This window comes from Notechis scutatus, chromosome 3, assembly GCF_049901735.1.
Source record: "Notechis scutatus isolate UNSWTSFEM ecotype Mainland chromosome 3, rNotScu1.2, whole genome shotgun sequence".
Taxonomy (NCBI): domain Eukaryota; kingdom Metazoa; phylum Chordata; class Lepidosauria; order Squamata; family Elapidae; genus Notechis; species Notechis scutatus.
This window is the reverse complement of record NC_142011.1, coordinates 37901551-38045729: the sequence shown is the minus strand read 5'-3', so window position 1 is coordinate 38045729 and position 144179 is coordinate 37901551. Positions and strand designations below refer to the sequence as shown.

Genomic DNA, 144179 nt, shown 5'->3' with positions numbered 1-144179 from the left:
CTAGGTCTGGGACGGCCATGTAGAGCTGAACCGAACTGAGCCACGTGCCTTGGAGAGCTGCAGCTGCACCTACCCACATCCTGCATGCAAGCCCGGCTGGCTGGAGAGGCGGAAGCTGGGCGGTCACTGCATGCTCCCTTGTTCTCCTCTGGGGAAGGGGGCCCTAATGCCGGACCACCCACCCCTTCCACTGCGCACCTTGGGAGGGTTTTGCTTTTGGGCCTTCTGGTGCGCCGCCACCACTTTCACCGGTGAAGTAGCCTGCATGCTAAGGCCACCTCCCACCTCTCCCCCCCCAGGCTTGGCAAGTCTCACCGCACGCAGGTTCTGCATTCGAGGTGCCAGCTATGGAACGATGAAACAGTCAATGGGCTGCATGGCCAGCAGTCAGTGAGCCTGCAGGGCCAGTGCCTCGAATGCCCCCCTGCCGCCTCTTAGCGCCCCCTGCTGGCCCCCTTGCCTCTTAGCACCCCCCTAAGGCATCCCACTGCCCCCCAGGGGGCGATACCGCCCACTTTGGGAGCCACTGATCTAAGTGCTAGAGCCCACTGTAACTACATAGCCAAAAAGGCATTAAGAGTTGTTAACCTAATCCTACGTAGCTTTTTCTCTGGTAATATCACACTACTAACTAGAACATATAAAACATTTGCTAGACCAATACTTGAATACAGCTCATCAGTCTGGAATTCACATTACGTATCTGATATTAACACAGTTGAGAAAGTCCAGAAATATTTCACAAGAAGATTCTCCACTCCTCTACTCGTTGCAGAATACCTTATGCCACCAGACTTGAAATTCTAGACCTAGAAAAGCTAGAACTACGCCGCCTTCAGTCCGATCTAAGTAAAGTATATAAAATCATACATTGCAATGTCCTACCTGTCAATGAATACTTCAGCTTCAACCGTAACAATACAAGAGCACACAAACTCAAGGTTAACCGCACCAAACTTGATTTCAGGAAATACGACTTCAGCAACAGAGTGGTCAACGTCTGGAATACTCTACCTGACTCTGTGGTTTCTTCCCCAAACCCAAAAAACTTTAACCTTAGACTGTCTACTATTGACCTCACCCCTTTCCTAAGAAGTCTGTAGGGGGCGTGCATAAGCGCACCAATGTGCCTACCATCCCTGTCCTATTGTTTCTTTTTATTTTTCTTATATGTGGCCATTTCATGTATTCATAACTATGTTTATACTTATACCTATTATCTTGTAAGCGATTGACAAATCAAATAAAAATAAATAAATAAATAAATATCCAGGGAATAGGATTCAAGAAGTCTCTGCCTGAAGATATCTGATGCACTACCTTTCTGTTGTTCCATTGCCACATTGCTCTTAACAATGCAAATATAAAAAAATATTCTAATATTCAGCTGGAATTTGCCTTCCTGTAACTTCAATCCATTATTTTGTGACGGGTTCTTCACTATAATAGAGAACAGGTGTTAGTTTTCTCACTCTGTATTGCTTGCTTTCAGGTGCTATAATATCGCTTCAGTTTTTTCTTCTTCTGAAGGATAAATATTTCCAGATCTCTTTTTGTAGGATTTCATTTTTGTCCCTGATCCTCCTAATTGCCTTTTTTGAATTTATTCCAGTTGGACAGATTTCTTTCTTAAAGTTTGAAATTGTTTGCAGCAGCAGTTTTAATATTTATTAAATTTCTGTAGCCACCCCTCTCAACCCAGTAACTCTGGGTGGCGAACAATTCTAAAACAATTAAAGCAATGAAAAACAATACAAAAATAAATACATACAGCAATGAAGAAAATTGTCATAATAGTTATTTATTTAATATATTTAATTGATATATTCCTTTGAGGGAACTTCTATCTCTGTATTGATGTATTCTGTATTGAAAAACATAATCCACTTCTTGTCTATCACTGGATAGACAATAGACATTAATAGCAGTATTTCTTTCATTTGCTCCTTATTTTAATCCAGTTACTTTCTACAGCATTACTACCCTTATTCAATTGGATTCCAGACCAGCAACATAACTCTTACAAACTTTCTATTTCATCTTTTGCTTCTGGAAAAAGTATCATTTGATTACCAGTCATAAGTCATACTGTTACACTATTAAGCATCTTTACCTCCCTATATTAGAATTCATGGATATATTTGTTTCTCATAATATGTACCTTAACATGTAGACAAAAAAGGCCATCAAATTTATCAGCTAGTTTTTTCCTGATTTTTCACTGACTGAATTAAGAGAGACCATTAATTTTAGCTCCTTCTAAAGACATATATCTTAAACTGAAACCCTTACTTCAAGGTTTTCATTTTCAGCTTTCAACAGGCCCTTGTTGAAGCCTGTCATGTTTTATCTGATCATATTTTTAGTATCCCTTGTGAGTCGCAATTTACTTTGCTGCATCTGCCCCTCATCCAGGTAATTTAAACCATAATCCCAGGAATTAAATATCTTCTGTTAGTACTATGTTCAAGGTAGTTTTCTATCTCCAAGGTGTTTTATTTTGCTTTCCTAATCCTATTTCATGGACTAAAAGGATGGAAAATAATAGCACTTTATCTCTAGGTTCTTCCTGTACCTTTGGAATCCACGGATGTAACTGCTCTAGACCAGTGCTCTAGACAATATCATTTGTCTTTACATGTGACTAATTGTCATGTGACTAATTGTCAGTGGAGTTGAAAAGTTGCTCTGTCACTTCCTAATCTATGGTTTTGGCAGTTAGTACATTTCACAAGTCGATTGGTCCAGTCAACCTGTGTTTGTTTCTGCTTCTTATAGCAGCAAGTAACCCCTCCATCACTGGGGGCTTTTAAGAAAAGACTGGACAGCTATTTGTCTGAAATGGTATAGGGCAAACTCACGTCATCACAACATCATTGCATGATGTACTGGGACTTTTTCCCCCTTGGCAAACCAAGATGGGGGTGGGGCCAGCATGTGACGCATCTGGTCCATGAGTTTGACACCTCTGGTATAGGGTTTCCTGCTTAAGATAGAATTCTATCCTATCCTATATTCTGTATCGAATATATTCTATATTCTATTCTAGTTGATTGTCCTCCAATGTCCCTTCCAACTCTAGTCTTCTATGTTCTATAAACCAGGGGTCGCCAATCTTTTCGACCTCAGGGATCACCAAACTCATACTTTTAAATCCCGAGGACCACTAATACGAATTTTTTTAAAAAAGATAATATATTTAATATAAAATTTTTATTTTTTATATTAAATATAAATTATATATTTATATATATATATGTAGGTCTAGGTGTGGTCGGGTCTTTTCCCGTGTAAGATTAAGAGTATCTTGGCGACGTTTCAGTGAGGTTCCACTTGCCATCCTCAGGCTGGTGCTTTCGGCTTCGTGCCAGTGCAAGCAGTCTTTCGGCTTCGTGCCAGTGCAAGCAGTCTTTCGGCTTCGTGGCCAGTGCAAGCAGTCTTGGCTCGCTGCAGTGCAAGCAGTCACTGCTTGCACTGGCATGAAGCCAAAGCACCAGCCTGAGGATGGCGGTGGAACCTCACGCAACGTTGCCAAGATATCTTAATCTTACATCGGAAAAGACCCGAACACACCTAGACCTACATACCTGTACCCGTGAAAATCTACGAATATATATATATATATATATATATATATATATATATATATATATATATATATATATATATATATATATATATATATATATATATATATATATATATATATATATATTTTCTGAGGTTCTCATGGGTATTTGTATGTGGATCTTTGGTTATTCGGGTTTCTCTCCATCGTAAGATTCAAAGTATCTAGGCAACGTTTGGCGAGGGCCACTCGCCATCTTCAGGCTGGTGCTTTCGGCTTATGCCAGTGCAAGCAGTGTGTGACCGGAGCTGCCATCTCTCTATATATACAAGTGGTGGGGATGGTGTGTCTGGGCTGGTTGGCTGTGCTGCAGCCTCTGTGATTGGTTGATGGAGTTGATGTTGGTATAATGGGCTGTGTAATGTGTATATATATATATATATATATATATATATATATATATATATATATATATATAATTATATATATATATAATTATAACAAAATTGTGGGGCAGAGTGAAAGGAGGGCGAGGGGAAGAGGGAGGATTTAGGAAGCCACATGGTGCCTGGAGGCTGGGACGATCTGGGAGGAACTGGCTCCCCCTCAAATGGAAGCAGAGCCATCTCATATCTCCCCCAAGTCAGAGGAAACCTCTCCACCCTTTGCCAGATGTGGCTGCCTGGAATTGGGGGAGGGAAGGAGAGCCGGGCTGGAAGTGCTGATGAAGACGGGCTCCTAATAACCATGCAACACCCCCCACCTTCGGCCTCCATATAAGAAGAGGACTCCCTGAGGCTAAGCTCCAGGTTTCTTCTGCTGCTTCCAAGCAGAGAGGGATCCCTCCCTGTGTGGAGGCTGAAGGAGGGGGGTGTTGAGCTCAGAAAAGCTGGAGCTCTCGCCTGCAGATACAGGCTGGTTATTAGGAGCCGTCTTCCTCAGCACTCTTTTGGTCTGGTCATTTGGTCTCCTCCCTCCCCATGCCAAAGGAAAGCAAGCCAGGCTTCTCCTTCCCTCCTAACCTTTTCCCTGCTCCCTTCCCACTACTCAATCCTACCTCAGGACAGAGGAAAGCATGCTGGAAACTTTGGTTGGCATTTCCAACACACTTTTCTCTGGTGCTCACCCGCAATTCTTCGTGTTCCTCCAGGCCTGGCCTGCTGAGGGGGGAGAGCAGCCCTGATGTCTCTGCTGCCCCTCCCCCCACAGGAAAAGAAAGAGATCAGAAATAGCTCTTGCTGGGGTGAAAGAGCAGAGATCGGAAGGCACAGTCAACAGAAAGCAGCACTTTTCAAAGGCGGCAGCTTCCGTCTTCTCTTGCCTGTGCCTTCCTCGATTGAGCTCTGTCACCCCAGTGAGAAGAATGTTTCTGCTAGCTTTTCCTGTGCTTTCCGCCTGGGCAGCAATGGCTGGGGCCATGGGGGGCGGTGGCAGAGCAGAGTGTTGAGAGGAAACTGATGGCGATGCATAGGCCTGGCTGTGAGGGGGTGGGGGTGAGGGGAACGGATCCTTTGAATTTGGTGTCACCTTCCTCCGCACATCGAGGAGGTTGAGTGCCTGCCAGCAATGCCCTCAAGGGAAGATGTTGCAAGGGGGAGGCTCGACACCCCCCCCCCCAGAAGCTTCTCTTCCTCCTTGACAAAAGCGTTTACGCACAAAGTGCTCACCGCCCCTCTGGTCCCCGACAAGCCTCTTCCTTTCCGCTGAGCATGTGAGCGCTTCTGGCGAGAAGGAAGAGAAACTCCTGAGGGCAGGGGCACGGGAGATCATGGCATCGGAGCTTTCCTGGGTGTTTCCTGGCCTGCAAGGGGAGAGTGCGATCTCCTGTGCCCCCCACCCCCCCGGAGCTTCTTTTCCTCCTCACCAGAAGCATTCACATACAAAGTGCTCACTGCCCCTCTGGCCCCCCACAAGCCGCCTCCTTCTCGCTGAGCATGTGAGTACTTCTGGCGAGGAGGAAGAGGGGGTCGAGCCTCCCCCTTGCAACATCTTCAGCTGATGGCAGCTGCTTCCTGTGGCTCAGGAGGTCCGCCCTCTTCCCGCTGCTGCTCAGCCCCCTCAATGCACTGAGGCAGGAGGCAGCAGCCACAACATGGGAGACACACACACATGCTCACACACACATGAGCGCACATAAATGAGCCAAAGTCCATCAAATTTAAACAATCCAGTTGTAATGTCTTTATGGCATTTATGAATACTGCAATCCGAAGTTAAACAAAATATCTGATTATTAATTCAGTAAGCTTAATCATGTATATTTTTCTAGTTTTGACCCTCCCCAACCAACAACTAATGGCAGTTACAAGCACAACAATCTCAGCAACCCATTTGAAATGATCAGGACAAGAAGTAAATTTTACCTTAAATTGCTAAGATCTTGCAACAAAAACAACCAAAATTTCCTCATCTTCTGCCCCAATCTATATAAAAATGAAGGGGAAAAAAAGGACAAATGCTACTAGTAAGTTACTACCAAGACAGAGGGATACCTATGAAAGATGTCCTGTTTAGAGTCTTTCAATTAAATAAGTACATACTACTGTGGGCCCATTTTGCATTCCTAGAAAATAAAACTAGTGGGACAGCTATCTTTGTTTGAAAATGTGTCCATTTGCTCATTTCTCCTTCTGATAAAATGGTGTCACATGAGTAGCCAGGTTGTGAGAGCATACATGAAATGAAACTATCAGCTTTCAGAAAGTAAACTTACTGAATGACTTCATAAGAAGAGATAACTGGAATTTGACAGCAGAATTCAATGAGGGTGATTAAGGAGGAATACCTAACAAATAGCTTCTCTAAGTGGATAATAAGTTTTCAGCAAACCAGAAAAGGAAATAAGAGGCAATGAAAGCTTTTATGTTGGTTCTGTCTTAAGAAAAGAAGTGAAGCTGAATGGACATGATTGCTATGTTGTGGCATGACTGTATTTCTGCATAAGAATAATTTAATACTGTCATTGCAGCAAGTCTAAGCTTGCTCTGAAGAAGAAAAAGAGACACTACAGGAAAGAGATTTTATGGTACTTCCTTGAAGGGCAGAGGGGATAAAGCTATACTCTACCAAAAGAGAAGAAGTTTGGTAGTTTATAGCAGTGGTCTCCAACTGATGGGCCGCAGCCCACTGGTGGGCCACGAGAAAATTTTAGTGGACCACAGCATGCTGAGGTGGAGAGGTTTATTGTCTAATCCATGTGCAGCTCTTTCTATTATGTGGCAGTATTTATATACAATACTAGAAATGAGTTAATCTACTCGTCATTCAGACTGGGAATATTTTTCTGGTAACTAGTATAATCTGGTGATCTAACAGGCTTGATTGCTCTATTGCCGTGGTGGCGAACCTATGGCACATATGCCACAAGTGGCACGCAAAGCCATTTGTGCCGGCACGTGAGCCACAGGCAAATTTACCTCACTGCGCATGCGCACGCCTCACAGCTTATTTTTCTGCTGGTTTCAGGCCTTTTTCGGCCTCTCAGAGGCTTGGAAAAAGCCTCTGCAAGGCTTTTCAGGGTGAATAGGCCCGTTTTGTCACTTCCTGTAATATCGGAAGTGACAAAACAAGCATATTATTCGGCCTTGAAAGCCTTGCAGAGGTTTTTTCCAAGCTTCTGGGAGGCCGAAAAAGACCTCAAACCAGCCAAAAAATCAACTGTGAGGTGAAGTGGAGGTAAGGGGGTGGTGGGAATGGAAGGGGAGGGAGAATTTTGTGCACATGCGCAGGGGGCATGGGGGGACGCATTGCATTCTGGGTGCTGGCACGTGAGTGTGCACATGCTAATGCATGTACAATTTTTGGCACAGGAGCCCAAAAAGGTTAGCCACCACTGCTCTATTGCCATCTCTAAAAAAAACCAACAACAACAACAACCAGGAAATGTTCTCTGGAGTTTGTCATTTTTGGCTTCTTGCTTTGAATGAACTGGATTAAACGTTCATCTCCATCAGCTCAAAGAGTGACAGTTTGGTTCTACAAAGTCAATAAAAATTTCATCTTAGAATAAAACTTTTCCATTTACTCTGCTGCTTCTGCACATAATGATAGTTTGACAACACCAGTCAATAACTTTTCTTTAAAGTTGATGCTCCTTTTTTTCTTCTGACAGTAAAAATAATCTTTCTTTTAATATCCTTTGTGTGAATTTTTGTTCCCAGTTGTTTTATTCGTTAAACAATTTCTAAGAAAACTTTATTCCATATATCTTTCTTAGAATTTTTATTTAATAGTATATTCATATCTAGTTAGCTTTGTGGCTAAAATATCTCCTGGCTAGCATTTTACTGTACAAATATTTTGTCAAACAAATAATATAAGCATATATGTAGACTAAAGTTCTTCATATATTCAGTGAATGTTATATGCAGCAAGATGCCACAGTCTTAATTATTACTCATAGTTTAGACAAGAGTAAGTGATGTGTAGACTTTCTGAGAAGTATTGCTGACCCTTCTTTGTCCATAAGAATATATGTGGACCTGGAGTTCTGGTCTGCAGCGCTTCGGGGCAGGCAGGAATCTGCGACTGTGCGCGGTTTCTGCCTGTGCTTGCTGGCTGGAGTGCCCTGAGCCACCCGGCTTCAGGGCTAGCCACCTCCGTAGAAAGTGGCGAAGATAGGGGGGATCTGGCAGGGTCAAGTGATATTGCACCTCTCTTCTCTAGCCAGCTAAACCCCCTTTTCCGAAGGCAGTTGAGCGGCGGTCAGAAATGGCCGCCACAAAGAAGCGCTCAGCCGGAAAAGAAAGTGCAGGAGGAGTTGAGAAGAAGTGAAAGTTTTTTTGCTGACCAGGACAAAGCAACAACGAAAGTACCCTGGAACCTAAAATTTGCGAAAGATACACTGTTCCCAGAGATCTACAAGCAGCGAATGGAAGTTAAAAAGGAAAGGTTTTTTTTTTCACTCTCCTTCCTAACGTTGACAGAGAATAGAAATGCATGAGAAATCGGAAAAACCCGCATTGGCACTAATAGGCAATTAAATGCTAAAGGGATAACAAGGATTTCTGAATATCTAAAAAAAAATTTTTTTTTTGCTGTAAGTGGGAAGGGAGAGGAAAAGAATTGGAGCAGGATTTGGAAGTAAGGAGGAGATTGCTTAGAATCTTAAAGAATTACTAAATACTAAGAAGACTTCTAAAAGATACATTTTAACTGGAACTTTGCAACTAAACTAACAAGACTTCTAAAAGATACATTTTAACTGGAACTTTGCAACTAAACAGTAACCCCAGAAAGAGAAAGTGAAGAAAGAAGAAAGTGGTAAAAGAAACAGCTTATTTGGACTGTTTGGTGATTTGGGGACTTTTGGAAATTATCTTTGACTAAAAACACTTGGGTGGTTGTTTTGGAAAAACTTTTTCTTTCTACAATGGCATCACTTGTGGATGAATTGAAAATTGAATACAAAAAATATAAAAAAGAAGAACAAGAAGGGAAAGACTCTCTTGGCACTCTTTTTCAATTTTTAGAAATGGTGATTTGCACCTATGAGAAACTGATTGCGCAACAAGATGATTGGGATAAAGAAGAAGCCATCTTTGATGAACAAGTAACTTTATTTGGGGAAGAAAGGGAGAAAGAGGAAAAGAAAAAGGGGACTTTAAGATTTAAAAAAACAACCAAAAAAGAGAAAAATAAGGTGAAAAGTGGATATAATGTGAGAAAACAACAGAAAGGGGGAAAGCAGAAGAAGAAAAGGGAGGTGGAGAGACAAGGGGGTAAAAAGGGCAGGGAGAAGAACAAGCAAGGGAGGAAGGAAGGGATGAGAATCCTCAATGGTGGGGAGCAAGATGTAAAGAAACAAGATTCATTTAGAGATAATGGGTAAATTTAATTGAAAAAGGGATTCTGCAAAGGTACATAAGATTGTATTGTTATATTTGTATTTAGAAATAATGTTAGAAAATTGGAAACAACATGTGATCAAAAAATGGGATAAAATATTTAGTGTAACTTAGTGAAATTTTTGTGAATAAAAGGAAGGCAATGAAATAAATGAGAGAATTCAAGTAGGAGGAAATGGGAACATTTTAATGATACAATGATTTAAAATATAAGTGATGTGATGTGGAGGGGAAATAATTATGGAAAGTATAAGCATTCCCATAAAAGTATGATAATCAATTGAAAAGTAATGCGTAAAATGTTTAAGATTTAAATGAATATTAATATTAATGATTAGATTTGAATTGGCATGGATAGTTGGTTTAATTATATTATATACTTATAATTTTTTTCTTTTTATAAAATATAATGTGTAATTTTAGAATGTACTAAACAGAATCCCAATGGAAGTCATGTATTATATTAAGTGTTATAAAATTTAGGGGAAAGAGTTAAAGGTGTCACACTCCAATCAGTGTACAGGAGAACTTTTGTTTAAAGAGAAAAGACAAATAGATAGCTGGAAACAGAACAGACAAAGAATAATAAGTATTATGATCTGAACTGATATGAGATAAATAAAATAAAACTAAGAAAGTTAAAAGAGGTGAGAAGCTATATAGAAAATGGAAAATGGTAATATTTACCTCACTGCGCATGCGCACGCCTCACAGCTTATTTTTCTGCTGGTTTCAGGCCTTTTTTGGCCTCTCAGAGGCTCGGAAAAAGCCTCTGCAAGGCTTTTCAGGGTGAATAGGCCCGTTTTGTCACTTCCTGTAATATCGGAAGTGGCAAAACAAGCATATTATTCGGCCTTGAAAGCCTTGCAGAGGCTTTTCCCAAGCTTCTGGGAGGCCGAAAAAGACCTCAAACCAGCCAAAAAATCAACTGTGAGGCGAAGTGGAGGTAAGGGGGTGGTGGGAATGGCAGGGGAGGGAGAATTTTGTGCACATGTGCAGGGGGCATGGGGGGACGCATTGCATTCTGGGTGCTGGCACGTGAGTGCGCGCATGCTAATGCGTGCACAATTTTTGGCACAGGAGCCCAAAAAGGTTAGCCACCACTGCTCTATTGCCATCTCTAAAAAAACAAACCCAACAACAACAACAACAACCAGGAAATGTTCTCTGGAGTTTGTCATTTTTGGCTTCTTGCTTTGAATGAACTGGATTAAACGTTCATCTCCATCAGCTCAAAGAGTGACAGTTTGGTTCTACAAAGTCAATAAAAATTTCATCTTAGAATAAAACTTTTCCATTTACTCTGCTGCTTCTGCACATAATGATAGTTTGACAACACCAGTCAATAACTTTTTCTTTAAAGTTGATGCTCTTTTTTTTCTTCTGACAGTAAAAATAATCTTTCTTTTAATATTCTTTGTGTGGATTTTTGTTCCCAGTTGTTTTATTCATTAAACAATTTCTTAGAAAACTTTATTCCATATATCTTTCTTAGAATTTTTATTTAATAGTATATTCATATCTAGTTAGCTCTGTGGCTAAAATATCTCCTGGCTAGCATTTTACTGTACAAATATTTTGTCAAACAAATAATATAAGCATATATGTAGACTAGAGTTCTTCATATATTCAGTGACTGTTATATGCAGCAAGATGCCACAGTCTTAATTATTACTCATAGTTTAGACAAGAGTAAGTGATGTGTAGACTTTCTGAGAAGTATTGCTGACCCTTCTTTGTCCATAAGAATATATGTGGACCTATAAAGACAGGTGTCAGAAGTTTTCAACTAAATGTGGGTGCATGCTGAGCAAATTTATCTACTGGTGTTTCACTGACTTTGGTACAGCCACATCTGTTATATTAATAGGAACAGATTAGCTCAAATTCTGACTCATCCACAAATTATGCAAAATAGTTTAATTAACTAATGCTGAAATTACAACCTAGGGGAAAATTAAGAACACAGACAAGTCTGTATGTTTAATAAGTTGAAATAAATTTAATGAGTCTAACTATATATAGGTTAATCTTACATATGTAGCTACAAGGAAGAAGGAATCATCTATAGCAGTGGTGACTAACATTTTTGGGCTCCCGTGCTGAAAATTGTGCATGCGCTCACATGCCAGCACTCAGAAGGCAATGCGCATGGGCCCCCCACGCCTCCTGCACATGTGTGTGTGAGACCCCCCGTGCACACCACACATCTTGGCCCATGTGTGTGCAATCCCCTGCACGTGCCACATGTGTCTCCCATGCATCCCCACCCCTGCGCATGTGCACCAGATACCTGACAATCAGCTGGCGGGCAGGAGGCGCATGTGCATGCGCAGTGGGGCTCTTCCAGGTGACCTCTTGCATGCCTGCAGAAGTAGCTCTGCGTTCCACTTCTGGCACACGTGCCATAGGTTTGCCATCACAGATCTATAGTATTTTAGGAAAATTGAAAAAGTTGTTTCTTAGTCTGATCCTTCTCTACATGGACATGTATTTTACCATAAAATAAGACTTATCAGGTATATCTTTTAAGTTTCAGAGTTAGTCTTTTTCAGGAAAAAAACCCCAAGAAAAATAAAATCTTATATCATGTTAAAGACCAATCAATATTATTTTCATATTACTTGATCACAGGAATGGATCATGCTCTGTGAGGAAAAATATTTGTATTGACATGGGGGGATGGTGCAAGGGGGAGGGAAATGCCTTTTATCATTGCAATCCACTTTGATAATTACATAAGCAGAAAGATAAAACAGTAACAATAACTGATAACAACAATAATAGGGCTAGGGAAGAGAGGGAGATATTTACTGTACTTAGTAATCATACCCATAAATAACTTTAGAACATTCTTGTTTCCAGGATAACTCTGAAATTTATTCATTAAATAAGTTTGAGGTTTTTGTTTTTTTATAAATAAAGAATAAAGATGGGATAAAACAAACAAACAAATGAAAAATAATGGCTTGGAGCAGTTATTGAGGAGAACGTTCATTTAGCTGGGAGGAACAAGATTTCTTGGATGGCTTCTTGGCTTGGAATTAGTTCTGAAGTAGCAAAATTGACTTGGTGCTTCAGATAATTGATTGTAAAAGACAATGACCTGCTAACATCACAAAATGAAAGGATTTTTTGGGTAGATATACAGATAGGAATAGGCCTCATTCCAAGGGCAGCAAATAATGCATCAGATACATTAATGGTTCAGGGAATAATAATAAAAAATTATAACAGGACAAACTCTGTCTATAATCCTGGGGAAATGAAGCGCTTATTACAAGTATATTTTCCCTTCTGTTGCCAGCAGAATTAGCTAGGATCTGGAAGAAATGTTTTCCAAGACTTAACAGCACAGATGTTTGGGAAATTTAAACAGGCTGTCATATATAACAATTGGAAAACAAAAAATCTGCTTGTGTTTAAAGCAATAATAACACCACTACTTAGTTCCTTTTTTTTTAATCTATAGAAAGACCATATACCCAGATCATCCAGGAGACGTTCATTCCAGAGTTCTCTCCATGGGGCACATGGAATATCTGCACAGCATTATTACATTTGGATTGTCCATGTTCTTTTTCTCCCTACCCATTAGCAATGTCCACGTAAAGTATTTTTAAATATAAAATGAGACCGCTCCCTACTTACAGTACTTCAGAAGAACTTAGTTCTGGCAAAATATGTAGGCATTTGACCTGTTGTGCACATCAGAACAATGCATGCTGGGATGTCATCCAAGATAAGTAACATACTCTCTGTGAGAGAAAAATGTTATATTTTTAAGGATTTGAAGTATTTTTAAATATATGGGTGGATAGAATAATTGGATAGTAAATTATAGAATATCTTGTTCCCCATATTGCTATAAAATATTTTTTATATTTCTGGGATATTGGTGACCTCCACTTTCCCTGAAGACACACTGGAACTGCTTTAGAGTGAGTAAATTTGTCCATTTAAAGAAAGATGTAGAGTTCCTTATTAAGAACGAAGGATATTTTTAAAAATCTCTCTATGACAGGAATGTAAGACAAAAACCCAAGACTGGAATAATTTTGCTAGGACTCAGATTATCAGAGAAAACTTTTAGGGGTTTCTCTCCATGCTGTGAGTCCATATATATATAAAGCAGATTTATGAGATTTCTTTCAAGTGAGACATTTTATATAGAATTTAACCAAGAAGAAATCTAATCATCAAAGGTTCATACAGCATTTCAAATGAGTTATTTTAAAATTAAATCTCTATAATCACATACCATATTCATTCACATGTGAGCGAGTCCCACTGAATTTGGCCTGGTTCAGTGGGCAAATGGACGAGTATAAAATCTAGGAAACAACATTGAATTACAAGAGGGACATTCTTTTGAAAGATGTTACAAAGCAAATTATCCAGTTCTGTGGAAAGACCTTTCTTGCTCTTTAATGAAAACAAACAGAAAACTATAATCAAAAATAGTCTTTATCATCACAGATTATAATTAGGGTGATGTAACCATAACCAAACAACATTAAATAAGCACCATGTGCAGTTAGCTCCTTTGTGGAATGCAGGCCTGAACTGTTTGTCTCTTGAAGTTGTGCTGAAGGCTTTCAAGAGACTGAACAATTTTTGTACAGAATGGTATAGAGTCATCTGCTCAAAGAGGGGGTTGGACAAGAAGACCTCCAAGGTCCCTTCCAACCCTGTTATTCTATGTCAATCTATCTTCTATATTTATGAAGAAATTCCAATTGTTGCTAATAATGGGATGAAGTTTTTTATAGTGTCTACCAGTAATAATATGTCTGAAGGAAATCAACTTTGACTGTTATCTATGGAAATTCTCAGTCATCCAGGCCATGATTGTCCCAAGGTGCTTTTTCAAAAGGCAACTGGAGTTCCTTTGTTTTTCCTTAAAGATGCTTCACATCTCATCCAAGAACCTTCTTCAGTTCAGACTGTTTCTTGGATGAGAAGTGAAACATCTTCGAAGAAAAACAAAGTCCAGTTGACTTATAAAAAAAAAACACCTTTAGGACAACTGACTGTTCTTTGGAAGGACAGATATTGAAGCTGAAGCTCAAATATTCTGGCCACCAAATGAGAAAAAAAGGATCCATTCAAAAAAACCCTGATGTTGGGAAAGATAGAAGGCAAAAGAAGAAGGGGACAACAGAAGATGAGATGGTAAGATAGTGTCATTGATATAGTGAGCATGGGTTTGGTTGAACTCTGGAAGATAGTGGAAAACAAGGGGCCCTGGCATGCTGTAGTCCATGGGGTCGCAGAGGATCAGGCACAACTTAACAGCCGACTATCAACAATAATATGTTTGATTTAGAACTCACTGAGTATAGTAACTAATGAAGATTGTTTGTTTCTTAACAAGCTATACCACTTGCATCTGTTGAGAATTTGATAGCCAAAGTCAAATAACATTTTAGCAGATCAGCAGTGTTTCTTCATAATCTGCAGGTGTTTGGCTCAACATTTATCCAAGTAACATGCTACAGTATAAGCCACATTTAATATATCCAAATACAAATCTCAGATTTAGACATGCCACTCTCATTGATATGTGTCAGGTGGCTTGTTACATTAATGGCTGAGGTCTTGCATATTCAATGGTTGTGCCAAAGAGGATTTTTTTTTGATTTCCACAAAATAAAATAAAATAAAACTCCACAGGAGACGTGTTGTATTTTTCACCAAGCTATTGTATAGTACATGGAGTGGCTTATTAGTATAATATTATCAAGGGCACTGTAACTATGTTACAAAATTTTAGCTCAAACTTGCAAACTTTGGCACCTTTCCCAATCTGCTATTTCCTATCTTGCTTTAGAGCAAATCTAGATTATTTAACCACCATTTTGTTTTTAATTGCACCAGGAAGATCTCCTGTAACATGAATTATGCAAATTGAAAGAGAAAGATTAGGTCAATAATGCTTTCAGAAGTTGTTCCAGGAATCACTAAGCAGGCCATAATGTATGAAGCATAGTTAGCAAAAGAGCAGACAGAAATGGGTGTTTTTCTTTCAGTTAATCTCCTAATTAAGTGGATAACTACAAAGTAGAAGCACAGCATGCTCAAATTTAGGGTTTTGCTTTGTAAACTGACTCAGTGATGACACCAAATTTGCTTTAATTTACAATCAACATTAAACGAAGAGCATAGACTGCTTAAATTACATCCTGTACTTCAGAGTTGGAAATATTAGAAAGATTTTTCTATATGTAGGTCACCAGGTATACAATCAATACCCCTTCACCATTAACATTTTAGTCTTTGGCAAAGTCTCCAGTAATCCATTGCAAATTGCATACAATGAGTTTCCTAACTGCTGATGGGAAATGTGGATAAACATTTCTTTCTTTCTTTTCTTTCTTTCTTTCTTTCTTTCTTTCTTTCTTTCTTTCTTTCTTTCTTTCTTTCTTTCTTTCTTTCTTTCTTTCTTTCTTTCTTTCTTTTTCTTTCTGTCTGTCTGTCTTTCTTTCTTTCTTTCCCTCCCTCCCTCCCTCCCTCCCTCCCTCCTTCCTTCCTTCCTTCCTCACAGAGAGACCCTGGATGGTATATAAATAAAACATTGAAACATAAAAACAGCATATAACTTTAAAATATTTAGAAAAGGAAAGTTGATAAAAATCAATGCTAAAATTTAACTAAAAACTGGGGCAGGCTTTTCAGAGTGCTAACTAACCCCATGGCTGAATACTGTAAGCCCCAAGCAAGGCCACAGAGCCGTGTTTTCACCCCAGGAGAATGGGGGCCTGCCTCACTACTGGGGGGAGAATTTTCCGTAGGGTAGATGCAATAGCAGAAAAGGCTACCTCTTTTTCTTTAAAGAAAGGTCTGCATCACAACTCTCCTTATAACTTGGCTCCATAAGTCTTTTTTAGGTAGAACTTTAAGTCTGGTGAAACTTGATGTGAAATGACTTGGGCTATATGGAGTATTGAGTATTTTCTACTATTTACCTGAATTTTATTAAAGGAAGAACTTACTGCAGGCATTTCATTACAGGAAAAAAATCACATTGAATGTGTGTGAGGATCCTTCTCTTTGTCTCCCATTTCTTGGTCATCCAGAATATAAACAAATTGGTATATTTAATTAGAATTAGAATTCTTTTATTGGCCAAGTGTGACTGGACACACAAGGAGTTAGTCTTGCTGCAAATGCTTTCAGTATACATAAAAGAAAAGATACATTCGTCAAGAGTCAAGAATCATAACGTTCAACACTTAATGATAGTCATAGGGTACAATAAGCAATCAAATCATACTAGGAAACATTCATACAGTCATAAGTGGGAGGAGTTGGGTGAAAGGAAGGATGGGAGGATTAATATTAATAGTAATGCAGACTTAGTAAATAGTTGGACAGCATTGAGGGAATTATTTATTTAGCAGAATGATGGCGTTCGGGGGAAAAACTGTCCTTGTGTCTAGTTGTTCTGGTGTGCAATGCTCTATAGTATCGTTCTGAGAGTAAGAGTTGAAACAGTTTATGTCCAGGATGTGAGGGGTCTGTAAATATTTTCACAGCCCTCTTTTTGACTCATGCAGTATACAGGTCCTCGATTGAAGGCAGGTGGGTAGTAATTGTTTTTTCTGCAGTCCCAATTATCCTCTGAAGTCTATGTCTGTCCTGTTGGGTTGCAGAACCAAACCAGACAGTTATACAAATAAGTATAAGGAACTTAAAGATCAGAATCAGAATCATATTAGAGCTGGAAGGGATCTTGGAGGTCTTCTAGTCCAGCCCCCTCCTCAAGCAGGAGACCCTTTACTGTTCCAGACAAGTGATTCTCCAGTCTCTTTTTAAAAGCCTCCAGTGATGAAGCACCCACAACGTCTGAAGGCAAGCTGTTCCACTGGTTAATTGTGCTCACTATTCGGAAGTTTCTCCTCAATTCCAGGTTGCTTCTCTCTTTGATTAGTTTCCATCCATTGTTTCTTGTTCTGGTGCTTTGGAAAATAAGTTCACCTCCTCCTCTTTGTGGCAGTCTGACAGGTTTAACATTTCATTAATGTTGAAAACCAATTTTTGCTGAAAAATTTACAGTTAAAATAAACTGCCTAAATAAAGTAAAATGAGTTTTCTTTAAAAATCATGTAATACAAGTAGTCTTCAACTTACAACAGTTCATTTAGTGACCATTCAAAGTAGGCACTGAAAAAAGTGACATGACCGTTTTTCACACTTATGACCATTGCATCATTCCAATGGTCACGTGATCAAAATTCAGAGGCTTGACAACGGATTCATATTTATGATGGTTGCAGTGTCCTGGATTTCTGCGATCACCTTTTGTAAACTTCTGATGAACAAAGTCAACGGGAAAACCAGAGTCAGTTAACAAATGTGTTACTAACTTAACTACTGCAGTGATTCACTTAACAACCGTGGCAAAAAAAGGTTGTAAAGTGGGTGCAAAGCTCACTTAAAAATGTCTCACTTAGCAACATAAATTTTGGGCTCACTTGTGGTCGTAAGTTGAGGACTATCTATAATCTTTGATCTTTAACACAGGGTCCAAGTTCAAAAGATCTATATGTGACAGTTAGTTTTGTCCCATATTTGAAGTGAAAGATTGAAGTATATTATGCCTTTGTTTGTACAACGGTGACAATTAATTATTTTATGAAAAATGTCTTAACAGCTGACAGCACTCATCATAGTTGTTTGTGTTACGAACTAAATAAACTTATTCATCAAAAACTATACTAGCTTACTTCAGCAGCAGGCTTGTAAGCCTGCACTTCTGATTGGCCCGCGGATAAGCGAATTGTGATTGGCCGATTCTGGCTGACCTGATTGGCTGACAACGGGCCGTCAGCGATTGGATGCTTTTAGAGCGGTAACTTCAATTTCATTGGTTGTTGTGACAGCAGCTAGCTCTATAAAAGAGCTGCTGCTGCCCTTGTTGCTGTTCTGTTCTGAAGTCACTAATAAAGTGTTGAGCTGAGTCACTATAGATGCCTCGTCTCCGTTACTGCGCCCACTCCTCCAGATCTAACAGTTTGGACTGAACTGGAAGTAGAATCTCTTTTGATTAGGAGAAGTCTGGGGGATAGCATGTGAAACAAAACAATCTAGGAGGAGGATGCGACAAACTATTTCCAAATAATGCCAAGAAAATTGCATCTATGTGTCCAGGCCAATAATCAGCAGTTCAGTCTTATTAAAATAAAAACACCTTATGGAAGAAGAGGAAGATTTAGCTTAAGTCTCGAATTATTCCAGTTTATGCAATCAGTCTTTAGTGTTTTTATTAGAAAGTTAATGAATGTTTCTTATATGTGTAATATAATCAGCTGAATGCCTAGTCTGTATTCTAGAGAGATGAAGGAACATCCCCTTCCCTCTTACCTGCATGTTGGCCTGGAATGTGCACTTTTTGCCATCATTCCCCACTGACTTTTTGTTGTGGGAACCTGGCAGGAAGTTGCTTCACCTAAGAACTGTGGGATTCAGTTAACAATGGCAACCTGGATCGTGATTGCTTTGTAACTGCATTGCTTAGCAATGGAAATTCCAGTCCCAGTTGTTGTAAGTTGAGGACTACCTTATGGTATTACCTGTTCATTTATTTTTAGATCTGGTGCAATATGATTCTGTACAAACCCAGTGCATTTTTTATCCAACTTATCTCAAAGTTATTTGATTATCATTCAGGATCTAATTTTTTCATTGTTACATTCTTCTTTTTTTAAAAAAAATCTGAACAGTTTTTATTCCTGGCCTCTTGATCCTTGAAATATTTTTTAAAACAACAATTTTATCTGTTTGGTGAGATTGCAGTCCTAAATCTGTTTACTAGAAAGTAAATCCCATTAATATAGAGATATTTAATTATTTTAAAAACTTTTGAATTATATAACATTGGATATATTAATTTGCTTATCAAAATTGATCAAAATTGATCTTATGATAGGGAACTGGAATGAATACAACATTTAAAAATTGATTTATGTTTACTTCCTCATACTCCATACGTTTGTATGACTCTAAGGCAGGGGTGTCCAACCTTGGCAACTTTAAGACTTGTGGACTTCAACTCCCAGAATTCCTGAGCAGACCTCAGCAGAGCTGGCTGAGGAATTCTGGGAGTTGAAGTCCACAAGTCTTAAAGTTGCCAAGGTTGGACACCCCTGCTCTAAGGGCATCTTTCATCATTCTGCTCTAGTAATATGCTGTGTGAAGGGTTGCCCATATTTTTAGTATTTTTCTTACAGTTATTTCAATTTTCTCACCAGAAACACTGTCAAAGGAAGTATGCAGAGCCTTTCAGAGCCTTTCAGAGCCTTTCAGACCATCTGCCTGAAAAGACTCCATGTTTTTGAAATTTTAATTTTGTTTTTGAAATATTTTATTTTGTTTAATTCCCAGAATACTGCAAGATAAAAGATGGTAAAGTATGATAAAATAGCCATACAAATATGAAAAAGTAAATAGATAAAATAAAAGTAAAATAAAAAGTGAAAAGTAAATTTAACTAAAAAGCAAAAAAAGGTAAATAAAAATTAAAAAGATTTAATTGTTTTTTAAGTAATATAGAGCAATATTTATAAATATTATAGAATAGGTTATAGAGTAAGAAGAAAAAAAAGAAAGAAAGAAATGACAGAGAAGGCTAAAAAGTGCCAAAAAAGAAACAAATAAAAAGCTTCTGATCTGCTTTTACAGATTCAATTATAAATTTACCGCTTTCTCTATAGAGTTACATCCTGACTTTCTATAATCTATTTTATCTAATCATCAAAACCATAAATCATCAAAACCATAAATCATAAATCCATAGTTTATGTTTTTTTTTCTTTTTGAAGCAAAAAGTCCATAAAAGGTTTCCAGTGAGCAGTAAATATAATTTTTCACTAATCAAACAAATCAATTTGACCATCTCATCAAATTCTAGCATTTTAAATAAATGCTTTCTTCCATTCTAAGTATTGCTGCAACCTAACCATTTTTCAATGTTCTCACCAGACTTAGTACCTCTTTTCCATCATTACTTGGACATTACATTTTTAGTATTCATTTCAATTCCACTTTTCAATATACCTTTATTGTTTCCATAAAACAATCTCAATAATCCTTTTAGTTTTCCTCAGTTCAGTTTCAATTCAAATCACCTCACCAGTTTTATTTTTAATTTCCTTCACTTTACTAGAAGCTCCTTGGTTTATGATCCATTTCTCAACCAACTTTTATTTTCATCAGAATTACATTTGATTTTTACAGCTTCTCTGAAATGTAGTTGTTTCTTGCCCTCTTTGACTACAATTTGCAACTTTCCCTGTCTCTCTATATCTCACCCTCCTTATTTTGCCGCAGCAAAGTTTTTCTCATTAACTGATTTTTTTTCATCATTTCACCATCATCCTTTCTCATATTTTCCATTAATATAACTGTACAGTTTTGGTAATATTTTGTAAAATAATTCCAAACAGCTTCCATGTCATCTTTCTTTATTTCCACTTTCCATTTGTTATGTTTGTAGATTAATCTCTCCTCTAATATTGTTCTTATAGTTGTTCTAGATTCAATCACATTTCTTTCATGCCTTTTCTTGTCTTCCAGGTACAATTCCCCTACATTCAAAATCTCTGATCACACTTAGGGCCTTGCAAAAGAGTGTCAAAATTGGGGATAATCTTATTTCTGTGGGGATGATGGGATGGGAGCCACTGAGAAGGCCCATCTTCTGGGTCCCACTAGATGCACCCCCCCTTAAGAGAGGGTCTCACAGCATTCTTGCCTCCTCACTGTGGTAGGTCATATAGATATGATTGGGAGAAGATAGTCCTTCAAATAACTGGTTCCAAGCCATGTAGGACTTTAAAGGTGACAACCAGCATCTTGACTTGGAAGCAAATTGTCAGCCAAAGCAGCTTTCACTTTAACCACATATGTAGACCTATGCCCAGGGGTGGGATGCTACCAGTTCGGCCCGGTTCTATAGAACTGGTAGCTCTGAAGAGCAGCAGACTCCGAACTGGTTTGGTGTCTGCTGCTCTGTTTGACCCAGCTGCCCACCAGGGCTCTTGGTATCTTTTATTTCCTGCTCTTTTAACCTCAGCTGCTTTGCGTGGCACAGCTGAGGTTGAAAAAGCAGGAAAGAAGAGGATTTTCAAACGCTGCACACCCGCGCGCAACGCTTGTTAGCTGTCCGGGCAGCACAGCTGAGGTTTTTTAGGAAATGGTCTACATGCACACACAAAACACACTCTCACTATGGGTGGGATTCTACCTGCCGGAGAACCGCAAATCAGTGGGCTGGTTCCGCCCCACTCACCCACTCCTTACCTGGCATGTGTGCCATCAAATGTGCATGCTATGTTGCTATTTTTCCTTTCCGCCCCCCAATCATCAGCTGTTCTGCTGTGCCAGGAGATTAGATTACCTAGAAAGCAGGAAATCATCAGATTTCCTGCTTTGTAGCTAATCTAAAAGCAGAGCTGAGCCTGAAGCTTCTATTATACAGTTCAGACTCAGGTAGCCGATTACAGAAAGATAGATCTCTGAATGAATCTGTGATTCTGTGAGCAACTAAATCTGCTTGCTGCTTTGCCTGATTTTGGGTAAAAGTTGCTCTTTTTTAAATAAAAAATTCAATATTTACATAAATATTTATAATATTCACATACAAGCATGCCCAGCCAATCACATGACCAACCAGCCACGTTCAGTCAGCAAGCCATGCCCAGCCAGTCACATGACCACCAAGCCACACCCACAAATTAGGCCACACCCACAGATCCGGTTGTTAAGAAATTTGAATCCCACCCTGCCCAGGCCTGCACAAAACCATGCAGGCACTGCATTTTGAACCAATTGAAGCTTCCAGATACTTTACAAATGCAGCCCTATGTAGAGCTTAATTTAATCAAATAAATAATCACACTTACATGATTCAGTTTAATATTCCACCCCCACCTCTCATAACTCTACAGGGTCTAATCCCCTAAGAGTTGTCAAACTCCCAGTCCGTGGGCCGGATGCCTCACACGCTGGCCATGCCTAGTTTAGTGAAGGGGAAAAAAAGTCCCAATATGTCACGTGACACTGTTGTTATGATGTAAGTTTGACATCCCTGCCCTAACGTATAATTTGCAATATAATCTCAGCTTATATTAAAATGAAAACCTGAGACTAAGTGAAAAAGGACTGTTGATCTTCAAATTGGAATAATAAATGTTAATGCAGTAGATCATGGTAAAGGGGTTTGTCTTGGTTTTGCCCTGCTGTCAAAGAAGATGGGGGGAGGAAAAATGTATTAGAGGAAACGGTACAGGTGGTCCTTGTTTAACAACCACTACCATCAGCTACCATTCAAACGTATTTTGACCAGTCCTCATACTTTCATCTTACATACATAGCAGCTGTGGTGCCACAGTGGTTAGAATGCAGTACTGAGGGCTAACTCACTGCTCACTCCAGGAGTTCAGTCCTTACAGGGCTCAAGGTTGACTTAGCCTTCCATCCTTCTGAGGTTAGTAAAATCAAGACCCAGATTGTTAGGAGCAATATGCTGATTCTGTAAACCACTTAGAGAGGGCTGTATAGCATTATGAAGTGGTATATAAGTCTAAGTTCTATTATTATCTGTCACAGATTCCCTCTGATTACATGATTGCAATCTGGGGGCTCAGTGCCTGGGTTGCAATTACAATATTGAAAAGTCTTGTGGTCAATGCGACGACTATTTGTAACCTTCTTTGACAGCTTCCTACAAGGTGAGTTATAAAGCTTGGATGGAAGGGACGGATGGAAGGGAGGGAGGTGGAAGGAAGGAAGGAAGAAAAATTTCCAAATGTCAGCTTCCCAATATGTGTCTGCTTCAGGTTTTAACAACTTCTAAGAATACAGAAATGGAAAGCTTCAGCTCTTAATAGCCTGCAGATTGTTAGTTATTATTGTGGTGTATAAACTGCCTCTCTTATGGATCCTTTCAATGTAATACATTTATTGCATGGACATATTTTTTCACATGATGAAAATTTAGTCAATGAAAAGTAATACATTGCCTTCAGAACTTTTAGACACCTTTTCATCTTTATTCTCCTTATATTTGGAGTAAATCCTGCATTTACATGCTCTACCTCACATAATGTCCACACAATACACATTTCTTTACATGTGAAATTCTATTTTTCAATACAGAACATGAAACTAATTCTGTTAAAATGTTAAATATATGAATGATAATCTGCTTGAACTTGTTCCATAATAAAGTGCTGTGTTTTCCCTTGTAAAAAAAGAAGTTAAATGGGAAAACCAATAAGAAGTCAAAAGTCATTCCCACTCCCTCAGATTTTTTTTTGTTCATTCATGATAATTCTGTTTCTGTTTAGGAAGAAAGGAAATATCTCTGAAACAATCATCAAACAAATCACAGGTCTATTTAACCATTAAAATAAGTTCATAATGTAGGATTTCTGGAATTAAAATTAAAATATTAACAAAGGCCTCTTCATCTATTGTGAACTCCTTTTCCACTCTTATTCTATTTTTCTTTGATTTATTTATGAATTGAATTATTTTCCCACCCTCTATGCAAATACCACAAAAAGCTTTATTTCTCATGGGAATTCTTGACATTTGTGGTGTTCTTACCATTTAGTAACTTGAGAAGTAGCAGTTGCAGCAGCATGTTAAAAACTTAATTATTGGTTCTCCATTCTAACATGTTGCTTTTATAATGTTAATCAGGTACCTAATATATCTGGTTTCCTCTATTTTAACTTTAGGGAATACTGAAATAAAATTTATTTTATAAAGGACATAAATTTTAGCTTCAAATACTTCATCAGGTAAACTCAGGCAAAGGCAAACTCAGTGACAAAAAATGTATGTAAACCCACACATATACACCAAGTACCTTATGGCAAATTTGTCTCTTGGACATGTAAATTTTGTTTGTTGTTTATGTTGCACTGCTTATCCACTTCCAACTTCTCTTGCATCAGCCACGATCCAAGCAGTTTTATTACAGCTGAGTTATTCTTTATATCCTTGGTTTCCTTATCTTGGTCCAATGCCCTGTGCTCCTCTCTCCCTTTTGCTCACCCATTTCTTTCCTCTTGGTCACTTAGTAGTACAGGATAATTTCTTCCTACTCATATTTGACATTTTCCCAAACACACGTGACATGAATAGCAATTTGACCAATCAGTTCAGTAATTTTGTTGTTAGTTGCGAAGTCGTGTCTGACCCATCACGACCCAATGGACAATGTTCCTCCAACCCTTCCTGTCCTCTACCATCTTCCAGAGTCCATTTAAGCTCACGCCTACTGCTTCAGTGACTCGATCCAGCCACCTTATTCTCTGTCATCCCCTTCTTCTATTGCCCTCAATCATTCCCAGCATTAGGCTCTTCTCCAGTGAGTCCTTCCTTCTCATTAGGTGGCCAAAGTATTTGAGTTTCATCTTCAGGGTCTCGCCTTCTAAAGAGCAGTCAGGGTTGATCTCCCCTAGGACTGACCCATTAATAATTCTGCTGGGCTTCAGTTTGTGGTGGCGCTAGGGGCAATATGCTGTGCCAGGAGGAACTTGTTGATTTTAGCTTGCCAGCCCCTGGGCCCATTCTTGCTAGGGCTTCCTTGATTCACCACACCATTCTTACTACTTGACCATTGCTTGATGGATAAAATGGAGAGATCAAGGCAAACCTGATCCCCAATTGAGCTAGGAATAACTCGAATTGGGTTGCTGTAAATTGGGCTCCATTGTCCAAGACCAAAACATCCAGTAGACTGTGGGTAGAGAAGTTCATTAATGCTCTTATAATTTGTGTGCTGGTCATGATATCTTAGGTCAATTAAACATTAAAAGATTTAATAATCAAGAGCATAAGTAAAGCAAATTTCATGCTGTATAATGAAAAGCTGGGGATGTGTAATATTTTTAGAAGAAACAAAAATTTAAAAATGGATACATATAAAATCAATGTTGTATTAATTAAAGTCTTCCCAGCAGCTTAGTTTCCTTAGAAAATGAAATTGGGGAATGGCTATTTTGATTAACATGTGTTGAATGATTTTTCCTTTTATTTCATTTGAAATCACCTGGAGCAATGTACCTCATCTAGAATTATAGGGATAAAACTTAATCTGTTACTGATTTAACTCTTATACTTGTGCGTCTTCTGTTAATCCAGTAGTTATTTGCTTGTGGGCTTGAAGCCCTGTTGAAAATCTCACAAGACCACACAATGTTCTTGCTTTTGTTCTTCATACTTTCCACTTGAACCAGAGATTGAACATTTCTAATAAATACTTTTCTAATGTAGTACACACATAGCTGGAAAAAAAGCTATCCTATGCTTCAGACTTTGTTATGCAAAGCCAGTTTACATTGTCACTTAAAGTTCACTAAACCTGGAAACTTGCTAAGATTATATGTTAAGAAGAAATAATATGTATTCTCTGTTTCTCTTATAATATTATTGCAAGGCTTTAGAGCAGTGAATGGTTACAGGAACTGGGCATGGCTAGTCTAGTGAAGAGGAGGACCAAGGGAGACATGATAGCAGTGTTCCAATATTTGAAGGGCTGTCAAAGAGAGAAGAAGGTCAACCTATTTTTCAAAGCACTGAAGGCCAGTCAAAGGATAATGGATGGAAACCTATCAAGGAGAGATTCAATCTAGAAATAAGGAGAAATTTTCTGACAATGAGAACAATCAACCAATGGAACAGCTTGCCTTCAGAAGTTTTGGGAGGTTCACCACCAGAAGCTTTCAAGAAAAGACTGGACTGTAATTTATCAGAAATCGTATAGGGTCTCCTGCTTGGGTGGGGGGTTGGACTAGATGACCTACAAGGTCCCTTCCAACTCTGTTATTCTGTTCTGTTTTGAATTGTGTGTCCCTCATCACTGATATCTGGAGAACCATACTTTCTTAATTTATGTATTAAGAGCATTTATATAATATTGGGGGTCATTAATAGAAGATAATAACCTTATTTGCCAGTTGTGACCAGCAACTGTAATCTAATAAACATTATAATTAAATTTAACTAAATCTATTGAGATCAATTACCCAGGGAGATATATTTTCAAGGGAAATTAATGGCTATGGAAGGATTGATTCTGCTTACCTGATTAATTGTTGATTATGCTCCATCATCAGTATTGACTCCTAGTGCCAATTTTTCATGGCTAAAGAAGGATTAGAATTCATGGTCTCCCAGTTTCTATCCTGATACCTTAACCACTACACCAGTCTGGCTCTCCTTAGTGCCCTTATAGATTTGTCCATGAAATTCCGTCCCTAGCCATAACATTCTAATAAATTCCATCTTCAGATTCTTGGAACTTAGCAAATATTGGCCTGGAAATACATTTATCAAGATAGCAGCTGATTCTGTATTTAAAGAGAAACCATTTTATTTTAAATTGGAAACAACAGAATAAAGGTGATGCAAATGTAAGATATAGCTACAGTATTTGTTCTATGTACATATAGCTGAATGTGTTGATATCGTAAGCCAAACTGTTGAATCTAGACCAATCTGGTATCTTCTGACTAGTGTTATTTGTTTCCTGTTCTGGGTTGTAGATGTCAAGTTTTTAGAAGTATCATGCAAATAATCAGCTAGAGAAAGAATAGTTTTGCATATGCCATACTTGTTAGAGTGTTCTCCTATGTATGATACATTTAATGTTTTCTAATACCTACTTTGCTTTAAACCCCTATTGTCAGCCATCACTGTTTCTCCTGCCAAAACTTGCCCACTCTTTTAATGAAAAGTTGTCATGTTTAATTAAGATCAAAGAATCTAATCTAGGCAACAGTCAATGAGCAGGTCCACTAAAAAGGATTTTATGCATCTAATTATCCTAGATAAAGGTAAAAATTACTCTTTTTTGATGCCAGCCCAGTCATAGCTGAATTTTTTAAAAATATTTTTACATGCCTTCTGCAAGGATTAATGTGATTTAAGGGGAATTAAATTAAAATGGACACGGTGGATGTCTGCTTGCAATGGGAAAGTGAAAGATTGTAGCTGTGGTCTTTAACCTAAGTTTTTTTTCTCAGTTATTATTGATAACAGACCAAATGATCTGACCTGAAGATTTTGTACAGAGAAACATTAAGAAAGACAGAGTCTACAACAAGATAAATTCAATCTTTAAAACCCAGTAACTGTTTTGTGATGTGGAAAATGGAGCTCTAGAACCCAGGTTGAGGGACAAAAGCCAGGAATGAGGATTTTTCCTGGGATAGTTCAGGCTGCAGCTTTGTGGGAGGCTGTTTGAATCTGGGAATTATCTTAGCCATGTTAGTTTTAAAACCCACCATCTCCTCTGTATTGCTTTAATGCAGGGGTGTCAACTCAAGTCGTCATGGCGGTGTCATGTGACATATCGGGACTTTCTGCCCTTCGCTAAACCGGGCTGGGTGAGGCCAGCACGTGACATATCTGGCCCATGTTTGACAGCCCTGCTTTAATGGATATGAAGCTACAACTGTGATACTGAATTACACTGCTTGTAAGAGATTACAGGCAGCTTTGAGAAAATGTGCATCATCAGCCAGAAATATTTGACTGAAACTCTGATGCACTGAAGGTAATGAATACCATTTCATAGGTATTTCTGAGGATATAACAAGAACTATGATCTTTCTTATTTGATAACCATGCTGGGTTTCATATCACAAATCACTAGTCAAAGTGTTTAGGACTGCGTGATGTATTGACGGATTATACAGATCCCAGATTATACAGATCCCAGTAAGGTGGCCTTCTGCAGCTGACCAATGGTTATCTTGTCAGCGCCAATTGTTTTTAAGTGCTTGCCTAGGTCTTTAGGCACAGCATCCAGTGTGCCGAGTACCACTGGAACCACCTGCACTGGTTTATGCCAGAGTCTCTGCAGTTCGATTCTCAAGTCCTGATATCTGGTGACTTTTTCAATTGTTTCTCGTCGATTCTGCTGTCACCAGGTATGGCAATGTGGACGATCCACACTTTTTTCTTCTCCACAATCAGGATATCTGGGTTATTGTGTTCCAAAACTTTGGCAGTCTGTATTCGGAAATCCCACAGTAGTTTTGCATGCTCATTTTCAACCACTTCCTCAGGCTTATGATCCGACCAGTTCTTTGCTACAGGCAGATGATAGTTGTGACACAAGTTTCAGTAGACTATCTGAGCAACTGTGTTGTGACATTATTTGTAGTCAGTCTGAGCTATTGTCTTGCAACAGCTCAGTATGTGATTGATGGTTCACTTCTAAGCAGAGTCTGCATTTGGGGTCATCAGCAGATTTTTCTATTCTGACTTTGATTACATTCATTCTGATGGCTTGTTCTTGGGCTGCAAGAATCAGGCCTTCTGTCTCTTTCTTCAGTGTTCCATTGGTCAGCCATAATTAGGTCTTTTCCTTATCTACTTTTCCTTGGATCTTTTTAAGGAACTGTCCATGCAGTGTTTTGTTACACCAGCTGTTAGCCCGAGTTTGCATCGCTATTTTCCTATATTGATTCTTGGTTTGCTGCACTTTGAGCAGCTTCCTCTTGTTGACCTCCATCAAAGCTGGTTCAACACTATCTTTCACATAATCTGCCAGAGCAAGCTTCTATTCTTCAACTGTCTGCTTCATTTGCAAAAGTCCTCTGCCTCCTGCTTTTCTGGCAAATATAGCCTGTCAAAGTCACAGCGCGGATGCAGCGATTATTATTATTATTATTATTATTATTATTATTATTATCATTATTATTATTATTATTATTATTATTATTATTATTATTATTATTATTATTATTATGCCTCAGTGGAGCGGTGGTTAGAATCAGGGGTGGGATTCAATTATTTTAACAACTGGTTCTGTGGGTGTGGCTTAATTGGTGGGCATGGTTTGGTGGGCATGTGACTAGGTGGACATGGCTTGGTGGTCATGTGACTGGCTGGGCATGGCCAACTCAATATCACTCACATTGAGGCACACATCTCCTCGCCTGGCTTCTCAAGACTGTGGGGATGCTGCAACAGTCATAAGTGTGAAAAATGGTTATGTCACTTTTTTTCAGTGCCATTGTAACTTTGAACGGTCACTCCACACAAGCAAAGTACCAGCAAAGGAGAGGAAAAACTCCAGAGAAGTTCCTGAGACAGGAAGTCTAGTCCTGCCAAGAATGTAATAAGGGTTAATGGAGAGGCAGTTCCTGTAAGCAACACCAGAATGTTTCCTTCCTGCCTTCCTTACAGGATTAGGCCAGTAATTTTTTCTAACAACCAGTTCTCCAAACTGCTTAGAATGTTAACAACCGGTTCTAGAGAATAGGTGCGAACTGGTAGAATCCCACCCCTGGTTAGAGTGCAGTACTGCAAGCTACTTCTGCTGCAGACAGCTGCCTGCAATCTGGCAGATCGAATCTCACCAGGCTCAAGGTTGACTCAGCCTTCCATCCTTCCAGGTGGGTAAAATGAGGACTCAAATTGTTGGGGGACCAGAAGCTGACTCTGTAAATCACTTACAGAGGTCTGTAAAGCACTATAAAGCTCATTGCATCGTGCAGTCTTTTCAAGATGAAGATAGAGGGAGACGGAAGAAGAATTTATGGATCCAGATTCAGTGATCTCCTGCGTGAAGAATTGAAAGTGCACGATGGATCTAAATTAACCACACACACAAAAGATAATACCCAAAGATACTACCTGGAATAAAAATATGGTTGTGTTGCAACTGTGAACTTTTTTAATGAGGAACCATGAGAGAATGCCACGTCCCTCTTCATGGCTTATTCTTGGAGGCATGCTGATACTTGTTTTGCAGCTGTCTTTCGCAGTACTCTTTTCAAATTTGGATACTGTCCTCTTTGTAAAAAAAATAAATACTAGTCTGCATGGACAGATTACCTATCTAATCTGTGCTCTCCAAACAGAAATGAGGTGCCCAATCCAGCCATCTATTGAGCTGCCATGCTATCAGCCCCCACTACCACAAAGATCCTACAGGAAAAGTGCAGTATGGACAACCGTGGGATCTGACAGAGTGAGAGCATAATGTGGACCATAAACACAAAGCTTTTGCTGTGTCTCAGCATAACAGATACAGTGCCCTTTTTTACCTTAATAGGGACACTAAAGTGACAGGTCAAGGTAGTTGTGATAATGATAACTCAAATAAACCGGGGGTCATGGTCCTAGAAGAACAACTTACTTTGGAAGAGAGAAAGTGTGAATCAGGTATTACGCATCAGTTACACAAGAAGATCAAGGTATCCAAAAAGAGAAGCCACCTTCTGGTGGGGGACTCAATTGTAAGGGATATAAATTTAGGAAAGGATACGGAGGTTTTGAAAGAGGTCAGGTGTCTGCCAGATGCTACTGCCAGCTGAGACAAGAGGTGTATTCTTAAGATAGTCAAGAATGCCAGTAAGGTCTGTGATGTTGAGGCTATTATATATCTTGGTAAAAATTAATAAGGATACCAGTGCATGTAAAATAGATGTTTCTGCAGGTAAGATTATCAACCTTGCTGTCAAACAAAACCAAGCATTTAATAGTGAGTGCCATACCATGGGCATCAATCAAACGGGTGGCAAGAAAGTAGGGGCAGGCAGACACAACACAGGTTATGTAAACAGTAAACACAGCATCAGACATAAAGATCTCAAGTGCCTATATACAAATTCAGAAGGTCTGGGGAACAAACAGGGTGAACTTGAACCATGAATACATGAAGGTAGATATGATATAGTTGGAATAACAGAAATTTGATGGGATGAAACCCATGATTGGAACATACTGGTAGAAGGATACAAACTATTCAAAAAACAACAACAACAACAGACCCCATAAAAGAGTAGGTGGAGTTGCACTGTATGTAAAAGACCTCTATATTGCTACAGAAATGCATGAAATGCATATGGGTCAATATAAAAGAAAAAAAGAATGACATGGCCTTACGTGTATATTATAAGCCACCTAATCAAGCAGAAAAAATAGATGTCCTTTTTGCCAACCAACTTACAAACATATGCAGGAAATACACAACAATAGTAATGGGGGACTTCAATTATCCTGATATCAATTGGAAAACTAATTCTGCACCAAGTGAGAAATAAAATAAGTTCCTAACCAACCTAGCTGACAACTTTGTTGTTCAAAAGGTAGAGGATGGAACTAGACTCAGGGGTTCCCAACCTGGGGTGCTCGCACTCCCTGGGGGTGCAAGATGATATTCCAGGGGGTGCGAGAAAAGTCCAGGTAAATAATAGGATATTGGCTATATGTTGGCATTTTTATTCCAGGGGGTGCGAGGTTCGAGTGAAATTTCTTTAGGGGTGTGGGGCAAAAAAAAGGTTGGGAACCACTGAACTAGAGGGACATAATACTGGACTTAATTCTTACAAACCGAGAAGAAGTGATAGAGGGAGTTGAAACTGTAGGAACCTTGCTTGAGAGTGACCATGTCATACTAGAATTCAACATAACACAAACACAAGCAATAGAACATAATGACACCAGAGTCTTGGATTTTAAAACAGCTGATTTTGCTTATGGGTTATATTCCTTTAAAAAAATTACCAAAATCTATTTTAAAAAGTTGTGTAAACAAACTCACTTCCAAGCCCAATATCAGTTAGCCAAAGAAAGTCATTTGCATTTATCAACAGTATTATAAAAAGTGTTTCCCAATGTGTCTCTTTCCAGATGTAGTTGATTTTACTTCCCATCATTTCAACTCAGCAAGTACACAGGTAAGTTTTAGGAGTGTGGCTCAAAGCTCATGATTTAATTGGAGTAACTGCCAGAACCCTGACACACATAATATTATTTGGGAATGATGGCAGTTGAAATGCAACATGTATGGATGGCACAAAGTTTGGAAAGTTTAAACTGTTTTTATATTTAAAAAATGCTTGAAAGTCCATATTTTTAACTCCAATGAATGAACAGCACATTTCGGTGAATCAATTCTAAATACCCGACATGTGCACACCAATTGTGTTTCTTTCTGCATTGAATCTTCCAATTGCTGGTGGCAATCAATGATTTATTCCGGTTCATTCATCCTTGGCAATTCTGGGCAGTAGAGGGAAGGAATATCATTTGAAACATTTTCATCAATAACTTCCATTGATAACTTCCACTGACTTCAAAGGACCAGGATGGTCTTTATTCCTAAAAAATCAACCAAAATGTATTTTTTTTTATTCTATCGGGAGGACTGTTTTCTCAGGAACCTTCTACTATTTATTTTGTGTATATTCAGCTTTGATTAGATGAAAATTCTATCACAAAGGTGACATTTGGGTATAAAATCATCAATGTTTAGACTAATCCATGGAGTTTTGCACTGATCCCAAACCTAATCAAAGGCAGTTGCAACTGAAACTGAAATCTTGCAATTACTTACCATGGAGAAAGTCTGCTAAATAGAACAGAGCATGAATAAATCTGAAGTAAATACATCCTGGATTGCCTTATGAGACAATAATCTCACATATACTTACTTGAGAGCAAATCATATTGAAAATAGTGGAACCTATTTTGAAACAGGAATGTGTGAAATTGGATTTTATATCTTGAGGAAGCAACAGTCAGGACACATTTGTTGTATTGATGTAAATGGGATGGAGTTAGATGTAAATCTAGCTGGGCTCAGGCTGGTTTTAGTTTTGCCAGCAGGTGACTAAAAAGTAGTTGCTTTTAATTACTACTGTTATAAAATAGGAAGCAACATGTTTGCTTAAATGTTTTCTATAAAAGGAATAATAAATTTGTATACAATTTGAACAAAGGCATCAGACTAGAAAGCAGAAACCATGAGGTCAAATTGCATCTTAGCCATGAAAGCCAGATAGGTGACCTTGGCCTACTGACTCTCCCTCAGCCCAATCCACAGGGTTGTTTCTGTGGGGAAAAGATATGTTCAATTTATTCACTGCTTTATACTTATTTGTGAAAATAATACAAATGGAATAAAAATAAAAATAAATTAACAATAAAGAATTAGATGAATAGATATTTATGGGACTGCTCTGAAGACAAGTTTAGCAAGAAGTCGGCTGCAAATCTAATATTTAGAATGTATCAATAGAAGGAGGTCATGTATTTGAAAAAATTGGCAGTTATGAGTCTCCTCAGATGTGTATGTAATATGAACAAATGATTCTGACCTATGAGAGGGAGAATTTTCCTAATGGACTTGTATGTAATGAAGTTTGATCTAGTGCAGAGCAATAGAGCAAGTGCACATTAAATAAAAAGATCAGGTGCAGGACAATGGAAACTGTCATACATTCTTCTCAGAAACTTTTCTGTCAAGCATATTAAAGAAAAGCTACAATATTTTTTAATCAGGAAAAAAATGCCATTAATGCTCACATCATGTATTCAGCTTTCAAAAGGATTTAATAAATTATGATGATTCAGTTATTTCATTGTATAAACTATAAATATATAATAGAGCCCTCATAATTTAAAATAATTTACAGGCTAAGGTAGGGGGTGGGGAGAAAGTGAGTAATGGAGCAATCAATGGTCCATCAGAAGTTGTCAGTTTTTCTAATGATTACGCACACACAGGCAGTGTCAATCCGAATGAAGCGCCAGGATGCCTGATTGCCTTCCATGGTTAATGCCCTGACAAATGTCTGTGTTGTGGTGCAATAAGAATTCCAAAGCCTGGAATCAATGCCCCTGCACTCACTCTGTACTGGATTTGGATTTGGATTTCTGCACTTGGTTTCAAAAAAGTACTGCTTGTAGACCTCATTATTACGATTTATGTCCACCATCACAGTCACCATATTGCCGCGGATGTCCGTTGCTGTGGTTTTGATAACCCAGTCACTGACACTGTCACACACAGAATGTTCCCCTTGGTTATGCACAGGATGATTTTCACGTTTGGCCCGGATATTCCTGTTAAGAGTGTCTTCATTGTCGAGGAATTCCACACTTTGCTCATCTCTTGACAACGGTGGGGGCTGAGTGCTGAACAGAACACGAGACGACTGGAAACGCCTCTTCTGAAAAAGCTTGGGATCCACAATGATGTTTGCTACTGATCCAAGTTCTTGATCCTCTGCCTTCTTAGGAGCAGGATGGCGCTGATCTGTATTTCGAGATGTTTTCAGACCCTCGTGAGTTTGAGCACAGCTGGTGTCAGAAAGGTCAGATGTTGCAGGGGAGCCCAGAGGGACATTATCTTCAGATTTTGGTGCTGCCCATATGCCAATCAGAAATGCAATAATCAGAGTGTAGCACAGCATGGACATTACGCTATGCATCTAGGAGAGATCAAACCAAGAATGTTACTGTGAGCAAAGGCAACATACAAAAACATCCACTCCAAGATGAGTGGAGAGATATTCTAATACAGCAATGCCAGGGAAAATGTACAGCTAAGACATTTCACTGCCTTATGAAAGGCCCAGCCATGTGGATACCAGATGCTGCTTTTTCTTTCCCACTGCAGAAATGGTCATTCAAACAGCAAGCCTGCTTAATAAAGTGGGGGCGTTATACACTGCCAGAGTCACTTTATCAGTGAAATGATGTTAAGGTAAAATGTCAAACTGCTTTATCACATAAGAAAACATTGATATTGCCGTCCCTCATGTTAAGCATACAAGTTCCATGATGCATCACTGCACATTCCCCTCCCACCAGGTATAAAAAGTAAAATTACTCTTGGTTTTGAACCTCTCTCTCATCTTCCCCCTTAGATGATGTACCTAAGAGAGAACACAGACATAATGTACATTTCTACAATAAAAGAATTACTCTGACCCTAAACATTTTTTAAAGTTAATTTTGGCTAGATCCATTGAAGATTATTAACAAATGGGTTGCATATAAACAAACAAATGAAATAATACTAGGGTTGATACCTTATATCAAGCAGTGTTCTGAGTTTATTAATAGAGAGAATCGATACTGACAAGAATCTCTACGGACTAAATTGGAAGTAAAAATGATGCAAAAGGGAAAAGTAGCTCAAATATATTCTATACTTGCATCTAGATTGCCATGAGCCACATGTTCATAAAAAGAAGCAGAAAGGCCAGCACAAAGATATTGCTAAATTACACACAGTTACCTGAATAGACTGTGGAAGAATAATTTCTTCTAAGCTGCACTTACTTCAATTTCTTAAAAGCTTCTCAATACTAAGATGTAAAATGCTACTTTTGCTACTGGAATAAAAGCAATTATGCAAGTCCTGATGTGATATTAGTTATAGAATTGTCAGTTTCCCCAGACAACTATCAGTACAATAAAATATGGGACAAATCCAACACCCAGTTAAATCTTCTTAGATTCATTGACTTTAGGGGGTTTAAGAGCATTTAATCTCGTGTTGGATTGTGGCCATAGTTTAAATTGAGTAAAAGTTCTGAAAACAGATTCTCTTTCTCTTGCACGGAGTAGACAAAAGCGTAAACCTCTTAGGAGAGAATGATTCAGACTTTGTTGTTTATCTTTAGTTCTGCCATCCCTTCTGAAATCCTTCAAGACAAAGGCCCGTCATTATTGATAGGGCTCTCTGACAAACCATAGATCACCTTGTTCCCTGCAGTTATACTTTGCTAAAGACAATAATTTGTGTCAAATTCAAAGTTCTTTTTTGTTAGAATTCCTCAGATAATTCATATTTTGAGGCATACCCGCAGATAATGTATAGTTTTAGTAGTAGATTTAATAGATAATCAATACTCTTAATCTTAGGATACTCATCAAGATTGCTATGGTTGCAGATTCTATACAAAATATTTCCTAAAATCACCAGAAAGGAAAATTCCAAGAGGCTACATAACTAAATTTTGAGACATAATATTTCATCTTGCAAAAATACAGACAGCCAGAAGATGGCAACAGCAGGTTTGAGTTTTATTTTGTAACAGCCATCTAATATTTATTTTGATTTATGCAGCCCGCGTACTGTATCCCTATCCATCCTCATCATTCTGACTGTGTTACAAAAACTGGAGATAGAACTAGATGCTTGTTGTGCCGCAAGAGGAAATTAGTTATAAACCTTTTAAATATGTTACAGCTCAGAGAAGCACCAGAAGCTTTAATTTCTCAGATTCACTAGGAGCGCTGGGGCCATGGCAGCAATTCAGAACATGTCAAGTGAGTTTCTTGATGTCAACAAATATGCTAATGAAAAAAGTTTGTGCAACTAAATTTAAAGACAATATAGGCACACCCTGAAGTGGATCTACATCAGTTTTGTTTACTGTAAGTCATTTGGGATTCATGACTAAAAAGGAAAAATAGATTAAGTATGTCAATAAATGCTATTTGTATTTCTAATAGGGTGGAAGAAGGGGGTGTTATGTTAACAAAGCAACATTTAAAAAAGACCTTTTCAGATTTTAGACTTAAAAATCTTAATCAGAACTTTAGAATTAGATTAGCAAGAAATTTAAAAAGAAATAATTAAAATAATTAAATAATTAAAAGCCAGATGACAATGCAAAATATTGCCATTTACCTTTATATTTTCAAGCAGGGCTAGGTTCTGTAAAATACTTACAATGTACGAGCTTTTAAAAAGATTGGATAATTTGTTCAGAATCTGGAAATACTTTAGATTCTCAGAAAGTAATTTTAGAAATATTCACAAAGTCCATATATATTCAAACAAAAGTGCAAGCTTAGTCAAAGAAGATTTATATAATAGCTGAAACAGTAGTGTTAATATGGAGAAAATAGTGTTGCAGGTGCAAATATCAACTGGTTCAGGAACCATTAAAACAATGATTAGCAAGTTATCTCCACATCTGAGTTGAATCCCCAAGAAAGATCCAAGAACTTTTATTTCAATTAGTCTCTCCCCAATTTCTCCCCACTATTTTTACATAGTATAACCCAAATCAGTTTCAGCATTAAAGAACTAAAGCTATTAAAAATAATTATTAGTTTGGTAGTAATGCATTCGTCCATGCTAAAAATGCAGGGGCACGGATTTAACTCATGGATCAGCCTCTCAAACTCTTAGATTTGCTATCAAATTCTAAAAAACAGTTTTGATTAGAGAAATTTTCACAAAATAAAAACCATAAGAGAAAATAACAAAGAATGGTAAAAAGTGAAAATAAAATATAAAAAGAAAAAAGAAGAAAAGGACAAGAAAGACTATAAAGAAGCAGTTTCCAGATGCATTTTTATTGTGTCCTCTTGTTCTAATTTCCTTCCTTCATCATAATTTTCTTCTTTGCATAAGATATCCTTTCTAATATTAAATCACAAGTTCATTTTTCTCCCTTTTCAACAAAAAGTCGATAAGGGGTTTCCAGTTACTACTCAAGGTGATTATTGATTTTTCTCTAATCAAACAGATTAAATTTGTATTTGCTGCTAATTTTGTCATCTTCACCAACCATTTTTCTGTTAAGACTTGCAGCACTGACCATATGTAAAGATAATATTTATTGGCTGTCCATTAATCCCAGCAAGAAAAGTTAAGGTTTCAATTGAATGTTGTTGTTTTTTAAATCCTTTATATTACTCTATGTATTTCAACCCAAAATTTCTAGGTTTTTGTTTTGTTTTTACAAGTCCAGCAGATAAAATGCTTTCCACATCTCCAACATAAATTTGAAAACTCTTCATACATTCTAGACAAATTTTCTGAATTCTTATACCAATGGTACATTCATTTTATGAAAATTTTCTTTTAGATCATAATATGACTTAATCTAATCACATATTTTCCCACTATTTGATCAGTATATTTTTGTCTAACGTTCTCAGTCCATTTTATTATATACTCTTTCATTTATTCTTCCATTTCAAATTTTAATAAGCATGTACAATTATATGTTCATCATTTGTACACAGTTCAACTTCAAATTTTGTCTCCTGCTGCTCAATTTCAAATGTCCTTAAAATATTTTCTTAACTGTGCATATGAAAACCACTGAAAACTAAATTCCTCTGCAGCCAATTCCTCTTTTGATTTCATTTCATCTTATACTTTCCATGTTCTTGTTCTAACAATTCTTGATAAGCTAATCATTTTTCTTTATGCATTGTTTTTTATCTAAAATCTTCTATTGCTATAATTCATAAATATATATTTGATCACAGGCTAGGTTTATATCTGTTCCATATTTTAAATATGGCACTTCTAATACATGTAATGACTATTGAAGCCAACATTAATCTTAACGTTATTGTACCATAAAAAACTATGAACCTTAGAACATGCTCTTGCATCCAGATTAAGCAGCAGGCTGCAGCTATCAATCAAATTCTTAAACTCATTTAATAATGTACATATCTATATGTTAATCAAATGACTCTTTTGTTCTAATTATAATTAAATAATATAAATGGGGTCTTCAGAATACAAACCTATCAGTATAATTGATATGTTATGATTAAGTATTTTGAGCAGACAAAAAAGACAAAAGACAAAAAAGTTATTTCATATAGATAAATCTAGAGGAAATCACACTGTATTTTAAAAAGAACCATTAGCACTTTGCAACTCAAATGATGTGCTAAGCAAAGATTAAATGCAAACAGATGAAAAACAAAACAAAACTTTCCATATTGCTAAAGGCAATGTGCAAAAAATATAACATTATTTTGCTAGTAGCATAGTCTCAAATAACTGACTGGGATTTCAGGGGAATAACAACACTTCTTAGTCTACAGTATAACTAACGGCTCTACAGTTCCATAACAGTGATTTTTTTTAAAAGAAAAGAATTTGAATTTTTATAGATTCAGAATTCTTCAAATTCTTCAAATTTAACGTGGCTTTATTATTGCTTTTTCAAAAGTTTCACTGAATCTACAGGAGCTTATTTAAAAAAAAACAAAGGAACATGTCAATAATCTATGTTTAAGATTAGTTATAAACCCTAGTAAGCTCCTTTAAAAACATAAAAAATCATATGCATGCTTCCAAACTAAAGGTAGTTAAAGTTAATTAAAAGAGGCAATATTCAGGAAATAATTGTGCCACAAGCAGAAACTATAAAATGTCCACAAAGTGTGCTACTTGAGTCTTATGAAAGTCTTTGGTGGAATCTGCTACATAAAGGAATTAAACATTTTGAAAACACCCAAATAACAAATTTTGTCCCAATTTATTCTCAAAGAATACAAGATGGTGTATGGGACGGAGATAATAATTGAATTTAAGTCATCTGCTGAATCCCATATTAACTGAGAACTTTAGCCAGAATTTTCCTGGTCTCATATCATCACTTTAATCAAGATTCTCCAAAAGTAAGATGTTGGTGTTGGAGACAAGCAAACTTAAAATGCAGCAGTTCTGAAATATATAATCGAACTACACTCTCTACTCTTTCAAGAGAGAAAGTAGTCATATCTGGCTATTTTAAACTTTGTGCTGTTTCTCAGCTATAAGCCCTAGATTATGTCAGGAATTAACAGAATGCCTAGTTTTGGTGAGCAATACAGAAATTTGCCAGATTGCTCAGCTTCCTTCTTACCATTGATCTCAATTGATACCTCTGAAGCAGTTGGGGATATCCTCAGGTTCTCTCTTCAATTCTAAGACTGGAAGGGATGAGGCAAGCCCTTTTTAAGGGGAGGAAAAATAGGTACCTCCTCTGTCAAAAAACTGGGGGAAGGAACAGAGATTTGCCAAGCATGGAGTATCTGTCAGGTGCTGAGAAGTCTTGACCAGCAAAAGGAGAAGTATCAACACATGCTCCTAGAGATGACAATGTTACATTGGTCAGGCTCTACAACCTGTTTTCAAGAAGTAGCCTGCACCATTCCGTTTCACACATATTATAGAATTTAAATAATTTAAAGTTATGAAGTTAAAAATATATCTGAAGGACAAAAAACCACACACACACACACACACACACACACACACACACACACACACCACCCCTACATTTCAAACAAGGAACCAAACATTTGTATTCAATTCAATTGTATAGAATGTGAAGGACGTGGTTTTTTATTTTTTAGTTTTCTTATGTAAGATGTGCACTGAAGGTGTCATTTAATTTCATTGTACAAGGTGCAATGACAATAAAGTAACCTATACTAACTATACATTGAGTACTCATTAATGTCAAAGGTTTTCCTAAAATAAATACAGATTGGATGACTTAGATGTTCTCTTTAGACAAGAATTAAGTAAAAAGACAATAACGTTTAAAGTTATTGTAAATAGAGAGGAAGAGGATCCTTTTTGGCCCCCTCTCTCTTGTGCTTTTTTCTGGTCACTTTGGGAGTCACCTCTATAGTCTATGGCTAACATGGCAATTAACTTTAGGTCTGGGGTTGGCACAATGCATCAAATAGATTCTGAACTCAAGTTCTCTACTTTCTTTTGGGCCCTCTTAATAACAAAGATTACTGCAAATATTTCACAGCAGAAGTGAAGCTTATTAGCTGATGCATTTTTCTATGATCCTTTCTCCTCTTCTAATTCCACTTTTCTAGCTATCCCATGTCTTGTTTTCCATCATTGCTTTTCTTATTTTTCCTTCTCCATCTATTTTCCCATGAGCTTCTTGTGCCTATTTCATCCACTTTTGACTTCTTGAGTCCACTGAATAAGCTCTCCTTATCAATCCTCATAGCTTTTTCAATCCAGCAATAGGGATGCTCTTGCTGAGGTGAAAGCTTCACCTCACAAGCCAGTGTGCAGATGCAATTAGTGGTGTCATTCAGTCTAATACTCTTTTCCATTAGGACAGGACAATAATTTCTAGTGGAGTTCATTCCCTGAGAATCAGATTTCTTTAAAAAGCAGATAGAGCAGAATATTTTTGAATAAAATTGCCAAAGCTGATTAAGACAATGAATCATATTGTGTTTACAGTCTTATTATCTCAAATATGGTCCACTTCATAAATAACTGATATTTATGCATATTGTTTTTCCTTATTTTCCACAGCTTGGAATCCTACACTGGAAATATATGGGTACTCAGGCTCAGGTTATTGATCAGAGAGTTGGCCCGTTATCAAACACTTTATTACAATCAGATATGAAAATGAGATTGATTTCAGTTTATTATGTAGCCAAAAAACTGCCTGCAGTGGGTGCTGTATTGAAGCAACGATGTTGATTTTAACAATACCTCTATTGTTAGTATCAATATTATCTGTGAAATATTATCTTTGAAATAGTTCAAGAATTTAAAACTTTCCAAACAAGAGCTTCCAAAGTTTAAAGGGACACCTTCTGAATGCTCTATTTTAAGGGTCCATATAATGAACATGTAGACATTTTTTTTCCTGAAAATGCAGGCATGCATTTTATGTCCTATTTTAATCACTGGAAAAAAGCCCAACCAGCAGAAAATCAAACTAATTATCTGATCTACTTTCTTGTCTGTAAAGCTTCTGATAACAATATTTATTTTCTTTAGATTTAGGCTCCTAGTAGAAGACTAGTAGGGTTTTATACATTTGAACATTTTTAAACACACAGTTTGAGAACAGATGATGGTTCATACTTTAACACTCCAAAACATCACCAAATCCTCCAAAATGTTTCTAAATCTCTAATTTTCATTCTCTACCTAACATTAGATTCGGAAAATAAAGGCTGCATGTTTTGTTCTTTCTATGGTCTGATCTCTGCATTAACACATTCCATAACTGGGAGGAGGGAGGGAAGCTAAGCCATGATTCCCAAATGTCTTCGTCTGTTCCAGAAGAGTGCATTTATTGAGAACAATCTCCATAACAAAAGATATCTGGTTATTCTGCATGGACCTTTGAAAGGATTCCAACAGTCCTACCAGTTCTATTGAACCCTGTCCAAATGTATATTTTATCATCAGGAATTACAGAGTTGGAAGGGATCCCAAAAGGATTCCTAGCCAATCCCAATCCCTTAACAATATATTTCATTATACTGTAATCTATGTTCTGGAAAACAGCCTTCATTAATCTTTTTTTTGTTCCACAGATATGCCAAAATTCAAGTGTTTTCATCTTCCCACAAAATGCAAAATATACTGGATTACATTTGTGTAGGATATCCTGTAGAGTTGTAATTGCAGGAATGTTCCAATCTCGGATGGCAAACCTCAGATAAAGAATGTTTCCAAGCAAATACAACTCAGGCAATCAAAGTCACTAATCTAAAGGAGGATTAGAGAAAGGAAGTAAACATATGTTAGACTTTAACTAGAGATAATTAATTGTGTTAATTACTATGCTAAACAGTAACAAAAGTTAAGCAGTAACCAAAGTTAACCAATGATGGAGGATAATTAAAAATGTGTATAAATGCAAGGCTAGACTCCAATAAAGATCATCATGGTTCAGTTGTTCATGATCAAACAACTCGACTGCCTCGTCATTACAACAATATCCTATTAAAACAACATTTTTGCCACAAAATCTACCACTTTAAGCATTGTTAAACACAAAGCTACTAGCATCGGCTCATGCCAAAAGTAATTGAATAGGACTTCCAATGACTGCCATCCTAACAAAACACAAGTTTCTATTTCAACCCACAGTTTGTTTTAACAAGAAAAAAATTCCCAATTCAGCAGTAACTTTAATATTCTTTTTTTATATATTTTCCAGATACTGTAACAATGATAAGTCCAATAAATGAAGCTTTATCAAGCACATGAAGTTAATGACAATATCTGTCAGTATTTTAGTATTTTTTATTATCTATCCAGTCTGCGAGGATTAACATTTTACCGAATGCCAAAATGAAAACTTTATTTGCAAGTTGTCAATCCAGATCTACATTCTTTTTGCTTTTCCTATTTGAACAGTATGAGACCTATCCATTTAAATCATTTTTAATAGTAAGCAGCCAAATTTATGGGCTTTTTCATGTAGGATACCATTGATGCCCAAACTATGCCATTTTTCATTGGAATGAGGGAGGGGAAGAGCACTCAAGAACAATACAATTCTGTTGTTCTATTCAAGAACAATACAATTAAAAATAAAACTCACATTATAACCTATGACCAATGATTATTGCACTACACAAACACCTAATGCAAATATCCAAGCCAATATTAACATTTAACCCTTCTAATATTAATATGAACATTTTAGAAACTTTAAATATAACTTATAATAGTATACATTATAAACATGACAATAGAATGCCAATTCCCATTACTGGGAAATGTAGATTTTTTTTTTTTATCATGGTGGGACCCAGATGAAGTGACTGATAAGGCTTATTATTATGTTTATCATTATTGGTGATCTGATTAAAACATCTTTTCACATATTCCAAGCAGTCTACCAGCTTTCTAGAACTTTGACTGGATACATATCAAGATTTGAAATCTTCAAAATATTCTGCAAACTTATGCAATTTTTACTGAAAAACTACTTAACAGTAGCCAGTCAAATGCTAACGTTACAAGTCAAATACTATTAACTTCTACAAAACATTAGCAGAATTACATGTCAGTCAGACGTTCCATCTGATGCCTTGCAGTGGTTGTATCTATTTAAAACAACTGTTTACCCTAAAAAAATCTATGACACTTAAAAATGTTCCTTTATGAATTAAAACTGAGTAACTCATATTCTTGATCTTTGCAAATGAATTCCTAGGAAATTTGAGAAGGTTTTGATGCAAAGCAGATAATCTAAAATGAACAATTTATAGCTCTGAAATGCAAAAATTTTGCCTTGGTGAAATCCCTCCTGCAGCTCTAATCCAAAAATTAAAGGTAAATCATCAATATAAATTTATTACAAAGGAATTGCTTCATATAATTACCTATATAGTGTTACCTTTGATGTTGAAAACTAAGTAGATAAAAAAAATTGAAGAACCAAGTTTGCAAAGGCTGTTTGAGTTTTCCATATATATTTCAGTGGCTGCCACAAAGAGGAGGGGGTCAACTTATTTTCCAAAGCACCAGAGGGAAGGACAAGAAACAATGAATGGAAACTAATCAAGGCGAGAAGCAACCTGGAATTAAGGAGAAACTTCCTAACAATGAGGACAATTAACCAGTGGAACAGCTTGCCTTCAGAAGTTGTGGGTTCTTCATCACTGGAGGTTTTTAAGAAGAGACTGGAGAATCACTTGTCTGAAATAATATCGGGACTCTTGCTTGAGCAGGGAATTGGGCTATTCTGATTGGTTTATCATATAGTGATGTTGTTGGATCAGAGGTGGTATTCAGCAGGTTCTGACCAATTCTGGAGAACTGGTAGTGGAAATTTTGAGTAGTTCAGAGAACCGGCAAATACCACCTCTGACAGGAGATTTTAGAGTATCCTTCCCCTGACACGCCCACCAAGCCACGCCCACAGAACCGGTAGTAAAAATATTTGAATCCCATCACTGTGTTGGATGATATATTTAAAGTCTGCTTTGATTTTCTGAAATAGTTGTTCATATTGCTAACATGAACGTAACCAAAGATTTGCTCACGTCAAATCTATATCCCCATTCCTTTTTGTGCTTTTCAGAATAAATTTATTTTTAAATAGGCATAATTATTAAAGAAAGAGCCTGCCCTTTATTACACATAATACAAAGGTTGTATTTTCAGCATAACTATTTCAAAAAGGACTTCCTATCTACTTCATTCAATAGATTTATAGTTTTTGAATCTGTTTTCTTGTAGTTACCGTTTATTGTAGCTTATTCCTAAGTTATTCAATTGAGATGTGTTGTAGTATAACTGATTTTTCCCCAAAAGTTAAAGAGTAGGATGTTGCAGGAAGTTGGTTTATGAAATTATTTAAGATTGGAATATATAGTATCCTGGTACAGTATTGTTGGTTTTATTTTTTTATTTTTTTTGGTAAAAGCTGTCTTGAGCCTGAGACATTTTATTCGCAGGCAATCATGCCTTTCACGATTCCATGAACAGAAGATGAGCACTGATGGTCTGATGTAAAGGGAAGTAAACAGTATCCTTAACTTTTCCATATCTCATTTTTGTCCTTCCCCAGGCCTCTGTCAACTGTGACTACTGCTTGATTCCATCCAATATTAAGATCAACTTGACTTGAACTCTGAAGAGGCTATATATAATTACTGTAATTACATAAAATATACTCTTGATGCAATATACCATAACTATCTATGCTGTATTTAAACAATAGGGAACTAGAATGCTTTTGATATCTGGCAAAATGTCAATGATGGGGATGGCTACAATAAAGGCTGGGCTATCTAAGAGTGGTTTTAGATAATCAAGAGTTTCACTAACTCAGTAGCAAAGGTCAGCAGGAGAGATGAAAACCTCCTATCCCAAATTTGCTTGATACACATATAAGTTACCTTAGAAAGCCTCACAATCTTCTAAGGTTTCATTTTTCTGGTTCCATTTGACCATGGTATCTTGAACAAAGAACAACTCTCTAGCCAGGGAACTGGCTTGAGTTAACAAGAGCCCCATAGATCCCATCTACCCTAAGAGATGTGGTTTATTTGAGTAAAAGAATCCTTAAGAGAAAGTGCTGGTTTCTCCCCCCCACCCCCACACCTATAGAATAAAGGAAACCAAACACTCTCTCCCTCACCACTAACCCCATGCAATTTAGACATTTAAGACTAAAAAAACATGAATTCAAACAATTCCATGCAGAAATTGGATTTCCCTCCCACACATACAGCAATGATCTTCTTTCAGTTAAATAGCCAATGCCCAGTACTTAGTCATTAACTTTAAGGAAGAAAAACATTTCTTAATTTCTTAATAAATAAACCTCTAGAATAACCAGATGAAACAGAGTTCCAGTGAATTAAAAATAGTTCAGGTGGAATTCTGGCTTTAATTTCATGTTATGACATTCTGGATTCTATGGCATTCTATCAATCTCTAAGAATCAGTAATTGGATACTCGTGATATCTCATTTTACAATCCAGATTTGGTTTATAGTTTTGAGAATTCACTATTACTGTGGAAAGCCTATAATTTGTAATAGAGCTGTGCAAACACATCCCTTTGAAATTATCCATTCTCTTTCTGGGTACAGAAACTGAGGAATCCTTTCACAGAATTTCTTCAATTAAAGAAGAAAATTCTCACCAATCTTCCAAATATGTGGATCACCGTATTAGTAAGATATTTTGGTTTCTAAAGGAGCCCTATAACAAAGTTTTGGCAATTTAGTCACCATTTTGTATCCTCCGCAATTTTTAAAGTTTGTTTGGTTGATACCGTGAGAGGATATGGCAACTTTTAATGAAGAATGGAGATGAATATATTCAGATAGGGCTGCTTTCTTTGGTGGACTGGGTGGGCAAAATGTAAGAAAAAAATAATCTGGGAAATTTTCTCAGAAAAAAACTCCTTTGAAAAATAAAGCGTCACTATTTTTACTCAAAAGCAGTTTGAAGATAATCTGCTACTATTTCTGCCAGCTTCAAAATACTGAGACCAAGAATCAAGGATTTCACATAATCACTGTCTTTCTCCAAGTTTCCAAGAAGTCTTGGATCACATCATGTAATGTATTGTGAATTTTTTTCCCTTTGCTGAGCCAGGGTGGGCATGGCCTGCGTGTGACACATCAGGTCTGTGGGCCGCCAGTTTGACACCTCGAGCAAAAACTGTTATGGTCAGGAGCTGGGAGGTGAGGTGAAGAAAGAGATATGCAAATGGATAAACAGATTACCCACAAACTCCACAGAGTAACAACATTTTCAAACGGGATAGTTTTAGATACACCACAACTGAGCTTTAAATATACCACAACTGAACCCAGGCAGCTTTTGAAAACATCTGGCAATGGGAAATTGCAAAGCTTGAGAGTAGTATTGAGCTCTCATTAAGACAGCCCTTTGGCTCAGCCCCAAATCCTGTTACTTCAGTATTGCTGCAGAAAAAGCTATTTCAATTATGGATTAATTACAAAGCAAGACTTCTTGATAGTTAAATATAATCACATAGACAGAAATATACCATTTTTAGTTATCATTTTGAATGTGATATATTTCCTTCTAAGCTTCTTTCAGCTATCTGATAGCAGACTAATGGATTCACAGGTGCTAATTCCTAATTCACCATTACAGATTATCACAGATTTTTTCCCCTATACAATTGTGTGAGATTGAAGATATTACAGTGTGAAAAACATTAGTTGAGTGTACAACCGGATGTACATTTAAATGGGTGCAGATTATGCATACATGCTCATTATTCAGCTTCCTCATTGGCTAGAATCACCAGGTGACCACAGTATTTTTAAAAATGGTACCCAAATAGTACAAGAAGAAACAGTGAAAAACATTGGTAATGTTTTGAGGTTGCTTTTAAAAATGCTCAGTTTTTAAAATGCTCTAGTGCAGAACTGTCAAACTCGTGGGGTGTGGGTCGGATGTGTCATGCACTGGCCACACCCATGCCCAGTTAACAAAGGGAAAAAGGCATGATACATCACATGACAATGCCATGATGACGCAAGTTTGACATCCCTGCTCTAGCATAATGTAATTCTAATGGATTTTTTTCTTTGTTTCTAGCTAGGAAATGTTTAACTCGCCCATATAAATACAACCTGTTTCAAATATATTTTTGATAGTTGGTTATGTGCTATGTGTATTGAAAAAGTGCTAAATCTTAGGCAAACATGAGGTCTAAAATATTTCTACTGGTCCTCTATAAAGGAAAAATATACTGTATTAGTTGGTTGTAATTTTCACTTTGTTTCATTGTAATTGGCCTACATTTTTCTTGTGGTATAATACTATAGACTCTTTTTCAAGTTCTTATTCTCCTTGTTCTCCTGCTTTGTAAAGTAGGTGTGTTCATTGGTTTGTCATGGCTCCTAATACAAACATAAAGAATAGGCACAATACATTTAAAACTTAATTGTGTGCAGTGGGTAATTAAAGGCATATTGTTGGACTGTATGCTTTTCAAACAGAAGTTTTACATAAGAACCCTCATGAAACTTTTGATCTATTGAAGACATCATCCATAATAGGACTAGTGCAGTGTTGGCGAACCTTTTCGGCACTGAGTGCCAAAACAGGAGTGGGCATGCGTGTGGGGGAACATCGGAAACTGAAAGAGCAGCTCCCCAGTGCGCACGCACAGGAGCACCAGAAACTGGAAGAACAGCATAATGCATGCCAGGAAACTACTCTTCCAATTTCCGGCTCTCCTGTGCACACAAAGAAAAGCTGGCTGGCGTGCATGTGTGCGCCAGAACCCAGAAGAGCAACGGGCGATGGCTGGTGTGCCCAGAGAGATGGCTCTGCATGCCACTTCTGGCACATGTGCCATAGGTTTTCTATCACGGAACTAGTGGCATCAATTGGAATCTGGTAAGTTTTTATTGGAAACAAACAAAAAAGCAGATTGTAAGAGCATCAATACTTTTTTAAATATTGTCAATTCTCTCTTACTTCTGTTTAACAATCATAAGAATGAATAAGCTTTTGGGAGTCAGAGCCTGCAAATTTATCATTTTGGATTAAAATTGTTTGGAGTGCAGAAAGGATGTAAGGGACCACATGGATGCATCAAGCTTCTTGATTTCATACCAGGTGCAGCAATACTTATTGGCATTTCATTTAGTCAATCTTGCATTCAACAACTTCATTACATCATAAGCTTTACCAGAAAAGAAGGACTAGGGGAGACATGATAGCAGTGTTACAATATCTCAGTGGCTACCACAAAGAAGACGGAGTCAAGCTATTCTCCAAAGCTCCTGATCTATAATTCTATGATTCTTTGGTAGGGCAGGACAAGAAGTAATGGGTGGAAACTAATCAAGGAAAGAAGCAACTTAGAACTAAGGAGAAATTTCCTGACAGTTAGAACAATTAATCACTGGAACAACTTGCTTCTAGAAGTTGCGAGTGCTCCAACACTGGAAGTTTTTAAAAAGATGATAGATAACCATTTGTCTGAAGTGGTGTAGAGTTTCCTGCCTAGGCAGGAGGTTGGACTAGAAGACCTCCAAGGTCCCTTCCAACTCTGTTATTCTATTCTATTCTATTCTATTCTATTCTATTCTATTCTATTCTATTCTATTCTATTCTATTCTATTCTATTCTATCATACAGCTAGATAAATATTTACTGAAAGGGTTAAGCTTACAACAAGAGAATTCCAGTAAATATTTTCAAACAAGCAGCCTATTTATAGACAATATATAATTGCCAAACTTCATTTGTCCATTTTACTCATGTTCTTACGCTGTTTTTTACCTCACCAGCTTTAGCCTTACCTAACCTTGCAAAATCAGTCAAAATAGTTTGGCTGAATTTCAGTTGTGCAATTTGGAACCCTCTTGTGGTTATATAATGGGGGCTGGGAAGATCATTCATATTCTTTATATTCATAATTCTTTTCCATGGGCATCTTTCATTCTCTCAGCTTACATGTGAGGTGATACTAAAGAAAAAAAATAAAATAAAGGGAAGGAAGATTGCATATTTTCTTAAATTCATCACATGTTCCATTCCACTGAACTCAACAACTCTTTGCCATTCCAAAAGGCACATTTTGTTTGCTCTTATTTGCATACTAAGTCTTTATGATTAGTAATTTGGCTCTTATGCAACTTTATAGGTCTCTGTTTATTAAATTCAGAACATATTTGTCTTCATGGATCATTGAGGTTCAAAGAACAGAAAGTGTAATAGTTGAGACAGAACAGAACAAATCCTACTTCAAATTACATTTCTTCCGTGGAATTATCAAACTACTTCCAAGGTAATGAATCTTGTCACAATCCTGTCTCATATGAAAATTTTAAATCATCAAAGAAAATAAAACATGCAAACATTTAAGATAATTTAATTTTTCTAAATCCACAAAATGTGGATTTTGATATCATGAAATGGTTAGTAACTAGCCAATACTGACTGATCAGGAAAAAGTAAGTATGCCAGACCTGATTTGTCCTTAATGGAAGAATGCCAAGAAATTCCAGGACTGTTGGGTATATATAATATATGTGCATGGTATATACTTTGAATTAGAAAGTTAAAAATATGTCAGAAAATGGCTATGGAAAACCACTTGGTTTTTAAAAATTATTGTTATTGTTTTGCCATGAACATTATGTAGATATATCTACGAAGCCATTAGGAATTAAATTTGACATAGAGGAGACATTGAATGCATTTCCTATATGTAAATTGAACATACTCTGAACTCTACAATTAATGCTATCTTCAGCTAATGTTTGGACAAAAAAAGTCTTACTAGATTAAATAGATTCCAGATATTTTATTCTGAACTGCAGCGAACAACACAATAACAAGTCCATAGATAATGTTTATTTAACAAACTGGGCTATTAAAGCATCTTCTCACAATTCTCTTGGATGAGTGTTGACAAAAAACTGATTATTTGCTTTTGATGAAAGAACCAAGACTAACATTATTAGTAATGCATTTTTTAAAAGATTAATAATAACTTTGTTAAGTATGCTGATCAAGGATGCTAACATACAGATGTTTACCCAGCTGTATTTCTTTTATATCTCTCTGAAGCTAATAACAGATATATGCTACTATCTCAGAGCAATGATTTGACTGGTAGAATTCTTTATCTATTGGTGATGTATTCTTCAAAAAGCAGATACTGAACTACAGTTGTCCACTAGAGCCAAATTATACCTTTGTCCCTTAAAACTAAAGCAGGAGGTCAAGAAAGAAGTGGAGATCAGTATAGAAAAAAAGTGATCATAGTCCTAATAATCCATAGTCCTTATTCTAAAGTACTATTTCACATTGGAAGGAAGATAAAATGTTAAGTTCAAACTAAGTAGCAATAAAGTGTAACATTGGCTGTTTTTGAAAAAAAGTTTTAAAAAATGCTTGGGTGATAGATTACTGGGGAAATCCCAACAATGTAAGCTTTACTGGGAACCTAATAACACCCCAGGATGACATTTTTATAATGCTAAATTTTGAGTGTTCATTTATGCGATTATTTTATAAAATTAATTTTGGTCACCTTTCATATTTACAGCATGAGTGTACTTTTTGAATGCACAACAGCTCTCTGCAGTTTAATATTCTTCCCATTGCAAGACTAGAAAGTCCACTATTTTCAACCATTAGAGCTATTCAACATGCCAACCTATTCTCTCTCTATGATTTGTACTACCCTTTCAGGATGTATGCTGGACAGAATATTTTTTTATTCTTCCATCCTAAATGTTGCCTTACTAAATTAGAAGCAAATGATAAGCAATCTTCTTATCTACATAGTTTTAAATTTTATTTTATATTCAATTAGAAATAATTTAAGAGTAATATTGCACATCAATGGGAATAAATCAGTCTGTGAATTAGCCTTAGGTGAAATTGTCATGGGCCAGAAACTGACGCCATCTGCTTATCTGTTCCTTGTAATCTTTGATGGCAAATTTAGTCAATATGACTAATCAAAGCACTGTCTTCATTGTAACAACCTACATTTCTCTGAATTATTTCAACACATTTCCATTGTGACTAGTTACATATCCATGTGAGATTATAGCAATAGCAATAGGTTACATAGAGTGATTTAGAGCCCTCTCTAAGTGGTTTACAACATTCTAACCACTGTACCATGGCGGCTCTTATTAAGATACTTACAATAATCTGTGATCATTTGTCTGAGATCATAAGAAAATGCAAACAAGTAGCAAAAAGGAAAACAGCAGCCTGAAAAACAGTAAAATAAATGTGCTTGAGAAATAAATGTGTTTGGGTAGCTGTAATCGCTGTTTTTGTCAGAGGACATTTTGATTCTTACATTGTCATAAATGTTTTACATGCATTCTGACAAATCAAAATGAATATGTGGTCCTCAAATCTAAGCACATTGCCTCAGAATTAAGTTACAGAAGTAAAAACATCATGATAACATAGAACAGACAATTTTACCTCTTTTTCCTTTTAAAAAGCACTGCATATATTATGTTTTAATTTCTTCCTTATCTCTCCTTTTCAGTGAGATAATTTGGTTGCCTTCCTAGGTTAACATTTTTTCATACAATAATTAAAATATCATATTTCACAGGGGGTGGTTGTGGAGAGGGGTTGTTTTTGGTGTATAGTTTTGCAGCTCAACCATGGTTGTACCCAGATATACACATATAATCAGACATCCTGCTCATTTATCTGCCTGAGACTTCTAAAAATTACTGTTTCTACATTGGAATAGTTTTATAAGATAGAACTACAAGAGCAAAGGCAGATGCATTTTGTATTTCATAGGAAGCTAGGTGTGGATAATTGAGATATGAAATTATTTGTTTATTCAATTTTAGCACACAGGCCAATCTAGAGTAACTATAGAGTATGGCATTATTGGAAGATAGTATAAACTATTTCTGAAAAATCAGATTAAAATTTATAATGCAAACATTGATAGGATTTTGGTGGCATTGGGAGGCAGGTTTGTCTGGGGAGATAAAAGAACAGCAAAGGGAAACACCCTTGAAGAGACTATTACAACACTGGATGTTATCTCAAAAGGTGAGCAAAACATTGAATCTGATGATCTCTCCCATGAGAATTTGCAAAGCAGAAGTAAACACATGTTTCTATTTCAGTTCCTATTAATAATGCCTTTCAACTTGATAAACTGACATGGATTCATTTACAAATTAATTTATGACAAAAAGTTGAACATGTAAATAATATCCACATAAATAAATTGAAAAATTCTATACATTTTTAAATACCAACAAGAGTTGGTGTCAGCTTCCAGCTGGGCGCTGCGTTGATGCGGAGCTGCGGAGCGGATCGCCGCTCTGAAAGGCTCCGATTTTCACTGTTTGGTGGCTTCCAGGAGCGTGTTAGACCTCGGAGGGTAGACAGACGAAAGGGGAAGACCTGGAGATCTCGGGGAGGTGCCGCAATCCTGGAGATTACAAGAGAATCCCCTGAAAACCAGCAGCAGAAGAGGGAGATCGTAAAGATCGGAACCATAGACATGGCAGCCCAGCAGCTTAAAGAAGAAGGAAGGAAGCAAAGAGTGGAAAACAGCAAATTGAGTAGTGGAAAGGTGAACTTAAAGAAGATTTCCAGAATACTGATTTATACTACAAAGGGAAATTGAAAATTGAAACTCCAAACTGAACAGTGCAGTGAAGCGGCAGAAATATCGGAAGGAGTACTAACTAAAGAAACGGCAGTAATTTGTGCTGATTAATGGAGCACTGAAAACGGAGGAGCTAAAGGGTGAGACAACACCGTTTACTTTTACTTTGGGAGCTGAAAAGAGGGTTGTATAACTATATTTTTTGGCAATTGACGTTTGAGAATTGTGGGAAGAAAGAGAAAGTGACAGTGACGTGTCCAAGTGAGACAGAGAGATCGGAAGAACAGCTGAGAGTAAAAACTTGAAAAGAGAACAATTGACACTTTAAAAGATTTAAGGAAAGGATTGAGGAAAGAAACCTTATAATTGCAATATTTGTCTGATAACTGTGATAAAGAAAAAAGGAAGAAATAAGATAACTAAGATTTATAAGTGGAACTAGGACTGTGTGGAGAAAAAGAATAAAGGAGCAAGAAGAAGAAGAAGCCAAAATAGAAAGGAGAAACGAAATGGTGGAAGTGACTGTGCAAATTTAAAGAGGACATTTTGAACTCGAACTAAGAACTGTAATACGGTATTTATCAAAGAAGGAGGAGGAGGAGGAGGAGGAGGAGGAGGAGGAGGAAAAGATCCATGGACATCATTCAACTGGTCAATCATAGATGTAACTAAATAATATTGGTAAAACATAAACTTAATAGATATATATGTGTTAGAATATTGAGTTAAGAATACCGGTTAATAATTTTTGAATAACTGGATAATTGAAAGTGTGTTGTATAAATATAGAACCCAGACCTTCAAATAATAATCATATAGTAAGAAATTGAGATATTTTTATTCTGAGGTAAGCATATAACTAAGAACTCCAAAGAAATAGATTAATTGATATTTATATATAGATAAGAATTTAATTACTTTAATTAATTGGCTGCTTTAAATTAATTAGTTAAGCATATAATACTGTTGATTTTGTGAGTAAATATATTTGTATTTGATTAATATTGAATTCTCTTAAGTATTGTAATAGTTGAATAAGTTCAATAAGAAAAAATAGAAATAAGAGCTGATTGTGATTTTCCATAACAGAATTTTGGTAATTAATAATATAATAATATATGTATTTGTTGTGGCTCTGATTCCCGAGACTGTGCTGTTAGAGGAAGAGGACTCGGAAGATGAGGAGGAGGAATTGGGAATGCCTTCCTCCCCAGGACCTTCCTCTCTGGCAATGCCTTCCTCCCTGATAATACCTCAGGTTTCAGCAGACAACCAAGAGGAACAACCTGAGATTAATCAGGAGGAGGAGGGCATATCGGAGCAGCCCCTGCCGGAGTCAAGTGGATGAATGTTGGCTTGATCCTAGGCAGCGTCGTAGGAAGAAATGTGAGCTGCAACGTAGGAGGCATGGGAGGGTCAGAGAGTGAGCTGAGTCATTGAGACATACCCTACAGGGGATAAAAGTGGGTGTGTTTTCTCCGGAAACTTTGTATGGGACAAAGTTTGCTTCTCTTCCAGGTTTCGTTGTGATTGTCTTTTGTGATCTGCTTTGGAATCTTCAGTGAGTAGTTTTTTCTTGTTATCATTTCGGACTTGGCAGGCAGAGTGTGTTGGAATGCCAAGGACATTATCAGCATAAAAGATTAACTCTGTAAAGACCGAGTCTCCTTGCCTGCCGTGTTTGTTTGAGTTTGGACTCTTTCATCTTTTTTGGAAAGAAGAAAGGTGAGACATAACATGTATTAATATTATTATTGAACTGAAAAGGAGAGGAAAATAGTGCTCTACTATTAGTTGATGGTAGATTGGAAAGAGCTGCTACAGATAGTTAAAATGGTGACATCAATTACAAATGTAAAATCAGGAAAGAAAACTACAACAACGATGTCTTCACCTATGGGGCAGAGATCTATAGATGCAATGCTACTGGCAGAAAAAAATAGTTCAGCTCAAAGCCTGCAGACAGTACAGGCAACGCTCACTATGATACAGGAAATGATGGTAAAAACCCACAAATTTATAAGAACCATGAAGATATGAAAACAGAGATGAGAACTGAAATAGGACAAGTGAAAAATGAAATACAAAATTTGAATAGTAAGATTGGAAAGATGCAGGAAAAAGTGATAAAAAATGAACAGAAATTAATTTTAGTAGAGGCAAGAACGGAGATGGTGGAGAAGAAATTAGAGGATTCAGAACAAAATTGAAAAGAGCTCTACTGCGAACTCTGGAATTCGATGGTACACATGGAATTAGAGAAGGCATCATTTCATCTTAGGTTCCAAAATGTGGTGGAAGACAAAAAGGAAGATTTACATGCAATTATGATGAATCTGATAGCGGTGGCTTTACAGAAACCCAAACTGGAAATTGAAAATGATGTAGATGAGGTCTACAGAGTATATACACACTATGCGAGGAGACATAGACTACCCCGAGAGGTTCATATTCGATTTGCGAGGAAGATAACATGAGACCTGCTCTATAGTAAGAACAGAGATGAACCACTTGTATACAAATATCATGAAGTGGTTACACTGAAACAAATACCTAGGAGAGTCAGAGAGCAGAGAAGGGGCTACCAATTTTTATCAACTCAGCTTATTAGAAATGGTATTCCATTTAGGTGGCTCACCCCAGAGGGGCTTTTAGTTTCGTGGCAGGACAAAAAATACAAAATTGATACAATTGAAAAAGCACAGGAATTTCGTGAACAATACCTAGGACCCAAGGAAGAACAAGAAAGTAGAGACGACCTAAATACAAGAAGCCAAGAGGAACAACTCTCTGGAGAAAAAGAATCTGATTCACTCTCTGAACACCAAAATCTTAGAGAAGAAGGGGAAGGCAACAGACTAAGAAAAAAAGAGCCTAGAACAAGAAATGAAAAGAGAAATGCCTCACATAGTCAGTGACACTGATAGAGAAATCACTTTATTTTCAATCAATATCAATGGTTTAAATCAATCATCAAAAAGAAAATAGATATTTGAGAAACTTAAAAAACAAAACGCTGACATAACTTGTATCCAAGAAGTGCATATTCCAGACAATCAAGCAGACCTCTTAAAGAATATAAATTTGGGTAAAATGTACTCGGCACTTGCAAACAAAAAAAAGGGGGTATTGTAGTATACGTAAAGGATTGGTTGCAACATAAACAAATATACAAAGATCAAGAAGGGAGAATGCTTTTTATAGAAATAAATGTAAATCAGAAAAAGATGTTATTCGTCCCAATATATGCCCCGAATACAAACCAAAAAGACTTTTATAATAGGCTTCACCATAAGATAATAGAATTTGAGTATGCTAATGTATGCATAGCAGCAGACTATAATGCAGTCCCAGACAAAGATAAAGATTATAGAACTTCAAAAAAAAAAAAAAAAAAAGGAAAGGAGAATACTCTCTTCATCTTTTAATAATATGGGAAGAGAACTTAACTTGAAAGATGTGTGGAGAGAATTAAATCCAAATAAAAAACAATATACCTTTTTTTCGAGCCCCCACCACTCTTGGTCCAGAATAGATCAGATATGGATGGACCCTGAGTTAATGGAGAATATTGATAGGATCGAGATTTTGCCAAATCTATGGGCTGACCATAATCCCATTCAAATTAAATGGAAGGAAAGAGAAAAATTGGAAGATGGACATTTAACAATACCATATTAAGAGATAAAGAATATATTGAAATGATAAAGAAAGAATTGAACGTATTTTTTGAAATAAACAAAAGAGAACATAGCCTATGTGAGAGGACTAACTATTGCTTATAGTATTAAAAAGAATAAAGAAAAAAGACAGCAACAAAACATATGGAGGGAGAAACTGAAAGATTTGGAAATAAGTAGACAAAAGGACCCAAACAATTCAAACATTAAGAAAGAAATTGATCTGGTAAAACATAAAATAAATTTAAATGTACAGGAAGATTTGGCCTGAAAAATTAAATTAGCAAAACAAAATTACTTTGAAAACGCAAATAAGCCGGGGAGGTGGTTAGCCCATAAAATTAAAAAAGAACAAGAAAAGAGAATGATCTTAGCTCTCCAAGATCAGGAAGGGAAATTATGCACATAGACCCAAGAAAAGAAAGAAATTGCTAAGGAGTTTTTTATGAAATTGTACAAACAGGAAGAAATACCAGAAGAATCTATTGATCAATATTTGAATGAAAAGAATTTGCCCAAAATTACTGATGAAGAGAAACAAAATTTGAATAATAAAATATCTATAGAAGAAATTAGGAAGGCAATTGGAACACAAAAAGCAAATAAGACCCCTGGCCCAGAAGGAATAGAGGAGATATTGGTGGATTTGTACAATGAAGCCCTGGAGAATGCTAACATGCCTAAATCATGGTTGGAAGCATATATTATCCTTATTTATAAAGAACAATCAGACCCACAAAAAATTCAAAACTATAGACCAATATCACTTTTAAATGTAGATTATAAAATAATGGCTACAATATTGGCAGAAAGATTAAAGAGAGTATTAAGTAGAATTATCCACACTGATCAGAATGGCTTCCTCCCCCATAGGCAAATAAAAACAAATACAAGAACCATTATGGATATATTAGAATATTATGAAGTACACTCAACCAAGACAATGGCATTGATATTTTTAGACGCCCAGAAGGCTTTTGACAACCTGAATTGGAACTTCCTTATTAAACAACTGATAGGCATGAAATTTGGTGAAAATTTTATAGGATTTATTAAGACAATTTATAACATGCAAACCTCAAAAATATTAATAAATGGGGAAAATACAGATATCATAAAGATAAATAAGGGAGTAAGACAAGGCTGCCCCCTGTCTCCCCTACTGTATATATTGGCAGAAGAGACTCTCTTAGCACAAATTAGGCAAAATCAAGAGATTAGAGGACTAAAAATTAAAAAAGAGGAATATAAACTCCAGGCATTCGCCGATGATATGGCATTTATATTAGAAGAACCCTTAGAAACGAGCCCTATACTACTAAGACAAATAGAAGAATATGGAAAGGTTGCAGGGTTAAAAATTAACAAAGAAAAAACAAAAGTGTTAACAAAAAACTGTACAAAGGAGCAGAAGGAAGAACTAGCAAATAAATTAGGTATGCAGGTGGTAAATAAAGTAAAATACTTAGGGAGCTGGTTGACTGCTAGATGTTCGTTGATTAAAAAAGATAACTATGATAAGTTAATAACACAAATAGTTAAAGATTTAGATAATTGGGCCAAATTGCAGTTATCGCTATTTTACTATCGCTATTTTGACAGTAAAAATGAATATTTTGCCAAAACTTTTGTTCCTGTTTCAGGCAGTGCCAGTCAAGTTGGAAAAGAACTTTTTTGTAGAATTAAACAAATGTATATCTAAATTTATACAGCAGAGGAAAAAACCCAGAGTGAAATATAAATTATTACAGGATGCCAAGAAAAAAGGAGAATTTGGCCTTCCAGATTTTGAATTATATTATGATGCTGCTATAGTAAACTGGCTTAAGAATTGGGTTAAATTAGAAAATAGAAGGTTATTAGTACTAGAAGGTTTTGATCTCCAACTTGGCTGGCACGCCTTCATGTGGGATGGAAAATCTAAACAACATTCATATTTCCAAAGGCACCATGTAAGAAATGTGTTGTTCAATATCTGGGGAAAGATTAAAAAAAACCACTACCCAAAGGTTCCATTGTGGCTATCTACATTGGAAGCAGTCACATATCCAAATCTATTGGATTATGAAAATATTGTCAGGTATAAAGATTTACTATATGATACTGGAGAGCTTAAAAATAGGAACCAAATACAAATTCAAGGAAAGAAGGTAGCATGGTGGCCCTTTGCACAAATACAAAGCCATTATAAAAAAGATAGAGAACAATTTGGCTTTAATATGATCCCACAAGAATTAGATAAAATATGGCTAGGAGAGGAAAAGAAAACAATTAATAAAACATATAAATATCTTTTGGATTACAAATTAAAAGAAGAAATAGTCACAGAATCTATGATAATTTGGGCTAAAAACGTGGGTCATAGTATCGAATTAGATAAGTGGGAACACATCTGGCAAACAAATTACAAATTAACATGTCAGTCTCGTATAAAGAAAATTTATATAAAATGGTTCATCACTGGCACCTACCTCCCACGAGACTGGCTAAGATGTTCCCCAACCTACCACCCAACTTTTGGAAATGTAACTACGCACAAGGAACATATTTTCATATGTGGTAGACTTGCCCATGTGCTCAGAAGTTTTGGAGAAATATTAGAAATTGGATTTTAAATATAACAAAACAAAATTTAAAACTTGAACCTGAAATCTTTCTGCTAAGTATGAGAGATTTAAACATGGAGAAAAAAAAGTAAGAGTTGGTGTCAGCCCATCCCTTTAAGGTTTTATCATTTTCTGGAGAATTGGTTGCAAAGTTCTGTATTGTTGCTCGGACAATTCTAAGTGCTAACAGGGTGACATGGCTGCTGCTGAGTTCTGTTGACATATGAGATAATTTAATCCAAATTAGATAGTGAAGACAAAAATGATCTTTGAACAAACTGTTCTAAACTTAGCACTGTGAAAACCAAGGTTGCCTATGAAATGTGGAAGAGTTTTTTTTTTAAATAAATGGTGGAAGAGTTGTGTGTGACATTCAAACAAGAAAGAATGTGCACTTATAACAATAGAGAACAGAGCATATTTTAAAAGCCAGGAATAGAGCCAAATACTCTTAACAAATCCATACATTTGTACTATTGTGGATTCTACACAGCACATTTATTCTCTGAATATCATCATCATATTTCAAATGGGTAGGAGCAATTTAGTAATAAAAATGTTTAAGAATACCTTCAACTATTCGTTCAATTTCATCTATAAGATATTGATCAGTTGTTCAAACATATCTGAAACTAGAGGAGGCTCAGGTAACCTGAAGGCTAAGTTCTCTTTTTGACTACTTGGGTAGCCTTTGTGATCTGCTTCTTACAAACATATTCTACTACATTTCAAAAAGCATCTCTGACTCTGTAGTCTACATATACCTACTCAGATCAGTTAAGCTTACTCCTAAAATGAGTGGATATAGAAATTCAGCCTCAGTCAACTCCATTCCTAGTTAAATTAACTGGAACTGAGGCCATCTGTTGATGTAGACATAAGGTAATTTAAAAAAAATTGAATCAACATGTATTCATGTTAAAATGAAGTTTATCAAAAGGTAGGAGTCTTTAATGAGATCAATTAGAATCAAACCTAAAGGAAGACCTGAAATTATCCCAGACTGCAAATTTCATTGCTAGGTCATATGATATAAACGTAATGCACATGTACACAGATCATATTGTAGGATGAATATTAGAGGACTGGAGGCTAAAACATACGAAGAATGGTTGCAGGAATTGGGTATGTCTAGTTTAATGAAAAGAAGAACTAGGGGAGACATGATAGCAGTGTTACAATATCTCAGAGGCTGCCATAAAGAAGAGGGATTCAAGCTATTCCCCAAAGCTCCTGATCTATAATTCTATGATTCTTTGGTAGGGCAGGACAAGAAGTAATGGATGGAAACTAATCAAGGAGACAAGCAACTTAGAACTAAGGAGAAATTTCCTGACAGTTAGAACAATTAATCACTGGAACAACTTGCTTCTAGAAGTTGCGAGTGCTCCAACACTGAAAGTTTTTAAAAAGATGTTGGATAACCATTTGTCTGAAGTGGTGTAGAGTTTCCTGCCTAGGCAGGAGGTTGGACTAGAAGACCTCCAACTCTGTTATTCTATTCTATTCTATTCTATTCTATTCTATTCTATTCTATTCTATTCTATTCTATTCTATTCTATTCTATTCTATCCTACCCTATCCTATCCCAGCTGTCTCATCTTCTCTATGTATTCTATTATTCCTACTCCTTTAACTATGAAAAGAACATCAAAATTCTTAATAAAATATTTTTATCCACGTTATATGGTAAGGAGCTAAAATTATTATTTACAAATATTCCTCATTTTAAAGTTGCTTGCACAGTAAGACTGTGCATACATGTAAAATCATTCAGAAATGTTTTAGACTTAATCTGAGCAGAGCACCTTTCTGCTATTTACGAAAGCACACCTACTTTTGCAGGTTTCTAAATAGACCTGGTAAAATGCTGCTTTAAAGTTATATTTAATATGTCACTTTGAGCAGCAACCCCAGGAAATTCATGCAGCCCCCACTGTCTTCTACCAATCACCATAAAATTTTCTTCCCCATCAGCCTTTGGGTTAGATGTTTGGGCAGGCAGGCCTCTTTAAGTTGGGGGTGATCCAGTAAGGTGATTTGTTGGCCAATAGTTATTTTTTATATGATCTTTTAATCCATGAAGGCATCCAGAGATATTTTTGAATTGGATACCCTAGACATCCATTCAGTCAGTCAGCCAGTCAACTCTTTAAAGCGGCAGTAGGCTTTTTTTTGCCCAGATTGCACAAAAGCCTGAAAAAGTTGGGCTGTTTTGAGAAATGGGCTGTTTTTAGAGATTCTTTTCTCTAATCATTTTCCAAGCAAGTGCAGCCCAAATAATTAGCCATCTGTGGAGGAATAATCAGATGTGATTACACTTTCACTCTTAATTCATGTAATTTATATTTTAGGTTTCTAGAAGAACAAATCTAAGGGTAGTAGTGATAAATTAAATACTAAAAGACAATCATATTATCATAATATAAAATGGGGTATTTTAATATATAAGAATTTGCTTTAATATATAGGAGCTGGCAGAGGTTGAAGGAACTGGAAATATCTAGACCTGAGAAGATACTCAAAGCATATGATACCACTCTTAAATACCTGAAAATATTTCACTGAGAACAGTTAAGACCTGTTCTTTATAATCCCAGAATGCAAGGTTTGAGTTATGGAATGGAATAATGAATTCAAGTAAAAGGAAAGCATATGGAGCCTTGGGGGCACAGTGGTTAGACTAGAGTTAGGGTTCAAGCTATTCCCACTGCAATTTGGCAGATCGAATCTCACCAGGCTCAAAGTTGACTCATCCTTCCATCCTTCTGAGGTAGGTAAAATGAGGAGCCAAATTGTTGGGGGCAATATGCTGACTCTGTAAACTGCTTTGAGAGGGCTGTAAAGCACTATAAAGTGGTATATAAGTCTAAGTGCTATTGCTGTTGCTATATTGCAGTGAAGTACTAAAAAAGCCTAAAAGCAGATTGATAGTAGAGGCAGAGGAGTCCCAAGCATTAAAGCCAAGACTAGGTTGGATTTCTTCTGGATACATTCATTTGGATTTGATGACTAGAAGAGTTTATGACTACTGAAGTATTGTATCCTATGGTTTATATTAGCTCAAAGGGTCACTGGATTTTATGCTGTGTCTGTACTGAAAAAAAGTCAGAAGTTAATTTTTTGTTCCCTTTTTTGTCTGTAATTCCCAATTTCTTCCCCCCACTTCTCTTTTTTCTTTGCAACATTTTTCTTTGTTCTTTTGTATGTTATATTCTTTTGAAATTCAATAAAGTTTTGTGAAAAATATAGTTCTGTCTTGCCATTTTTTTCCTGAATGTCTAAGAATATTCTTCATAAATATAAGTTCCATTAAATCAAGTAAAGATGTGAAAAATAAATATTGTATTGAACTGATGTCTGGAAACAGCTATAGAATAGCATAGACATATGAATATTTCTTGTCCAGAACTGAAATTGAAAATAGTTTTATTTGGCAAACCAAAGAAGCTTGGGAGAATTTTGGAAAAATACAGTAATTGTAAGAGATCTTAAATTTAACATTTCATATTTTCAGAGAGGGGAACCTGTGGCCCTCAAGATGCTCTTGAATAAAGTTCTCAGCATTCCTCAACACTGGTCATACTATCTAGAGTTGCTGGGAAATGAAGTTTAGCAACATTGGAGAGTCATAAACTCCTCAACTAAGATTATGTTACAAATTAATCTTTCCTAACCTGGGCCCTCTAGATATGTTCAAATTTAATGATTTCCTATTTGCAACTCTGACAATTGAAGTCATAATGATAAGTAAAATTGAAATCACTAATGATCAGCAAACTATCATTTTTACTTTCTATTCTCATGTCTGAGAATCTGTCAAGTTTCTATACATTTTTCATAAATACATGCATTTTTATACAGGCTTTCCCTTAATAATTTTTGCATTCTTTGGGAAACTGCAAAATTCAGAGAAATATGAAATTTGAAGGCTAATTAAATTTCCATTCATATGTAGTTTTGAAAATATGAAATTAAATATGTTTGCAAAGTAAGTGAATTTTTCTTCAAGATATTGGGTGGGCATCAAGTTTGAAAAAGTGCTAACAAACATAGTATCTGATTCACCTGAGCCTTAAATATACATTCAAGTACTGCTTGCACCAATCTATGGGGGTCATAAATATCCAGCACATAGACTTATATCAGTCTATCCAATAGTATTGTATCTGGGAAGGATTTGGGTAATAATTTTAGCACTGTATTTAAATAGATGATAAGAATTTGCCACAAAATATTTATCACTATTAAGACAAAGAAAAATTCTTAATAATGATAAATATGGATGCAAAAGCCATGCTTATGGATTCACTTTAAAGGCAAACTGAATTAATTTCTAAAGGCCTTTTAAATTTTTCTGAAAAGAAACAGAAAAGCATAATAGTTGTCAAATGATTGCACTGCATAAATGAAGGAGAAACATATAGTGAGTTAAGAATACAAAGGAACTGTTCTTTTTTGGGGGGGTGCCATTTATTTTCCAAATCCTATTTCATTAACAAAATGAACTGTATATGACTGCCTAAGCTACTTTGTTTTAGATGCTGTCAAGCCACTTAGTACCAGAATTTTTATAGTGCTAACATGGCAAACAAAATATTTCAGAAAACTATTGAAGGCAGGGGGAACTGAAAATATTTTTGATGGCAAGATTCATTGTCCAACTCTTTTGCAATCTAACATAAGACAAAGTTGGAAAAATACATATTTTGAGAAGTTCAAACAGAAAATCACAAAATGCTTAATTATATTTCAAATACTGAACAAAAATGTCACCTTAGAAAAGCATTTTAAATAAGAAAAAATACAAAAATGTTTGTAGAAATTCATTAAGCATTTCCAAAACCAAGAAGCTACATCTATATGGAGGGAAGTATGCAGTGGGATACCCCAAGGCGGATGGGCCAACTTGCCATGGCCAACCGACCATGGCCAACTCATCATGGGACAACTCACTGAAGGACAATTCAACAAATTCAAAAGTTGAATTAATTTCAATGGAACCATGGCCAATAATAATAAAAATAAAGAATGGCAATCCAGAAATACAACAGTTTCAATAGTTTTGACAAAAACATGGACACCAATAATAAAAGTAACTGAATGAAACTGAATTAAAGTAACTGAATTGTTTCATTCAGAATTGTTTTGTCGCAAGTTGGCCATGGCAAGTTGGAAGCAGTAAATTGGTCATGGTGAATTGTCCTAGATCTACCTCAAGGCTCTGTCTTAGGCCCATTACTCTTCAATATGTTCATAAATGATTTACTGGTAAATGAGGGGATAGAAGGGGAACAAATCAAATTTGCAGATGACACTAAGCTGGAGGGAATAGCCAACACTTTAGAAGACAGGCTCAAGATCCATAAGGATCTTCACATACTTGAACACTGGGGCCATATCCAACAAAATGCAATTCAGCAATGAGACAAGTAAAGTTCTACATTTATGCGGAAAAAAGACAAACCCCAAATGCTACAGCTTTGGGATTTATATAGCTCAGTTTTGCTGGTTAAGCAGCCCCCCAACTAAAGATACCCCCCCCACACACAAATTAGACACTGTGAGAAATGTGCAGTTGCATTTTATGTGCTTCTAAAAAAAGGGGAGGGGAGGAGAGGGGAACTTAGGACCAAAGTGGATGGAGAAAAAGCTTTCTTTTCCTACACACTGCAATTTGTACAGGGAGAAAAGCATTCTCTGATGCGACTGGCAAACTTGGATGTTTCAGAACAGATGCAATGACAAAGAAACTGTTAATGGTAAATAGATCAATGGTGAATAGTGCACTAACCTTTACTTCAAAGCCTAGCATTAGTTTATAAACACAGGTGATTTAATTCCACCATTAAACTATGGAGTTGGGCACTTTGGAGGAAAATCCCAGAACAAAGCGCTTTGTCAGTATCTTTTCTTTACAGCAGATGCATATATGCTCTCTCTTTCTGTTCAGGAGATTCTTTCTTGTTCCTAAATGAGAGAGGTCTGTTATCCATATGAGACCTTAGGGACTTGCTGTTTCTACCACATGAATTCTCTCTTTGTTGCCTCATATTACAACTTAAAATCTTGGAAAAAATTAATTAAAAAAATCTAGTGGGAGCTTGAGTTACATTTAGTTCAATGTAGATGAACAGATTCAAATCTTTGTAACATTTACTCTGTGTGAAAAATGCTGATAATTTTTTTGATTTGGTTTTAATCATGTTATTTAAAAACAAGCTAGAAGATCTATTAAGTTGGTTTTAGTTATATTCTGTTGTATAACCTGAAGTCAGTTATCAAAAGGGATACATTTAATGCCTTTCCTCTAACAGAGGTTAATTAAAACAACAGCAAATACCATCCCGCACTACCCTTCATGCTTAAATTCCAGAGATTCTACAGTTAAATATAAAGATAAGCTATGGTAGGTGGTGAATGTGACTGCATATATTTGCTTGTTTTGCACTTACACTTAAAGTTGCATGTTAGATGACCATATCAATTTGCAGGCAATGCTACGATCTATATGAACACTACCACAGCATGCCTTTAATCAAAACAACTGTAGCTTTTCAGATCGAAAAGTCAGATTTTAAAAATTGCAGGCCAAAACATATTTGAATGCCAATGTTCTATTTACATTCCTTCTGCTGCTCATTTAAATTCCTACATCATTTGTAGGTGTTGATTCAATTACCATAAATATCCAAAAATCTCATTAACTTAATATGCTCGGCACCAACATCCGTTGAGCTCTGTTCAGATAAGAAAGGTAGGTATGGGTGCTTGAAAATTCAAAACATACTAATCCTTCCATATTTGAAATTTAAATCTAAGTTTGCTGGAATATACATGCAAACACACACACACACACACACACTTACTTTGTATTCCAGACAAGCTGCTACAGTAATTCTATTATGTAATGTAGGTTTCTATTCACTGTTATTTTGGTTCTGCCTGGGGAGAATTAAATTTCTTATTTTCCTTGTTTCTCATTTTTCTATAATGTATCCAAAATTAGAGTGCATGCTATTACTTCTTTATCTGGCCAAGATTCTGGAAAATTAACTTAATGTGCATTTTTTGGATTACAATACAAAGCAGGATGTAATAATTCTTCAGGTAGTGCAGATCTCTGAATGAACGTCTGCATCCAAGCATTATGTACAAAACATTGTACCTAATCACATAATTTTACCTCCTGATAATATGTGTATCATAAATAAATTACATATTTCTTGCTTGATGAAACTGCAAATGGAAGTTCCTAATGGTAACACAACTATTTGTCTAACACTGTATATAGTTTTTCTCATTATGGGATTTATTAACAAATCTATTCTGAGGAATTTTGCCAAGAAAAATGTATATATTAGGAAAAGTTGCATACATTAACAGGAAATTGGATGTAAAATATATGTGTGTTGAGACAAGTTACATCTGGAATTTAAAAAAAATGATTTTGAACTATGATGCAAAAGCATGATAGAGCAAATATGTGAATTGACAGATCAGATTATCAACCATTCAAATATACCTAATGGGCAGGACAGTAGGAGGCACGTGCAGAAAGACGACATTATACAAATAATAATTCCTCTAATGTAAAGAGATAATATAGGTCATGAGAATGTTTCTTCAGCACAGTTAGTTTATTCACAAAGATTTCCAGCTGTGTTAGCTGAGGTCTAATCAAAAACCAAGAGGAATCCTATTCAAGCCAGAAATACCTTTAGTTCCAGGCTGGAATCCTATGAAGGTATCAAACACAGCACAGGCCACCCACCGTTGCTTGGTTCATGGTTCCCATTCAGGGAGGTATAAAGAAAGGCAGGCTTGAATTGAATCTTGGCGTGACCTCCTCAGAACCTGGGAACAGGGATGACTGGGTGTTCTCATTGTTTGTTTGCCAATGCTGGAGGGAAAGCAGCTGCTACAGACCTCACAAAACAGGTCATTGGCCATGGAATACATTAATGAGGCCTGGAAAAAGAAACTGGTGAGAGTCAACAAGCAAAATGAAATTTAATAAATTGAGGAGACAGAGTTTCCTTTGACACTTTCTCTCAAAATACTCTGTAGATATCCTTTTTCCTCAGAGCTACCAAAAAAATTATGGTGTGAGGGTCAGCAGATAAAACAAAAGTTTCCAAATGGCAGAATAACATCTGATACTATTCAGAAAGCTATCCAAAAAGATTTTGGTTTATTGTATTTCTTATTCTTTTCAGCAGCAACTTTGTACCTTACATACATTGCTCAAAAAAAATAAAGGGAACAGTTAAACAACACAATGTAGCTCCAAGTCAATCACACTTCTGTGAAATCAAACTGTCCACTTAGGTAGCAACACTGATTGACAATCAATTTCACATGCTGTTGTGCAAATGGAATAGACAACAGGTGGAAAGCATAGGCAGTTAGCAAGACATCCCCAATAAAGGAGTGGTTCTGCAGGTGGTGACCACAGACCACTTCTCAGTTTCTATGCTTTCTGGCTGATGGTTTGGTCACTTTTGAATGCTGGTGGTGCTTTCACTCCAGTGGTAGCATGAGACAGAGTCTACAACCCACACAACTGGCTCAGGTAGTGCAGCTCATCCAGGATGGCACATCAATGCGAGCTGTGGCAAGAAGGTTTGCTGTGTCTGTCAGCGTAGTGTCCAGAGCATGGAGGCGCTACCAGGAGACAGACCAGTACATCAGGAGACATGGAGGAGGCCGTAGGAGGGCAACAACCCAGCATCAGGACCGCTACCTCCACCTTTGTGCAAGGAGGGACAGGAGGAGCACTGCCAGAGCCCTGCAAAATGACCTCCAGCGGGCCACAAATGTGCATGTGGCTGCTCAAACAGTCAGAAACAGACTCCATGAGGGTGGTATGAAGGCCTGATGTCCACAGGTGGGGGTTGTGCTTACAGCCCAGCATCATGCAGGACATTTGGCATTTGCCAGAGAACACCAAGATTGGCAAATTCGCCACTGGTGCCCTGTGCTCTTCACAGATGCAAGCAGGTTCACACTGAGCACATGTGACAGACATGACAGGGTCTGGAGATGCTGTGGAGAACATTCTGCTGCCTGCAACATCCTCCAGCATGACCGGTTTGGCAGTGGATCAGTAATGGTGTGGGGTGGCATTTCTTTAGGGGGCTGCCCAGCCCTCCATGTGCTCGCCAGAGTTAGCCTGACTGCCATTAGGTACTGAGATGAGATCCTCAGACCCCTTGTGAGACCATATGCTGGTGCGGTTGGCCCTGGGTTCCTCCTAATGCAAGACACTGCTAGACCACATATGGCTGGAGTGTGTCAGCAGTTTCTCCAAGGTGAAGGCATTGATGCTATGGACTGGCCCCACCCGTTCCCCAGACCTGAATCCAATTGAGCACTTCTGGGACATCATGTCTTGCTCCATCCACCAACGACACATTGCACCACAGACTGTCCAGGTGTGGGAAGAGATCCCTCAGGAGTCCATCCACCACCTCATCAGGAGCATGCCCAGGCATTGTAGGGAGGTCATACAGGCACATGGAGGCCATACACACTACTGAGCCTCATTTTGACTTGTTTTAAGGACATTACATCAAAGTTGGATAAGCCTGTAGTGTTTTTTTCCACTTTAATTTTGAGTGTAACTCCAAAACCAGACCTCCATGGGTTGCTAAATTTGATTTCCATTGATAATTTTTGTGTGATTTTGTTGTCAGCACATTCAACTATGTAATGAACAAAGTATTTAATAAGAATATTTCATTCATTCAGATCTAGGATGTCTTATTTTTGTGTTCCCTTTATTTTTTTGAGCAGTGTCGTATACAATGCTATGGCATGGACAAGGAGAATAAAACATAACAAAATCTCATTTGATCCAAGTCCAGCATAAGGTCATATTTAAAAATATGGAATTATAGATCCTTCTTTCCCTCCCTCCCTCTCTGATTGATTATGAGCCATCAAATTGCTGTGCCTACATTTTCTCCATGATGATCTATGTCTAACCCGGTCCTTCAGGCCTTCCATTAGTAGTGAATGCTATTCACTCATTGCCACTGTAACTGAGTCCATCTACCTTGGTTACTGGGAGATTAGCTTGAATATATAAGGCATCATACTCCTTTACCAACCTGAAAAAAGTCTGCTTCAGTATGTTCTATCATGCTATGACTTCCTATATAAGTTTTTATATAGGAAGTTTTAAGTTTTTTTGTATATAAGTTTTTTTGTGAGGACAATGAGATATTCCAATACTGTATTTCCATTTTTTTGAGCTCATTCCACTGCTTGATGTATTGTCAAATTGATCAAGCACATAGTGACAAAGTGTGGATGCTCTTTGTTTTTCTCAAAAATCCAGTCATCATCAGCAATCACATCTTCTCTAAAGCCAGCTTCAACATTGGGTTTCTCTAAAGCCAGCTTCAACATCTGGCATTTTTTCCATGTGGGGCTGTAATCTACACTGAATGACCTCAGGTATTATTTTGTTAGCATGTAAAATTAAGGGTATTGTATGATAGTTTTCATGGCTAAGACACCTTTTTAAAAGCATTGGAAGGTAAATTCACCTCTTCTGTGTTGGAGAGTTGATTGTTTTCTAGATGTCTAGGTGTAGCCTGGGTTATAACCTTCTGTTGCTTTCCATATTTCTGTGGGTATTCTATCAGTTCCTGTAGCCTTCCAATTTGGTAATAACACACACAAACATTGTGTGTGTGTGTGTATGTGTGTAATAACCAAAGTGTTAATCTAACTTCATCTTCTCGTCCTCTTGTGCAGAGGTTCTTGCGAGTACTGAATATCTTATACGGTATCTTGGATGTTAAACATTTCTACAGTACATTAGACATCTTTGTTGATCTCCTTTGAAATGGTTATTATCTGTCTACATGCATTCTTTAGCATATCAATTTGAGGTTGGAACTTTCTGAATTCAGAGATCTATGTATACACAAACTATGAGTAAGATAACTAAAATATGAAATTTCTAGAAGCTCTAGAGCTCTAAAATACTTATAGGACAAAAATCTACTAAAAAGTACAAGTAGTACTTGCTCAATGACCAATCACTTAACAACTATTTGAAGTTACAACGGACCCCTCCCCTGAGAGATACAATCCAATGTTGAAGTTCTGACAGCTACAATTCCCGCCCCCTCCCAATCACGAGATTACATTTGGAGAGCTTGGCAACTAGCTCAGTTTTATGGCCAATTGCATGATCCCATGGTCACCTGACTGTGATTTTCAATATTTTTGCTGGTCTCTGGTGTTTACATCTGATTTCCAATAAAACCTGTCCATTGGATAAAATGGATTCATTTAATGATACCATGCTCACTTCACAATTGCAGCATTCACTTAAAAACCACCACAAAAAAGGAAGTCTTTTGTAGACCATGCCACAATAATCCTTTCTATATGTAATTCAGACAGATTAAGTCACGAATAACTCTGTGTGTGTGTGTGTGTGTGTGTGTGTGTGTGTGTGTGCGCGTGTGTGTGATTATTCTTTTGTGAGATTACTACTCATTTATTCTTGGATTAACAGAAAGACCAAATCGATTTTACTTTCAAATCTCCTGAATCAAAATTTAGTTTGTACATCTGCATATTGTTCCAAGGCAACAGTTATACCCTACCTTGTTTAGTGACCCTATACTGTCCAATAGACTAAAACTATATCCATCATCCAAAGATCTATATTTTTCCATCCGAATTCAACATACAAACAAAATCAAAACTTTGATGTTTGAAGAAAAATTATTTTTAGTGGATTGTTGAAAGCAATGTTGGGTAACAAGCAAAAAAATAATGTGCAATGTCAATTTTAACTTTACTTCTCAATTTTGTAGAAAATCCCCTGAAATGAAATTGGGCAGAAGTGGAATTTCTTCCATAAATCTTTTGATCCCACCCACAAAGTGTTTTGTAGAAATGTTCAGTTCATGTTTCTGCTCTTGATATTCTAATCGATCATCACCATCCAGGCCACTTTTAAAACCATACAAATTTGCTTTATTATTATCTCATTAATCATAACAAGAAAATGCAGTGATCAGATTTCTACATATTCTTTGGTATCTCTAAGATTGCAAAATGGCTTTATTTAAAAATTTATTAAATTTAGGTGCTGCTCAACCCAGAAGTACTCATTCATCATAGTACTAGTCCTATTTTCTAAATTTTTCCTAATCCTTCCCAGGATACAAGTTTTTTTTCTTTTTTAAAAACAGCAGCAGGATGGTGGGTTGAAATATTTTTCAGCTATCCTACATGTCCATAGTATTCCTTTCCTGCTCAGCCACAACCAGTTGAGATCCCACTTATATAAAGATGAAGCTTTGATTTTTGTGCCAACTTTCATTACTTTATATTTTTTGAAATTGGCAAAGCCTTGAGAAGGATACAATTATTTGATGATGAGTGCTACTGAAAAATCTAGATGTCCATTGTAAACGCCCCATGTTTATTCATCACTCTGCTTTACAGGAATAATCCAGCCATTCAAGTCACAGTTCCTAAAGCAACCAGACTGAAGGATTTCAGTCCAATCTGCTTAGAAAGAATGAGGTAGGTTTATCTGAGATCTCTATCAAAACATATTTGCTGCAGTGAAAATCATTTATGAATCTTATCATCTTTGATAAAAATGCAGAGAGATACATTTCATAGAATTTAGAACATAATCCTACCACTACCTGCTTTAGAATAGCTAAGAATTCTGACATTAGCAAAATAAATGCAGTACAAATGATAATGTTCAAAATGTTATACCTGACATTTCTTTAAACAAAGGAAATTCCCAATCCCAAGTAATTATAGATAAAATGCCTTTAGGAGGGAGGGAGAGAGATAGAAAGAGAGATAGAGAATTGCACGTATACGGGGTTTTTAAAACGCATAATTTCTTGCATGCTGTAGGCATTTAGTTTTAAACAGGTGGTCTTAAAAGGAAGCTGAATTGGTATCTGTTGATAGAAATGGGCTGTATAGTAGAACCAATGTAATGTTTCAAAGGAATGTTTGTTTCAATAAAGATCAAGGGTGGGATTCCATTGGTATAACAACCAGTTCAGTGATCGTGCACATGCACCACTTTTAAAAAGGCTCTTATACCTCCTTCTACTACAATCCCTACGAATAAAAACAGCTGAGGTGCGTAAATCAGCTGTACTCTAAAAAAAGGAAATAAAGCACAGGAAAGAGCAGGAACAGGCGGGCCCACATGCTTGTCGCAGCAAACTGGTTTGCTGTCAGCTGATCTTCGGAGCAAGGGGTTTGCCTGAACCAGTCCAAACCAGTAGCCCTGAATCATCCTCAAAACTGTTTTGAGAAACAGTGTGGTTCCTTAGTACCAAAAAAAAACACTTGTGTTATTTCACCTCACAATGTGTGTTGAAGATGGATTGTGCAAGGGGCATTTTTTCATGGACTGGAAGTCTGTCTGGGATGCCTTGATCAAACACTACAGGCAATACCAGAGTTGGTATTGCTTTGCCAAGGTCAATTGGGCATATCTTCACTTTCAGTGAAGAGAATCATGTTGCCTTCAAGATGCAGTTCGCTTTTGCAAAGCAAATCTAAATTTCTTTGCACAAGCAGAGTTACTAGTTCATAGGTATCAGGTTTGTGTGTGAACACTTATAAGTTTGTCACTTCTAGATAAACAGAAATTTAAACCAATAGTAATTGGAAACTACATTAGTAGTTTCTAAATGAGGATTACCTATATTATTATTATTATGGTTAATTTTAAATTTGATTCACAGACTGGGACTTATTATTAATTATTAATTTTATCTCACCTTTTTAATATATAACTGAAAGTGTGTAATATCTCTAATATACCTGTCCTCCCTGTTGGTTAACTGCTCTCATTCATCTTAAATTGGTGCATCAATTACATCTGCTGTTAAAAATGTCATATCTGTCACTCTCAATTTCTCTGTTTTCCCAATTGTCAAAAATGTAAATACATTTTCATTAGAAGAAGCAGTCATTTTATTGGCACATTTCTTAATGGATTTTTCAATTTGCATTATTATTTTTTATATAATGCATTTTTGTCTATATAACTCAATAGATTAATTTGTAAGCATATATTTCTCTTACACAAATATAACAAATGGAGTATGGATTCAGTTCCATGAAAGTACAGATGCTGCTTCTAGTTTAGCTTGACTTCTGGTAACTTTATATACCAGAAGGTAGTAATAATATAGAAATGATTTGTCACCGCTGCCTTTGGGGATTTTATCCAACTTCTCACTCTAATCTAACTTTGTGGAAGTTTTTGATTGACTTTCATCCATGTACTAAGTAGATTTAATTGGTGAGGTATTATGAATCAAATGCAACTGAAGGAAGGGAATGGAATGGGTTGCATTTAGAAAGACCTAGAAGACCATGAACCAGTTGGACTATTATGTTGCTTAATCTAAGCCTTCAGAACAAAACAAAGACACATTTATCAACAAAAATAAAGAATCTGCAAAATGTAATTCAAGAAAGGTGAATGTGCTTGAATTAAATATTAAGAATGCAATGGTGCATTTATTTATTTGTAGGTAAATTCCACTCAAGTAAAATGGGATTAAATTCGGTTATTTCACTGCTCACTGGGATGCTATTCATAAGTTCCTTTCACACTAAAATAGCTCTTAATTATTCCAGTTCCTTGGAAAGGGTGTGATAATCAGAAGCATCAAATTGAATCAGAACTATTTGGTAGACTGTATGTTAATAGCAATAATAATTATATAAATGTTTCAGTTATGATGGTAATCTCATTTCCCTCAGGGAATTTGTGAAAGAGGATAGGAATGAACAGCCTCTGATGAAATACATTTCAGTGTGTATCTGATTAACTGCTCTGTCTTAGCACCTGCATCACAAATGAAATTTCAGCTTTTCTAAAAATAGGAATCAGATTTTTAATAGTTTGTTTCTTGGCACTGTTTTTATTTTTTCTTAATATTGATCAAGGAGACAGAATTTGTGGCCTCTCAGATAATATGAATATCTTTCCAACATAACTTGTTATTTGCTATAATTTCAAAGCCTGTTTTAGCTTAATAATATCTGCAGGACTGGAGTGCCTTAAACATGGTTTTGATTCTGTTTATTCAATGATCATCATTATGGAGAAATATTACATTATGTAATATGCAATAGTGGAACTATAGGAGTTGTTTCAGCCCATGGAAGGGAAGGTGGCATGGGAAATGTTTCAGAATGGGCTCCTTTTAACTGTTTACTTAGTAAAAAGATAGCGAGAGAAATACTTCCACTCTTGCAAGATTCTGTAATGTAACCTTACAATAAATATAGAGTTGCTAGCCCTAGATATGCTTCTTTTCTCAGCTACCTGACAGGGCTAACAACAGGTTCAACAGGTATTCAACAGGTTCTGACCAGTTCTGGAGAACCGGTAGCAGAAATTTTGAGTAGCTCAGAGAACCAGCAAATACCACTTCTGACTGGCCCTGCCCCCATCTATTCTCTGCCTCCCAAGTCCGAGCTGATCAGCTGAGTCTTGTTTTGTAGCCATGCACAGGAGAACAGAGCTGGAAAGCAGGTTAGTGGGATGGGGAGGGAATGGGATTTTGCAATAACCTTCCCCCAGGAGTGGGGAGAGAATGTGGATTCTCCAATATCCACATCCCTGCCATACCCACAGAACTGATAGTAAAAAAAATTGAATCCCACCACTGGCTAACACCTAGCAATTTCATGTGTGTGTAAAAAAAATATGAAAGACAAAATGGACTTTTGAGGGACCACATTACTCAGCTTCTGAATGAGACTATCCGAAAGTTTCATGATAGGAACAGAGCAATACTCTCAATTCCCAAAATTTCCAGGTGGTCCATAAAGTTTTTGAAATTTAGGAAAACCCAAACAATAATAATTTTCTATCTCCCTCCAAGGATCGTCCATCAGAATGACCAAGGAGCATCACCCTCACAGCCTCATTTGAAATCAATCTAAAACATTTATCTTAATTACCTAGTTCAAGTAATGGAAGAAACTGACCCACAGTTGACAATGTCTGAAAGATCAAGGAAGGATTTCTTAAAAAGTGATCAAAGGTGCCTTCTTTAAACAAGAAAGAAACTTTTCTGGTCTTAAAATTGTATTAATGATACTGTACTATGTCAATTCCTCTAAACAGGGAATTTAAGTTATGCTGAGTAATGATGTGGAAGATTATACTTTATTTTTCTTTTCAGACCTACATCATTTATTGGTTGTTATTGTACAAGAAACTCATAAGCTGAATTACAAAACCTTAAATTCATTCAGTTCTTAAAACTATTAAGATATATTGATTCTAAATAGGACTTTCCAGAAGAGTCAGAAAACCATTTCTGTGGTGAGGTATCTATTCTGAAAAATGCATATGATATTGAGAAACAAAATGTCACTTATTTGCATCTATATACATTTTCCACTCCTGAAGATGGGAGACAACTATTACCCAGGCCTAGGGAATTAATTCTGGGTCCTGCCAAAGTCAAAGGTGACACATAGGCATAATGAAATTAGTTTCAGAATATACCAACACACATATTGATTCAAGGAAGAGGTATATGGGCTGTGTTGTTGTTTTAAATTGCTACACTCTTAAAACTAAAAAGCAGAACTACTCTTAAAATTTACAACTATTTTAAAATTTAAACAAATAGTGAACCAAATAGTGAACGTTGTATTATTTTGGAAATATTAGACTTCCCACATAAGGTAGATCTGTAATTTGTATAGTTTGCATTTTAATATCAATCAACTAGATTGTATTTCCTGAATGAACATGAAAATTGGAACTGAATCCTTTGGTTTCTTTGTATTTCAAATCTTTCAATATAGTTTTCCAATTAAAGTTGCATATAAAATGCTCTCATTAGGAGAACCCACAGACAAAAATAAATACATAAGTGGAAACTATAGAAATACGGAAGGAAGACTTCTCAATGGCTGTTTCTGGCCATCAGGACTCCCTGACATTTCAACTAATTGTGGTGGAATGTAGTCTGGAATCCCAAGAGGGAGGAGTTCTTTCCAAGAGGGTAAAGAGACAGTGGAGCTTGGAGTGTCTGGTAGTCACGAAGAGGGCCAAGGTGGACCCTCCCTAGCAATTCCCAAGAGAATCTCTAATAGTTATTCGGATAGTTGATTTGGCTGGGCAAGATTAATGTCAGACCCAAAGAACCAAGAGCTACGCATGGATTTACTTCTGAGTAGTTCTTTACTGTTACTTGCCTACAGACAAAATTATAACAAGCACTACCAAAGCACTAATTTCTCTCCCTATAAAAAGACAAACATATCTTTGCCTTTAGATGTTGAAAATTAAATATGATTACGTTTATTCAGAAGTCTTCAACTGTTGCAAGTAACACTGAAATGAGTAACTAAAAAAACATTTCAAGCCACATCTATTAGCATTAGCATAGGACCACATCATAGGCAAAGGGCGTTTAGCTTATAATAGTTCACAATAAATATTACATGACAAATGAGATGGTGAAAAGGAACACCATTTAAGCAGTGAGAAAAGTGAATGAGTCATTATCAGCTGTGAATTTGTCATTGAGAAAAGGGAATGTATGCACACAAAGGAGATGATAATTGATGAAAATATTTTAGCTGTGGGTATAAAATAAATAAAAGCATTGAAAGCAGTGGGACAAAATCAGTTCACATGGCCTCATCATCTATGTTTTTGCATGCATGGAGCATTTTGCTGAAATGCCAGCAGCTTTCTCTCAAAATGTGGTTAACTAGGCTGCTCATATTTACAGATTTAGGATTAAGCCTGCATGACTGTCACTAATCATAAATAGATTTTGATATCTGGGCATATGCTTCCCTACAGAGATGTTGTACATTAACATAGATTGTTTTTAACTCTTATGTGAATAGTTTCAGTTTATTACATAGCCCATGCAAAGGCAAACACAACAGAATCTCATAACTTAATCTTCATCAACAGGAGATTTGTACAAATATTTTTCTGAAGGAAGTAATTTCTTAATATTAGATAAGTAGCCAAGTCTATTGTTGCTTACAATGAATGCTAGTGTCAGCCTAAATAGCACAAATTGAAATTTTACTTTTGTCTTGTCCTAAAAAAAATGGATTGGTACAGTATTGTTTTAAGAATTGCATTATTCCACAAATAACTTTATTCATCTGTTCCCATTTTGTTCACAATACATCTGATTAGAGGGCCATATTACTGAAGAGTTGCTATCTTATACAGAGCCATAAAATAAATTTCAAGTAGCTTTTGTTTTTGTTTTCCTGTTGTGTAATATTTATGAGTTTAATTGTAGTTTTCTTTGTTTTATGTGAAATGAATTGAAATTTGTTTTCAATTATTGTAAATGGCCTTGAGGAAGCAATCCAGATCAAAAGGTGTAATTATACTTTTACATAAAAATAAATGTTACAAAGAAGCTTGGAGTTATATACTTATCCTTCACTCACAATTCACATTTAAATAGAAGTCAGCAGTGTACTAGGCAATATTTCTTTATTTTTTTGATGGCTGGTTGAATGACTGCAAATACAAACATCTGCAGTCATATTATTAATAACAAGTCACCATGGTCAAATAGGCAGCAATATAAATTAAATAATTAAATAAATAAATAAGCTTCTTTCAGGAGAATATACGTAGAATGAGTAGAAACTGCAGCAGAATGTTACAGCAGCATTTCCCAACCAAATGTCTTCCACATTTGTTGGTCTATTCAGCGTCTATAATTAATTTATTTATTTTGTGCCTTCTAATCAGTGGTGACTCCTGGAGACTGTTATGATTAGTCCCTGCAATTTTCTTGGCAAGATTTCAAAAATGACTAGCTGTTGCATTCTTCCTAGGGTTGAAAGTGACTGGCCCAACTGTCTTTGTGTCTAAAGTGGACTAGAAGTCATGCTCACTCAGTTTCTAGACTGCTGCCTTTAACCCCTACACCAAACCAGAATCAACACAAATAAAGTTTATGTTTGCTGGTGGTTGAATAGTGGCAATATATCTGTTTCTAAAATGTAAGAGAATAATATCATAGCTGCAGATCTCAATTATTTATAATAATCATTATAAAAATAGTTCTAAGCTAGTTTTAGAAACTGGGTATTATGTCCTTGTTCAATCAATATTAGGTGCTTCTGCATTCAGGGATCTGTAATACTTTAGCATAATAATTGTTTTACTAAGACTAATTGTTCATATTTTTAAAAATGCTTTTCTGTGTTACACAGTAATACTTCATTGTTGTTCATCCAAAACAAACTTACATTTTCTTTCAAACAGAAAAGAACAACACCCAAAAATATTTTATCAGCTACTGCGATCAACTTAGTTTGCTTTATGAAGTAGCTCATCCTGATGGAACATGATAAATCTTCAAGGCTGTTCATTTCTTGACACATTAATTTCTATCTAGTAGCACAATCATTCATAAATTAAACCCTAATACAGTGCAAGCATGATAATTGCAATATTTACTAATATGCTCTAAGCACTGTTGCCAACGTGTGTCAGCTAGCGAGACTCAAGAGGTGGGCCTTTATAGCCACGGCACCCACCCTCTCAAACTTAAGTCCCTCTGAGATTAGATTAGTTCTGACCCTCCTGGCCTTTTGTAAAGCACTAAAACTTGTTTTGTGACTAAGCTTAGTGCCACAAAAGTGTGAGACAGCTCATCTTGTTTTTGGTGATAGTTATTTTATGGTTCTTGATTGCTATGTATTTTATTTTATATTATCTATTTTATTTAATTAGGACTGCAGAAAAAACAATTACTACCAACCTCGAGGACCTGTATACTGCAAAAAGAGTATACTGTATACTGCAAAGTCAAAAAGAGGGCTGTGAAAATAGTTACAGACCCCTCACATCCTGGATATAAACTGTTTCAACTCCTTCCCTCAAAACGATGCTGTAGAGCACTGCACACCAGAACAACTACACACAATAACAGTTTTCCCCCCCGAAAGCCATCAGTCTGCTAAACAAATAATTCCCTCAACACTGTTCAACTATTTACAAAGTGTGCACTACTATTACTGTTAATCTTCTCATCACTCCTTATCACCCATCCCCTCCCACTTGTGATTGTAGGACTGTAACTTTGTCGCTTGTATCCTTACGATTTATATTGACTGTTTCCTAGTATGATTTGATTGTTGATTATATCCCATGTCTCTTATTAAGTGTTGTACCATGATTCTTGACTGTTGATGAATATATCTTTCTTTAATGTTCACTGAGACCATTTGCACCAAGAAAAATTCCTTGTGTGTCCAATCACACTTAGCCAATAAAGAATTCTATTCCATTCCATTCCATTCCATTCCATTCCATTCTATTCTATTCTATTCTATTCTATTCTATTCTATTCTATTCTATTCTAATTTGTTTTCATTTATTTTATTGTAAGCTATCCAAGTTTATCTATATGAGATGGGAGCTATATAAATCAAATCAAATCAAATCAAATGAATGAATAATATTACTAGTATCTGAAAAAAGAATTTTGATCTGTATTCATTTGTAGAAACCAATTCATTTGTACTTAAATTATGACTACATAAAGTATCTTATGTATTATCATATATGCAACAAGATTTTAAGGGTAGAGACTGGGGTTTACAATTTGATTCTCTGCAATATAGTTTCCCTTTTGATTACTATCATCAGTCTTAAAACTGGAAAATGATATGGTTAAATACATAAAGCAAAGAAATTAGATAGTCTACCACAAGTGAAGCATATTACAGCAGGAGACAATTTGCAGTAGATAATTAGATAATTATTATTATAGGATTTCCTAATCATTCTCATTACATTTAAGCATATGAGGAAATTTACAAGTTGGGCAACTAATCTGTTTAGCTCTGTGTTGCCTATTTTCCTTGAAAAACTTGCCAAATAAATCATTTACCAGGATATTATGTTATATACAGTTTACAAGGTGTCCCAATAATTAAGTTCAATGCCTTGCAATATTCTCTACCAAGATAAACTGAGCTTTAGTATTAATATTTTAAACATCACAAGAGTCAGTGTACTACATATACATATGAACTGGTGTGATGTATATTTAGACTTAAAAGTCTCTAGAGATTAAAAAAAAATAGTATGAGCATGCTTGATGTAAAACTGAGCACTTTGGCTTATTGCCCCCAAAGTATCAAACTAATTAGTACACAACTGCACATCTATAACTAGAGTGATAAATTAATCTAGTCTTTCTCATTCTTAATATACAGCAAGACATAAAAGCTTTGGTAATCCAAAGGAATGATCAGCAGAAGTCATTACCCATGACATTATTTGGTGAAGAGTATAGCGTATGAAATATTATGACTTGGAAAAGAAGAGGAATAAATGGCAAAAAGTATGAATTAATGAATACAAGAAAAGAAAATAGTAGATTGTGTGTCTGTAAAACTAAGAGAAAGAGGAATAATGTAGTAGTATGACACTGAGCTACAACAGATAAATTCATGTGGGAAATGGATTGGAATGTGGAACAGACCAGTTTTTGATCCAGGTAATTCTTGGGAAAAAGGGAAGGGAAGGGAAGGAAAGGGAAGAGAGGAGATTGCAGTTAAAAATGAGTACCAGATAGGAAGGAAGTAGTAAAAGAAAAATCTCTCTGTGGAATTGATGAATGTTTCAGTTATTCAAAACTCGGGCATTCTTCATCCATTCACCTGCATAGAAGGATGCAGATCAGGATAAGCACAACAAACTGACATTGTTTGCAATGACTTTGTAATGAACATACAGTAATTGTATTCAAACAAACCTAGACTGGCTCTCCAAGATATGAAATATACACTTTTTCAAACTTGCTAACTGAGTTACTTAAGTGGAATTAACTTGCATTTAACTGATCTACTTAACTGGAGAAGACATGAATGAAACCTAAAGCCATCACTGTAGCCTATAACGAACAAATGAATGAACAAACGAATGAAAGAAAGAAAGAAAGAAAGAAAGAAAGAAAGAAAGAAAGAAAGAAAGAAAGGTGAATAGCCTTCTTTCCTACAATGAGATATGAGGGAAAAGATTAAATGAAATCCAGCACTAACATTATCAAAAAAAACTTTACTCATCTACCTCTCTCATACCCCCACATAAACACAGCATCCACAATCCTCTTCATTATATTATCATGTAAAATAAGGATAGTGTTTTGTCTCTAAATATTGAAAATGTGAATGACCAACAATGTGTTACAACTTATATTTCATTTTCTCAACTTTTATTTCAGCTGGCTGTATAGAAAACAAGCAATAGCATACAAGCGAACAAGGTTTTATCTATTCAAAAATCTTTGATTAATATAAGGAAGATGAAAAATATATTATAATATATTATGAATATAATAACATAATATAAATATAATATAATAATATAATATAAAGCTGAAAAATATAATGAGATCCATAAAGGTAAACAAAATCAGTTTATAGTACTCAAAAAAGCAAGAAAAATAAATGCATTTCATGCAATATGAAAACGTCATTGCAGTAATTACTACTCATTATACAAGAAAACTTGCTAATTTCTTTCCTGTTGTGCAGAACTGTCAGAATCTAATTTTTTATCAGTTTTCCAAACAGTTACCATCTCTTTGTGAAAGCAAATAATCTTTAAAAATAATAGCTTCAAATTGTAGCCTGTCATAGAAGTAAAAACAAAATAAATGACCCATTGCTAGGTTGCAAGTTGTAGTCATGTTTATTGCACTTCAATGTTAAGGAAAAATTTTGGTGAGAAAGAAAGACATACTCATTCATTTTTAACAGTTGTCACTTTTAAATAAGATAGAGGAAAATCCCCCAAAGCACAGTCAAATAAATCACTATATCTGCTGTTGGGTGAATTCCTGTATCCTTGCCTGAACGTGTTCAGTTGGAAGTCAGTGCATTCTCTGATAGCTAACTATCAGCAAAACTATAGTAGAACCAGGACAGCAGAAAGAAAATCCCCAATGCTGGGCTTAATACTATTGACTTCAGTGACATCTACTGCTAGCACATTATTCTTTTGCTTTTGACAAATTTATTATTATGCCAAGAAAGTTTTTTAGAAGCAAAAAGGAGTTGTACTTCTAAAATTTGAAACAAAAACTAAAACCAGAAAAGTAAAGTTAGTGAATTATGTAAGACAGGTATTTTTTTAAGGAAGAGAGGAGAGAGAACTGTGACAACTTGAGGTTACAAGAGATGGACTTTGAGTCTTTACTGACAAATCACAAAGGACTAATCACTGGATGGATACCAGTTCACTTAAAAGTTTTGCAAGAACTCAAATCCATGGTTGACAATGTTATAACAAAAATATGCAATATTCACAAATCATCCTCAGGGCTAAGAGAATAAATCTGTTTTCTTCACTGTTGTTTATTTACTTTCAATATATATGGTCTACTTCAGCCCAGATGGGTTGTGGACTCTGTGATGGAGATGGGCAGTCTTTACCATCCACCCTTCCCAAAATAAGAACACATGCCCAAGGCTCCTAAGAACTATTAAGGCCTGAAAGAAAGTTCAAGCAAAATTGTTTCTATCTTTCTTATTATAAACAAACAGGATTGGACTGCCAGAATCTATGGTTGAGAGTATTCCGATTGCTGAAGGACATGACAAAGGAGATTTGTTTGTGGTTCTGTGCCCTTTGAACTCCACAAAGCAAGGTGTGTATGACAGATCTAGATCTCTGGACTGGATGGATAATTTTTTTCTTGACAAGATACTGCCTGATATTTCTCAGTACTGTGCTTCACAGGGCTTTAAAGGCAATAGCCAAGACTTTTCAGAGGCCTGGAGGCACAGTAATAACAATGCAATGTCTCAAGGATTAGTATTAGTCTACCCTGGTCAGATACTCTCATTAAACTGGCTGCCACATTCTACACGATCTGCAGCTTTGAGCTCATTTCCAACTCAGCCCAACACATCCTACAGTAATTCAATCTTGTAGTGATGAAGGTGTGAAATTCCATTGCTAAGAAATTCTGGTCCAAATAGCACACCAACTAAATCTGGATGAACTCTAACCCTACCCTTGCTTCCTTCTGTTGCTGGCAGGAACCAAGAGACCAGGTGATCTGAAACTCACAAGCCACTTTCTTTTAGCAGGATAGTGACTGTTACTGTAGAAATTACAGAATCCAAAGACCAGCTCTGATTTGTTATGATTTAATCTGAGTTTATTTCACCCCAATGAGAATTACACAGTTTCCCAGCACAAATTTGGGATTTGTCAAGCATCTTATTTGTGATTTTTTTTTTATGCCTGCACCTACAAGAAAAGAAAGAATAGTGGTTCTGTTAAACAAGAATTGTAATAAGACTTCCAAACACCAATCTGTGCTGGAAATTCACTGATAACGCCACTATGGTATTTTCTATCAGTCTGTCAAAATATTAAGGAATAATTTATGTCATTTGTTTGATTGTTTATTTAATTTTTTGATTTATAGCCCACATTTATAATCAAACAAATTCTACCAGTAAATGTCCTTACTATTTATACAGCATTACTGGCCTAACATAGTATTTACACCATTTTGGAAGGAAAGATTAATTATGAAAAGTAATTATGCAACACACATATAACAATTGTCTATGTTTTAAACAGCCTTCAACAATAGCAAAAGCAATGCTTGATCATAGGACAGATTATTCAATTTGGCTTCCAAAGAATTATTCCAAAGCATCAATTTTAATAGACCAAGATGGTTTACATATATTGAAGACAAAATTCTGTCTTAATAATAAATTATCATTAATGAAATAAGTTTTAGGCAAGGTAAATAATTCTGGAATTATTTTCATAATCATATTTTACCTTTCAAGGCACCCATGACATTTTTAAATGTTCACTTTTAAGTACATTGAATAGTGAAAACTTTACTAAGCAATTGTGTAGATAATATGCTGTTTTAAAATAAACTCCTTGGAGTTCATGTTAATACAACTATGGTTTGGAAACTTGGATGCCACATAAAGCAAGTCAGTATACAGAATGTGGGCTGTGATTGCCTACTGTTCTAGCGATTTAATCAGAGTATATTTTTACAATGCATATTATCCTTTCCAGATTTGGTTGAATAATCTGGAAAGAGTAATCATATGGAATTTGATATGGCCACTTGCCAAAGGGCCCTTCTTCCTATAAATCCAGTAATACCATAAAGTCAGAATCTTTGGACAGAGAAGAAAGAATGTGTCCTGGGATGCAAATATTTCTTTCTTCATAAAGAAGTTTGTTAAACGAACACTGACACATACAGATGGAAAAACAGAAACAGAGCAATCCAAGGATATAGTTTTTCTAGATTTTCAAAATATTGTTTGCTAGCAACATTTATACATTATTTAAAGTATTTTAAAGTTTTTATTGTCTACGAAGTTTGTCTTCATTTGATAAGAATTTTAACATTTAAATTAAGTTTAAAAGATGTCAGATGGTCAATCTGTTGATCCCCATATACGTTGAACTAAACCTCGAAGAAGCCTGGACTTTTACAAGTGTAATGAGATGAATGAATCTTTGGAATGAAAGTGCTTTTAAATAGTCTCATATTTTAACTACATTTTGAGCTCCATTTTGAAACCCATTATCATAATAAATCTCATAAAAGTACATTCAAGGTATATCACAGACATAATTTTATATTTGAGTAAGAGACTTTATAGACCAACATTTGGCCATGATCTGTTATATAGACCAACATTTGGCCATGATCCCTTGGAGATATCATAGCCCAGCACAGATTGGAGAAGACTATAGACATAGTAAATGAGTTCACAGAAGAAGAATAAAAACTGACAGTAGTCATAAAATAAGTTCTACAGGCAACGGGAGGTAACTGCACAATAGAAGATTAAAACAAGGCATGAAAGTAGTTTTCTCCCCAAAGATAAATAAATTCTTCTCTGCCAATCAATCAAATCCATTTAACTTATAAGAGGACAGATTTAAATGTCCTAATAACACAAGTAGTTCACAACAGAGCTGGGTAGTCACAGGTGTAACGGTACTTTTTATCTGTGGATCTAATTCAAACAGGACCTGGATGACACTTTTCAGGAATGGGAACTGAATTAAATGGCCTTTTAACTCTCTGTGTAAATTTAAAATGCAGCCACCTTTTCAGTAATACTGATGTAGGCTTACAGTAATACTGATGTAGCCTTACTGATTCCAGTTGAGTTTCATATAATTTAAAAACACAAAAGTCATACAGTACACTCTATGTAAAACTAATGCAAATTGCTTTATAATTTAAACAACTCCTGGGAGCCTTAATTTCTTCCATTAGACACAAAGGTTTGAGAGTCTCAATGTGTGTGTGTATCTAGGGTAAGGGTTAACCAGCAACCTATTTTTCTAATGTTATCATGAAACACAAAACACAATTGACATGAAGGAAGAATTCAAACTTGAAAAGAACAATACAGTTGTTATTTTGAAGGATTTTGGAGTCAAATATAGAGTTTATGTGCATATCATAAATCAAATAAAAGAATTAGATGGCCATTTTTGTTATCTGAAAAGTTGCAATGTAAGAAGAGAGAGCAGAATCTTCTTAACTTCAATATGAATTTTCCTGGCATTGTAGCCGCTGGAATGGCTACAACATTAGCTATGGGAAGACACAGCTTCTTTACAAAAGTATAAGCAGGCACCTCTCAGAAACTTCCTCTGTTTGAGCTTTGGATCTTTAGTGCAAATCATCCTAAACACCTATTATTTGCTAGAAAGTTCAGAGGGGCAATATCTTCTGATAAAATATCATATAAACATATAGATATCAACTGATAGCTCTAAATGCGTCAGAATTCCCTCTAGTACTGGTAATATAGAATTGAATACATCTGTTATAAATTAATATTAAATAAATAGTATAAATTGTTGTTAAATACACCAAATTAAATGTTGGAGAGTACAGAGAGACATGAAATAAAGAATATCTAATGCCTAATGTCTATGGAAACCTTTTAAGCAGTCATATCACATTTTCACAGAGTTAAAATCTATACTTCACCTAAATTTTAGAACTCTGGTGCTCAAAATACAACAGTATAAGTTCTTGATTTTAACGTGACAACCTTTTGGGTAAAATGTTATTTCACATATTAATTTTGTCACTGATATTTTTTTAGATGCAATATTTTGAACTATAATGTATATTAATAGCTGGTAAGAAACAGAAAGTTAATGAAATTGGAAGGTATTTGCTTTTATAGTCCACCCCAAAATATACAAGGTTTGGTTGATATTCAGTCTTTGTAAGACTTACAAGAATCTGATGAATCCACTCTGTTTTCTGTATTCAAGTTAAAGACTTTTGCTTCTGGAAATTTTGATTTGAGGACTATTGAGAAATTGGCCCACATTATTGTCATTTATGTAAGGATGGGGTTTTTAAGTACATTTGGTAAATGTAGTTTTGTGATTTTTTTCTTCTTCTATATTTTTCTTTTATATCTTTTTGCATAGAGAATGTTTAAAAACATAAAAAGACCAAACATCAATAAAGGAAACACCAGAACTTCTCTAGTAATTAAATTGCTACTTGTTTTTGTTTTAAGACATAAGACATAAGAATTTATTTGTCATTACACTCGCAAGCAGGTGCAACGAAATGAGGTGCTCTTCCACAAGTAAAACTAGACAAACACCACTAAAAAAGAAAAAGAAAAAAATTAAACTAAACACAACCAACCATACAATAATCTCTATACAATTTAAAAATGTAAATACCCCACTACTCTCAGCCATTAAACTCCACAAAAATCTTATGACCCCGCATTCAAACTCAAAACTGCACTTGGATAAAAACTGTTCTTAAATCTGGTCGTCCTTGTTCTTAATACCCTAAATCTCCTTCTCAATGGTAATAGTTCAAGGGCTGATGTCCCGGATGAGAGGAGTCATTCAATATGTTAAATATCTTCCTCCTACATCTATTCCTATACAGTTCTTCCAAAGAGGGGAATGAGCAGCCAATGATGTTTTGGGCCGTCTTGATCACCCTTTGAATTGCCTTTTTCTCTGCCACTGTGCAGCTCGAGAACCATACACAGAGACAGTAGGATAATATACTCTCAATTGAACTCCGATAGAAGGTAGTCAATAGACTCTCAGCCAGTTGTTGTTTCCTAAGAATCCTTAGTAAATACAACCGTTGTTGTGCCTTCTTAATTAAAGCAGCGGTGTTTGCCCTCCAGGTCAGGTCATTTGTAATGATGGTCCCGAGAAACTTACATTCAACCACCTGTTCCACACGAACTCCCTCTATATACAGTGGCTGAATGTCTGCTCTTTTTTTCTATAGTCCACTATAACCTCCTTAGTCTTCTTAATATTAAATAGAAGATTATTATTTTTGCACCAACGGGATAGCTGTAATACCTCATCCCAATATGCAGACTCATCATCCCCAGAAATGAGTCCTACAAGCGTAGTATCGTCTGCAAATTTCATTATCCTATTGTTGGGATGTTTATTTGTGTAATCAGATGAATAGATGGAGAACAGTAGTGGACTAAGGACACAACCTTGTGGAGTGCCAATGCTAAGTGTCTTGACAGTAGAAGTATAATCATTCAGTTTAACTCTTTGTGGATGATTTGTTAAAAAATCCAATATCCATAAACAAATAGAATCTGGAAAATCTAGATCTTTGAGCTTGGCTATTAATCTGTGCGGTATGATGGTATTGAAAGCAGAACTAAAGTCTGCGAACAACATTTTTACATAATTCCCCGGTGTTTCCAAATGGGATAAGGCCATGTGAAGCACAGTAATAATTGCATCCTCGGTTGATCTATTTTCTTTGTAAGCAAACTGAAGCCCATCAAAGGAATCGGGAAGGCAGGAGATAATATAATTTCGAACTAGCTGCTCAAAGCACTTCATTAAGATGGAAGTTAGTGCCACCGGCCTATAGTCACTCGGACCATTTGTAGGCAACTTTTTAGGCAGTGGAACGATGGTGGAAGCCTTGAGACACACAGGAACCACACATTGTGTCAAGGATCGATTAAAAATTTCAGTCCATACCCCAGCTAACTGATCAGCACAATCTTTTACCACCCGACCAGGAATTGAGTCGGGCCCAGCTGACTTTCTGGAATTAACCACCTTCATTGTCTGCCTCACATCCTGCTCATTCACAATGAAGGGGAGGCTCTGCTGAGTAAATGATGGCAAAGGGACAGTTTCAGTTTGATGGATCTCAAATCGAGCAAAAAAGTTGTTCAATTCCTCAACCACTGCCACACTACCATCCGAAGAAACCTTTTTTGCTTTATAGTTCGTTAGTTGTTGAACCCCCTGCCAAACCTGCCTCATGTTATTACTGAGAAAGCAATCTTCAATTCTCCTCTTATATTTGGCCTTAGCTTGCTTAATGCCTCTCCTTAAGTTCGTTCTTGCAGCACTATAATCTAGATCATTCCCAGACTTAAAAGCCTTATTTCTTGCGTACAGCAAGCGTCTAACCTTCCCGGTCATCCAAGGTTTTTGATTAGGATAAACCCGGATTCGTTTATCCACCATGACAGTATCAATACAGTGTGCCATATACCCTAACACCGCAGCCGTGTGATCGTCAAGATCAGGATGATCAAAAACTTCCCAGTTTGTCTGTTCGAAGCAGTCCTTTAGCTGCTCCATAGCTCCCTCTGGCCAGCTTTTCACCGTCTTGACTACTGACCCTGCCTGCTTTCTCAGAGGAATATACTCCGGGGCTAAAAGCAGGTAAATTGTAAATTGCAAATTTGTAAATTGCCTTGTGAAAAAATGTTAATTCCACAACCAAAATGCATTTTAGACAACAGAAGCCAATTCTTTTCTTAAAGGGTATGCTTAATGCTATTTTAAAGAAGCAATCCTAACCAAACTCACCATAAAAAAGTATAATGCATCTCTGCTCACAATTAAGCATAATACACAGACTCTATCCTATGTTTCATTCTCTGGAGAAAAGGAAATTAATCTATGTGTTTAATACTAAAATATACCAAATACAGCTGCAAATCATTCAGTGAGAAATGAATTAGCTATATTTATGCATTGTGATAAATTCATCATATTTTTAAAATCAGATAAAAGCTATAGTAATAAAAGTAAGAGAATGTATTTAATAAGTTGTATATTTTTTAAAAAAAATAAGTCAATGGAATTTTCTGATTTGGGGCAATAAGAGTGATGCATTCAAAATGGTCAGTCTATACAATACTTAAGCTCTTGTGTCTGTAACCTTTAACTGGCTGCAATACTTTTTGAACTAGGGCTAACTTAACATAATGTCTCCAACATCTGGACTCATGACTCTTGAGAGATTACATTTGGCAAATTGGTGATCATTTCAATGCTGTTGTTGCACTGGCACTCAGAGGTTCAGTAGACCATTTTCCACCTTAGCACTCCAGAGGGTTGCTGGAGAACAATCAGCTATAGTGAAGCTAGCAGGAACTTGGAATTTGCGCCCATTCCCACTGGTAATTCTGTTTCTGTCTAGATAAGGAAACACCTAAGAAACAATGATCCTGCAACTCACAGGTTGTCTAGTAACGCCTTAATATTATGACATTTCAAATATCTGAAAACGATATAATTTCATTATATTATATCTTACAGTTTTATGTTGATATAGATATATGAAAAATATAAATATATAATCTTATTCATCTAATTCTGAATGTAAGGAAAAAGAATGAGAAAAAATTTCCAAGATAAATTGTAGGAGATAAAATGCCAGGAATAACTAATTCTGCAGCTTGGTACCACTCATTAATACCTGTAGGCTGATTCTACTGAATTACTGGGATTTCAATACAAAATAAATGTGATGCATTGATCAGCATATACAGTTTTTGAATGGCATACTGCACCACAAAGTTCAAAACATAGAGACATATCAAGGTATATCTGCTTCCTTGTCCATGTATCAGATTGGGAAGTACACACTGGATATCTTTGCATTAAAGTGAGAAGCAAATAAAATTTTCCCGTCCTTATTTAAAAGACCCTTAAAGAAAAGGCACACAACCATAGTACATACTGATCATGCCACACTGAATATAATACACTGATAACATGATTTAAGAAGGAGGGATGTCAGATTTTATAATGTTAACAGTTGAGTTTAACCATTCTTTTGGAAGTGACAGACTAAAGCATTCCTAGTTAGAGAGGAAATGATATTGCCTTTGGTTCCAACTGAATGCCACATATGCCACTGTCAGAGGGCCAAAAAGACACCTGGTTACACAGACAAGAGATGCCAGAAAGATAATATCAGACAGATGAACTAGTGGTCCATCCAACGCAATAGTCACTGCACTGAAATTGACTGAAATGGCAGACTTAAACAAATTTTAGAGTATTTTTATTAGCTTAATATTAAGTATCACAGCACAATTTGGTTATATTCTATTAACAAATAGCTTGCTTATGCTCCAAGCAGTTTTGAGCAGATGTAACTCTTTATTCTGAACCAACAAACAGCTCTTTCTTGGCAGATAAAATATAATTGAATCAACAGAGTTTATTTCTTAAACTCTAGTTTACTAATATTGCTGAAATTCATGCTATTTTGCTATTTCTTGTTTCTATTGACCCTCATGAATAATCTTATATGTTGTCTATTTCTAATTAAGTTTTACTTGTTCAGGAAATTAAAACCAAATTACAGATAAATTTACTAAGCAAGCAACATTAATGGATAGTCATATGGTGTTTGGGGGAAAAAATTCTCATTTTCTTTTAATTTCCTGAACCATTGTATATCTACTTCCTTAGTCTCCTGACACAAAGCGTAGGTATTCTCCCTGCTCCTACCAGTGAATTAATTCTAGAACACAATTTTCAATTTTTAATGTATAATAAAAAATAACACATTTTTCTCTAAAAAAATGAGATATTCACATGGAAAGAGTTTTCCTCCTGATACTTTGTCTTATTATTACAGTTACTCCTTTACTATGAAGAATCACAAGGGTTCCTGGTAGAAGATATAATTTAAAATTAGATCTTATATATAATCTGAGCCACAATGCAATACATAAACCAAAAACATAACTACAGAGGTAATCTAGTTTTGGCTTGTTTCAATTTTTTAGCAGCATGATTCCATGTACATTTTGGCAGGCATAAAATGCATTAATTGTAATGGAATTTAGAATTTGATTGATTTGTTTGATGTCTGCTTTAAATGAAAGTTGTTAAGCATGAATTGTTTCAGAAACACTCATCAGAGGGCACATACTGGATTAGGTGGAGATTTCCAGTAGAGGTCACCATTGCTTTAACCACAAAGTAGACAAGGATATTATTTTTATGTTGTTGTTTTTTTTAAAAGAAAACATGATATGGGAGAGTTACATTCCACAAGATTGGGCTAACATTATATGATCAAGGCTGTTTTTCATTCTTTCTATGCATATTAGCTTTTGATTGCTAAGCAAAAATGTTTAGTAATTACAATATGGCCACAAGGCAACAAAATTAAATGATTTAATTGTAATAGATGAATCTCTTTTCTAGAACTTGTAAAAGTGTATATTACACTCAGAAGATAAATCTTTAAATATACCTAATTGCAAGTGAAATCTAAACAATAGTACTAATATGTATTCAGATCCACATATGAGTTTAATTTCAGCAACAATGTAATCATATATTTTCTATTCATACAGAAGCTACACCGTCTAACAGATTAAAGCAAATAAAATTAATGACTTCTTTTCAAATTAGAGTTGCTACTTGTAGTCATATAATAACTTGGTGAAAGCACAAAATAGTAGAAGCACCAAAATTGGTGCTGTCCCTTTAGGGCAAGTTCTCTGCATTTCTCAGGTTTTGAACAATTATTATAGTCCTTTGAAAAGGATTGTATTGCTCAACAATGTTTCCAGATGTTCCCCAGATCTTTTAGCAATGATTTAGACATCTAACATTAAGACCAGATCCAAGTAAGTTGCCATTTGCTCATTATCATCCCTCTGTCATGAGAATGAAATAAGACTTGTAAGCTTTATTTCAAGAAGATTTCTATGAACCCCAATGACATGATTCTCATGGTCATTCAAAGTATATAAGGAAGTTTCATAAATCCATAAAAGTTTATTATAATATATATTAGTTAGTTATGCCTACACTAAAAGCATCATAATAACAAGGCAACTGTAAGTTATCCACAAAAGTGAAGTTCTCACAAAGAAAGCACATTTTAACAACCAAAAGTTCAAGGGTAGTTATGTGCTCAGCTGGACTAAGATATTAGACTACATGATTAGTTTAACTAATATAGTTTTCAACTTTCCAAGCAGTGAGTTTGGAAAATCAGGCTGGCAAGCAACTATTTATAAATTATCTGTGCATATTTCAGACTGGACAGGGAAACAGGATGTCCACTGGATACATTTTTAAAAAATCCAAAAATCCATAGGGAATAATAGGAAATGAGAATAGCTACTGACATAATAACCAAGATTTAGTCAACATAAGCCACAAGTTAGTTACAGTAAAAGTAAAGCAAAGTGGATCTTCAGATGCCATGGAATGGGTCACAGCTAGGAACAGCAATAATTTATACTGCTTTTCTTATTGTTGGTTTTAAAATGGTTGCAAAATTTGTAATCTTTTCTTATTCACAATATTACACGCATGTGTGCTTTAATTTGTTCACTGATTGACAAAAATGCTGATATTGCACACTGATAATGACCAACACTAGGAAATAGCTATAAGGTTTATGATCAATCTCCCCCCACCCCGCCATCCAAGTTTAGTTAAGGCACGTTATTTGTGAAACTTCTAAGCTACTTTCAGCATCAAAATTTACCCTGAAAGGGCACCAGAAATAGTATTGTTTCATTTCTACTCCACCCTGTGGCCTTTCCATCCTCTGGCATAATTTCAGTGGATCCCTATTATTGTCAATAGCCATGCTCAGCTCCCAGTGATCTCCTACAGACCTTCATATGATGGCTTTCCTCTTTTCCAGTGGATGTTCTTGTCCTTCATTTGATACATCCTTTGGGAGGGAAAAAAAACCATAAACTTCCGACAGGCTACAGAAACAGAGAAACTTCTCTCAATTGATCGCACCTCTTTCCTCCCTGTCTGGCGTTTCTCTTCTAAAAATACAGCTTGATCATCAAACAAGACACAGCGAGCAGCGCCCTCACTTTCCATCCTTTCGCTAGGCAGAGAAGCAGACAGTTTTGGGGCGGGGGCGGGAGAACCTGACTGCAGAAATGCAATCCGACTAGTGTCTGTCGGGTGATTAAAAAGTAGAAAGGCCTGGGGGGGCGGGGGGGGGTTGGGGGGCAGAGCTCGCTCCCACTGAAAACAAAGGTAAAGCCCATAAAGGGCCAGAGCTGCTTATCCGAGTCCACGTCCAGATGTCTTCCTGGAGATGTTACAGGAGACGGACTTCCCCGCCGGCAGACACAAGATCTTCCACCAAAATGTTGGGTCTAATCAGTGGCAGCAGCCAACAGAACCGGCCGCTTGAAGTTGGCTGGTGCCCCACTACAAAGCGACCGCGAAGATTTTTCAGCCCTGGAGCCTAAGGAAAGAAATCCCGGAATCCGCTACTCCCGCCAGGGCGCCCGGTCCCCGGACTTTCTCCCTCGCAACGCCGGCGGGCTCACTTACCTCAGCGCTGCGGCCGCGGGCAGGTGGAGAGAGACCCCCTAGGGGCTGCTGTTGCCGCCGGACGCGCCGTTGCCCAGCCCGCCGGGAATCCTGAGGCGCCTTGCTCCGTGGCCACTTTCCCGACGCACCCCAGCCATTCACTTTCACACGGCCGCCGCAGCCTCATTCGGAACTCGCTCCGCTCTGCCTGGGTCCTAGCGCCATAAAACGCGCGTCCGGGGAGCTTCGCGGACTCGCCCGGCTGCCGAACGGAAAGGCCCCGACGGGGAGCTTCTCTGACCTCGTGAGGAAAGCTTTGGTCCGCCGCCCGCCGCTTTCCCCCTTGCTCGGCGGGGCTTCCTTGCTTCGCTCCGGAGGCACGCGCTCAAACCCCGTCTCCTGAGGAAGATTAGTGGAAATGTGAGCCACGACTCCGGAGCCTTCCAATTTCTGAGCGAGGGAGGAGGCTGGACCCCCGGAGAACCTCCCGCCCCCTGCCATCCCCAGCCGGCCAGCGGGCGGGTCTTTGGCATTGGCCTGATGTGAAGCGCAGTTCAAGGGCGCTTTGAAAGAAAGTCCGAAGTTTTGTCTCCCCCTCGGCCATCTCTGATTCAAGGGACCGGTTAGGAGTCGAAGCAGCGCCTAACGAAGCGCGGAACGACCCAGTTAGGAACGCCAGGCTTTCATGGAACGCCGGGTCGGCGGGAGTCACGTCGAAGGACGCCGGTCTCGAGGAGGCTCGAGCGGCAGGGAATTCGGCTGTTTTGTTTTTTTTAAGTGGCGATTGGGCGAAAAGCAAAAACTCGCCAGTAGAGACTAAATAATGACTCGGCAAATCGACTGAATCAAATCGAGGGCGAAAAGCGCTTTTGGAAGTTCCTGCGTTTTGAACCGAAATCCAACTGAATGGAATTTCGACATGGTCCGGTAGTCTTACGCATAACTTCCCAACCGGTTTCCAGACGAGTAACAGTCTTATAGTCTTGCGATCAAGACACGTTTTGACACTGCAGCGAACCCTGCAGCTACTTTGTAGCTTGGCCTGTTGTTCAAATCAAACCAATGTTCGCTAGTATATAGCGTGAAAGGCTTGTGGCATCCCAAAGAGCAAAGCTGTGGATCACAGTTGACTTCAGGAAATACACGGAACATTAACCTGAGGTGCCGTCAACCATGACCTGGATGACTGAGATGACAGACATTAACCTGAGAGATATACCCATTCTTGGAGGGGAGGGGAAATAGGGGGACAGTGAAGTAGGGAAATGCTGAGACTTCAGAGGAAAATCAGCATCTCAGTCTTGCATCAAAGAATGCAAAGAGTGCTCTTTAAAAACCAGTTCAAAGGCCAGAGTGTATTACAATAGCAAATTATGTGATACCATTAACAAAGCAGTCTATGATTCCTTCATGTAATAATAAAGTATTGGCAAAACTGATGAAGAGAACACCCCTTTACCATTCCATATAGGCTACTGGATGCTCTTTAGGTCTGGTGCAGCTTTTTCCAAAAAGGATGCCTTGCAAAGGTATAGACCTCAGGTCCCTGAATTCTTAGGCCAGCAGAGCTATTGCTTGATTCACCTGGTAGCACCAGGATGAGGGAAGGCTGACCAATTTGGCATTGAAAATCTCAATCTCCCCCATGTCTTTGATAATACAGGGCTACCAGATTATTACAAGGTAAGGACCAGGCCAGTGGTGACAGTCATCAAGTAGATTTACAACATTGATGTCTAGGGATTCTCTGGATTGTCAAATGTTATCTCTCTTGCATGGAGCATTTTTTGGTTAGCTTTTCAGTTTGATTTATATATTAAATAAATTTATATGGCTGGCCAGGTCACCCACAGTAACTATTGTTGCATCAACTATACCAAAAGATGTTTAATATTAACTGAGCTGTCTCTCCTTTCATATGTTACATCTCCAGAATATCTTCTTTTACAAATTTCTTGTATGACAACTATAGAGTAAATAGAAGGATAATGTTGAAATGCTGTGGAAATGATCCATAATACAAGTAATGGACAGTTGACATGTAATAATAAGTATTAGGTGCAAATACCAAAATAGATATTAGATGTGCAAACAGAAGAAATAGTATATAAGGTAATCTTGACTAGAACAAAATAGATCATGAACCTCTCTTGCTTAGAGCAGACAGCTCTCAGCTCCCAAGCACAAATATTCATAATATAATTTAATATTTCTGATTCCATCCAGCAGAGGGCAGAATTTTGAGATATGGACCATCCTTGTTAACTCAGACTACAAAAGATAATTTAGGGTTCAGCATGTATCTTCTTATCAAAGAGTAAATTGAACTAAGTGGAATTGCCTTCCTTTTCTCCCTGATATGAGTGCTGATGATAATGTTATATACAGTAATTACAAATTTAAGCTTTATTTCTATTGATTCCTGTTCCTACACTTTCCTACATGTCACTTGTATCTTCTCTCCACCAATAATACACAACTGTAAAGTTACAATATGATTATGCATTGTTTTATGCAAAACTTTGGAATGAATTATTAAGTGTCTGGGTTTGCAATCAAGCAGGGAGAAAATATTACTTGTCAGGACATGCCAAAGCCAACTGGTTTCCTTTTTTGATAAATTATCAATTTAGTTAACCAAGGAATGTGGTAGACATAATACTCTTCATTGGAGCATTTAATAAAATCTAGTAGAAAACCTACTAGGAAACCTAGTAGAAGAAGATATAAGTTGTAGTGGGCTGTGCTAGGAACAACTCCATCATCATGCAATTATCTTGGCAACATTATCAAAAGAGGTTTGCCATTAGCTTCTTCCTATGGCTGAGAGAATGTCACTGGCCCAAAATCACCCAGCACATAATCTCTCAGTTTCTACCTAATGCCTTTAACTACTACATCAAACTGGGTCTCATCACCTCAGAGACTAATACATTTTTCACCATATAAACTTCCATATATGATAATGTTGGACTTTAAGCTTTTATAAGCCTTTTCTGTTTTTATTGTAGAAGATGAAAAAGTCTCCCATTCCAGAAGTTCATAAATTGCTAATCCTTATGTGAATGCTGCATATATTTTTAGCTAGCAAGTGTTTTGACAGCTTGAGTGGACTACTAGTTCTAAGGGGTGGTGCCAATAGGCTTCCAAGTCCAATCAAACATGCTTGGACCACTTCCTCCAGGTAGAATTTGCCCAGTCTGTGTTACCATATAAGGAGTAAATGCTTACTACAGTACTTTACCTATGAGGTGTCAAGGGGACATAGGCCCAGAGACAGTCCTTCTACAGGGCCCACTGCTATAGTATACCTTCTCTTTGCTACTAGTCTTTTGTAAGGCAATCAAGACAGTACTTTTGAATGTGGGAGTTCTTTATGATTGGCTGGCCATATTTATTTATATTTGTATGGTTTTTGATGAATTGTTCATATAGTTGCTTCAACTAGGCGGCATAAGAATAATAACCTCAATCCTCCATTTTAATACACTCCATCTTGTCAATCTGTCATTGTTATATTGTTTTATTCATTCAGCCTCGTATTAAAATTCCTGCCATATAAGTTCAATATGCACACAGCTTAACTGGCATAATCAAAGTATCAGTTCTCTCACTTTTTTAAAATAACAGGTTACAATCCAGTCAAGACCATATTTAATAATACTCTGAATGGATGAATCCAGTTCCTTGGTAAGACAATGTATTTCCCTTCATAAAAGAAAATAGCACTGGAGTTATATATTTTCCATTGATAGTGCTACTATGCATTAATAAATGCATAGAGAAAAAAATCTGATAATATTTGAAATGAAATAGTGGTCATCTTTCATTGTTTTTAATTGGAATGACCTCAAAACAATTAGCAAGCAAAGTATTCATTGACCTAGATAAACTATAATTGTAGTTCTCAAACATACAAAGGCCTGGAGCCACATAGGTCCTTGGTAGCAACAACTGATTGTCACTTAGCTACTGACTGTCATTTATGGTGATGCAGCTCAGAACTGATCACTCTTTCAAATATAAACCACATTGGGAAAACAGACATAAATCAGCAACAGAAAGATGAAAGACCTGAAAGTTGCATTGCCTGTCCTTTAAATTTCAAGATGGCTGTTAAAATCCAGGGATAGCCAAATATTCTATACAATTGTAAAAATTTGAGTATAGCAGATTTGAAATCAGTACTCCTTTTGGGAAGGGAATGGGAGGGAGGGAGGGAGGCAGGTTGTATAACCTGCAAAGATCAATAATCCAGGGTTCACAGTTGTGTTGCAATTATACAGACCACAGAATAACATTCCTAAATGCTTCTTTCTAATACTTTCCTTTAACATTTACCAGTTCAGCTGATCTCATTAGTATTCCATTATGCAAGTTTCTGGCAGGCTAATCGTGACAAATGTTGTTCTGCTCTTTATTCTCTGTGCGGAACAATTTGGTTATTAAATTGTTATTTTAATTAATAGGAAAAAATCCTCAAGAAGGATGTATAAGGACTGTTCTTTCAAGACAATTAGTTTAAGAAGTTACACTGCCCATTGGAAGTGCAGGATAGGTGTCTTACAATGGTGATACATCAGCTGAATTTGCCATTTGAATATTCTTCATTTGTCTATTGTTATATGCTCTGCAGGGTCTGAAGGACAGAATTGGTATCAGGTATCAAATGGATGTCTCTTTCATTGACGTTCGCTGCTTGAATTCCATACAATCTTTCAAGAAACCTTTTTTTGCTGATGATTGTTCACTCCTGGTACACAAAGACAGTGATCTATAGTTGATAATGAAACAATTCTCAGATGCTCTTGTGCTCTTCAACCTGACTATCATCCTGAATGAGACTAAAGTACTTTACCAGCCCATGCCAAGTAACAGGCCCATAGAATGATAATTCACTGATGACACCCAGCTGACAAATTAGACAACTTCAAATACTTGGGAAATGAGGAGTTTTTGGACAAAAACATTGACCTGAGAATCAGCAAGACCAGCCAGGTACTGAGGCAGCTGAGAACTAGAGTGCTGGGTCAATACAACATTCATATCTTCATAAAACTGAAAGTCTTCAGAGTTATCCTTCTCTCCTAAATGGAAGTGAGTCCTGAACTTTGCACCAAAGACACATCAAACAACTGGAGAAATTTCAAGCAGGATCATGTCTCCAACCTGGAGGTCTCAGAGTGGGTAGAGTCTATGATAACAGAGTTTGCAAGAGTGTCTGGGATTATAATCTCATTTTTAGGATGATATTTGTTCTGCAATCTGAAGAAGTTCCAATAAACAACTCAGCCTTAACCTGCACACACAAACACACACACTTTACATTTTCTCTCCCCAATTAATCAACCATAAATTAATAAACGTATATATTCTCTTTTCTTATGTCAATATTACCTATGTCCAAAGCAGTGTTGTTGACATCTGTTCAGTAAAATAGTCCTCAAGCAATTCCTTAAGCAACATACATGTCAAAGTCTAATTTAGAAGCTGCAATCTTAATAGAACAAGTCTTTACAGGGATTAATACCTAATTTATATGCTAATTTATGCAGGGTCCAGGGTCTTAAAATATCTCTGATTACTTGTAGAAAAACATAGATAGATATCCATTTAGTTTCAACCATACATTAATTTTAATTCCTAAAAGTATATAAGGCTTGGCAAAGAAAAGAAAAAGAAAAGAAATGCCACAAAAGAAATAGCTGGGATCTGGAGCTAGCAAGGAGAGATTTAGAGGTTATGACAATATAATAAAATTGTTCTATTAGATGATGAATTATTTGCTTTGTGTTCCTTTAACTGTTGATGGAGAACAGAACAGGGTCTGAAAGAAAATACAGAACATAGGTGGATACTGTGTTCTGTATGCTACTCCTGATGTTATTGTACTACAAGTGCCAACATCTTTCATCATTGACTACCTTTTTAGGGGTGCTAGAAATTGAAGGTTAGCAACATATATAGTGCTGTAAATTGTCAGTTTATTATAGAAGGCCTATGTAAATGCTCTTTGTCCTCAAAGTAGTCTTGATTAGTTTTCAGCACAAACTTTTCTGACACATAAATATTCCTAGATTCAAGAACTGTTGCATAGAAATGTGACTTAGAAATGTAAAAAAAAAAAAAACAGTAAAAAAAACAGATTCTAGAATAGATTCTACTCCACAAAGCTTAGTCCATCTTTTTGTGTGTGTGTGTAAGTCTCTGGAGACAACTATGCAAGCAGAAAATGGATGTTAAAGATGGTGGATGCATATCACTTGGCTTAAAAGATCCATTTATATATATGCCCTTCTGCCTAGGCTGGTGAGTGAGAAAAACAGGTTTCAAGCTTATGCCTCTTTCATTGTTCAGGTGACCTGTTGAGATCCCTGGTCATGCAGCATAAATTAAGCCTTTTCAAGAAGACATCAGGAAGTTGTACAGGCAGTTTTGAAAACTGCAAGGAGGGTTGTTTGTCAAATACTGTATATAGTGGACTGGAGTGAATTAGGAATGACTGAAGGTATGAAGTATTACCACAGCTTTACATCCAGAAGTATTTGGATGGCAACAAATAGGTTTCCAACCAGCATATATGGACAAAGGATGATAGCATCAAGGTAAAGAAACTCTCGGCATCTGTGTGCTATTAGTCAATCGCCTGTAATTGTTGTGATTTTAAGGAGTCTCATTCCATTAAGATGGCAGCTTCTGTATATTTATCTCTTCATATGTTTACTGTGCTATTTAGTTTTGTATTTTCTATGTTACTGCTACTGATTATGCTTTAAATAAATATTTTTAAAATTTATTTGATCATACACCACAAAAACCTTACTTTGGGTACTTTGCAGTTTAGAAATATAACAGGCAATATTTAAAAAGCAGGCAAGACCAGGCAACAAATGAACTGGGAACAGTATGGTTAATATTAGAGTACATTTGGAGAACTAGGTTATGGAAAAGAGCCCGGACAAGCAGAATATCCATGACACCTTAATTATGGTAAAGATTAAAAGAACAAAAGAAATCCAAGAGTATGTTAATAGCACGTAAGTGCAATAACATTTCCAAAATGTTTCATGTGAAGTCAGGAAATTTTTAAACAAATTTGATTTGGGGAAAGTTGGGTTTATTCCAGGACACGCACCACAGTGCTTGAAAACCACGAGTAGCCTAGCCTAGCACATTTCATCTCTTTTATAGGGACATCTGTGTTGCAAAGAAAGCAAATTACTTTGAAACACGCTGTATTAGTTGAAAAATTTTCAATACTCTTTGATATCTACAGCAAATGCTTTACATAATACAGTCATGTTATAGTATGCCAGCAGTAATGGATTCTGTTTACATCTGTCCTTTTTCTGGATAACTAGGTATTTGGTGCAGCATTTTTAAAGGTTAACCAAGGTAGCTTCAGTTAAAAGTTTATTTGCGTTATGAAGGACAGTGTTATGTATGCCTTGCTTTTGTTTTTGAACTAGACGGTACTAGATGCTCTTTTACAATCAAAGGCTTGGCTGGTTTATATGGAATTATGCCTCTTTTTTTTTGTTTACTTGTTTTACTTTTTTTTTAAAAAAAATGTTTTTGGTACACTTCTTTCACCCTACAAGGAACTGGGACCTTTCTGGGAGGTTTCTGTCTTTTTAGAATGTCAACGTATAGGGATTTAAAAACGAACAAACCAGAAATAAATGGGAGTCTCTGCATGTGGATCAAAGCAGATACCATAAGGAAGAATTAAATATTTTTGGGGTGGGAGGTAATGTTAGTTTATTGTTATTGTTGAATTTTCACTATGAGGGAAACATGCACGTTTGTGAGCTTTCTTTTTTATGTATCAAAGTAATTGTTGATATAGTGAGTCATTATGAAGGCTTGGATAATATTCAGCTTGCTATTTGCATGCGAAATCACCAGAAAATACCAGATCTGTAGTGCAGATTGGGAAGTAAAAGGATATCCAGGAAGAACTGATACATTCATATGGCAGCAGAAAAGATGATGTTACTAAGATCAAGCTGAACTTGAAAGAGATTATTTTACTATAAATTGCTCAGCCTCAGGATACAAAAAGTTTTGGACAGGACCTAAATTGCCTTCCTGATTTCATGGCTTGAAAATTACAGTATTATCACTGGAACTGCTACCAAAATGAAATGAAATCAAATCTGAATGCCAATTGCTCTTTGACCAGACCTCAGAACAATCTGGCTAGAACTACTACCGTGTTTCTCCAACAATACGGCCTCCACGAATAGAAAGGCCCAGCATGATTTCTAGGCATAAAGTGAAATTAAGCCCCACCCCCAAAATTTAGGCCTATTTAATCCATGCGTTTCCCCACCATTTCTCACATCGTTCGTTAGAACTACACGAAGTGAAGAGAAATGGGGGGGAAGGGTGGGGGGGAGAAAACTTGCCTTTAGGAGTGCCCTGCAGGTAGCCTAGGGTAGAATACCCTGATCTACCAATAGAACATCAGCTGATAGAAGCTCCCTGAAGGCAGAGTCCCCAGACGCTTTGGGGCAAGGCATGGCTGCCCGAGTCCCTCGCCAGGGCAGTGTCTTTCGGCGATAGAAGCTCTCCAAGGGCAGTCACCAGCCACTTTGATCGGCTGGTAGAAGCGGCCTCGGGCGAGCGCACACACACACTCCCCGTGTGTGCGCTCACCCCGAGGCCGCTTCTACCAGCCGATCGAAATGGCTGGTGACTGCCCTTGGGGAGCTTCCATCGCCCAAAAGACACTGCCTAATGGCAAGGGGACACGGGCAGCCACACCGCCCTGTAGCAGCTGGGGACTCTGCCTTCAAGGGAGCTTTCATTGGCCGATAGAAATGGCCTCGCGGTGAGGGGAGTGTGTGTGTGTGCTCACCCCGAGGCCGCTTCTACCGGCCGATCGAAGTGGCTGGTGACTGCACTTGGGGAGTTTCCATCGCCTGAAAGACACTGCCTAATGGTGAGAGGGCACGGGCAGCCATGCCTCGCCCCAAAGCGGCTGGGGACTCAGCCTTCAGGGAGCTTTCGTTGACCGATAGAAACAGCCTCGTGGAGAGGTACATGCATATGGGCCACTCTAGGTGGGGGAGGAAATTAAGTCACCCCCGAAAAGATGGCCTAGCCGTTTTTTGGGGACTCACAAAAAAAAAAAAAAAAAAGGCCCGGCCTTATTTTTTGAGAAACCCGGTAGCTTAATTAAGTAGAGACAGATAAGGAGAAGTTTCTTTCCCTTTGTTGGTTGGAGAGGTGATATGGCTAGTTTGTGGCAAAACTCCACTGAAAACAGAGAAGTGATTAAGAAGGTGAAAAAGAAATGAAGTTTCTGTAAATCTCTCCAAACAGGTTAGTGATATCACCTTAGGAAAGGAATGGTTGTTTCTTTTTTAATCCCCTACCCACTCCATTCTGGGGCAGCTTAAGAAACATGCTGTCAAACCTCAAGCAAGAATGGAGATAGAAATAATCATATAAAGGGGGACTGGACTTAAAAGAAGTTTACAAGTAACAACCTGCTCAGATTGTTATATGAGTTTTGTGTAAACCTTTTCAATGCTGTTTTTCAGTCTATAGAAGCAGACGGTAAAAGCAGCAGAGAAGAGAATATAAGAAGGAGGAACGATATATCTCTGTAGTTCAGGTAAGGACAATGTATTCTGGAACCCTCTTTTTGTTAATATTGAAATTCATATTTGGTTAACAAATATCTGGTTAACAAGTATTTGGTTCTACAGAGGAATTATTGAGTCTATCATCTGCACCTCTATAACTGTCTGGTTTGGTTCTGCAACCCAACAGGACAGACACAGACTTCAGAGGATAATTAGGACTGCAGAAAAAACAATTACTACCCACCTGCCTTCAATTGAGGACCTGTATACTGCACGAGTCAAAAAGAGGGCTGTGAAAATATTTACAGACCCCTCACATCCCGGACATAAACGGTTTCAACTCCTTCCTTCAAAATGACGCTATAGAGCACTGCACACCAGAACAACTACACACAATAACAGTTGTCCCCCGAAAGCCATCACTCTGCTAAACAAATAATTCCCTCAACACTGTTCAACTATTTACAAAGTGTGCACTACTATTACTGTTAATCTTCTCATCACTCCTTATCACCCATCCCCTCCCACTTGTGATTGTAGGACTGTAACTTTGTCCCTCACGACTTGTATTGCCCTATATGATTTGATTATTGATTGTACCCTATGCTATCATTAAGTATGATTTGATTCTTATTTGATTGTATCTTTATGTATCGGGGTAACAATTATGTGTGTCCAATCACACTTGGCCAATAAAGTATTCTATTCTATTCTATTCTATTCTATTCTATTCTATTCTATTCATATCTATATTTTCATTCATTTTAGTTATGATTTTTAAAAGAATACATTATTCTAGTTATATAGAAATGCAACATTTTCCTTCCTTTCAAGGAAGACTTGAAATCAATTACCTAAAAAAAGGTGTTTGTTTTTTGTTTTTTGTTTGCTTTTTCTATTTATGAATGTACAACCTAGGAGATGAGAAAAATGCATTCTAATTAGTAACTGAAAGAGTTCCATGATATTTTTTCTTATTTTTCAGAAAAAAATATTTTTGCCCAAAATTTCCAGGAAATGGAATCCTTTTAAATGTATTTCAAAAATGGCAAACAGTAGGTTGAAAAGTTGAAAGATCTTTTGGATATCTGAATACTCTTCTTTCTCAAAATGAGGAGAGAAATTGATAACCAAGAAACAACCTGATGGCCTTGATATTTGTTTCATCAAACTAAAAGTAGGACAAGCCATCATTTCAAAAATATCTCTTCTAGATAATTTTGCCGTCTAGTTAGACTTGCATATTTCTGAGATTTTAGGAGGATTTGAGATGAGCTGTACAACAAATGGTAATGGGTCTTCCCATAGTAACTACATATTTCTGCCAGAAGGTGTAGGGGAAATTTTTGCCTGAGCAAAGCAACTAGGTTGAGCCGAGAAAGTGTGACCCAGTGATGGCTTTCATTGTATTGTTGAGATACACGAAAAACAATTTTTTCTGCCTCCTTTCAATCTGTCAGAAAGTAGTTGGAAAAGAGAGATTGGATATCCCTTCCTCACTGTTCCTGTTTCCACTGTCTGAAAAGTCAAGAACATTGAATGAACTTCAACTTCCTCTTCCTGTTAAACAACAGGAATATTGAAAAATTGACATCCAAGCCACACCTGGACACACTCTCCATCTCTGAAGTTTATGTGGTGCTCTTTTGTCTGCTAATCTTTGGGAAAAGGTAGCAGTTGTTTGTCAGAGAGTTGCAAAGGTATCCTTTTGCTTCATTTGAAAGCAATATGGTATACAGTAGAGCATGGGTATCAAACCCTCTGCGTCACATTGCCGTCACGTGATGTTTCACAACATTTTTCCCATTCCCGGAGCTGGGATGGCCCTGGCCTTCACATGATGCATCCAGCCCATGGGCTGCCAGTTTGACACCCCTGCAGTAGAGGATATAAGTAACCCTCAATTTATGATCACAATTGGCACCAAAAATTGTCTTGCTAAGTGATGTAGTCATTAAATGAATTGCACTCAATTTTATAATCTTTTTGGCCACAATTGTTAAGGGAATCATGCAGTTGTTAAGGGAAACTTGGCTTCCCTCACTACTTGTCACTTGACCCTGGGATGCTGCAGCTGGTTGCCAAGCACCTGAATTTTGATCATTGACTGGGATGCTGTGATGGTTATATGGGTGAGGACTAGTTGTAGGTCATTTTTTTCCAGCACCTTTGTAACTTTAAACATTAAATAAATGAGAACTAAGACAAGGACTACCTATACTGGATTATGTTCAGGAAGATCCTAATTCAATTCCACCTGTAGCTTTGGAAACTCACAGAACATTATTGCCAAAGTCCTGCTGGATATCTCATCCTCCCCACTGTGTGCCACAAAATCTTACGTCAAAGATATAGACTCTACTGAACTGCCCTGTTCTGAAAGGGAGCAGGGAAAACAACTTACAGTCCTGCATTTTCCAGTCCTGCATTTCCCAGAAATGCCCTACATCATTTAGATCTCCAATCCTGAGTAATAGTAAATGAGCCACAAGCAGCTCTACTCTGCAGAAGCAGTAGACTGGTGTGATGGGGGGAGAGGAGATGGATCCATGTGAACAGCCAGCAAGCACACATATGCTTGCAGCTTCATCTGCATGTATGGCATGCACATGTGCACCCGCAGCTCATGGAAATGGAGTGCATGTGCACATGCTCACCCACTGCTCGTGCGCATGTGTGTTTGCCTGCCATTTCTGTGGCCCTGTTGCAAACAGCTGCAGCCCAGAGGTTGGGGACCTCTGATCTACAGGAGACATTGAAAATAGGGCTCTAGTGAAACTGTTTTAGCTTCTTCTGCTTTCAGTATTATTGCTGCATTGAAACATACTCTGGTTTCCTAGATCTCACTCCTGCTCCTCTGGACAATGCTTCTGTTTCATCCTCATACATGCAAATATTGTACTTTCCAGATTTTCACTGATGCATCAACTGAATATTATTGTTCTGCTGAAAAACATGACATTGAGTGATATTGTGCCAATCAATATTTTCAGCCCAACTTAACTCACCTATAAGAAACAGTTGGAATAGAAGTGCTATGAATACTACCTTTAACTGTTAAAGTTATAGTAGGGCAGAAAATGAAATAATAAATGAGTAAATGAATGCATTTAAAAATTGTCAACTAGACAAATAAACATTTGAGGGCAAGAAGTCTCCAATTATGGCATTATTACTTAAAAGGTCCATTGTTGTATTCTGCCTCTCTGTTCTTCAATTCATCCATCCATCCATCCATCCATCTATCCATCCAATCATCCAGTCAGTTATTCAGTCAGTCAGTCAGCTTGTATCTTGTGTTTTTATTCTGGTAAGCGTTAAAGTGAAACAAAAGCAGAATTATTCAGGATTCAAATCATACATTAATGGCAGAAACCTTTAGTCAAACAATTTTATATTATATGCCCAGGTTATTACAGTCTAGATACAAATACTTCCTTTTTACTTTTTAAATCACCTGGTTAAGGCAGCACTAGGTTCTGGAAATTCTATTTCTCACACTCAGGGGAGGCAATCTTGGAAATTGTGTGGTGGAAGCGAGAGTATGAAGAATCAGAATATTTCCAGAAGGGGAGAGTAGAGTCATTGTCCTTCATTCCTACAACTATGCTGCTGCAGGATGGAACTCAACTCTATATGTGCAGCAATTGTTAAGCCCCTTCTTTTTACTTTCTTCTCCATCTTCACTCTAGTGTTTTAGAGAAATCTGCAAAAATATCAAATTGAGTTGTGGAAGGAATTGGGAAATTAGCAGATGTATTTGATTCATGAAACAAAATATTTCATGTTGCTGAAACTTTTGGATTCCATTCCATGTTTATGGAAGTTCACAAAAAACCACCCATGTCCTTTTTTCATGTCCAGAAGTTAATCTATTTAAAATACTGGAATAAATAGCACATATGTCTTCTTGATCTTTTTGGGAGCAAAACCAAAGCTAGGGATAAATTGCTATATATGTACTCTAGGCACTAAACTAAAACAAGTGCTGACCTTGTTGAGAGTACTGTCTGTAATGAACTAGAGCAAAGGAAAGCAGCAAGCAAACAACTAGGTTCACACATTATATTAAACCTTAATGTGGTTTCTTTGTGTTTGCCTTAGTTTATGTAATCTTACAGTGATTTATAAGAGACTGTAAGTTCGTCTGACTTGAAGATTTATGACTTATGGTTTAGTGAACTGTACAAACCAAACAAATCCAATAGGTAGATAGGTAGGTAGGCAGGCAGGCAGGCAGACAGACAGACAGATGTAGGACAGAATCATAGAAAGGTATCTTCCATATCATCCTTACAAGACATGAATTAGGTACTATTCTTCACTCTTTGGGGTTTATAATACTATAAAGACCCAATAAAATCTTTTACTTATTTTAGATATTTTGAAGTCTCTCACTGCCTTTGTTAATATTGGTTTTGATTTTTGTGTCAGAAAATTAGTTTAGAGCATTATCTGATCAATGTCTCCTTTTTATGTTGCTGAATCAATAATTTCTCTCTCCCATGTTCTCTTTTTCACTGGCTTCCCTTCATCTGACTCCTTCTGTCTAAGGGCTGTACTCCAAGTTTAAGCAATTCATTAGTTTTCCCTCTTTATACTTTTCACATATCTTTCCCATATTGAAAGTTTTTCTTCTGATAATTTTTTTAACTCTGTCCCAAATGCAGGAGATTTCTTGGATGTTTTGTCTTCAAATAGTTTGATTCTTGCTACTACATGTCAGTTGTAACCAATTCCTATTCTTATAGTTGACTGATGTCTTACATACAGCACAGTTCTCATAGATGCCCATTATACTTTCTATTTATAGTACTATTTCTAAAAATCCTTCCATTCTAGGTAAAAATTACAATTTTCAACTAGAATCATAACTGATTAGAATTAATATTTAATTAGCATAACCTGATCATTATAACCAGGTGCTAGTTAACCTTCATAATTATATTTTGCAATAGTTCTAGATTCCAAGAAATATTCAAAAGCAGATTCATCTGAACATATTGCACTGATCTAAAACCTAGAGATTACTGGTACAGGGGTTTCAAACTCAAGGCCTGCGGGCTGGATTTGTGGGGTATTTTGTCCAGCAGTGCCTCTGCTGGCCAAAAACAGGCTGCATGGAGTCCTGCGAGGCCCCTGTGTGTTCCTTTTTTGGCCTCCACGGCCTTCTCTAGCACTCTGCCAGCCAAAAACTGTCTATGACACCACAGGTCGGTCCTTTGATATTTCCAGGCCTCACAAGGCCCCCACATGGCCATTTTTAGCCTCCCCGATGTCCAGCAGCATTCTGCTGGCCAAAAACAGCCAAAAGCATCCATCCTGTCTCTCCCCCCCCCCCCCCCCTACCAGCCCACTGAGGAGAACTACAATGCTGATCTGGCCCTTGAAGAAATCCAGTTTGACACCCCTGATCTAGTACCTCTTGAATTATTCAACTTTCTCATTGTGTGACTTTTATATCTTGTGTGTAAATATTTAGAACCCTCTCCTGCCTTCCCAATTAGAGACATGTCATTTGTTTCTGTTTCTTATTGTACACACCAGAGTTTATAAATATTATTTATATTGCAGTTATGGTTCCATGATTTAGTCTTGGATTCTACATTTAAGATGTCAAATGAGTAGCCATCCTGCCTGGTAGTTAACCTGAGAATTGCAATAGCTGCTATAATAAGAGAAGATCTCAGACCTATAAATTGCATAGCCTATGAATTCACTTCAACACTTCCTGCAAAGAACTTGTAAGACTTTTGCTTCTGTTATAAATGAAGTAATAATTATTCTCTTTAAAGCAATTAAATCAAATGTATTTTGTTACTTCCTACAAAACACAAATTCTAACATTTAATTATTTAGATTTCTGAGAAATACCCCATGAGAAAAAGATGCTTTCCTATGTTCATTCCTGATGCAAACCAGAATAGATTGTATACTGAACATCCTAGTGCAAACAGTATGAGATAGATGACAGTGCAATATTATTGCGCAAAAGGGGAATATGATTCACTTGCTGCAATAAAATCTCTGTTTAATTCTATATTCCTAATCCAATACATAAGGTGCATCATTATGATGCCTCAAGAATCTGTACATGGTTTATTAAAAAATGAAAGATGCTTCCAGACACAAGACTTTTGTAAGATACAATAATGTTTTGAGTCAATAGATTAGGTATTTTGTCATCAATTATGAATCTCAATCAATAATGTTAAATGCTTTAAAAACAAGTAAGAGTTTCCATTATGAAGAGCGACTAATGGAAATTTATATCACACCATTTTTAAATCTTATTTTTTTTTATTTGAAGGTAGGGAAGAATCTGATGAATTTAGGCTACTTTGAGATGAACTGGTGATATACTGTTTTGGGAAATAAAGAAAAAGTTATTGCTAAAATCATTGCAAGCGCTGTCCATCTCAGTAGATTGGGGTATAATTTAGTTATCTTCACTTTTGTGGAAGATGAGAGCTGAGAAGGTTTTTTTAGCATTCATTCTCCTGAATATTTGAGGCACACTATTTACCGAATAGGCAATCTGGATCTCATCCAGCAACCATATTATTTTATACATTTTTAAGAACTATCAAACTGAAAAATATTTTTGTAGTTGAATAAACAAATGACTATTTAATCTCTTCTATTCTCAATCCAGTGACAAGGGTTGCCACTTCCTTTCCCATTTTTTCTGTGTTCTAGCAAAAGGTATGTTGTTAGAGCTCCTTAAATATTTTGATGTTAAAAACTATTATAATTTGTTGATTCTGTGCATGAATAATAGTTGCACATTGCCTGTGAATTATCTGATAACAGCTATCTTTAGAGGAAGATCACACAACAATTTTCAAATCTTCTTTGCAATATTTTGGAAAGTTGGAATTTAGTTACACTCACTAACTAGAACTCATTGTTATCAACTGGAATAAAACATTTTAATATTGTTGATGGCAAATCGATCTATCCTCCAAAGTTTTGGTGGTTCTATCAAGAGTGAGCTATGTGCTGTTCCATACCAACTACTTAATGTTGGCCTTAACCTCATCTCTGGGAACAAGAAAATCTCCCTTTCCCAGTAGTTTTCTTTTGCATCTTTCTTTATATCAAGAAAACTTCAGTGAAGACAGTGAAAAAAACGTCCTTCATTCCAATGGCAAATTTGCAGTGAGAATCTTTCTATTTTTGTCCAATTCCAGCTGGACACCACTCAAGAATCTGATCCTTCCCACTACTTTAACTTTTTTTTCTTCATACTTCAGCTAACTCTGTAACAGCATGGATTCAGAAACCAAGGATGAACCTCAACTTCATTTAAAGCAGGAGAATCATGGACTGTATGCTTATGTGCATGTCTAGAGAGAGGAAAAAATGAAGAGAAAGAGCACTGGGGTCAATTAGTTATAGTACATATCCTACTCCCTGTATACATTTCAGGTCATCAAACACATTTTTAATTTCTTTTAGGGTTATGGTTGCATATTATATTACAGACATTGTAGAAGGAAGTTGTTTGGTTATGGAAAAAAGTCAGCAGTCTGGTAGTACCTTTTCTGACTAAAGCATTAGCTTTTCTGAGCTGCATCTCATTTCATCAAACACACAGAGTGCTTAAATTGATATAGGATTTAAGCTCAAATGAGATGGAGGGAAGGGGAGAGAGGGGAAGATAGAAAGCTTGAGATTGAGACTTACTATATCAATGTTACTACAAAGAAAATTGCAATCTCTGTATGTCCTACAAAAGATTTGAATTGTGGACTTGTTACTTTTACTTGTGCTATTCCCCCCAAATGTAGTTTGCTTTGTGTTAACTTTTGAACCATTCTCTTAAGTTTCATTCATGTTCATAGAGAGTATTGTAGATCTGCACCTGGTTCTCATGTGCCATAGAGGAATATGGAGGATTTATAATACAAATGAAATCACTGAGCTGCTTATATACATATTATAGCTGAATCAACAGGGTAGGAAACACTTTAAGAACCCTGCTGTGAATTTAATGTCAGGAGTTTGCATGATTCTTTTCCTTCTGTTGTTTTAGTAGAGCAAATGACAAACAAACAAATGCTTTGACATAGAAATTCATACAGTTGATAGTCTCTCTTTTTAGAGCTTCTTAGACTAAGTCTTCTCTGTGGCAGCCATCCAGAAATAGTCATCAACACATCTCCCTCTCTTGGGATAAATTTGTTTTTGTAGAATGTAAAAATTCCTCCAAACAATCACTGCAGAAGCCACTGAAAGGCAGCAGGCCAGCAGAGCACATGGGCACAAGTGCAGGCATCCAAAAAGATAGATGTCTCCAATCAGATATCCTCTTGATATCTGAACGGTTAGAATCTCAGTATAGTAAATACAAGTAAATACCAAAAATTCACATTTTGGCAGAAGCAACACAACCTCTAGGCCACATCAGAGAAATTTTCCAGTTCAGCAGAAAGTGCATCTTAGGAGAATTATGGAAGTCACATATTTGTAATGTGAGGAATAATTTATTCAATCACAGAGTGCAGAAAGACATTTCTGAATCTTGTAAAATACAAATGGCAAATAAATGGAGGTTCTGTCATTGGTCATATTAGAAATCTAGCCTCTATTACTCGAGAGTAAATGGTACCAAAACTTATGCATTTCCTTCCAGGATTTCAGTTAGCTGCGTACAAAAGCAAAAAGTAAATAGTTGCAATTCTTTGCAAGGGTCATCCCCCACATGAAATATTAATGGAAAACTATTATTAACAGCATTTGACATTTAGTTTTAGGAATCAGTTATTATTTATATCTCAGTTTATTATTCAGTCATTATTCATTTATAATTCACTTTGGACAAATTATTTTTTTCTGTTTGTAAATTATTCTGGATATTTTTAAATAGAAATAAGATATAATTGTGAAGAATATAAAGTAACATTTAGTAAAAATGTTTCTGAAATTTCAACAAAATACATAGCAAAAATATATGTAATAGTACACTTCAGAATCGCTTGGGTGGGATTGTATAATGCAAGTGTATAAACTTGGGGGTGGGTGTAGAAAGTACAAAGCATGGAAGTAAATGGAGAACTATACAAAATGAAGATTTATACCTATTGAATATTTTGTGGCATCATTATATTCCTTATTTCTAATTCTTTATAACTTTTTAGAATTTCAGTTTTCTTCTTATCATAGTAAAATGGCTAGAAACTTTCCTGAAAAAAGAAAGTAGTGTTTCTTAGGAAAAAGAACATATTCTCATACCATTAAAAAGTATTTCCAGGAAGGAAGAAGGTACTCTTATGTTTTTCTTCTCATAGTATTTTCATTGGATGCAGGGATATATTCAAGGTGTGCTCAAGAAAGTCAAGGTATTGGCAACAATTGTGTGACTGAAACTTTATTTTGCATTTACAATTTTACAGATAATCAGAGTTGGAAGGGACCTTGGAGGTCATCTACTCCAACCCTCCGCCCAAGCAGGAGACCCCAAACCATTTCTGACAAATGGCAGTCCAATCTCTTCTTGAAGGTCTCAAGTGATGATGCTCCCACAACTTCCAAATGGCAAGCTGTTCCATTGGTTGATTGTTCTCACTGTCAGAAAGTTTCTCCTTGTTTCCAGGTTAAATCTCTCCTTGTTCAGTTTCCATCATTATTCCTTGTCTGGCCTTTGGGTGCTTTAGAAAATAGCTTGATCCTTTCCTCTCTGTGGCAGCCCCTCAAATATTGGAAGAATTCTATCATGTCTCCTCTGGTCCTTCTCTTCACTAGACTAGCCAAGCCAGTTCCTGTAACCATTCATCGTATGTTTTAGTCTCCAGTCCCCTAATCATTCTGGTTGCTCTTCTCTGTACTTTTTCTAGAGTCTCAACATCTTTTTTATAGTGTGGTGACCAAAACTGAATGCAGTACTCTAGGTTTTGTTTGTTATGCACCTAAAACCCAGGCAGAGATTCAAAAGCAGCACTGCAGATGCTGTCTTAATTATATTGACCATACCTCAAGATATCCCTGCTGGAACATAGAGCTTTAGGCTTCCTTTGAAAGTAGAAGAAGCAATAGCCAAGGGCAGCTTCTGAAGACATTTTTCAAGTTCTTGTCATTGTACTGCAAGGGAAGGGAAGGGAAGAAAAGAAAGAAAGAAAGAAATATGGAGGGAGGGAGGGATGGGGAGGAAGGAAATTTCCCAATATTCCCTAGCACAGTGGTCCCCAACCTTTTTTGTACCAGGGACCAGTTTCACGATTATTCATTCTTTGCGGCCCAGTACAAAATGATCCACGGACCGGTACTGGCATCAGCACGCACGACCAAGGCAAGGCGAGCCGAGCGACCGGCCAGCCAGCCGTCCCCCGCTTCTCCCCGCCACCTTCAATTCCTCCTTTGTACCTTCTCGCAGTCGATGGGCTTTTCGGGCTCTTTCTTAATCTCCTCTTGAGTAACGTGAGACTCCACCGCCATCGGGATGGCTCTTTGTTTGAAGCCGCCCCCCTCTTCGACGAAAGTAAGGTGCGAGGATTCCTTCAGCACCCAAACGCCGCTTTCCAACCGACGACCGACAAGCTCACCCGGAAGCACTTTCTCAAGCGCCGTCGAAACAAGATGGCAGCACCCAAGCAAAGTAGGCCCTACTTTCATCTTTCATTCTTTGTGGCCCGGTACAAAATGATCCACAGACCAGTACCAGTCCAGGGCCCGGTGGTTGGGGACCCCTGCCCTAGCAGATTCCCCATTGAACAGGAAGTTGGAAGTTGCTCCTCCTCACACTGATTTTTTTGCCTTCCTGGGATCATTCGGTTTCTCTGTTTAGGTAAGGAAATATCTCTGGAATGATGACTTAAGGAATCAGGGATTGAATATTAGTTCTCTATTTTATATGATCCTGCATGTCTATAAACAAAATTTAAAACTTAATATAGGCATTGTTTCCAACAGGAAATGAAAAGGAATTTGCTTCATATTTTCTATTCCTTGCTAAATTGGAACTTTTTCTGTTATGAATGATCTTTATTGGATAAGTTTTCAATATGATGAGTGTACATTCTCTTTCCCTGCACCAGCACAATAGGCAGAGACATTTGCATCTATTTTCTTCTAAAATTCAAAAAAGAGGAACTTGGAGGGAGAGTTAATGGATGAATATAATATAATATAATAAATATAATAAATATAATATAATATAATAAATATAATATAATATAATATAATATAATATAATATATATATATGATATGATATAATATAATATAATATAATATAATATAATATAATATAATATAATATAATATATAATATAATATAATAATATAATATAATATAATATAATATATATATAATATAATCTATATATGCACATATGTATGAATTTAAATGATCTTTTAGGGCAAAAGTTCTGCATTAGATTGTGAAAACAGTTTAGTACAGCGAGTAAAATTAAATTTAAAGCCCACAGCTGAAAATAACCACAAAGCGTATAATACAGTACATGATTTTAAATAAGAACAATGTTGTTTCAGCTCGACAACTGACAAATAGGCTTCTGAATTTGTGGAGCTCAAATATTGTTTTCTGTGTGCTTGATAAATGTGGTCAGATATAATTAGAAGTGAATATTTTCAAGTTTGAGGGACAATTTGTATTTTGCAAGTGTGTTATCAGCCTGAAAGAAACAGCAGGAACCCCTTGTCCTGTACGTGCATGTTTTTTGGGGGGATACCTGAGTACATTAAAAAAAAAATAAGAAAAAGAAAAATGAAAGAAATGCACAGTACTAGAATGGAGGTGTTTTGACAGTTCTGAATGGTAATTTTATCACAAGGATTTAAAGATACTTCATTAAGTCTTGTGGTAACAAGCCAAACTATGCAAAGCATGTTCAGAGTTGCTGGTACTGTGGCTAAAATAAGAGCCTCATCACACGTCTGAGGTGCCTCCTTTGGTGAGGGGAGGAGGAAACCCACCCTGGAATATCCAACAATTCCAGAACCCCTGTCCCAAAAGTATACGTTAGATATTTGTTTTTACAAAATGCTGTCAAAACATCACCACCAATGAGATATTTATTTTAATTAGTTAAATATGCAGTTGGTTAATGCAAAGTAGAACATCAAATACACTGATGTTTACTTAATTAAATTATCAGTTACCTTTTCTTTACCTGATAAACAATTACTTCTTAGTAAATATTTAGCCAATATCTGATATCCATCACCATTTCTTAATATTTGTAATGAACACTGCATAATATTTGAAGATCATTTACTTTTCTCTCTGCTATATCTATTTTTCTTTAAAGAAAAGATGTTGAACTATTGTGGGCCTTGATAAAAGTGATATTATCTTAGAAAACTAAATCTAATACTTTATTCTGCAAACTTCAAACAAATCACACAGTTTCAAAGGTGAAGTGCAGAAGGTCTTGTATCCAGAGTTTGCAGTTATCATAAAAGTTCAGATTCCAATTTGCAATTTAGAAAACATGCATATTTTAATCAACCAAGTCAGAGGCTGATTAATTTGATTCATAGCAGGATATGATTAGTGAAATATAGAAAATATATCAATAAAATTAAATAAGTTAAGATGAGGATTGTTACAATATTAGATATGTTATGTATACCAGTATTAAGCTGAGAGTAGACAAATAATGAATATGGCTGTCAATTTTAATTGTTATTGCACAAGACATTTGTACCCAGACAACACACTGTTTAATGGAAGATGGATTGTTTGTATTAAAAAATATAAAAGTTTAGATTCCAATTTGCAATTTAGAAAATATGCATATTTTAATTAACCAAGTAGGAGGCTGATTCATAGCAGGATCTGATTCAAAAATCTGAAGCTTCTCACTGAAGCCTGCCAACATCTGTAATCGTTTTCCTTGTTTGACCTCTAATTGGGTGATATTTAAAAGTATAATAAATGTTTATGAGAGGAAGAAGCCTGCCAGTTAGTAAACAACAAGTGCAGAGGTTTTGGACAGTGCAATAAGTATGTTTTAAAAACCATAAAGATTTGTTAATGGTTAAAATTGAAAGAACAACACTTGCAAATATAATTTGCCTCGCTACATTTCAAAAAGTTCTAAGAGTGGAGATTATTTACAGTACTTACATTTCTTTTGCCTACAATGAATAGCAGTTTGTAAGGATGTGGCATGCGGGGAGAGTCCTAGTACAGACCCAAAGTCTGCATCATGCTTTAATGCATCTGTATTTTCAGCATTCACCTTGCTGTTCTCACTTCACAAAGCAGCATCAATGAATAAAGCTTTTAGCAAAGAGCATGCAAAATCTAAGCAACTTCTATGCTGTTCTCACATGTGCTTGGAGTACATGCTATATTCCCTGAAGGTCTCAGCGCTTATAAGAATTTTGTATCAAATAATTCCAGGTAAATATCTCAGCTTGTGTTTACAGAATAAAACTAGTGAGTAGCTGAAGGGACAGTAAAATCTTTTGGACAGCCCATGAAGAATGCAAGCAATACTACTAAATCACTAAGTGTGATTCTTTGTTCTTGTTTTACTGTCCATGTACAGCTAGTCCTCAGCTTACAACAGTTCATTTAGTAACTGTCCAAAGTTACAACAGCATTGAAAAATGTGACTTGTGACCATTTTTCAAAGTTACAACCTTTGCAGCGTCCTCATAGTCACGTAATCAAAATTCAGATGCTTGGCAACTGGTTCATATTTACAGCCATTGCAGAGTCCTGTGGTCATGTGAGCCCCTTTTTTGACCTTCACTTAACAACTGTGTCAAGATAGGTTATAAAGTGTGGCAAAACTCCACATTAACAAATGTCTCACTTAACAAAAATTTTGGGTCCAATTGTGGTCGTAAGTCGAAGACTACTTGTATAGGAAGGGTTTGAACTTGTTGGCAACTCTTTCTATAAATACAAACATGCTCTTCATTTCTGACAGAGTAGAATGTCACATTTGTATGTTACAGGCAACACATATAGTACAAACTTGAAGCACTGGAGAAAGGAAACTGATAAGAAACAATTCATCTATATATGATCTTTAATGGTATTCATGCTGCTGTACACAGCCTTAAGCTTTCCAATATTTGATAGTAATCTTTTCAATAGAAATCTAATAGTCTTAAGTGCAATAGGAATTTTTCTTCTTCCTGTTGTAGGATACAAGACCACTTCTCTTGGTGCAAGAATATATTTCATTTCCTAGATCCAGTATCAGGTTTTTGATAATAAAATAAGTAGGGTCAACATAAAATCTGGGGAAATTATTGGCAAATATCTATCAGTTTTAGGCAGCATTAATTTTAACAGTTGCTATGTCCAAGTACATCTTTTTTTCTCCACACATTCGTCCATATTCCTATGTAAAAGACCATATGAAGAAGTGCTATCATGTCCACTTTAGATAAAGAGATATGTTTAATTGTTGCTGAATTATAAGTTATCTTTGATATCTTTGAGATATTAGTATTTATCTTGTAGAAAAATTGACTTTTAAAATAAAAATCTGGGGAAATTATTGGCAAATACCTTTCAGTTATAGACAGCATGAATTCTCAAAGCAGTAAGAATTGTTTTAATGCATTAAATGTATCCATGCACTGTATTATATAAATATTAATATTTGCATACATTTCAGGGACAAGCTTGAATATGAGAATAAGCCTCCTTTAGGGTGTTTCTTAACTGTTTTTGCTTGTTCATCTTCCTTATCTTATTAATTCCTCACCCCTAACCATCCCATAGGACTCTTGGCAGTTTTATAGGCATGCATAAACTTCTATTCTAAAGCATCCATTGTCAATCTGAAGATAATTAAACATCCTCTGAAACAGGTCTATGTTTAATTATTTCCAGAAAGCAGCTTCAATAGGAGCTAACTTAAGTTCCAGTAGGAACCCATTTCAGAGGTCTGGAATTGCTGTGTAAAAGCAGCAACATCACACTTTGCCCTGCTTCCAGCTGGTTTTCCTGGTAAGATCAAATTGGCTGGGCATACATGGGTCAAATTGTATTAGGCATATCTGGTTTTGAAGGTACTTAATGCCAAGCCATAAAGATCTTTATAGGTTAATATATCACTATAAATTACACCCAGACTGAATACAAGATTTGTTTTAAGGCCCCAAAATTAATTAAAATAATTATACAGTTATTTGGATTTAGTCTGAGAAACATTCCTAATCAAGCATAGTGAAATCATCTAAAGTGTTTTGAAGAACAACTTTTTCCATTTCAAATTCACTGAGCAATCATTTCTTTTCTCAACATGTGTTTCAGAATTCTAAGCATGGTAGATAAATATTGAAATAAAAGGACTCTGGACATAGTAAAGTAACATATCAGGGACTAAGGCTTTACCCAGTCTTCCTACCTGTACTATTTCTATTTGCAGGAAGAAAAAACTTCAGGTGTGTATCTGTGTTTGCGCGCACATGTGGTATTCAAAGATATGGTCATCCACCTCTTGTTATATTCTGTGTATAACTGGCATCCACAAGGCAAGAAGACTGGTGGTTGCAGCACTGTGGATAGCTTCCAGTGAGGAATTTGCTTTAAGGAGGACTAGAGGTGAACTATAAGACATGATAACTTTCTGTGTACAATAGGATATTCTCAAGGCGTCATCATCTGTTCAAAGAATGAAGATTTTTTAAAAAGTGAATGGCCAGTCCTGGAAGACTTTGAGCAGAGATGGCAGCATAGGAGAATAGAAATTACCATCTAAGGTTCAGAGCTGGTGCTTATGGGGCCTAATTTTAATTCTTCACACTCCGTAGCAGATTGGCCATCTCTTCTGCCTCCAAACTAAGGGCAAGGTCTTGACCCTGCAGTCTGAAATGTCAATCCATTTTAGAGCACATCTGGGAGAATCTTTGACTCCATATTATTGCACGTTTTCAGCAGCCCTGAGATAAAAAAATAAATATTTTCTTTTTAGGATTACCACAAAGGTCAATTAAACAAATAACATATAAGATAGCCAATATCTTATTTTTTACAGGAATTAGGCCAGGATGGGAACATATATTTTTAAGATACAAATGTTATTTTGCACTTTTGTTGTGAAAAATAGTTTTATTTATCATGTATTGTTATTTTTATATATCACTCTGAGTTGCCCAGAATTATTTTGTATAAATATTTTAAATAAATAAAGATGTACTAGTTAAAACATGAGACTGATTAAAAAATACTCTTGATCATAGTGCTTTAAGGAGGGTATAGCGTTAATTACGGTCTATTAATCTAGCTTTCTTAATGTGCAAAAGAAAAATATAAAATGAACAAATGGTTTCATTTATATTACATTAATAAAAAGTCACACAATTAATAGTTTAACAACAATGCCAATTGAATTATATAGAAATGAATAACATGAACAGCTGAAGTGATAAAGAAATATTCTTTTACTGATTCTACTTTGGATTCAAAATATAAAAATAAATATGACAAGAATTTCATCTGTATGTTCTGATTTCTGTCAAATGTGCCATAATAAGTCCATGGGAAATAAGAAAACTATGAAATTTTGGAATACGTTTCAACTGTGCTTCAATATAGTTGTACGGATGCTTGCATGCTGAGAATTGCTTGCTATTTGATCCCTCTTAATTCAATATACTTATGTAGGGAAAAATGGAAATTCGGTGAACTTTATGTATGAGAAACTTCAAGAAGATGATGAAATAAACAGTAAAAATAGTATGCAGTTGGGAATCTGCTAACCAACATTAGCTATAAAACTTGGCTGGAAGTGTCAGCAGCCAGCTGTGAAAACAAGTGAAATTTGGATGGGAAACACTGAGAAATGTCAAAGAATAGATTAGTCCTGTATCAGTGGCTCGACTGAAAACAATATATGACATGATCACAAGTTCTTTATGAGGTATCTGTACTTAAATGTTCTTATGTAGCAGAATTGTGAATGATATCTGTTAGACATCAAGGTAATAGGCTAATACTAGGCTAAAACAATGAATGGTAGTTACCATATGATTTTCAGACTGTTCAGAGTTAAGCCCGTAAACAATTCTGTGACCTACCCTAGAACATTGACCAAAAAAAGTGAATGGGCTGGCACTGGGGACTGGATGGCCTGTAGTATTAGAAAATAAAAAGAAGTTGGGAAAAAGAAGTAAGGGGTTTGCTGAAAGAAGGAAGAACCATTGAAGAAATAAGAAAAAGGCATTTAGAGCAGTGGTCACCAACCGGTGGGCCACGGCCCACTGGTGGGCTGTGAGAAAATTTTGGTGGACCGCAGAGAAATCTCACCCCCAGAGCACCCCCCCCCCAAAGCAATTTATCCAGGCTGCGCAGAAACACAAGGCTGCGCCACCCACATGGCCTGCAGGAATCCTTCCCGCCCACTCAATCCTTACCCGGTAAACTTGTCTGCTAAATTGCTATTTTTCCTTTTTCCGACCATCATCTGTTCTGCTGTGCAGGGAGATTTAGATTAGCTAGGAAGCAGGAAATGGTTGGATTTCTTGCTTTCTAGCTAGTCTTTGCAAGCAAATTTGAGAGACTGAGCTAGCCAATGGCAGATCGATAGATCACTGATTCTGTGAGCAACTCAATCTGCCTGCTTTGCCTGATTTTGGGTAAAAGTTGCTCTTTTTTATAAAAAAAATTCAATATTTACATACATGGTATGTTGTGAGTTAATTTTGTGAGTCGTTGCTAGCAAATTTTATGAGTTTGCTTGCAAGCAAATTTTATGTGACAGACTGAGCTAGCCGATGGCAGATAGATAGATCACTGAATGATTCTGTGAGCAACTCAATCTGCCTGCTTGCTTTGCCTGATTTTGGGTAAAAGTTGCTCTTTTTTAATAAAAAATTTCAATATTTATATAAATATTTATAATATTTACATACAAACCATGCCCACATGACCACCAAGCCATACCCACAAATTAGGCCACACTCACAGAATCAGTTAGTAGTCCCTGGGATCTAAAATTATGAGTTTGGTGGTCCTTGAGGTCCAAAAGGTTGCCGACCCCTGATTTAGAGGACCTGCACAGAATTGACTCCAGATCTCTCTGAGCCATGACTAAGCAAAAGCAGGTTCTTGTTTCTAGTGTTTCAAAACTTTCAACCTATAAAAATCTATAACTGACAGACAGATGAACAGACTGATGAATATGAAACTTTTCTCACACAAAAGGAAGGGAGTGGGAAAAATGCAACCTTGCTAGTAGCATGAAGATCTTTACATGTAAGATGCCTAAAACTCTCTCAGTGGTTGCTAATGATCTAGTTCCCCTTCACAAAGGGACCAGTGGTTGCATAGTGAAAACACCTGACACATTCAACTGCCTTGTGCTATGTTTTCTGATATTGTATTCTATGAGATTCCTCTGGATGGCATGTACTGTAGAAATGAGCTTGCTATCAAGAAGAAATGATTTTTTTTTCTAACACAAAGGTTCACTTATTTTTTTACATTTGATCAATGTGAGGAATTACAAGTCATTCGCAGACAGTTCAGGACTCCTAAACTCCTACAGAGTTCTAAAGATTAAGTCTTAAATCACGCCATGCTCCCTCTGGAGGCCTTTTCTTAGAAAGAGAACTGATATTCTTTCTATGATGTCTATGGAGATGCTCAGTCATCCAGGTCATGGTTGTCCCGGAGGTGCTTTTTCAAAAGGCAACTGCACTTTCTTTGTTTTTTCCCTTGAAGATGCAAAGCTTCTTAGATGAGAGGCAAAACATCTTCAAGGAAAAAACGAAGTCCAGTTTCCTTTTGAAAAAGCAAAACCATTGGGGCACGTTCTTTCTGTGAGACTAGCAAATTACTTCTGGAAATTCTGAAGTGAAACAAGTAGTTTCTAGACAATATAATTGTATAACCAAAATTAATCTTGTTGATGACTCAAGCTCTGTAAAGGACCTTGGAATACTCACCTCTAATGATCTAAGTGCTAGAGCCCACTGCAACTACATAGCCAAAAAGGCATTAAGAGTTGTTAACCTAATCCTACGTAGCTTTTTCTCTGGTAATATCACACTACTAACCAGAGCATACAAAACATTTGCTAGACCAATACTCGAATACAGTTCATCAGTCTGGAACCCACACTACGTATCTGATATTAGCACAATTGAGAAAGTCCAGAAATATTTCACAAGAAGAGTTTTCCACTCCTCTACTCGTTGTAGAATACCTTATGCCACCAGACTTGAAATTCTAGAACTTGAAAACCTTGAATTACGCCGTCTTCGGTCTGACTTAAGCATGGTATATAAAATCATACATTGCAATGTCCTACCTGTCAATGAATACTTCAGCTTCAACCATAACAACACAAGAGCACACAATAGATACAAACTCAAAGTAAACCGCACCAAACTTGATTGCAGGAAATACGACTTCAGCAATAGAGTGGTCAATGTCTGGAATACTCTACCCAACTCTGTAGTTTCTTCCCCAAACCCCAAAAACTTTAACCTTAGACTGTCTACTATTGACCTCACCCCTTTCCTAAGAGGTCTGTAGGGGGCGTGCATAAAGCGCACCAACGTGCCTACCGTCCCTGTCCTATTGTTTCTCTTATTCTTTTATTTTTCTTATATGTACCCATTTCATGTATTCACAACTATGTATACATTTATACTTATTATCTTGTAAACAATTGGCAAATCAAATAAATAAAATAAATAAATAATAAAGAAAATGCCTTTCTTTTTGAGAAACAGAACACCTCCTGAGTAATGTTCTATTCACAAGTAATACCTTTCCTGCAAACAGAAAAGCTTTACATGTCTTTCTAATGCCCGGAACTTTGGCAGGAATTTCAATTCCAAATTAATGGTTGTTTGTTACAGTAGTTACCAATTCTGTGATGATTTTCTTGAGCCTCACTATGCTTAATCTTCCTGCCTCAAAATCAGATGCAGTTTTCTGCCAAGCATGAAAATCAGACTATGGAACAGAAAAAGAGAAATGAATGTGTTTTGTGAAATCAGTCTATGAATAGAGAAAGCTGTAACAGCTTTCTAAAGTAATAGTTCTGCTTTGAAATACTTGTTATATATTTAAATATGTTCAAATGTAATATAGCTTCCTTTTAAGGGATTTCATTTGGAAGCAATGGGCAGGAAGAGTTGTTTGTTATTCTATATCAGAAACCAGCTATCAATTGCACCATATCATCTCCAATAACAACAAAATACCCAGCCTGAGGGTCTCCTACCTTGGCAGATTCCCGCCCGCCCTTCACCCCAAGCCCCAGCCAAGCTGTCTGAGCCCCCCCGCTTAAGTTCCAAGAACCCTGGTCTAGCGCATTGTACATATACTATAAAATTGTATTTGTTAATAAACCAATGATAATACAATGCTTTTAAAAATGTAAAGCAGGACAGCACACCTAAAGCACGGAAAAAGGAAAAAAGAGCAATGGCTGAGCTACTCTCTTTTTTGGTGTTATGTCCATACAATTGCAATTAGAGAAACAGGAAGAGAAGGGTAACATGTGGCAGATGTGAACAAAAAGGAGGATGGTTTGAAAATTGCAGACTTGGTGAAGAAGACTGAAAGGGACATGAATACAAAAGATTCAGAGATGATAGAACTGATGAGTGATGGAGTGGACTTTCTTAAGAAGAAAGACAAATGAACAACCATTTGCCTGAAATGGTACAGGGCAGGAGTGTTAAACTAACATCACCACGGTGGCGTCATGTAATGTATTGGAACTTTTTCCCCCTTCTCTAAAACGGGTGTGGGCATGGGCAGTATGTAATGCATCCGGCCCACGGGCCAGAAGTTTGACAGCCCTAGTATAAGGTTTCCTGCCTGAGCAGGGTGGGGTGGGGTGGATTAGAAGACCTCCTTCGAACTCTGTTATTCTCTTATAAGATGGAATGAAAAATGCCCCTCAAATGTCAAATGAAATCTGTTTAATTTCTTCATAATCTCTTTCCAGCCTTCACATATCCATCTCTTTCTTTTTGATTGCTCTGCTTTCCAGCCTGACATTTTATGATTTCTTTTAGTTAGTTTGGATGTAGGCTGTTATGGGTTTTTAACAAACAGTTGTGATATGTTTATGTTGGATTCTGCAAATCTATTGGCTCATATGCTTTACTGATAGTTCTTTCCCTTTCTGAAGGGAAAGAACTATGTCCAATAAAAGCATGCCTTGTTGGACTGAAAGGATGGTTTAGCAGCTCCTCCAGACAGCTTTGTTGTTGTAGTGTTGGGACAATGCCAGCAATTCAAATCATGCTAAGCTATAGTGCCCTTTGAGGAATTCTGAAAATGGAACAAGTTTCAACCTTAACATTAAATAGAATGAAGCAGCTGCTTCAACTAGTGACTAGAAAGGTAGTCATCTGGAGCTGCCCTCTATTTTCTGCCCTCCCAACCCAGTGCCCAAGACAGCCGTTTTATTTTGTGTTTTATTTCCAGGCAAGCTTGGTTCATATGCCACAGCTTTTTAAAGACATTTTAATGTCACCTTTATTATTTTAGTAAATGACTCAAAACTCACCCCATTAAGTGAGCTGGGCTAAGAGAGAGCGACTGGCCCAAAGTCCACTCAGTGTCTGTGAAAATGAATGAATAAGGAATTATATCAACGCTACGTTTTGTCTGCTGTTGCCTTAAAAACATGCCATTCTGCCATATTTATTTGCTTCTTTGTGAAGCTGAGTTTTATAATAATAGTCTTACTCAGACATCTCAAGCAGGTTTTTCCCACAGAATTGCTTGATTTGACAGCTTTTGATGTCTTTGTTATTTTACGTCAAAACATGTTGCTAGGGAAAAATTAAATCTTCTAATTAAAATACAATGAGGTTGCTAGTTTCCCAGAACTACTCAGGCACAGATCCACAAGAAGGGAAAAAAAAATCACAAAAAGAAACAGATTCTCCTATGTCATATTGTAGTTTTCCAGGTCTGAACAAAAGTTCTTAGGGAAAATACTCAGCCAAAAGCTTTGATCCGTACAATTCCTTCTAGGTGAATCAACTTGGCATAAACAACATTCTGGAAACCCTGTAGCTAGCAGAAGACAATTGACAATTCCTTCACTGAAAGTACAGAAATTCATTCTGGAAAAACACTGATTAAATTAGTGTCCCATACAAGCAACCAATTATTGATACTGGAAAAACCAACCAATTATTGATACTGGAAAAATCAAGTATTTTCAATCTCAATTTTAAAAATTATGTTCTGTTAAGGGTTTCCCCTATTGATAAAAACCTAAAAATGGCAGATCTCCTGATAGCAATAATATCTATTATGAACTTTTTGTGAGTTTCTTTGGGCATGATTTAATATACTGTATAAGTAGATCTGACAGTGTTGCAGACGAATATGTAGTAAGGAAGTTCCTATGTTCAAAAGTCATATAACAGGCAAATGGGGCACCCTATTGCTTATTCAGTGATTTTGGAGAAATCCTTTAATTTCATGCTGACAGGATAGAATTTGGGGAAGAACAAAGTTTGATGCTTTCTCTAGGGTTGTTTGGGTGTGTTTTGCTCCCCCATTAAGACCAGAACTAATCAAAGGCATGTGTATACTGCCAGATTGTGCTGACACAAGAACTGGCAATCAATTGTGGAGGACAGAAACTGACCATACAGTCCTTTACCTATCCTCAGCCGAATGTGTGATCCCATATTCTGCTGTTCAAGTGGGATTCTGGCTTCCAGCAACTAAAGTATTGTAATGGAGTTTGCCTGCCACACTTTACTTTCTTTGGAACAAATCTCTGTACTTTGATTGGCTATTGGATGAAGGGGCAGGAATATCTGCTTGCCCAGATCAGTGGTTGCTGCCCCATTAATAAACAGTCCTTCCTTGTTTTTTTCTCAGGTTTGGCTCCATAAACTCTGCTGCAACTACTATTAATTTCTAAGTAACATACTCATGTGCCTCATGTTCATTGGTCACTGGTTTGGACCTATTAGAAACAATTTCTTTTCCTGATCACTAGCTTTCTTGAGCTACCACTCTCTTGTGTTTGCTTAAAAAAAATACAACAACAGTTTATTAGTATGTTGATAAAATGCTGGAGTTTCAATTTTTTTTCTTTTTATAAGCACTCATATGGCCCAAATAAAGCTATTTGAGAGCTATGATAAATGTTCTAATTCAAGTAATAACAAAAACAATAAAATACAGCAACAGTGTACTTATTTAAAATTAGAAAGTAGTGAGGTAGATAATCCAAGGAAAGAGAAATAATAATTTTAAAAATTATGCTGGATTTCAGCATACTGACCCTGTACTTGTCAAGGAAACATTACAACACGAAACTACAGACAGAGTAGTCTGAGAGTTCCTACAGCAATGATCAGGGAAGGAAATTTTAAAAATGATTGCTATATATAAGTGCATGTTGATACTTTAATTTTGTAAACTGCATCAAAAAACACTTTTCCCCCAAAGTATCCATATGTAGTAAAATCTGCTCACAGTAAGAAAAGATATTGTTTTTCTGGTGTAGAACATTAGGACAGCAGTCCAGGAGATGGGTGGATGGATGGTTGTATTTTTCAGTAGCTGGTACTGGCAATCTAGGCTAAACATCTGGCAAACAATTCCTGATACGTCCCAAACCAGACAGAATTTTCTTAAAACAGCTTGGAGTCCAGCTGAGTATCAACATGGAACAGGAGCAGCTTAAAGGTGTAGTGGAGAACAATCCTAAATCTTCCCCTATGGAGAAGTAGGAGAGCTCTGGATCTTTCAGATACATTCATAAATCCTTCAAACTACTCCATTACTCAACTCATCCTAATTCCTATCTCCTTTCAGGGCTTGATTGGAATTAATTTTCCATCACATTATTGAACAGTTTACCCCCTCTGCTTATCCTTTATACAATCATACCCGCCTACACACACACACACACACACACACACACACACACTCTATATACTATTGTACAAAACCATAAAGAATTCTATTGTATCCTACTTTACTGACAGTACTGTGGCTAATTGGCTGTGTCAGATTGAAATGCTCAACAAGTTGACCTGCATATCTATGAATGTAAAAAATCCCATTCATCCTTAGTTAATAGGTTTCCTCTTTTTTGATGTCTAAATAGTTAGCAAATTATTTGCTTACATCATTTTCCTTCTTGAGAAGTCAAATCATGTCTCTCAGAAGAATTAGAAACGGTTGCACATTCCAGCTTCAGGGCTCCAAAGATGTTAGATTTCTTTTCTGAACTGATAAAGCAAAAGCCTCAGCTTAAAATTCTATCATTTATGGTTTCATATATGCTTCTCATCAGTCAGGTATGCTGTTCATCACAGTTCAAAATTAATTACAACTTAAGTACAATAATTTAAAACAATTACTTCTAAAATGTGAATGAAAATGCTGTGAATTTCCCAGTTTGGTTTCCTTCTGATGATCAATTGGGTTCTAAGAATTGGAACAATGTTCAAGGCAAGAATAATCCAATATTCCTATCCAAATATACAGTATGAACCTTTGTTCACACATAGGATTTGAACTTTGATCCCTTCTATAATTCTGTTCTGGCAGAAGTGATCATCATATCATCCAACTATGATATGGAATTTTCCAAGTCTCTGCTTTATACCAATGGCTTCCAAAAGCAACATAACAGGAATGGTGCTCTGTGACGGGTCAGCAACAGGAAAAGCTTCCTTGAGGTATTCTGATAGTCTGTCTGTTCCCAATGCCCATGGCCAGCTTTTCTTGCAATGGTGATAGCAATGGTCATAGTCAGATCAGTTAAAGTTCAGTTTCCAAAAGCCCGTGTAGAAATATTTGTGCAAATGTATCCTGCTCACTGGTCATACTACAATAGTTGGGTTTTTTAGTGGTGAAGAAATTTTGCACTGTGTTGCATCATTAACTGCATTGCTTTATTAATTCGATGATATTCACCTTCTGTGGAGCATGTGCTACTTGTATTGCTATCTGATTTCCCTCCCCCCAATTATTATGTGTGAATAATAATCATGTGTAGCATATTTCATAGCCAGCCATTCACTGCATAACAAATCTTCTGGAATGAATGCCTTCCTTGTTGTTGTAAATGGACTGAATGGTTTGTCTCTTAACAGATCACTCTTTTGATTGCTTAGCCTATGTCATCTCTATAAAGATTTTCTGGTGACAAAAATTCTTTCCTAGTAGGATTAGCCCAGCAGATGAATTGAAACTTCACTGTTTCCATTGCAAAATTAAAATGTGTGTCATATATCTTTTCTCTTGTGAGTTTGAACATGTCTATCATAGCTGTCCTCCCTCCAAAGCTCAAGTGGGCAATTCTAATCACACAGAGAAATGTTGGCTTAGTTGTACATGAACATAAGTGAGATGCCTTAGGAAGCGGCTTTTTCATTTGTTTAAGTCTTGTAGCAATGTGCACAGAAGAAAACATGACTAATGCAACGCATCCTTGAGAATGATCTGCACTGCATTTCACAGTGAGCACGTGAAAAATAAGACAGCGATGCTGTAGAAATCTGCCCTTTAGTGTCCCCTTCTGTTAGTTGCCTTTGCCATTGTTCCTATTTCCTAGTAGAATCTTTGCTGCTTTCATCAATAGGGATGGTTAGGGCAAAAGATACAGAAACAAACAAGCATCCAATAAGGAAACGAGAAATTAAACTCTTGGTGGAGCAGCTGTCCAAGGGAATCCCACCAGGAAAATCTCTAGTTGCTGAAAAGTATCGGGTTTATGCCTTTGAGTTTTCTTCTACCTTGGCCTTAGGTTCCTCTGCTTTGGCATCTAAAGCTGCCACTTCCTTCTCCCTCTCTACTGGACAAGAGAGTATCAGTCAGGTCAGGGGTCAGAACAAATGTCCAGTTGGCTGTATACAGATATCAACTATAGATTTCACATATCTATTTGTTTACACCTTTTATCTCTAGCCTGGGTAGGACCATCTTTCTTATACTGGTTTTTAACTTACATGCTGCATGGGGGGAAAAACCCAAAAGGAAATGAAATCACAAAAATATGTTGCATTCTTTTTTTTTTTAAAAAAGTCATAGCCTAAAGGAAGAGATTCAGACATGGATGTATCATTTCAAAGCATATTCATGCTAACACACCCATGAATATGAATGCTTAACTATTTTCTGACAGTTAAAGAGATTTGCATAAACATCAGTGACAAGTTATTTTAGTGCCAGATGTGGGAACTTCACATACCAGTTATAATGAATAATCTGTTTTAGAATAGCAAAACAAGTTAGTATGATATCCAAGCAAACATGTCTGCAAAATTATTCTTTTCAGGCAAAATATTCTTAATGATTATGTATTTTATATTTTCATTGAATAATTTTATATTTTCATTCTATAAGTTTTTCTTAAAAATGAGCAGCTCTGAAACTTAGCACCAGGTAAAGCTAATCAAGCAACAGCCAAATTAAAGTCTGCTGGAAGCTTTCAGATTTGTAAATGCATGTAACCACATAATCTATTCCCATAATATTACGAATTCTTCATTCTTCCAGGTGCAATTTCACCAAAAGTTGAAATTGGGTTTAAAACATATTTTGAGGTAAATCTGAACGTTTTATTTTTTGTTGTTTTACACACTTACATGTTTTTTTATATGGTTTTGTAAAATGCTCAATTTCACTTTTTAAAATTAAATATTTGGAGCCATTGTCCTTTCTTTTGAATATTTCTCATTTTCAGTCTTTTTAAAAAAGTTAATTTAATGTATAACTATGAATCAATCAATCAATGTTTATTATAGTCACAGACCAGCTTTACAAATAAAAGCATTAAAAGAATAATAATAGTAAAAAAATAAAAATAAAAGACAGGCAGAATAATATATTGCGACTGATGGTGGAGTATCAATGGACAGTTAGAATCTGCCTAATTTTGCACATTGCATTACAGAATTCTCACCTTTAGAGAAACTATTTCATACAGATCTCATAACAGTAATTGCAAGTAAAAGAGATCAGTATATTTTGTTAGGTAATATATCCTATGAAAAATTGGAGCTGTTCTGACCCATTTGTTTTGCCACTTGAGGCAATTATCACTTTATCAACCTTATCAATTAGATGTTCCCTGACGAAGAAAGATGGGAGGTTTCAGATAATCTAAGAAAGCTACTTATCAGAGCTAGCTGGAAAATTATACAAATCCCTACATGTACATGATTCCCTAAGCCAGATAAGTGTATTAGGGAATGTGAAAAAAGATTTGGAATTTTAATATTTAAGTAGAATAAAAAAATATTAGGAGTCAGGACTCTAAATATTCCCTTTTGTTTCAAAAAAATGAAATAACTCCAGATTCCTGCCATGCCTCATGATTTGACTAAGGCTAAAATTGTAGGACCACATTGCAAATGGTCCCTCCTCCACCCCACCGCACCCAAACTGGGAGATTATTTTTACTGATTCTGCGTTATTGAGGGAAAAATGATTCACTCATCTCCCTCCACAGCATTGAGCTCAAAGAAATTGACATTCTACATACTTTTGCACTAAATAACCAACCATATTGGATATTTATTGACTGATGGTTGCATGTTGCTACAGTCTCTGAATTAGGTGAGGTGGAAAGTAACATCTAACACATGCCTACAAGCAGAGACAAGTATCAGGAACAAACAGAAGAAATTCTATGAAAGTGACAGACAGAGAATGCTGGCTTAAGAGTAAATCAAAGAGTTTCCTCTAAAACAGAGTTTTTCCTAACAGAGTTTCTGTTAAAACAGATTTCAACAGATTTCAATAAAAATCACTAGCTTTTCTGCAGTTTCAATAAATCAAAGCAGAATCAGAAATAAGTTGACTCAGCAATAAAACCAATGAAATAACATAAAGCAGGCCAGAGCTAATCTCAAAATGATGAACTCAGAGCCTATGCAGAATGAGAATACATTCATTAAGCTTCCTTCTTTTGTTTTTGGACAAAGAGAATCCACTTGAACATAATTCATAAAAAGTATGAACTTATTTTCATGGGATCTGAAAATGGTGTGGAAATATTGTTTCTCTAGCAAAGCAACATAAAGTACAATCCAAAGTATTTAGTAGGGAAGGAAGTGGTTTTCATGATGACCTCCTGTCTATGCAAGCATCCTGTGGCAAATAGCTCTGGGTAACACAAGAAACTTTTTTTAACATGGTTAAAATAAGCCTTTACAAATCCCTATTTTTATGTGGCTTCCAAGTCCCTAAATATTTATGCTATCTCCCAAAGGATACAATACTTATCAAATGCTCACTCAACTGCCCCTAAACAAGCAAAAATATTTCAACCTGTGATGTTGTATTGTAATCTTAAAAGTGCTGCTCTAGATTAGAACATTATTCTAGAGAAATATCAGAAGCACCAAAAGAGATGTGGAGGGAGAGGCAAGTTGCATTCTGGATTGAAACTATCGCCAATTAGAATAAGGGCACAGCTACAACTTTCACTCTCCAATCCTGGCCTCAGAATCTTCTTTTCTACTTTTTCCCAAATTGCCTCAGGCTGTGCAATAAAAATCCTCTTATCCACATAAATGGGAAATCAAATAAATAGCTTATAATCCGTATCAAAGATTTTATTGTGTTATATGTATTTGTCTTGTTTAGATTTTAAAATCCCAACATTTCATTATGAGTGAGCACTTTAAAGACGTCAAGTGATTTTTTTTGGCTGAAGACCAGAAGGTGGGTAGTACTAGGCTCAGCAACTTTTAAAAATGATCCATGGAGAACAACCACTGATACATTAGGAAAAAAAGACTGGGACCAGAAGCAGACAAAGAATGGCAGAAAACAAGCTGGGGAGTTAGCTAAGAGAGTTGTTGACAGATGATGTTTTTCAAATTTGTTATCCATTGAACAACATGATGTTAGTGTCTTTGTATTTAACCATGGCATCATGCATCCATTTATAAAGAGCACCTGTTAGCTCTTTGAAATATTTTGCTGAATGTACGCTTTGATAACTAAAATTTTTGCTCATTGTATAAACAGAGCCAATATCTTACATGTCATCACATGCTCATAGAGTAGAATGTAAATTGTGAAACTACAAGATAAGATAGATCAATACAATTAGTCCTTGCTTAATGACCACTTTTACAGTGACTGTTCAAACTTATACAGGTGCTGAACAACTGGTGTTGATGACTAGTACCTGAAGTTTCAGCCATCACCGGATCACCATGGTCACATGATTGCAACCTGGGTGCCTGGTGACTGGCTCACAATTATGATGTCACAGCATGTTGCTATCACATGATCACAATCAGGATATTTGGCTCTCAGTTATGAAGTCTCAGCATGCCTTTTTCACTTCACTGCCAGCTTCCAACAAGCAAAATCAATGGGAAAGTCAACAGGAGGTAAAAATGGTGACCAGGTGACATTGAGCTTAATGATGATGTTGGATTCCCTTAACAATGAGAGCTGCAAACTGCTGGTGCTAAGTGGCGTGGTCATATGACTTCCCACTTTACAACCAGCAACAGAAAATCACGTCCCAATTGATGTTATTAACTGAAAATTATCTGTATTACTTGCTGTCTTATGATTCTGGAGCCGGTTGTCTTTCTAAGATGCAAAACATACAGTTAAGCCAGTGTGTTGATGGGAAATTCCTTGTTTATTCTGCTAAATAAGGCTTAGAATAAAGTCCTTAGGGAGTTGCTAAACATTAAACCAATCAAATTTCCCTTCTAAAGTCTGGAAGTTTGCCACATGATCAGCCTTTCCACCTTTTTCCTAATTATCTGCAGATCATTGAATGTTTTGAACATATTGTTCTTTATGTACTTAGGTATGTATGTGCTATTTGCAGAGAAAACTTTCTGCTAATCATTGTTTGTGCTTTATCAGCATGTCTTAACCAATAGCTGAACACTGAAAATGCCAATTGATTAGTGTGCAGTGTTGTTTCAAACTGGGCATCGACTGAGCACATTGTTCTCAATAAACATTTTCATTTTCTGAAAATTAGAACGAACTCCACATATTCCTGAATTTGAATTTTCCTGGCAATTTTGCACTTTTTCTAAGAATTAAAACAATTGTTAAAGTATTGTCAAATGCATTGCAATGCTGCAAAACTTTACTTTCCATCAGGCACTACAGAAGAATTGATTTGCAGGTCATTCTGGCAAACTCAGTGAACATGACATCTCAACAGAGCCTTTGAATATGATATGGTAGTAACAATGAAAAGAGATCACATTGTTTTAGGGAATCCAGTCATTAAAGTGAATGCACTTCTTTGGAATCATTTTTGAAGTGTGCATTAACTTTAAGAAACAGTGCTTTGAATATATTGGGAAACTTCAGCATTGCAATGCTGTCTAGGAATTAGATCTGCTGTGCAGGAAAATGAATAAAATAATCATAGGGCAGTATTTGTTTTCAGAAAGTTCTTTCTAAGCTTGTCACAATAAACACAGGACTCTACGGGTAGGCTTATTTTGGTTTCCCATTAAAGAACAAATTTTGTTCAGATAATTCTCCAGATACAGGCATTCGTAAATTGTAACAGTTTGTTATCTACTTCCTATTCATCTAAATTCTTGAAAAGTCTAATGCTACAGAAAACTGTGAATTAGAGCTTTGATTATATGATAACACTCAATGCTATTAAAGTAGAAAATACATTAAAAAACAAACAAACGAAAAACCCCATGGACACAATATCCTTCTTCAAAGTGACAGAGATCTTTGGAAATGATGGCAGAGTGTATCTGCCTCAAGCAACTGGAATACTATTCCTTTTGTCTTGTGTACAGACAAAGCAGTCATTTACTGTTGCAGAGTTACAGAAATGATATCTACGCCTCCTCCTCCCCGATTATACTGCAGGATGAAACTCAAGATGTTCAAAATCATTGAGGGGATGCAGATTCAATGAACACACAGCAAGATATATTTTGAAACAGAGAAATGTAATATAAGTAATTACTTTTTAAAAATAATACGATGGTTGCCCAATCCTCTAAAAATGGTATCCCAATGATTAAGGCTTAAAAAGAAAAGTGCCAGAGCAAGAAAACATACAGCCTTTTCCTTTTCCCAATAAACTTCTTCCATCTAAAGATTTGGCTTTGTTACAGTAAAAAGGGAATTCTTTCATGAAATACTTCTCCATGTACAGTTGTACTCTTTTGTACTGGCCCAAGATATTGTTACAGAAGCCTTTGCACAAGTCAGGATATTCAAACTAGGTATGTTGTTTCTAATCTCACATCTTTTCCAAAATTTGCCCTGACTATAGTGTATAGGTCTCTTCATATATTACTGTGGACATTTGCAGAAGGGCAAGGGACATAATTCGTGTTATGTAATTTGGATAAGTCATCATTTGCAGGAAGATATAATGTTGCACGTGACACTATAATGATTTTTGCAGGATACCCAAGTAATTGCTTTTATACTGACTTCTTCATTCTGAAGTCCTGAAGATATATTGGAGTATAATTCCCAGAATTTCCAGCTAAGAAGTTATAGTCTGCAAAATATGTATGGGAGCTGCCAAGACAGGCAACTCTGTGTACTAGTGTAATTCAAATAATCAACACAGCATTTATTTATATGAATGCATGAGCTGAGATTAAAAAAAAATAATCCTATAAATTATGATGTGATATACCCTTATAACAAATATTAGTTTGCTGGAATTATAACCTCTATTTTGCAAAAATATTATATATTTGTAAGTATATTCAAAAATGCATAGTAAAATATTATAAAATTTTCATAAATACAATTATTAGAACTTGTTGGATATTTCTCCATTTATTTACTGCTGATCAAGGAAAGTTAGCAATGAAAATGTCATTTTTTAAAAGAAAGTTTCTCTGTTGAATTTTCTTTAAACATAATCCAAGCATTAATATAATATAAAATCATGTTAGAAAAAAAATGAACATTGACATGTATAAATAGTTGAAATTTCTGAAAACCAGGAATATTTCTAAAATGGGAGCTATTGCTTAATATCTTTTGACTGTTGTGTGTGCTCTGAAACCAAATTCCTGCCAACAACCTTTGACAATATCTCAGTATTTTTAAATATTTAAGAGAGCACTTATGAAAAATGCACTACATTATCTGTGTCTTAATATATACTGAGAATTATGTCTAAAATCATTAATCAATTTAACTTCTAGACAAGAGCTGTTGTTTCCTTTAAAAGCAGTATTAAGACAAAATCCATCTGTCAAAGGCTGGCTTTATCTCTACAATTACAAATAATCTATCCAGACCAATTTGCTCTCATACAGTAAATGCTTCTAGAAATTCATTCTGCAGTGCCTTTTATTTACATATTTTATAGTATAAAGGTTATTACATTTTTATTGTTATTATATTTTAGATCTTCCCCTTTATTTTAGGGACTCAGGAAACAATATGTTTGACACTGGTATCCATCCTTTCAAGATTGTTAAAATGAGGACCCAGATTGTTGGGGGCAATATGCTGGCTCGGTAAATCACATAGAGAGGGCTGTAGAGCACTGTGAAGTGTTATATAAGTCTAAGTGCTCTTGGATTTAAAGATAGTAAGTTGCCTAAGTTATCCTAGTGCACTTTAAAGATGAGGAGTGATTTGAAGTTTTCCTAGCTTTGAAATGAGAAGACACTTTATCAACCATTGCTATCAGTTTAAAGTAAAATTACTAAATTAAGTAGTAGTACAGATAAAGATCATATTTTCTACTTATGCAAAAAGAGGAAGATGCTTCATTATGTTGGCATTTCTGATTGGAATGTAATTGAATTTCAGAATCCATTGGCATTAAAAGAAATGAAATGAATGATAATATGGTAACAACTGCTAAATGCTTGAATGATATACCTGAAGAAGAAAATGTACACAAGTTAAAAAAGGAGAATGATGCGTCTCATAAGGCACTGTGTGAAAATCATACCTTAAAAAATTAACTAACCTTTAATTTAAGTAATCTTTTCTCAGCTCAGTAGTTGATTTTGGCTTATTTGATTCTTGAGTCTGATGTTTTGAATTCAATAACAGACAACCATTATTTCATGTAAATCCCTTGCCTGTAAATGCTGCCATAATATCAGATCTGATAATATTCCTGGCCAAACAGAGTTCTATCAAGATGGCCTACAATGGATAAAATATATCTTTCTACTAGCTCGATAGATGTGCTTCGCTTCAAAACTATGTAGTAGGGCTTAGTTTTTGGGGAGGAAAATAAGGGAAAAAATTCTGCCTCTGCCTACTAGCATCCATTGATATTCATCTGGCTAGCATCCTGTAAGTGTGTGAGGGAGTTGAGGGCTGTTTGGAAACTGAAACTGTATTTGCTGTGTGAGCAAGAAGGAGACAGCAAGAAGCCTGGGCGTGGCTTAGCTCAACTTTTCTGTACTAAATCTGCTTACTGCTGTGAAACTAAAACTCCTCTCCTCTGCTTGTGTTTTGCATTTGGAACAGATTTCTTTTCAGGTGGGGAGGGGGAGTAGAATTCCTTAGCATCAGAGCATGTTAATAATAATATATGAAATACTAATGCTGTGATGGTCATTTCGAAAAATCCTCTCTTAGTGAGTACCTAGAAGCCAAATTTCAAGTTTGTAGGCTTTATGGCTCTGGAGATCTTGTGATGAAGCATGAGTGGTATTTTGCTTTTATATATAAAGATAGAAGATTCGCTTGTAGAAGTTAATTATCTCTAGGGGCTTCATGAACAAGATTTTGCCTTCTCTTTTCTGTTCTAATCAATGTGAGTGGCAGAGGTTCAGAAATAACTCATGTGATAATCCATGACATGAAGATGCAAGCAGAGCTAATCACTTACCTAGACTGATTGCTCATAAGCTTCATTTCATTTTATAAGGTTCACCCAGCAATATTTATAGCTTAAGCTTGTCTGAAGAAAATTTAAATTCAGATGGCTCACTGTGACATATTTCCAAGCAAAAACAAAAGATATCAAACTCCATAATTCATATCCTGGAGTAAGAAAAGGAACAGAGAAACAGTTTTCAATTTTTCTCCTATCTGACATTACAACTGATGCCTTATAAATACTTTGGCAACAGAGTACACTTTTATGAATCAATGCATATTAATTTATACCAGATGTGCTATAGCATTCCAGGAGAGATCCAATACTTTGTTATAGGATGCTATCCAATTTCTATAGAAGTTTCATTGACGCACATGGAATTCAATATATATACTGTATATAAAATGGTACAAACAGTCCCTTTCTTAGACTCCTGTACAGAGGTGATCATAGTTAAATGTCCTATTTAGCCCTATTCATTCATATGCTCTATGCTTTCTGTTTTTCTCTTCCCAAAAACAGAATAAAACTACAACCCTGGGAGAATTGAAAAATTCATCTGGATTCAGACCATGGCACTTTGGAATGTGTCCACACAGCCCGCTTGACACAACTAACCATTTCCCGTTTTGTTTCCCTTGAGAATTTCCATGCTGATATGTATCAAAATACAGTTTTTTGTCAATTTATTTTTCAGAAATAAAAACACTTTTAATGTTTTTGCATCATCTATCATCAACAATCTCTCCAATCTTGTTTTAAAATGCAAAACCATGGCTGGGCTGGACTTACACCCTTCCCCAGGGACTTGGCTCAACAAATTCTCATGGCATATTGGAAATAGTTTCTTCATAGTAAAATGCCCTTTTTTTGTAAACAATCATGAAAAATAGAAAGATCAGCCACTTGTTTCCACAAAACAGTTTATGATCTGAGAATTTAAAGACCCCCATAGTTCTCATGCCAAGGTTGTTTAGAGTTCTGGTTTCCCAGGAAATAAACTTTCATAGATCACCTAATTTATAGTGCAGCAAATTTATTACTACACATCAATAATGTGTTAGATCATTACAAGACAAGCATGCAACAATATGTTGCAGCATGAAGAATGCCTGGCTGGTATGATCATCCAACTGATTCTTTTCACATTTAATTTTCTGTTTCTCTTCCCCTTCTCCAAAACTCTGTTCTCTTTAGCCCAGCAAAGACTTTCTTACTCTAACTCAGTGTTTTTTAATCTGGCAACTTTAAGAGGTGTGGACTTCAACTCAGAATTCCCCAACCAGCATGCCCTGAACTTGCTGCTTCTGCATTTCATTGTTCCCTTTAAGCTTTATCTATATATATGCAAAAGTATAGGCACCCACAAACATTTTGATGGTTCTCACTTGTTAATAGATAGATATGAATTCCTATCCTATTATAAAAGATATAAGGTTTTTAGTGTGTGCAAGTGACATTATATGTATCATGCAATGCAAATGATTTGAATTAAAATCAGTATATAATTTGCATCATAGTGTAACTAACGTGAGTTACCTAAGGCAGGGGTCACCAACCTTTTGGACCTCAGGGACCACCAAACTCATAATTTTAAATCCCAGGGACCACTAACTGGTTCTGTGGGCGTGGCCTAATTTGTGGGTATGGCTTGGTGGTCATGTGACTGGATAGGCATGGCTTGTATGTAAATATTATAAATATTTATATAAATATTGAATTTTTATAAAAAAAAGAGCAACTTTTACCCAAAATCAGGCAAAGCAGGGAGGCAGATTGATTTGCTCACAGAATCATTCAGTGTTCTATCTATCTGCCATTGGCTAACTCAGTCTGTCACATAAAATTTGCTTGCCCTGAGTCTGCACTGAATAATAGAACCTTCAGTCCTAAGGGAGGTTCGGCTGTGCTTAAAAGCAGAGCGGAAGATCTAAAGACTAGCTAGAAAGCAAGAAATCCAAACATTTCCTGCTTCCTAGATAATCTAAATCTCCTGGCACAGCAGAACATCTGATGGTCGGAAAAATAGCAATTTAGCAGGCAAGTTTACCAGGTAAGATGTGAGTGGGCGGGAAAGGTTCCCGCAGGCCATGTGGGCAGTGCAGCCTTGTGTTTCTGTGCAGCCTGGATTAATTGCTTTGGGGGGAGGTGCTCTGGGGGTGAGATTTCTCTGTGGCCCACCAAAATTTTCTCGTGGCCCACCAGTGGGTTGGTGACCCTGACTTAAGGTATACCATTTGCTGTTGGTTCACTTTGGATTCTTCAAGACACCTTTGATTATTAGTAATAAAATCATACATTGCAATGTCCTACCTGTCAATGAATACTTCAGCTTCAACCATAACAACACAAGAGCACACAATAGATACAAACTCAATGTTAACCGCACCAAACTTGATTGAAGGAAATATGACTTCAGCAATAGAGTGTCAATGTCTGGAATACTCTACCCGACTCTGTAGTTTCTTCCCCAAACCCCAAAAACTTTAACCTTAGACTGTCTACTATTGACCTCACCCCTTTCCTAAGAGGTCTGTAGGGGCGTGCATAAAGCGCACCAACGTGCCTACCGTCCCTGTCCTATTGTTTCTCTTATTCTTCTTTTATTTTTCTTATATGTACCCATTTCATGTATTCACAACTATGTATACACTTATACTTATTATCTTGTAAACAATTGGCAAATCAAATAAATAAATACATAAATAGCAATAGTACTTAGACTTGTATACTGCTTCATAGTGCTTTATAGACCTCTCTAAGCAGTTTACAGAATCAACATATTGTCTCCAACGTTTTACCAACCTTGGAAGGATGGAAGGCTGAGCCAACCTTAAGTCAGTCAGAATTGAACTTCTGATAGTGACCATGGCCCTTATTAGTAGTCCTCTTGCCTCATAATACAAACAATTGTCAAATATTAGTTTTCATGAAATTAGTTTTTAAACCTTTACCACTTCAGACTCCAAAAACAATTTAAAAAATGATTTACAAATTGTAGATGATGAGAAAAAGAATTATTTCAAGATATCCAAACAGAATCAGTGTTTCTTAGTGTTTTAATTTAGAAGGATGTAGAGGCCCAGATAGCATGAGGCATTTCTTCCCAGGTTTTCCTTATAAGGGAAACTTCAATATGAAATGGAGGAGGAGTGTTCATCTGGGATAGACAATGTTTGCCACTAATCAGGATAAATAACTCTACAAGGACTCTCCAATCATAGAGATGTAGGAGGGGGACTTGAACACAGTCTGCAAGATATTACTTAAAGCCTCAATTTTGCCAGCTTTCTCTCCTAAAAATGGCAGAGAGAAATAGAGAAAACAGTGGAGGCAATGCAACCTTGAAGTGTCTTGTCCTCCAGATGCCAGACGTTCAAGCCATTCTATCCCATAAGCAACCCTTTTTATTGGTGTTTCTGTGATTTTGGTGGCACCTTGGAGAAAACAATTATATATGGTAGATTTCTTATTTAAGGCAGGATCTATGTAATGCAATTTTCACAACAGTTATTCTTAAAATCTGAGTATGAAGAAACTTTGCCTGAGTTCTGAATCTGGAATATCTTATGTTTGGAATCAGATATAAATTAGGGACATTGTTCCAAACATCCCAAGGCATGAATTAGCTTTCAAAATGCAGTAACTGCTACTATCTTAAATTATTTAGACAAATTCATCAAAAATAGCTGAATCTAACCTCTGTATCTTTCTGCTGTCAATCAGATGTCTTCTTCAGCTTTGTTCCAAAAGATCTTTTAACTGGGGACAAGGTCATACATACATACATACATACATACATACATATAGTACCTACATACAAAGCAATATTCTAGCTGCTTTCCTAACCTTAGCTCTTTTTCATCTGAATAACATTTATAGATATGTTATTGCTGAAAATGTGTTAAACTTTACTCTTAATGTCAAGTATCCTCTTCAGCTTGTCTTATGTTTTGCCCTTTGGTCTCAAGCTGCTTTTCTGGTATGCTTCATGGTTCCTAGTTCCAAATGCTATCCTAAATTGGGTTCATGAGAAAATAAATTTAAACCATGAAGCCATGTTCGCTCATTTAAAAACTTTCACTTATAAGCATACGGAATGTAAACAAAAGTCCAAATTGAGTGTGAGGTACTCAAAGAAAAGAAGTTTGTTCATAAAGTTTTCTCGGCAGATATCTTCCCTAATCTTTTTTATAGGGTTAGAAAGCGTTTAAGCTTTTGATTTTCCACCTTCGACTTGTAGACAGGGGTGGCATTCTACTGGTTTGGGCCGGTTTGGGAGAACTGGATGTTAATTGTACAGCCAGTTCGGCAAACCAATAGTTCAGAAGCCCAGCTGGCCCCTCCCAGAGGCCACCATGTGCCTGGTTCTGCCTCCCAGGTAAGTGTAGGGAGGCTTGCAAAGCCAAAAATGGGGCGGGGTGGTGACCTTTCCCCCCTGCACCGTTTTGGGTCTTCTAAGGCTCCAGGGAGAGGCAAACTAATCACCTAACTGAGCAGCCCGTTTTTAGCATAGCAAGCCTCCCTGGAGCCTCAGGAGACCCAAAATGGCACGCAAGGGGAGGGCACATGAGGCGGGGTCTGGGGGGTGCACCAGGGGGGTCCTGAGGGTTCCCCTTCCCCCTGCACACCATTTTGGGTCTCCTGAGGCTCCAGGGAGGCTTGCTATGCTAAAAACAGCCCCTTTTTTTTTTGCTTTGGGTGGTGCAGGAGGAGTGCTGCCTGTCACACACCCCTGGCCATGCCCACCCAGCCAGTGATTAGGGCAGAGAACGGGCTGCTCAGTTAGGTGATTAGTTTGCCTCTCTCACCTGAGGGTTGCCTGCTCTCCCTCCCACCGGCCGGCATGTAAGGGCTTCATTCAGTTTGTTCCTGCCCTCAAACAGCAAAGGTTCTCCTGCAGCTGGGCTTGCAATTGGCTTGCAACAACTGACTTCCAGGTCCTTCCTCCTCCTGCTCCTTTTGCTATGCCTGTTTCTGCCTCCGCCGCCTCCTCCTCCTCTTCCTCCTCTTGCTTCCTGTTTCTCCTGCTACCTCTTCTACCTTCCTCTGCTTCTTCCCCACTTTTCTCCTCTCCTTCTCCCAGCATTGCAACTGGGCTTGCATTCCCTTCCTGCCCCTCTCCAAGTTTGCAAGACAAACACGCAGCAGCCCAGCTTGCAACCAAGTGCTTTCCCAAAGACTTGTTGGAGGGAAACAAGGTTTGGGGGATGGGGGGGGAATGTCACCTTAAATGCTGGGTCTCTCCTTTGCACCAAGACTGCTGACCAAGTCTCTCTCTCTCTCTGCCTCTGCCTCTCCCCCTCCTTCTCCTTCTCCTCTCTTTTGAATGGTTTTTGTTTTGCTGGAAGGGTGGGTAAGAATTGTCTCTTCTCTCCCCCCCCCCTCCTTCCTTCCTTCCTTCCTTCCTTCCCACTTTCTTAGCAGAAAGTCACAGGTCTAATCTGGAAGAGAATCACTGTGCTGAATCATTGAAAAGTGCAGGTGGTGGTGATGTACCCTCTTTCTGCTTTTCCGGGTCTTTGATTGGGGGTTTCCTCTGGAGCAAAAGCAGAGAGCCTCTTCCAGTGAAGATTTCTCTGTGTCTTCTAATTTTCTTCCAGAGCAGAACAAAAAAGTCTCTTCCTGTGAAGGCTTTTTCTGTTCTTTATTCTGATTTTCTCCAGGAGCAAAATAAAGCCCTTTCTAGTGAAGTCTTCCCTATGTGTGTATTATGATTTTCCTCTGGACTGGAGCAAAATCATCTGGTGGCAGGCTTTAAGTAACAATCCCACACTTATTTTACTCCATGCATGGCCCATCCACTATTTAATTTACCACTTCTGTTTGTGCTTCTTTCCCAAACTGTATACTTTTCTCCCCCCCCCCTCTCTCTCTCACACACACAGGTCCATGGTGAAATTGTCTTCCATGAAATCAGTCCCTGGTGCCAGAAAGGTTGGGGACCTCTGAATTAGACCATGCAGGAGAACCCTTTTAAGGGTTATGTATTAATAGAAAAGTAACTAACTTAGCTCTGATCCTAAACCAGGGGTCCCCAAACCTGGCAACTTTAAGACTTGTGGACTTCAACTCCCCGAAATCCTCAGCCAGCTCTGTTCTACTGTCTGAGGAATTCTGGGAATTGAAGTCCACAAGTCTTAAAGTTGCCAGGTTTGAAGACCTCTGTCCTAAACGCTGCTTCTTTGGAAATATATTGCCCCCCCCCTTTCTTTGTGGCAGCCCTTAAAAGCCTGTTGCCTATCACCCTCTTGGGCAAAGCATGTGAGCCATTTCCTCCTTTCAGTGGTCCATGTAAGTATATCTATAGCACGTAGATAATAAAGTCAATTTTTTTTACAGAACTATAGATAAGTTGAGGCTGGGTGTAACAAGGAATGGTTGGGAGAGGATGGGCCAGGCGAGGCACCCCTTGACGTGAATGACATTGAGTTGGTCATGCCCAGCCAGTCATGTGGCCACCGAACCACACCCACAAATTAAGCCACGCCCACAGAACCAGTTGTTAAGAAATTTGAATCCCACCCCTGCTTGTAGA

At 36.7% G+C, this 144179-nt stretch overlaps 1 protein-coding gene and 2 long non-coding RNA genes across 4 annotated transcripts; 2 read left to right on the top strand and 1 right to left on the bottom strand.

The window, feature by feature from the left end:
• Positions 1-33764: 33764 nt before the first annotated feature.
• Positions 33765-94355, bottom strand: NGF (nerve growth factor). 2 transcript variants are annotated; one of them, XM_087959540.1, is made up of 2 exons: positions 94337-94355; positions 33765-34664 (listed from the first exon to the last, which is right to left on the bottom strand). In XM_087959540.1, the coding sequence occupies exon 2, from the start codon at positions 34662-34664 to the stop codon at positions 33918-33920; it is 747 nt and encodes a 248-aa protein (XP_087815666.1). In that variant the 5' UTR covers positions 94337-94355; the 3' UTR covers positions 33765-33917. The 2 variants fall into 2 exon arrangements, with proteins under 2 accessions (XP_087815666.1, XP_026536657.2); XM_026680872.2 differs by lacking the exon at positions 94337-94355 and adding an exon at positions 39855-39917.
• Positions 36126-45269, top strand: LOC148131150 (uncharacterized). Its single transcript, XR_015748490.1, has 2 exons — positions 36126-37043; positions 37278-45269. It is a non-coding gene; the product is annotated as an uncharacterized LOC148131150 (long non-coding RNA).
• LOC148131149 (uncharacterized) lies at positions 83205-85053 on the top strand. The gene is made up of 2 exons (XR_015748324.1): positions 83205-83348; positions 84758-85053. It is a non-coding gene; the product is annotated as an uncharacterized LOC148131149 (long non-coding RNA).
• Positions 94356-144179: the final 49824 nt, after the last annotated feature.